The sequence below is a fragment of the Entelurus aequoreus genome, linkage group LG06, assembly GCF_033978785.1.
Source record: "Entelurus aequoreus isolate RoL-2023_Sb linkage group LG06, RoL_Eaeq_v1.1, whole genome shotgun sequence".
Lineage (NCBI taxonomy): Eukaryota > Metazoa > Chordata > Actinopteri > Syngnathiformes > Syngnathidae > Entelurus > Entelurus aequoreus.
Window position 1 is genome coordinate 71,409,887 of NC_084736.1, and position 144,179 is coordinate 71,554,065.

The 144,179-nt window shown below is 38.2% G+C and overlaps 3 protein-coding genes and 1 long non-coding RNA gene across 6 annotated transcripts; 2 read left to right on the forward strand and 2 right to left on the reverse strand.

Annotated features, from left to right (window-relative positions):
* Positions 1-5,675: 5,675 nt before the first annotated feature.
* LOC133652563 (uncharacterized) lies at positions 5,676-111,428 on the reverse strand. Of its 2 annotated transcripts, none has more exons than XR_009826594.1 (7): positions 111,333-111,428; positions 108,566-108,682; positions 108,101-108,216; positions 107,518-107,634; positions 69,805-69,867; positions 64,010-64,110; positions 5,676-6,370 (listed from the first exon to the last, which is right to left on the reverse strand). It is a non-coding gene; the product is annotated as an uncharacterized LOC133652563 (long non-coding RNA). The 2 variants fall into 2 exon arrangements; XR_009826593.1 differs by having other exon boundaries at positions 64,010-64,113.
* LOC133652559 (transcription factor 7-like 1-A) lies at positions 25,310-98,726 on the forward strand. Of its 2 annotated transcripts, none has more exons than XM_062051449.1 (12): positions 25,310-25,949; positions 26,042-26,114; positions 26,182-26,309; positions 64,007-64,090; positions 87,417-87,552; positions 89,350-89,452; positions 89,778-89,861; positions 94,526-94,669; positions 94,750-94,912; positions 95,006-95,113; positions 97,377-97,428; positions 97,831-98,726. In XM_062051449.1, exons 1-12 carry the CDS (start codon positions 25,764-25,766, stop codon positions 98,304-98,306), a joined length of 1,737 nt encoding a protein of 578 aa, XP_061907433.1. In that variant the 5' UTR covers positions 25,310-25,763; the 3' UTR covers positions 98,307-98,726. The 2 variants fall into 2 exon arrangements, with proteins under 2 accessions (XP_061907433.1, XP_061907434.1); XM_062051450.1 differs by having other exon boundaries at positions 25,317-25,949; positions 94,753-94,912.
* Positions 111,429-111,498: 70 nt separating the features above from the next.
* tgoln2 (trans-golgi network protein 2) lies at positions 111,499-119,027 on the forward strand. Its single transcript, XM_062051451.1, has 4 exons — positions 111,499-111,698; positions 115,113-115,855; positions 117,577-117,660; positions 117,727-119,027. Exons 1-4 carry the CDS (start codon positions 111,650-111,652, stop codon positions 117,730-117,732), a joined length of 882 nt encoding a protein of 293 aa, XP_061907435.1. The 5' UTR covers positions 111,499-111,649; the 3' UTR covers positions 117,733-119,027.
* A 5,244-nt stretch (positions 119,028-124,271) lies between these two features.
* On the reverse strand, positions 124,272-125,639 carry LOC133652564 (dual specificity protein phosphatase 18-like). The gene has a single exon (XM_062051455.1). It carries the CDS (start codon positions 125,455-125,457, stop codon positions 124,912-124,914), a length of 546 nt encoding a protein of 181 aa, XP_061907439.1. The 5' UTR covers positions 125,458-125,639; the 3' UTR covers positions 124,272-124,911.
* Between the last annotated feature and the right edge of the window lie 18,540 nt (positions 125,640-144,179).

The window sequence follows — 144,179 nt, forward strand, 5'->3', positions numbered from 1 at the left end:
TTATTTTTTCATTTTTTTAATTCAATCAATCCAACAAAACAATAGTCAGCAATACCATAACAATGCAATCCAATTCCAAAACCAAACCCGACCCAGCAACATTCAGAACTGCAATAAACAGAGCAATTGAGAGGAGACACAAACATGACACGGAACAAACCAAAAGTAGTAAAACAAAAATGAATATTATCAACAACAGTATCAATATTAGTTACAATTTCAACATAGCAGTGATTAAAAATCCCTCATTGACATTATCATTAGACATTTATAAAAATAAAAAAAAGAACAATAGTGTCACTTACACTTGTATCGCATCTCATAAGCTTGACAACACATTGTGTCCAATATTTTCACAAAAATAAAACAAGTCATATTTTTGGTTCATTTAATAGTTAAAACAAATTTACATTATTGCAATCAGTTGATAAAACATAGTCCTTTACAATTATAAAAGCTTTTTACAAAAATGTACTACTCTGCTTGCATGTCAGCAGACTGGGGTAGATCCTGCTGAAATCCTATGTATTGAATGAATAGAGAATCGTTTTGAATCAGGAAAATATCATTTTTGAATCAAGAATCGCATTGAATCGAAAAAAATCGATTTTGAATCGAATCGTGACCCCAAGAATCAATATTGAATCGAATTGTGGGACAGATTTTTTCAAACACAACGTAGTCCTCAGCCTTTCTTTTCAACCCTTGCCGTTCCCTATTCAGATGTACAGAAACAACAGGTAGGAATTAAAATGCAGGACTGTATAAATAAAATAAATAACAAAATATGACAAATGCGCACCTTGAAAAATTAATTTGGTCCAATAATATTTGAATAATTACTACAGAACATAAATTCATTTTTAAATATGAATAATAGACCAAATAAATGTTACACAGAACACATAACTTCCTATTATTTATTTTACTACAATTTACAAAGCATTTCTGACATATCCCTTATTTTTTCAACTTAATTCAAAGAGGTTATTGCTAAGTGTTCATTGTGATTTTAGAATTTTGTTTACATTGATTGTTTGAGTGTTTTCCATGGCTGTGTTGACATTTCCTTTCCTTTCTGCCTTGATAGCTGAGGGGATCATAATCAGAGGAATGTTGCATTTGAAATAAAAATGTTAACATTTAATATATTTTTCTCCTGTACCATTTTGTCCGTACTTCATCAAACATATCAATAATTATGGATATTGATCAATATAAAATATGTATATTATCATACAGTTTGTAGTCATATCACCCAGCCCTACTATAAAGATTAACACAAAAAACTAACATCACACTGCATTAGCATCGCCTCAACATCAGTGAGGAAGTCTTCATGTTCATTCTATAAGTTTTCTAGCCTACATGTTCAAGGACCGCCTTGCATTTGCTTTGCTCACACTCCAAAGGGAGAGTGCTCTTGACTAGCTTTGAAGTTCCCAGAAAATAATACTCCTTAAAACAGCGGACAAGTCAAGAAACTAATGAATCCTATTTGGCCTGTTGTGACGTGTTTTCGAATATTGTACTTTTGCAAAGACAATACTTTGTTGCCCCTTACTACTGCAGGATGTGAGTTGAATAATCTTGTATTGTCTGCTGGAGTCTATAAAAACATGCAAAATAAAGCTCAACAAAGCTGGTCAATCACCTATTTAGAGACTTCAATACAGTATGCATTGAATTTGAAGGGTTTTCACGCTGTTAATATTGTGACTTTCCACAGGGTAGAACAAGTTTTCCTGTCTTCCACCCAAGGCCCATCTGGAAAAGGAATCCTGTGAATGTAACACTACACCAGAAATAAGGAGTAAAACTTTGCTACTATGTCTTTTATTTCCTACTCTCTTCACAATATAATGTTACAGTTACCCTTTAGGCAGTAAAAAACTGTCAACTAATCATATCCTTACACAATCTTAAATACCAGGTATGCCCATACCAGCCTAAAATGGGGTCCTTACTGTGGACTGGAATGGATAGGAGGTCATTCTGGAGACCTCGGTGTGTACTTTAGTTGTTTAGCTGCAATGGATTGCATTTTGTTTAACTCTCAACAGTCCGTTATGTGTGATATAAAGTTGGTATTTTATGTCCATATACAAAAAACACACATAATAAACAATGCATTGATATTCAAGTTTTGTTGTACAATTACTGTATTACTTAAAAATGTGCTAATAACTGGGGTGCATTTTACTTTATTAATATTTCATACTTTCCTTTTCTGCATACCAAATCTCCCTTTCCCAAATATTAGACTAAATTGACCATGCTTCAATATGGAACAATATATGGGTAACTAGAGAGGTAATGATATTAACATTTCATATCACGGTTATTATTACTGTCACCACGATATTGTTAAATGTGCACAAAAAGTACTTATACAAAAGTACATACACTGAAATCTTTTAACTAAGTTTCATTTAAAATAAATAAATAAAAAGAAGCAACAATAAATACTGTTCTAATATTTTGTTTTAAAACATGTTTTAATTTGTGAAGGTTTTAGAGTGTTTAATATTAAAGTCACACAGGGTGTTGTTTGTAATGGGGAAAGACGTTAATGTGTCATGTGTTCATGTTAGCATTTAAGGGAGCTATTGATTAGCTCGCTAGCTGCTGCTCCAGGAAATGACCTGTATCACAGACACGGTTTTCAGATCATTAACGATTTAAACATTAATATTAACCATTGGGAATGTTATGTTACGGTAATTGCTACATCCCCATAGGCAACACTACACAACATAACAACACAATTACTCATGATCAGACGTTCATGTCAATTTATATGCACACTGATTATATTTTCGATAATTATCGACATTGGCACTGAATGAGACCTCACTCACCCGCGACTACATTTGTGTGTAATTTACTGCAATTAATGCGATTCCGCCTCTTGCAATCATTTAATGGCAGTCATCACCTTGCAGAAAACAAATACTTTAAATGGTACTAAAAATATTCCATGAAGTCAGGCACATTTTAGTAATTATAATAACATAGTAAGGATGGCTACCAAATTTTGTACTTTTATAGGCACTGACCGAATTCCATCGGTACTACGGAGCATCAATTCATGTCAAATGTAAATGTCATATTTCGATACTTTTGTTGCACATGATGTCCGGTTACTGACTCGGCGGGCAAACAAGTACTCAAGCAGCACTCAGTGCAGACTAGTGTTGTCCTGATACCAATATATTGGTACCGGTATCAGTACCAAAATTATTTTGATACTTTTCAGTACTTTTCTAAATAAAGGGGACCACAAAAAATTGCATTATTGGCTTTATTTTAACAAAAAATCTTAGGGTACATTAAACATATGTTTCTTATTGCAAGTTTGTCCTTAAAATAGTGAACGAACAAGACAACTTTTCTTTTAGTAGTAAGTAAGTAAACAAAGGCTCCTAATTTAGTCTGTTGACATATGCAGTAACATATTGTGTAATTTATCATTCTATTATTTTGTCAACATTATGAGGGACAAACTGTAAAAAAATGATTATTAATCTACTTATTCATTTACTGATATTATCTGCTTACTTTCTCTTTTAACATGTTCTATCTACACTTCTGTTAAAATGTAATAATCATTTATTCTTCTGTTGTTTGGATACTTTACATTAGTTTTGGATGATACCACAAATTTGGGTATCAATCCGATACCAAGTCATTACAAGATCAAACATTGGTCATATTCAAAGTCCTCATGTGTCCAGATAGATCCACCCATGGCGTTTGTTTACATTTTGACGGCGGTGAGCTACGGTGTGTAGTGAAGCATGTTTAGCTATTCCTCGTCCTGCAGGGGGGGTGTACTGGTACTTTTATGAGGCTGTATAGTACCGAATATGATTCATTAGTATAGTGGTACTATACTAATACCAGTATATCGTACAACCCTAGTGCAGACTGAGCCACACTCCCTCTAGGTACTGTAATGTTGCAATTTTCCATGCCAACAAAGCAAGTATGTGTGATAGAAAACAGTTGAATGTACAGTTATGGTCCACTTTTCAAAATGAGTGAGCTCGATGCTAATTTACATTGGATTTTCCATAGCCATGCTACATGCATTGGGGATTTTACATGGCAATTTCAACTCCTTCAAATTTGGTAACTTAAGATGTTTGTTACATTCAAACAGTTGTTGTGTAATAAGTACACTACTTACAGTATAAAACTTTGTAGGGATCAACAAAAGACTATAGCTTAATGGCAATTTCTACTTCCTGGCAAGGCAAGGCGCCGTAGTCTATACACTACTGCCTTCTAATGTCTTGGATTTGCGACTACATTCAAAGAGTACTATAAAATACTTGCAAATGAGAATCAGAAGTGTAGTTGTAGTTTTATCAGCTCACTGTTAAACGTGAAATTTAAAAAAATGATTTTATTACTAAACAAATTAACATACAGTCGTGGTTAAAAGTTTACATACACTTGTAAAGAACATAATGTCATGGCTGTCTTGAGTTTCCAATAATTTCTACAACTCTTCATTTTTTGTGATAGAGTGATTGGAGCACATACTTGTTGGTCACAAAAAACATTAATGAAGTTTGGTTCTTTTATGAATTTATTATGGGTCTACTGAAAATGTAACCAAATCTGCTCGGTCAAATGTATACATACAGCAATGTTAATATTTGGTTACATGTCCCTTTGCAAGTTTCACTGCAATAAGGCGCTTTTGGTAGCCATCCACAAGCTTCTGGTTGAATTTTTGACCACTCAGCTTGACAAAATTGGTGCAGTTCAGCTAAATTTGTTAGTTTTCTGACATGGAATTGTTTCTTCAGCATTGTCCACACGTTTGAGTCAGAACTTTGGGAAGGCCATTCTAAAACCTTAATTCTAGCCTGATTTAGCCATTCCTTTACCACTTTTGACGTGTGTTTGGGGTCATTGTCCTGTTGGAACACCCAACTGCGCCCAAGACCCAACCTCCGGACTGATGATTTTAGGTTGTCCTGAAGAATTTGGAGGTAATCCTCCTTTTTCATTGTCCCATTTACTCTCTGTAAAGCACCAGTTCCATTGGCAGCAAAACAGGCCTGGTGCTCCTGGGATTAAAAGGCCTCACCTTTTCTCCTCCAAACATATTGCCGGGTATTGTGGCCAAACAGCTCAATGTTTGTTTCATCTGATATCACATGGACAAAGATAAGACCTTCTGGAGGAAAGTTATGTGGTCAGCTGTTTTGGCCACAATACCCAGCAATATGTTTGGAGGAGAGTCCATGTCAGAAAAACTAATTTACCTAAACTGCACCAATTTTGGCAAGAGGAGTGGTCAAAAATTCCACCAGAAGCTTGTGGATGGCTACCAAAAGCGCCTTATTGCAGTGAAACTTGCCAAGGGACATGTAACCAATTATTAACATTGCTGTATGTATACTTTTGCCCCAGCAGATTTGGTCACATTTTCAGTAGACCCATAATAAATTCATAAAAGAACCAAACTTCATGAATGTTTTTTGTGACCAACAAGTATGTGCTCCAATCACTGTATCACAAAAAATTAAGAGTTGTAGAAATTATTGGAAACTCAAGACAGCCATGACATTATGTTCTTTACAAGTGTGTAAACTTCTGACCACGACTGTATATTAACACATGAACACACACAGAAGTAACGGAAATTGGTATGCTTGAGTACCGGTATAGGTACCGGGAATTGGTACTGAATGGCAAAGGTACCCATCCCCACAGTAGTATAGAAGGGATGGGACATGTCAATGGGCCAAAGTGCAAATGCTAAGTTTGAGCTACAGGTCGACAAGGGCCAGGCAAGCGCCTAAATTCCGCACAGTACGCCCTTAAACAAGCATAATGAGAGACCCCTACCCATGCGGTGGCTTTGACCCGGCAAGATACGTTGGACACGCAGCAGCAGATCAGAAAGGGACCTCCTCTGGTTGGGCGGAGGTGAAAACATGATGAGGAGATGGAATTTACTGCTGAATTAAGCACCACTTTGATTGGAACGTGACTGGCCGATGGTTGGTGAAACATAAAAGGATGACCTTGAATCCTCGGAGGAGTGGATCGACTCGCATCATCTCATCCCCCACCTTTTCTGTTTCTCTCTAAAGCATGACAACACGGTAGAAAATAGACTTCGTAGAACACGTAGTAGTAGCAGCCTTTTCTCAGGCATTAAAAGTGCATGAGGATAATGAACCTACGGTCACGTATGACAGGCTCATGTGGAGTGGGCAACTTCAAAGCGAGGCAGATGCAGGAACAACATCCTGTGAATACATTTTCTGGCCACCAGTTGATCTACCCTCGGGCCGTGATTGTGGCTGTTGAAATCTCTCCTGACGCCTCATCATCTTAATCAATCCTGATCCAACAAGAAAAGAAGGGAAAAGAAGGAGTGATTTAATGTTTGTAAATAAAGATATAGGCCTGGACCGATGATAAATTATGCTGGAAGGTATATTGTCCAACAAATTGTTGCCGATTAACAATATTATTGCTAGCATTATTTACAGACCAAATGAAGTACTAATGCAGTGCTTCTCAATTATTTTCTGTTACGCACCACCCCTCCACTCTCTGCCATGACTATAAATAGTATTATTTGTCTGTAGAATTGTTATAAGTTCACCTCTATATAACATTGTACCCTTATCAGTGGATAAGAAAATCAGTGGTGTGCCGTCAGGGCCAGCAAGGCCTTCTCTGCTGGCCTAACATAACCCGAAATCATGATCAAAATTAAAGATTAAAGTAATTTTTTATTTACTTTCCCTAAATATCTAAAAGTATTCATATTCTCTTCATGTCATATTATGCTCCTTGCAGCGCTGTTGTTTTTAGGTTATAGAGTTTGTATCCAATCAGAATTCAGCTAGCTTATGTTGCCATGCTGCACCAAATCTGCCTAGAGCCTTCAGAATCAACAATGCGGGCGTCCATGCACTGTAAGTGAACGGGGACATACAGTTGATAGACAGTTGCAATAGCCAATCAGATCACAAGTTGTTGTCAGTAAGGCCTTCTAGCTGGCCTAAGGCAGATATATAGTGATGTTATAAGCCAGGTAACTTAAGAACTCCATTAACCAGCATGCAACAGTAGTGAAGCGCATGTGCAGTACCCTGTTTAGGTTGTTGAATGTAGACATGTCGGCAGCTGGATGTTATTGACGAGCACGCTGTAGAGTAAACTTTAAGAACTCAGCCAACACGCCTCGTCTGCATCTTTTATGATTAGACAAGACAACACATATATTTGCAAGGCCATTTTCAAGAAGGATATTTAAAGAGAAACTACATCTTGTGAGACGATGTTGGCTGTGACGATGTAATGTGAGTTCAGATACTTTATTTTTCACGTTTAATATGCTTTTTGCAATTTTAATTTTGACAGTACCACATAAGATATGTTTTAATTGCTGATGCGGGTTTATTGATTTTTAAATGCACCAGAAAATAACCCGTTTTGTACATGTGTTCCTATATAGTATTTCTCCAGCAATGGTCATGTGGTGACATCAATGATGGTATTTTGAGAGGTAATCAATGAAGTCGGACATCACTGAGGGCCTAGGTGGGAAACGCACGGACCGCCACTGAAGAAAATGTAACAATAACTTGAATAACATTGTGTTTTAGTCTGTAACAGAAAATAATTGAATATTTAATTACAGGCATCAATTTGCCTGAAATTAAATAATAGTTATCCTTATTTGATTTTTTGACCGACTTGAACCATTTGATATTGAAAAATACAATTAAATAACCTCAATAATTAATATCAAATACAAATTGATAAACGATAATAACTTAGGAGCACAATATATAAAGCACTTTAACCTACAATAAACCTATAAGTAAAACAATGTGTGCTTCTTTTTTTCAAATCAAAATGAGAAAGTCAGGATTAATGGCTACAATGAGCACATTTTTAACAGAGCACAGCTTTTCGAAGCGGGGTTTGAAGCATGATACTGATAAAGCATGTTTCCCGGGATCACACGTCCCCCCCAAGGGAGACCACTATTCGAGAAGAGCTGCACTAATGTAATCATAATATAAAGATAGTAACATTAATGTAACCTTTTCAAACGCATTAAACTCTTATTTCTCATTAGTATTTTTTAAACATTGTAATTGGAATGTCAATAACTTTTAATTGTCCTAAATAGGTAAACACACAATAACAATAAAAAATACTGTGGGGGAGGGTGTGGTCGGCGCTCCTCCTGCAGGAATGGGGTGTGTATGGCCCGGCCTCGAAGCTTTGGCAGGTGAGTAGATTGCCCAGCTGGGGCTGATTATCTAATCACCTGTCGCCCTTATTAGCAGCAGCCGAGCCGAGACATGTTGTTGGAGTTAGAGCCAGAGAAAGACACACGCACAGAGACAGAACGAGGAAGAGCAAAGACACGCCGGACTGGAAAGTCCAAAATATATTACTGGAAAGCAATCCATACTGCTCAAATCCTGTACACCGGGCTCAAGGACAGATCTATCGGACTCAGGAGAACCCTCCAGGAGCAAAGACGCTCACACATACTCTTATTAATCGTTAGCAAAAGTTGCACATTTTAGTGCAGTTGTTTCTCCAAAAAAGAGGGTCAATTTTTTTAATGTCCCCCTCACTTTCCAAATAATTCGGCACACTTGCTCATTTGTCCGTGATAATACGCTAACTTTGCTCAATCAGTTTGAAGCCAAAATGTTCCCACACAAGAACATTTGTCTTTACAATCATCTTTTCCCTCCTAATTTTTGTTGCCTCGCAGTGCTTCTCACAAGCAACTTGCGAGGCTCTCTCGCTGTCAGAAGTGAGCAGCCCAGCCTCTACTCTCAGATGCAGAGATTGTGGATGACTGACAAGTGGGTTCACTTCCTTGATTTGATTCTGGTATTGCACAACCACGCTTAAGTGCTGAGAGCGATGCACAGAGTGAACCCTTTTGCACCCAGTTTAAAAGGAAACGACACGCACATAAGACACACGGACATGGCAATTTATCGATGTTGGCAAAATAATCAAGTTAATTTTCATTTAATGTTCGAGTATTTGACTTATTGATCACTGGCCCAGTTGTCATGATCTGGCCGCCTGTCTTCTTTTTGTTGCAGAGCCTGGTCTCTGGGTTACGGGGCAGAGTCACCTGTGCGCACACCTGATACTCAATCCCTCCTGTCTACTTAAGCTCCCCAGTACATTCACTTGGCTACAGTCGATTCCTGATGGTTCACCCTTCCAGTTGTGTGCATCTCCTCTTCTTTGGTTCCACTCAAGCTTTTTGTTTCCTATGACTCTGCCCTGGAGTTGCCGTGTAGTGTTAGCTGTTACCTCTCCACACCTCATGTTAGTTATTTCCCTCACTTGTTTTTGAGTGTGCTGTTTGTTATTATTTTTATTTATTTTTTGCTCTTTTCCACTACGGCTAAGCAGATCGTGACACCAGGCCTAAGCAAAGGGCATGTGTACATGACAACACACGAGTAAAAACAGGTTTGTGTACAGCTGACAGTGTTGTCGAATCAAACCCTTTTCACTATAAACCATAAAAAGAAAAAAGAAATGCTATAATATGTATGTCGGACATTATATCTCACAATTTGATTCGGGTCCGATTCTTGGACTGACAGTTTCAGAATCGATTCAACACGATTCTCGATTCAAACAGAGTCTTGCAACATATAATTTGGCATAAAAAATATAATAAAACCTTTTAAGAACTGGTTACAAGTTACAGTGGCTCCTCTTAAAAGACGTATACGAATTGGTCCCCCCCGCCAAAAAATATATATATTTTTTAAAGTATTCATAAAGGGAACTGCACTTTTTGGGGAATTTTGCCTATGGTTCACAATCATTATGAAAGACGTGATGATGGATGGATTTTTTTTAATGCATTCTAAATATTGAATAAACGTAAATAAAAGTCGATGGGAGCTCCACTATTTCGCCCATAAAATCCAATAAATAACCATTCAAAAACCGCCAACAATACTCCATTTACATTTCACCACTTGAATATTAACCAAGTATTAGTGATATTGTTATTATAAGCGCTAACGCAGACAAACTATTTAGAGCGGCGCCGTGATCACTTCCGTGTGTCCCTGTGTTTACATCATCGAGAGGCCTGCTGCTTTCTCGCTTCCTTGCTCCCTGTAAATTTATTCTACATCATAAATCATGCATCTCACCTAGATAGAAGACGTCTTATTAGGTATTCTGACAAGTTGGTACACTTTGACAGCCATTTAGGACCCGAAACTGACGAGGATGACACGAAAAGACCCCTTTTCTTCGTGTGGATTATGGTCATTCTTCTTAAATGGGGAATATATGACCATTCCAACAGTTGGCATCCTAATGACAGCAGACATTGCACAATGAGTGATGTTTTATTATGTTTGTTGGCTCTCATGAAGTCGGCAGTGAGTAATAATCAGTGATGAAGAAATAAAAAAAGCAAACGTTGTGATACGTTTTTCTAATTAATGCTCTGTGTATGCTTAAATACATAAATATTAAATGTTATTATAAATGTGCCTGTTACTACATTACATATATACTTACATCATGTCTATAAAACCTCAATGGATGTGTTTGGATGTTTTTAAGGGCTTTATAGGCGGAATTGAACGGCTCCCAGAGGCTCTATTGCAAGCCAACTTTTGATTGCATTTATTTACTATTTCGAATGAAAAAAATAATATAAAAATAACATCCATCATAATGTCTCTCATAATGATTATGAACAATAGGCAAAATTCCCAGAAGACTGCAGTTCCCCTTCAAAGAAAATACATTTAAAAGGATATTTTTTTATATCGAGTTTTGAAAATATGAATGCATTTAGAATCGGATAAGTAAGAATCACAATTTACATGTGATTTTATTTTTTTCAGTACCTCTATTAACTAAATACAAACACACGCAAATGCAGCGCTCTTTAAATTAATTTTCATACTTTTAATTGCGTAATTAATTAAGTTTTCTTCTGTTTTGAATTTTCAATTGAAAAACCACTTTGTAGCATTTACAGAAAGTGTTCTCACCTATAGGAATTAAACCTCGCTGCTAGATTTGTGTTATTCATCACAAGTGTGTGATATCTCACTCAGCTGTTACATTGTACTGTGAACAACAGGAGCTGCCTGCATGTCTACCGTGGCTGATATATAGCGCACAACTGACGTGTGTGAAGAGTCAATGTGAGCTATCATTGTTCACCAACAACCAATGCATGACTTGTTTTGATATATGATTTACATTATTAATCATTCATAGGCCCTGAATAATTACAGTTGCACCTGTCAAACTATGTATAGTATGGTCTTTTAAAGCAAGAATGTGATTTCTTTTGAAAAAAAAATATATATATATTTTGCTCTCTTTCAGAGTGGAGATCATAAAAGTTAATCATTAGCATACAAATTGGCAATATGAATCATTAAAGAAAACATTTTTTGACGCGTTAGTTGTATGATACTATGACATTCATGGCATATACAGTACTATAGCTCATGAAACCCAAGGTATTTTAGCCTCGGGGCAAATACTCACCTACACGTGTGCAATCAAGTGCAAATGTGCATTTATGCAAACAAGCAACCTACTACCCTCTATGCAATTCTCCGTGTTGCAGTCGCTATAGGTTGCCTTCAATTAAATACCGTATAAGCGGAGTGGGGAATCTAATGAGGCCCGTGGAGACACTGCATTGTCAGTCATACCTCAGCTTGCTGACACACACTCGACAACATCTAGGACATTTTTTTTTTGTATATAAGGAGAAGCATGTCTTCAGAACTTTGCATGTCTACCGGTCTTGTACAGCAGAATGCAGAGGAAATAAATAAAGAAGCATTCTAAATCTTTCTGCACAATAGCACCAACTTTACCAATGGTGTCCCCGCTAAGCCAAGATTGAGGTTCATGTAAAGGTTACTCCACAAGAAAAAACATTCTAACCACTTCCCTTCTTCCATGCTTGCAACACTGGGCCCCCAATCCTGTTCCTCAAATTGACAACATGGCCTACGTATAGGTCAGGCAATGTCTACACTAAGTCGTTTAACCCCTTAAACAAATAATTATTTAGCCTAAGCCCCGTTTCAGCCGCACTAAACCAGCGTTTAATGTCCCCCTCCTCGGACAAATTTTTACACGGGTAAGTCAGCCGTGTAATTCTTGAATCTCCGGCACTTAGCTTTGTATGGACTCATTGATCGTTTACAAAGTGAGTTTGGAGAGGAAGTGATGCCAGAAAGACCACGCGAACACAGGAAGAGACATCAGAAAGAACGCGCCACAGCCAGCTTCATAATAAAGCGGTTTCATAACTCGGAGCTAACCACTGGAAATATGGAGGCGAGTCATCCAGACATGCCCGTGTTTCTCCTTCTTCTACATGTACAGACACTTGTGGAAATCACACATGAATACCTTAAGAGAAAGCGATGGCAGCTATTTGGGATACAACATTTCTCAGACGGCAAGAGAACTTTCCAATGTCCGGCCGGGTCAGCTGTGATGCTACTTAGCGAAAAACTTTGTCCATTTGTCAAAGGAGAGACAACGAGAATGCGAACTCCTGTGGAGGTGATAAAAAAGGTAGCGTGTGCTTTGTATTACCTGGCCGTCGAGGGAAACAGCGAATGCATTTGGACAGGCAAAGCAGACTGTATCAGTTATTGTCCGCCATGTATGTCGCGGACTCAACGTCTAGGTCCAGAGTATATAAAGTCACCAAAAAGGAATGGACAATGAAGGTGAAGGCAAAAGAGTGAGGAGTGTCCTGACCAGATATCTAGATCCCTAGTTTGATTAATGTTAAATGTTTTTTATCACATTGTTTACGTGTCTAATAGAGATTTGATTAATTTATGATCGCTCAGGTGTTATTCACTACAATAGCGCCCCACAGCACACTGGATTCCAGTTAATTGAAATACCACAACACTGGATATTGTTCAGATAAGTTAAATTTAAGAACTTGCACACAAAGCAACACTGGAGGTGACTATGACGTGCGCATTTTCCACGCATGCGTATTAGACACGTTGTGTCTAGTGGGTAAAAAGAGGTCTTAAACGGTGGCATTGTTGTGTGAGGACACGGATAAGGTTAGGTGTGATTTACCCTGGATAACCTTGTCCGGCTTAGTGTAAACGGGGCCTAAGTAAGTCTTGTAAGTAGAGATGTCCGATAATATCGGCCTGCCGATATTATCGGCCTATAAATGCTTTAAAATGTAATATCGGAAATTATCGGTATCGTTTTTTTTATTATCGGTATCGTTTTTTTTCGGGGGGGGGGGGGTTATTTTTTATTAAATCAACATAAAAAACACAAGATACGCTTACAATTAGTGCACCAACCCAAAAAACCTCCCTCCCCCATTTACACTCATTCACACTCATTCACACAAAAGGGTTGTTTCTTTCTGTTATTAATATTCTGGTTCCTACATTATATATCAATACAGTCTGCAAGGGATACAGTCCGTAAGCACACATGATTGTGCTAACCTTAATAGTATTAACAGTTAATTTTACTCATTTTCATTAATTACTAGTTTCTATGTAACTGTTTTTATATTGTCTCTTTTTATATTTCTTTTTTATTCAAGAAAATGTTTTTAATTTATTTATCTTATTTTATTTTTATTAATTTTTAAAAAAAGGACCTTATCTTCACCATACCTGGTTGTCCAAATTAGGCATAATAATGTGTTAATTCCACGACTATATATATATCAATATCGGTTGATATCGGTATCGGTAATTAAAGAGTTGGACAATATCGGAATATCGGATATCGGCAAAAAGCCATTATCGGACATTCCTACTTGTAAGTGGTTTTTTTTCCAGCGTGACGGCAATGAACTTCTGCTCAATCATACAATAACGATAATGACTGTACAAAACCAATATACACTCCCTGACCACTACATTAGGGGTATGAATATGATTTTAAACAATATTCACAACAGAATTAAACAAATCGAGCAGCTGAATTTGGGATATTGTAATGTAATATATTTATTAGTGCTGTCAAACGATAACAATTTTAAATCAGATGAATCACTTCTTTTGCATTTTGATTAATTACGATCAATCACAGTAAATTACTCTCAAATTAAAAACACTTCCCATCAACACTGGTAACACTGCTCGCTAGTGTTACCATATCTGAGTTATTGTGTAGAATAGTGGGGAAACAACTACAAATATACTCTTCATTCACTAACCGTGTTACAAAAAACATCAAATAGAATAATACATAATGTTGGATATAGAGAACATACAAACCCTTTATTTATTAAATTACAGTTATTGAAATTCAACGATTTGGTGCATTTGCAAACAGCTAAAATTATGTATAAAGCAAACTATAACCTGCTACCTAAGAATGCACAACAATTATTCTTAACAAAAGAGGAGGAATATAACCTTAGAGGAAAATCTAATTTAAAACATGTGTATGCTCGTACAACACTTAAAACCTTTAGTTTATCTTTATGTGGAATTAAATTATGGAATGGATTAACCAAATAAATCAAACAAAGCACCAATATGATTCAGTTTAAGAGACTGTTCAAACTACAAGTGTTCACAAAGTACACAGAACAATAATTATGATAAACATCTTCAACCCTTTTTTCCCCTTTTTTATTTTTTTATTGAGACAAATATTATTTATGTATTTAATATTTATTTTCTTACTATGGTATATTATGTATTTGTTCCATGTTCTGTTACAGAGAACAAGGAAATTGGATAAAACTGCTATGGTGTGAAAAGGGGCAGGATTAAATAAGCTTTGCTTCTTCCTACTCCTTTTCGGACGTGCTGTAATGAAACAACTGGAATTGTGTGATGCATTACATTGTATTGTATGCATGTTCCAAATAAACTGAAACTGAACTGAACTGAACTGAAAATAATCTGAAATCAATTTATTTGATGACGCCTTCCTCGAAACAGGAGAATAATAATATGTAACATGTATTCTAAAAATAAAAACACATTTTTAGACATAAATATTGTTTAACAACAATACAATAGAATATTATACAACTACAGTAGTTTTATGAAGTAATGTAATAATAACAACATACAGCATATGGTAAAAAATGGTAAAATGGGTTGTACTTGTATAGCGCTTTTCTACCTTTTTTAAGGAACTCAAAGCGCTTTGACACTATTTCCACATTCACACACACACATTCACACACTGACGGCGGGAGCTGCCATGCACGGCGCTAACCAGGCCCATCAGGAGCAAGGGTGAAGTGTCTTGCTCAAGGACACAACAGACGTGACTAGGATGGTAGAAGGTGGGTATTGAACCAGTAACCCTCAGATTGCTGGCACGGCCACTCTCCCAACTTCCTCCAATACCTTGGAGAATGGACATCGATGGTATTTCCTTCGAGCTGCTTCTGCGTCAAACACATCATCAGCAGCTTTTCCATATTTTCATGATACATGTCTGCCCGTAAGATATCATTTTAAGATCCTTGGCTGGCGTTAGACTCATTTTGCTTCAGTATGGTGCAGAATAGCAGTGATACGCTCAAATTGCTTCACCAAAACGGCGACACGTTCTGTCATGTTTTTGATTATTTCTTTCCTTAATTAACATGAATATGATCCACTTCTTCATCTCAGCACTGTCCTTCACACTCACTTGCTTCCTTCCCATGGTTGGAAAATAAAGTTCTGTCCATATCTAGCTATAAGGTAATGCTAGCGAGTAAGACCAGATGTTTTGGTAAGATCTTACGGGGTTCACTGTGACATTTGCTACGCCACCTAATGGCAACATTGTTTGCTCGCAACTTAAAGCATAACAATTAGCATAGAGACAGCTCTTATCTCAAAACTCTTAAGTTGAAGTATCACTGTATATGTATTGCTATTATTATTTTTACACCACTGCAAACTTTAAAGAGGACCTATGTTGAACTTTGTTTTCTCTGTCATGAATGTTGTTACAATGTTGGATACAAGGACTTCTTTTGGGATGCCTCTGCCCACTGGGTTTTGGAGTATTTTTTCACAGTGGGGAATCAGTGACGTCACACATTGACGGACGTACCTATGCGGGCATTCTTGTGTCAGAAAGCTTCCTCAACCTCTGCTGAGCCCAAACAGCTGAGACTGTATCCGCTGGAAATTCCTTTAATTCCTTATCGTTTCATGCACCCCCACCTGTATATGTCTGTAAAATAAATACTATGTTTATTTGTCCACGGCACTTAATCCACAACATAACTGGATTATACACCGAACTCTGCAGGAAAAAGGCGGCGACATTGCGACATGGTTTGTGGAAACGTCAAAGAAAAGGTAAGATACAGAATTGTTTTCATTTAATCGTGGCATGCTCACAATAACGCTTGTGTGTGACATGCAGTGACAAAACTGCTGGTAAAAACAGCTATTTTATGCTGCTACCAATGTGTGCAGGTGTACCTAATGGTGTGACCAGGTGAAGTTATATAATGTTTTAAAGTATATTTTCGACGAGGCTTGAAAAAAACCAATAGCAGTGATGACTTCAAAATATACGTATGTTTCCATGGAATATATGATGATTTTAATTTACATTTAAAACACTTCCTTGTGGTGTAGATCGGAGATTTTCAAACTGTGGTACTTGTACCCCTAGTGGTACGCTGGCTCCATCTAGTACCCCAAATATGTTATTTTTCTATATTCAAACACAGTGTTACTGTTCAAACCGTGCGCAAAGTTACAGTGTTCAAAATAATAAGTATTTTTGTTAAATAAAACTTCTGCCTCGTTTTTAATGAATACCTAGGCTTACTACGCTACTGTATTTTAATGTTGGTCATTAAGGTGGTACTTGGAGAGTCAAGTTTTTCCTTAGGTAGTACTTGGTAAAACAAAAATAGTTTCAGAACCTCTGGTATATGTTTGGGGTAAATTCTGCTCCACAGTCCCTTTTATAACCTACTTTCTGCAAATGATACCACGCCCCGCGCTCTCAACAAGTTTCGGAAATAAACTTAATAAACATTTATATTCACCCGGTGACAACATTTGGTACACCTGCATCTTTTCTGATTAATACAGAGCTTCATAAAAAAAATTACAAAATATTGGCTTTTAGCACCATTTATATTACTGCATGTAACACGTCTGTGGTATTATGCACATGCTAAAATTAGATTATACTTAATCCTACTTTTCTTTTTCCTCATAGCCTGAGGAAACACAAAAAGGTAGGATAAAGTATTGTTATTTTTAATTAATTAATTAATTAATTAATCAAATCAAGCTTTTCTTCCGCTTCAGGCTAAAACATAGCCTGATGCAGAGGGAGAGCTTGACTTAATGACCAAATGCGTATGTCCACCTCGCTGTGACATCACAACGTAGCCAGATTGGAAAACCCTGCGAATAAAGGCATCCAAAATTGTATGCCAGCTCACGCCAAAATGCATGAACATTGTAATTAGACGCTTCGCCATCATTTAACACAAGTATCCAAAATTGTAACAATATAATTTTCAATTGAAAATTGTGATAGTTTTGAAGAGGGTGGCGCGTGGCTTCATTTGCAATCTGGGTAAACCTCAACAAACATTTTGCAGACAGATTAAAAAAACGCACTATAAAAGTGACTGTAGAGCATTATTAATGCAAAATTTAAACCAAAGCATATCCAACACGTATCTTGACCACAAGGAAGTGTTTTAAATGTAGATTAAAAACATCACAGGTTCTCTTTAAAAGGGGAACTGTACTTTTTGGGAATTTTGCACATCATTCACAATCCCTATGTAAGACAAGAACACATATGTTTTCCTTCATTTATGTTTTCCTTTATTTATGTATTCTAAGTCGTAAAATATGGTAAGTACAAGGTAGCTAATGGGAGTACATTATTACGCAAGTAAAGCCATCTAAAAATAAATCATCAAAAAAACACCAACAATACTCCATTTACAGCTCGTGAACTGATGTTAACCAAGTATTAGTATATTGTTATTATAACTGCTAACACAGACAATCTATTTTTAGTGGCGCCGTGATCACAAAGTGCTAAGTAGCTGCTTTTAGAACTGGACAAACCATCTCATAACACAAAGTTATTTTTCATTTTGCCCATTTTTATGTTTATGTCACATGAGGTGGCGACTTGTCCAGGGTGTACCCCGCCTTCCGCCCGATTGTAGCTGAGATAGGCTCCAGCGCCCCCCGCGACCCCGAAGGGAATAAGCGGTAGAAAATGGATGGATGGATGGATGGTTGTTTTATTATTATACTGTATGTGCTTTTATGATTATGATCATGTTTTATTTTGATTATTGTGTAAGCGTCTGAGTGCTTTTTAAAAGCGCTATATAAATAAAAGTATTATTATTATTATGTTGCTATATACATTATTAAAGGCCTACTGAAACCCACTACTACCGACCACGCAGTCTGATAGTTTATATATCAATGATGAAATCTTAACATTATAACACATGCCAATACGGCCGGGTTAACTTATAAAGTGACATTTTAAATTTGCCGCTAAACTTCCGGTTCGAAACGCCTCTGAGGATGACGTATGCGCGTGACGTAGCCCGGCGAACACGGGTATGCCTTCCACATTGAAGCCAATACGAAAAAGCTCTGTTTTCATTTCATAATTCCACAGTATTCTGGACATCTGTGTTCGTGAATCTGTTGCAATCATGTTCATTGCATTATGGAGAAGGAAGCTGAGCAAGCAAAGAAGAAAGTTGTCGGTGCGAAATGGACGTATTTTTCGAACGTAGTCAGCAACAACAGTACACAGCCGGCGCTTCTTTGTTTACATTCCCGAAAGATGCAGTCAAGATGGAAGAACTCGGATAACAGAGACTCTAACCAGGAGGACTTTTGACTTCGATACACAGACGCCTGTAGAGAACTGGGACAACACAGACTCTTACCAGGATTACTTTGATTTGGATGACAAAGACGCAGACGTGCTACTGTGAGTATGCAGCTTTGGCTTCTAAACATTTGATCGCTTGACCGTATGTGCGCAACTTTTTTTTGCGTATGTACGTAACTTTTTAAAAATATATAAGCTTTATGAACCTTGGGTTAGGTGAACGGTCTTTTGGGCTGAGTGATTGTGTGTGTTGATCAGGTGTTTGAATTGTATTGGCGTGTTCTATGGAGCTAGGAGCTAGCATAGGAGCTAAGAGCTAGCGTAACAAACACGCAGGTGTTTTTATGCAGGATTAATTTGTGACATATTAAATATAAGCCTGGTTGTGTTGTGGCTAATAGAGTATATATATGTCTTGTGTTTATTTACTGTTGTAGTCATTCCCAGCTGAATATCAGGTACCGTGAGTATGCAGCCTTGGCTGCTAAACATTTGATAGCTTGACCGTATGTGCGCGTCACGTACGTAACTTTTTAAAAATATATAAGCTTTATGAACCTTGGGTTAGGTGAACGGTCTTTTGGGCTGAGTGATTGTGTGTGTTGATCAGGTGTTTGAATTGTATTGACGTGTTCTATGGAGCTAGGAGCTAGCAGAGGAGCTAGGAGCTAGCGTAACAAACACGCAGGTGTTTTTATGCAGGATTAATTTGTGGCATATTAAATATAAGCCTGGTTGTGTTGTGGCTAATAGAGTATATATATGTCTTGTGTTTATTTACTGTTGTAGTCATTCCCAGCTGAATATCAGGTCACCCCCGGCTCTCACAGCATCTTCCCTATCTGAATAGCTTCAACTCCCCACTAGTCCTTCACTTGCACTTTACTCATCCACAAATCTTTCATCCTCGCTCAAATTAATGGGGAAATTGTCGCTTTCTCGGTCCGAATCTCTCTCACTTCATGCGGCCATCATTGTAAACAATAGGGAACTTTGCGTATATGTTCAACTGACTACGTCACGCTACTTCCGGTAGGGGCAAGCCTTTTTTTTATCAGATACCAAAAGTTGCAATCTTTATCGTCGTTGTTCTATACTAAATCCTTTCAGCAAAAATATGGCAATATCGCGAAATGATCAAGTATGACACATGGGAGGATCTGCTATCCCCGTTTAAATAAAAAAAATTCATTTCAGTAGGCCTTTAAGCTGATAAGCAGCTGCTGCATCGCCTCTTAGCTGGTAAAAATTAATTTTAGATTATAAATCGCAAATGTGCCATGTTATTATGAATGTGTATATTACTACATTACATATATACTGACAGCGTATATAAAAACATTGATGGAGGCTTTTGGAAGTTTATTAGAGCTCTTTATAGGCGAATTAGAGCAATTCCCATTAGCTCCATTGTTAACCGACTTTTGATAGCGTTTATTCACAAGTTAGAATGCATTTAAAAATAAAAACATAAGGGTTCTTGTCTCACATAAAGATTGTAAATAATAAACACAATTTAAAAAAATAGCAGTTGCCCTTCAAGCAAAAAGTAAAAACTAAATAAATCAAGTAAAGTTTTGTTCTGAAAAAATGTGTTGCTTCATATAGAAAATGCAACCAGTTGCATAATCTGATAGTTATAACATTAAAAGTAATGGACAGATTTGGATGAAATTGCAATCCCGTTGGTGCTTCGGGGGCCGAGCCTCCCACGGACAATGCCGAGCACCCACGTGGGATTGATGGCAAATTCTTTCTCATACCAAACAAAAACCGCCCGTCCGAGCACCCACTGGCAGAAATGTAGATCGGCGCCTATATATATATATCTATATATATATATATATATAGATATATAAATATATCTATATATATATATATATAGATATATATATATATATATGTACACGTTAGGTCAGGAAAAAACACAGAGGCTATTTCATCCCTAGTCAAAGATTACATACACTTGTGAAGGACATAATGTCATGGCTGTCTTGAGTTTCCAATAATTTCTACAACTCAAATTTTTTTGTGATAGAGTGATTGGAGCACATACTTGTTGGTCACCAAAAACATTCATGAAGTTTGTGGCCAAACAGCTACATTTTTGTTTCATCTGACATCACATGGACAAACATAAGAGAGATAAGATATCCTTGTGGAGGAAAATTCTGTGGCCAGATGAAACAAAAATGTAGCTGTTTGGCCACAAAACCCAGCAATATGTTTGGAGGAGAAAAGGTGAGGCTTTTAATAACAGGAACACCATTCCTACCGTCAAGCATGGTATGCTCTGGGCCTGTTTTTCTGCCAATGGAACTAGTGCTTTACAGAGAGTAAATGGGACAATGAAAAAGGAGGATAACCTCCAAATTCTTCAGGAGAACCTAAAATCATCAGCCTGGAGGTTGGGTCTTGGGCGCAGTTGGGTGTTCCAACAGGACAATGACTCCAAACATACGTCGAAAGTGGTAAAGGAATGGCTAAATCAGGCTAGAATTAAGGTTTCACAATGGCATTCCCAACGTCCTGACTTAAACGTGTGGACAATGCTGAAGAAACAAGAGTCAGAAAACCAACAAATTTAGCAAAACTGCGACAATTTTGTCAAGAGGAGTGGTCAAAAATTCAACCACAAGCTCGCCAGAAGCTCAAAAGCGCCTTATTGCAGTGAAACTTGCCAAGGGACATGTAACCAAATATTAACATTGCTGTATGTATACTTTTGACCCAGCGGATTTGGTCACATTTTCAGTAGACCCATAATAAATTCATAAAAGAACCAAACTTCATGAATGTTTTTTGTGACCAACAAGTATGTGCTCCAATCACTCGATCACAAAAAAATAAGAGTTGTAGAAATGATTGGAAACTCAAGACAGCCATGACATTATGTCCTTCACAAGTGTATGTAAACTTTTGACCACGACTGTATATTCAGATCGCGATGATGTAACGTTATGGGAAAATGCATTTTTAGACAATATGATTTGCCTGAGCGGCTAAGAGACACCGAGAGTAACAAGCGTTTTTTTTTTTTAATTGATTGAAGCTTTTATTAGTAGATTGCACAGTACAGTACATATTCCGTACAATTGACCACTAAATGGTAACACCCCTATAAGTTTTTCAACTTGTTTAAGTCGGGGTCCACGTAAATCAATTCATGGTACAAATATATACTATCAGCATAATACAGTCATCACACAAGATAATCATCAGAGTATATACATTGAATTATTTACATGATTTACAATCAGAAAGGTAGAAAATGGATTGGAAAGGACAGATTTTTAAAAAATTATAAAAAAAATAAAAACATTTATTTATTTATTTAGGGCTTCCAGCGGGCCAGATTTTGGACGCTGGCGGCCCGTAGTCTGGGGACCCCTAGTTTATACCATTTTATTATCCTCAAGGTATGTAGTTGCAATGGTTATTTTGTTCGAGGAAATGGTTAGCGTTGATGCGCATGAGAGCGCATGCTCAGTAGCGTTGGACAGCACTTTTTTTTTTTTTTTTAAATGGGCAGGACATTTTTCCAGAATATCCACTTTTGTTTTTTGACTTAAAGGCCTACTGAAACCCACTACTACCGACCACGCAGTCTGATAGTTTATATATCAATGATGAAATCTTAACATTGCAACACATGCCAATACGGCCGGGTTAACTTATAAAGTACAATTTTAAATTTCCCTGGGAACTTCCGGTTGAAAACGTCTATGTATGATGATGTATGCGCGTGACGTCAATGGTTGAAACGGAAGTATTCTGACACATTGTATCACAATACAAACAGCTCTGTTTTCATCACAAAATTCCACAGTATTCTGGACATCTGTGTTGGTGAATCTTTTGCAATTTGTTTAATGAACAATGGAGACTGCAAAGAAGAAAGCTGTAGGTGGGATCGGTGTATTAGCGGCTGGCTGCAGCAACACAACCAGGAGGACTTTGAGTTGGATAGCAGATGCGCTATCCGACGCTAGCCGCCGACTGCACGGATGATCGGGTGAAGTCTTTCGTCGCTCCGTCGATCGCTGAAACGCAGGTGAGCACAGGTGTTGATGAGCAGATGAGGGCTGGCTGGCGTAGGTGGATATCTAATGTTTTTAGCATAGCTCTGTGAGGTCCCGTTGCTAAGTTAGCTTCAATGGCGTCGTTAGCAACAGCATTGTTAAGCTCCGCCAGGCTGGAAAGCATTAACCGTGTAGTTACAGGTCCATGGTTTAATAGTATTGTTGATTTTCTGTCTATCCTTCCAGTCAGGGGTTTATTTCTTTTGTTTCTATCTGCAGTTAAGCCCGATGCTATCACGTTAGCTCCGTAGCTAAAGTGCTTCGCCGATGTATTGTCGTGGAGATAAAAGTCACTGTGAATGTCCATTTCGCGTTCTCGACTCTCATTTTCAAGAGGATATAGTATCCGAGGTGGTTTGAAATACAAATCCGTGATCCACAATAGAAAAAGGAGAGAGTGTGGAATCCAATGAGCCAGGTTGTACCTAAGTTACGGTCAGAGCGAAAAAAGATGCGTCCTGCACTGCACTCTAGTCCTTCACTCTCACGTATCTCATCCACAAATCTTTCATCCTGGCTCAAATTAATGGGGTAATCGTCGCTTTCTCGGTCCGAATCGCTCTCGCTGCTGGTGTAAACAATGGGGAAATGTGAGGAGCCTTTCAACCTGCGACGTCACGCTACTTCCGGTACAGGCAATGCTTTTTTTTATCAGCGACCAAAAGTTGCAAACTTTATCGTCAATGTTCTCTACTAAATCCTTTCAGCAAAAATATGGCAATATCGCGAAATGATCATGTATGACACATAGAATGGATCTGCTATCCCAGTTTAAATAAAACAAATTCATTTCAGTAGGCCTTTAAAAATCATAATAAAAAAATAATATATTTTTTTTAAATTTAGGTCCGAATCGCTCTCGCTGTTGGTGTAAACAATGGGGAAATGTGAGGAGCCTTTCAACCTGCGACGTCACGCTACTTCCGGTACAGGCAATGCTTTTTTTATCAGCGACCAAAAGTTGCTAACTTTATCGTCGATGTTCTCTACTAAATCCTTTCAGCAAAAATAAGGCAATATCGCGAAATGATCAAGTATGACACATAGAATGGATCTGCTATCCCAGTTTAAATAAAAAAAATTCATTTCAGTAGGCCTTTAAAAATTATAATAAAAAATAAAAAAAAAAGTTTTAATTTAGGTCCGAATCGCTCTCGCTGCTGGTGTAAACAATGGGGAAATGTGAGGAGCCTTTTAACCTGCGACGTCACGCTACTTCCGGTACAGGCAATGCTTTTTTTTATCAGCGACCAAAAGTTGCTAACTTTATCGTAGATGTTCTCTACTAAATCCTTTCAGCAAAAATAAGGCAATATCGCGAAATGATCAAGTATGACACATAGAATGGATCTGCTATCCCAGTTTAAATAAAAAAAAAATCATTTCAGTAGGCCTTTAAAAATTATAATAAAAAAAAAAAAAAAACATTTTAATTTAGGTCCGAATCGCTCTCGCTGTTGGTGTAAACAATGGGGAAATGTGAGGAGCCTTTCAACCTGCGACGTCACGCTACTTCCGGTACAGGCAATGCTTTTTTTTATCAGCAAACTTTATCGTCAATGTTCTCTACTAAATCCTTTCAGCAAAAATATGGCAATATCGCGAAATGATCAAGTATGACACATAGAATGGATCTGCTATCCCAGTTTAAATTTAAAAAATTCATTTCAGTAGGCCTTTAAAAATTATAATTAAAAAAAAACATTTATTTATTTATTTAGGGATTCCAGCGAGCCGGATTTGGGACGTAATCTGGGAACCCCTGGTTTATACCATTTTAATTTCTCCAGGTATGTAGTTGCAATGGTTATTTTGTTCGAGGAAATCGTTAGCGTTGATGCGCATGAGTGCGCATCCTCAGTAGCGTTGGACAGCACTTTTTTTTTTTTTTTTTTTTTAATGGGCAGGACATTTTTCCAGAATATCCACTTTTGTTTTTTGACTTAAGAATTATTTTCCCCTTGTATTGAGAGTCCATAATAAACTAAGCCTAACAACTATGTTGCAATAACTAAGTTCATCATCATTAAGCATAATTATCTTTGCAGATGTACTGCATTGGTGCACCTAATGTTGTGGCCGGTGAGTGCGCAAAAGTTGCATATTTTGATTGTTTAGTCGGAGTGTTGAGGGTTAAGAATAGCAGTGTTGCTGCATGAAGGAGAAGTGTCGGTTTTCAGAGTAAACTCCTCCTCTAAACGCACGGACGGGCTGCGCTCTTCCACTTGAGCAGCCAACTTGTTATCACGGCGCATTCTCCGGCTGCTATGTGCAGCGAAACACCCACCGCGTCCATTTAAACATTTACTTACTTAATTTTTTTTTTTTTGCACAAATTGTCAAACTTTTTTTTTTTTTTTTTTTACGGCCGCGCGTTTTTTTTTTGTGTGCAACTTGAGGAGCGCCCAGACATAAAGCAGGCACATGTAGCCATTGTTTCCTCACACATGGATCTTGTAGTGCTGTGAGTAACCTCTCCCAGGCTCGGACTGCAGTTTTTGTGTGTCCCCCGGGGGCCCCCAGAGAAGGACATCCCCTCAGGAGAGGGGACGCACAGGCTGCCAGGGACGACAAAGTTTGGACAAGTTTCGTTGCAAAATACTGTGGATTATCGCCGCCATGGACGTCAGGACCACGTCCAGAGGATGAAAAAAATGGACATTTTCTGGTAGTTAGCTTTGTCTCTCAAGTGGTTTGTTTCCGCTGTTGCGCACGTTTTTTTTTTGTGGTTTTTTTCATCCTCTTGTTTATCCAATTTACTGGTGTGCAAAAATGCCTCAGCTGAACGGAGGTGGCGGGGATGATTTAGGGGCCAACGACGAAATGATATCGTTTAAAGACGAAGGCGAGCAGGAGGAAAAGATTTCCGAAAACGTCTCGGCGGAGCGAGACTTGGACGATGTCAAGTCCTCGCTAGTCAACGAGTCGGAAAACAACAGCAGCTCCTCGGACTCGGAGGTAAGAAAGTCAAATGTCTGGTTTTTTCCCCCAGCCCCCCTCTCTCATTGTTATGTTATAAGATGACAATTCAACCAGCGTTTGTGTGTCAGCAAGCAGAGAGGCGGCCCCAAACAAGAGTTGACCAAGAAAGTTATGAGAGAGCAAGAGACTACTTCAGTGAAGGTAATAAAAAGGAGAAATAACACCATTTTTTTTTTTAGTTTGATCTAACTTTACTGTACATTTGCAGCACTGAGAAGACAGCAAGATGGAGGTCTCTTTAAGAGTCCCCACTACCCTGGCTACCCGTTCCTCATGATCCCAGACCTCACCAACCCTTACCTATCCAACGGCTCTCTGTCCCCCAGTGCAAGAACAGTAAGTTTCCACATCCTGTGCTAATCGCCACTCTTTCCTGCCCACTCTTTACCTTTCCTTGATAACTTTGGCCTGCGCCGAAACGTGTCTTGTACACTGCCAGAGCGCCATATTCCCCTTAGAGCGGCCTCTCGAGGTACCGCTTCTTTGTCCTGTTTGGGAGTAAGTGTTGCATTTGACAAATGATAGCCTAATTGGAATGGTTTCTGCCTAAATTCTCTGAAATAGTTGAAATGTTTTTGTTTGTCAGCTGCTACCCATCTGCGTTAAGGTTGTCTCGATACCAAAATGTATTTCGATACTTTTCAAGTGACACGGATCGGATACTTTTTGCAAACATACGTTTGTTATTGCAACCAAAGAACAATTTTGGCATTAAATAACATAGTGAAAATACTAGACATCTTCTCTTTTAGAGTTACGTAAGCAAACGGGTTACAAAGACCCTGTTTACACTACCCACCGAATTCGATTTTTTTCTCTGAAGTGACACGGATTGGATATTTTTTTGCCAGTCTAAACTCTCCAAAGTGCTTCATATCTGATCTTTTTGCATCAGATTCAGGCCACACCACTGGGTAGTCTAAATCCGATTGGAATCTGATCTTTCAAAATGTGGCTTCAGTATAAACGGAATGCGTCCTAAATGCAACTTTCACATCATCTTTGGGCGAGCGACGTCATTCGTGTGCCCGGGGAAAATTCTTCTTAAATTCCCTGAAATAGTTGAAATGTTTTTGTTTGCAAGCTGCTACCCGGCCATCTGTGTTAGGGTTGTCTTGATACCAATATTTTGGTACCGGTACCAAAATGTATTTCGATACTTTTCAAGTGACACGGATTGGATATTTTTTGCCAGTAGAATCGCTCCAAAGTGCTTCAAATCTTATCTTTTCGCATCAGATTCAGGCCACATCAGTAGGTAGTCTATATCCGATTGGAATCTGGTCTTTTAAAATGTGACTTCAGTATAAACGAAATGCGACTTTCACGTCATCTTTGGGCGAGCGATGTCATGCGTGTGCACGGGGAAAATTCTTCCTAAATTTGAAATAGTTGAAATGTTTTTATTTGCAAGCTGCTACCCATCTGTGTTAAGGTTGTCTCGATACCAATATTTTGGTACCGGTACCAAAATGTATTTAGATACTTTTCAAGTGACAAAGATTGGATATTTTTTGCCAGTAGAAACGCTCCAAGTGCTTCAAATAGGTACAAAAATGTATTTCGATACTTTTCAAAATAAAAGGCACCACAAAAAATGTCATTATTGCTTTTATCTTAAAATCTTATGATACATTAAACATACGTTTGTTATTGCAACCAAAAAACTATTTTGGCATTAAATACATTTGTGAAAATACGAGACATATTCTCTTTTAGAGTTACGTAAGCAAACTGGTTACACAGTCCCTGTTTACACTACCCACTGAATTAGATTTTTTTCTCTCAAGTGACACGGATTGGATATTTTTTGCCAGTCTAAACGCTCCAAAGTGCTTCAAATCTGATCTTTTTGCATCAGATTCAGGTTACATCAGTAGGTAGTCTAAATCCGATTGGAATCTGATCTTTCAAAATGTGGCTTCAGTATAAACGAAATGCGTCCTACATGCGACTTCCACGTCATTTGTGGGCGAGCTACGTCATTCGTGTGCGTGGGGAAAATTCTTCCTAAATTCCCTGAAATAGTTGAAAGGTTTTTGTTTGCAAGCTGCTACCCATCTGTGTTAAGGTTGTCTCAATACCAATATTTTGGTACCGGTACCAAAATGTATTTCGATGCTTTTCGAGTGACACGGATTGGAAATTTTTCACCAGTATAAATGCTCCAAGTGTTTCAAATCGGTACGAAAATGTATTTCTATACTTTAAAAAAAAAAAGGCACCACAAAAAAATGTAATTATTGCTTTTATCATAACATTTTATGATACATTAAACATACGTTTGTTATTGCAACCAAACAACAACTTTGTCATTAAATAACATTGTGAAAATACTAGACATCTTCTCTTTTAGGAGTAAGTAAGCAAACGGGTTGCAAAGGCCCTGTTTACACTACCCACCGAATCAGATGTTTCTCTCTCAAGTGACACGGATTGGATATTGTTTGCCAGTTTAAACGCTCCAAAGTGCTTAAAATCTGATCTTTTCCCATCAGGCCACATCAGTAGGTAGTCTAAATCCGATTGGAATCAGATCTTTTAAAATGTGACTTCAGTATAAACGAAACGCGTCCTAAATGCGACATTCACGTCTTTGGGCGAGCTATGTCATTCGTGTGCGCGGGGAAAATTGCAGCCAGCCAGCAGAAGTGACTACGTCATTAGAACATCCGGTTTCAGTGAGGGAATTATTTTTTCAGCGGCCAAATTTTTCAATGCATCACTTGTCAAAAATGTGCAAATAATAGGCTATATATTAAAGTTAAAGGCCTACTGAAACCCACTACTACCGACCACGCAGTCTGATAGTTTATATATCAATGATGAAATCTTAACATTGAAACACATGCCAATACGGCCGGGTTAACTTATAAAGTGCAATTTTAAAATTCCCGCCACACTTCCGGTTGAAAAACTCCTTTGGATATGATTTATGCGCGTGACGTCACAAAATCCACGGAAGTGGTTGTACCCCATCGACCCGATACAAAAACCTCTTGTTTTCTTCGACAAAATTCCACAGTATTCTGGACATCTGTGTTGGTGAATCTTTTGCAATTTGTTTAATGAACAATGGAGGCTGCAAAGAAGAACGTTGTAGGTGGGATCGATCGGTGTATTAGCGGCTAAGTACAAAACTTACAGCAACACAACAAGGACTACTTACTACGCCTAGCCGATGCTTGCCGCCAAACCCACGGATGAAGTCCTTCGTCGCGCCGTCGATCGCTGGAACGCAGGTGAGCACGGCTGTTGATGGGAAGATGAGGGCTGGCTGGCGTAGGTGGAGCGCTAATGTTTTTATCATAGTTCTATGAGGTCCGGTTGCTAAGTTGCTAAATTAGCCTTAGCGTCGTTAGCAACAGCATTGTTAAGTCTTACCAGGCTGAGAATTTTTAACCGTGTAGTTACATGTACATGGTTTAATAGTATTGTTGATCTTCTGTCTATCCTTCCAGTCAGGGGTTTATTTATTTTGTTTCTATCTTCATTTGAGAACGATGCTATCACGTTAGCTCAGTAGCTAAGTGTGTCACCAATGTATTGTCGTGGAGATAAAAGTCACTTTAAATGTCCATTTCGCGTGCTCGACTCTCATTTTCAAGAGAATATAGTATCCGAGGTGGTTTGAAATACAAATCCGTGATCCACAATAGAAAAAGGAGAGAGTGGGGAATCCAATGAGCCAGCTTGTACCTAAGTTACGGTCAGAGCGAAAAAAGATACGTCCATCACTGCCTCTCTAGTCATTCACTGTAACGTTCCTCATCTACGAATCTTTTATCCTCGCTCAAATTAATGGGGTAATCGTCGCTTTGTCGCTCCGAATCTCTCGCTCCATTGTAAACAACGGGGAATTGTGACGTCACGCTACTTCCGGTACAGGCAAGGCTTTTTTTTATCAGCGAGCAAAAGTTGCGAACTTTATCGTCGATGTTCTCTACTAAATCCTTTCAGCAAAAATATGGAAATATCGCGAAATGATCAAGTATGACACATAGAATGGATCTGCTATTCCCGTTTAAATAAAAAAAAATCATTTCAGTAGGCCTTTAAAGTACCACTGATAGTCACACCCACACACTAGGTGGGGTGAAATTAACCTCTGCATTTGACCCATCCCCTTGTTCCACCCCCTGGGAGGTGATGGGCAGGTTCAGCTATTCCTCGTTCTGCAGGGATGATACTTGGACGAAACATAGTTTATTTGTCGCCATGGAGACAAGGATTAGTGATGTAGAAGTAGATAACACACTACAAATGGGACGTTACCTGCTAACTAGCTATGTTTTAAAGCGCTGCCTGCAGATCTGCGCTTTAGTGTTTCTATTTCTTGTCTCCACCCTGTTTCTGCTTGAAAGTGCTGTGTGTGGGTGTGTTGACTAACATGGCGACTCGTATAAGAGCATTGTCACCATGCGTGGCGCCTCATGTCGATGCAAAAAAAGTACCGGTATTTTTCATTGGCAGTATAGTAGTACCTTTTTTAATTCATTATTACCGCGGTATGGCACATAGGTTAGTGCGTGTGCCTCACAATAAGAAGGTCCTGGGTTAGATTTTTTGTGTGGAGTTTGCATGTTCTCCCCGTGACTGCGTGGGTTCCTTTCGGGTACTCCAGCTACATGCACCTGTGGATAGGTTGATTGGCCTAGAGTGACCTTGAGTGTGAGTGTTGTCCGTCTATCTGCCTGAATACAGCTGGGATAGGCTCTTGCCGCCCCGCAACCCCGACAGGGACTAGCGATAGAAAAGTGATGGATGGATGGATAGTACCGCAGTACTTTTAGTATTTGTATACCGTTCAACCCTGATCTGCACTATATGCATTCTCAAGTCACACCCAGCAGTCACAACAATGTCATACCTTGCTTTGACATACATGGGAGGTATCGCACTGTTGTGTGTATGTCAGCTGTTGTCTAAGACTTTTTAAAAGTGTTGATGGGACGCTTGCAGGGACTTGTTTGGGTGGATAAAGTGTCTTGCTCAAGGACACAATGGCAGTGACTAGGATGGCGGAAGCGGGAATCGAACCTGGAACCTTCAAGTTGCTGGCACGGCCGCTCTACCAACCGAGCCACACCATCTGCTCCCAGTGTCACCCACACTAGTTTAAATGGAGCTTAAAGAATCTAGATAATGGGTTTCACTGTGTAAAAAGCTTTGAGTCTCGAGAGAAAAACAGCCTTACACAAATATAATATAATATAATTCACTTCGCTTTTTAGTGTGTAGCTGTAATATGCATCCAACCATGTTGTCCTTACAATTTGTGGGTCGCGATATGATACAAACATGACCGCTGCAGGGATATTTCAAATATGGGCCATAAGGGAAATAACAATACACGGTATAACGATAAACCGTTTTAAATTGGAATTAGCGTAAACTTGTGATTGATATTCATACTTTAATAAACTCACCAACATAGCTTGCTAACTAGCTTAAATGCTAACATGAATAAAAAAGACATTTACTTTTTTCCCTATTAAAAAACAACATACCCTAACCTAAACTTGTGTACAGTAATCCCTTGTTTATCGTTAGTAACTGGTTAAATGTTAAATGACTGTGATAAAGGAATTTCTAGAAAGTATGATTTCTAAATTATACCTTGAATATTTTCATAGCTATAGCATAAACACATGTTTACTACAGTTTTCAACATTATGAAAATCCTGTAGAAATGAAATAACACCATTTAGTCACTGTTTTAATCCAATGTAGTAACGCTGCCTGAGGCTTAGCCAATAAGTGGCCTCGATACTTAACAGTGGTTGGTTGGGTGTCATCTAATGGCCAACACTACTGTAGATTTGATATTTGTTATGCCTGAAAACGCTGTTGTAGAATTTGAAAAAATGGCTTAGTGAATGCCGCAATATTTGAATCGCGATATGACAAGAGGGCACTGTAAACACATTACTGTCTGAGCAACTAAGCTATTAAACTGGGCACGTTGAACTACAGACTGTGTTCGATTAGGACAAATTGATCGATTAATCGATACTTGGAAGAGTTTGACACAGAGGTCTCAAGTGAATTTGCGTGATGTCACATAAACCGAAAGTGAAGCGCGCCACATCCGTTTTTGCATTATCAATTAAAAAAGATTTTAAAACCTCCAAATATTTAAACAGAAAATACTCAAATAAAAATAATATGGCTCTTAATAATTTGTACCAATATTTTGTTTCTTCTGCCAAGAAAGTTTATTTCATTAGTATTTATCTTTGAAAAACTTGGTTAAAATAGTTCAGTGTGTGTATAAGTACTTTTTGAGCACATTCAACATACCGTTTCTATAAACGTGATCTGACATTTTCATATCGTTACGTCCCTACGTGCTGTTAAAACATGCAAAGCTAAATACTGTTAGATGATCAAAATCTTGCAGAATGATAGTTTCCTAAATAGGACACAAGTTTCTAAAAATGTTCCAAGTTGGAGAGCTGTTTCTCACATTTTATCCATCCCCCATCTCCTTGTCACCCCCCAAAAAACAAGTACTTTCGTTAAGGCCCGTGGGCATCGAACTGAAAAGACCCCCCTCCCGTTTTTTTTCCCGTCGTCTTTTCACTGTTGCAGGCCCACCACTCCCCTCGCCTCGCCTCCCTGTACCTTCCATTCAATTAGAAAGGCGTTAGTTGACCATTGTTATTCTGAGCAGTCTTGATGGCTTCATTGGAGGTCTCCATTGGGGCTCATTAACTAAATAGTTACTTTGCTCTCTCTTGGACGTACATCACAACTTGTAGCACTTATAAATTATTGCTTTTGGTCACTATGGTCAGTATAAATACACATCTTACTGTATGTATTTGTGATATTTTTTTTTACATCTTTGTATTATTTGTTATATTTTGGTTTGTGCATCTGATTGTTGAAACATAGTGAGAAATGTAAAGTTGAGACTCTCCACATGGGCAAAAAAGAATGAGGTCAACGGGACAGAGTGAGCTGACTGCGTCCATCGTCACCGTAGCAGACAAAGGCTGGCATACTTAAGAGCCATCTTGGGGTCTCCACATTGCCCAGTGGGGGTCTAATTGATGAGAGGGGTTTTCATTTAGAACTCAGAGCTTGGTTTGTCTGCCCCATGGATACATTTCAGAGCAGTAAAACGGTAACTTCTTTCACGTTTGGCCGACGGTTTAAGTTCTGAGTTTTACAGTTACATTCGTCACATGCATGTATGTCGAAAACACAGAATGTCCTGTGAGATAAGAGTTCCCTTAAGGGTGCTCTAATATATGCTGTCATCCCTTGAGTCTGGAGAGACAAGCAATCCATTTGCCTGAGAGCATTTTATTTACTGTGCCCTGTTGCTTTGGGCCTGACAGGTTTGTTTTATGCACAGAGTATTTGTGCAACAGGAGACAGATAGTGTGATTAATAGCAGGTAACCAGATCTGCCGCTTTCGCTCCCTTGTTGGGTGCTGCCGTTTAATTGGTTTAAAGAGCAAAAGGTGTTTGTGGTTACATGTACAACAATGTGTGCCAGTGTGTTTGTCTTTGAATAGCCTGTATTTGTTCATAGCCAATTGGTGTCAAGCAATTTAAGGCAGCAGTTTCCTTTATGACATAATAAATTCAGTGGTAAGTGTGATCGGTTGATACAGATTAAATGTGTTTATAGTGAGTGCTATTGGCTATATCTAAATAAGGAACCATAATATTAATAATATGGGTTCTCACTCTGTGAAGCGCTTTGAGTGCCTAGAAAAGCGCTATATAAATCTAATCCATTATTATTATTATTAATATCACCTTAGTTTGGACTAGAGCCGTCACTAACGATTTATCTTTTAACACCATTTTTTAATAGTCGACTAATTTAAATGACCAATTAAACAAATGTTCATTTACACTTGCATATTTTTGCTTACAAGTTAACAATAATTGAAACATTTCAACAAATTAGATAATACAATGTGGTTACAGTGGCAGTACTGGCCATACTAATACTGATCACAATGTTGATTACTAGAAAATATTTAAGTTTATTGAATGATTTTGCTTTTTAAATATTTAATTTTATATAGAAAAAAATACGATATTTAAACATTTCCCTATTCTATTTTATTACATAGAATTGTTTGAACAAAAAAAAGTCCATAGTCAAATAGTGAGCGATTATATTTGCGAATACAAGACAAATCAAAGGACTATTGCTTATGATCTATCTAGCAACAGATCATTATTATATTAACCTCTTTCTACACTCTTACTAAACTACTTTCATGTTCATAGTTGCTTTTTGTCTGCTTTAACGCACTTTCATCTACACTTCTTAAGTTTTCTAATCACTTATTTCTTGTGGTTGCTTAAGCTAGCTTTGCGGCTAGTTTAGCAATTAGCATACCTCCTTGTCTGCTCCTACTTGCTTTTACTCTGTGTGTAATATGTTTAGCCTCTTCTTCCAGTCCTCCAGTGATAATGAACTTGTATTTTATTTTTCACAATGAAGGTGATGATTATTAACTTAGGCTAATGCAGTGATTCTCAAACTGCCGTACGGTACGCGGGCTCCATCTAGTGGTACGCCAAATGATCAATTAAAGTACATTGTTTTATTTGCCTATATTCAAACAGAGTGTTGCTGTTCAAACTGCGTAGCCAAACATGTTAAAGATACCTTTTAAATAAAACCTATGCCTTGTTTTTAATTTATACTCAGGCCTACTACGTTACTGTATTTTAATGTTGGTCATTATGGTGGTATTTGGAGAGCTAAATGTTTCTGAGGTGGTACTTGGTAAAAAAAAGTTTGAGAACCACTGGGCAAGTGGCTTTGCACTGTATTAATATACAGCCGGGCACCAAAAATAAATCAACCAATAGGGATAATTTTTTGAGAACAGCACAAAAAAAGGAGAAAATACATTTATCGGAATTGGCCTATCACATACTTTTTTTGCGTAAATTTGCCGATACTGATTGGTGGCCAACTGATTGGCACATCTCTAAGAGCCTACGGAATATGTAAATAATAATCAGGCAGTGACTTCCCCGTGTGTGCGACACACTTAAGGATTGAAAGCCCAGCTTTTAAATTTGGATGTGGCGAGCCTATCATGAGCAATGAGAGACGGGCCTACATGGGATCAGCACAGACTTCCCCTGAGGGCCAAGCATAACTGATTTAAAGCCCGCTCCGAGCTGACATTCCGCTGTAATCCACCGAGGGTTGAGGAGGAGGTTTTATGTTTGCAGAGATGTTCCAGCAGACGGCTGCCTGCTCAGGGGGCGGAGGTTTGTCCCACCGAGTCTAAATCCAGCCCGTTGTTTGTCAATCCACTGACGTGATCATCACCTCATTGTTCCAGTAGTGACACAGCAGTGCCAGATTTAATGCCTGAATCTGCTTCATGGCCACGTCTGACAGCCTCATCAGCACTTTGAAACAATTCTGCAAGTAGCATCATCATCATCATCATCGCCACTAAAGAGTGAAATGCCTCTTGTGTGTGAGAAGTGTCGAGTAAGCAAGAGTGAGGTTGGCCACGCAAATATATCTTCATCAAGTACACAAACTCCTGAGCATGATTGTTGAATAGGATTTTGTGTGCGTGATCGAGATATGAATGGAGAGCTTGTGGAAGTCTGAACATGTCAGGGGCTACAATTGCATGCCTTTCTGGATTCTTTTTTCTTTCTCTTGTGTTGCTTTTGCCGCTTAAAACAGACAAAGAAAAGTCAACACAGACATTGTCCTGATGAATAAAAGGGCCTCTCCCTACATAAACACATGCTGTTGGTGTGGAGGTGTCTTTTCATCAGGTTTCGCCGTCTATTCACCTTGGTACGCACGTGTGTGTGTGTGTGTGCGCGCGCGTGCACCCGTGTGTGTTGCACGTATCAAGTCTGCGAGGGTTACTGGAGGCTGTGATGGCGTGTTCAGGTGAAGCCCTGTGGATATTTTGCAACAGAGGCAACAGTGTCCTGCACTCACATTCTGACAACCCCCAGCGTTGTATTCGACGGCTGCAAGTAATCTCAATGCTGGAGTGCAAATATTTTTTCAGCCAAGCACTGTGTCAACAGAGGCAACATTTCTGACTGGCTATATAGTTTTTAAAAGATTTTTCCTTCAAAGGCAAACACGTCTACATCAGTTTAGTGGCACTGATTAATTAGCAGCAGATTGGCAGAAACCGCAGCAATGTCAGTACTGGCTTGAATCCTTGTTAACATTCGATTCAATCATATATTGATTTGGGGATCAGTATTACAATAGAAATGTAAGTAACATGTTATTAAAAGGTACCTATGCTGATGCTAATCTACATTTAAAACACTTTCTTGTAATCCAGGTCAGTGGTTCTCAAACTGTGGTGCTACGCTGGCTCCAGCTAGTGGTATGCCTAAGAAAGACTTGGATAAATATTTAAACACAGTGTTACTGTTCAAACTGTGTATAATGTTACAGTGGCCAAACATTTTAAATATACTTGTTAAATGAAACATCTGCCTGTGTTTTAATGAATAGTTAGACCAGGGGTCACCAACGCGGTGCCCGCAGGCACCAGGTAGCCCGTTAGGACCAGATGAGTAGCCCGCTGGCCTGTTCTAAAAATAGCTCAAATAGCAGCACTTACCAGTGAACTGCCTCTATTTTTTAAATTTGATTTGTTTACTAGCATGCTGGTCTCGCTTTTCCGACATTTTTAATTATAAGAGAGACAAAACTCAAATAGAATTTGAAAATCCAAGAAAATATTTTAAAGACTTGGTCTTCACTTGTTTAAATAAATTCATTAATTTTTTTACTTTGCTTTTTATAACTTTCAGAAAGACAATTTTAGAGAAAAAATACAACCTTAAAAATGATTTTAGGATTTTAAAACACCTATACCTTTTTACCTTTCAAATTCCTTCCTCTTCTTTCCTAACAATTTAAATCAATGTTCAAGTAAATTATTATTTTTTATTACAAAGAATAATACATTTTTTAAAATTTAATTCTTCATTTTAGCTTCTGTTTTTTCGACGAAGAATATTTGTGAAATATTTCTTCAAACTTATTATGATTAAAATTTTAAAAAATTATTCTGGCAAATCTAGAAAATCTGTAGAATCAAATTTAAATCTTATTTCAAAGTCTTTTGAATTTCTTTTAAAATTTTTGTTCTGGAAAATCTAGAAGAAATAATGATTTGTCTTTGTTAGAAATATAGCTTGGTCCAATTTGTTATATATTCTAACAAAGTGCAGATTGGATTTTAACCTATTTAAAACATGTCATCAAAATTATAAAATTAATCTTAATCAGGAAAAAATACTAATGATGTTCCATAAATTATTTATTAAATTTTTTCAAAAAGATTCGAATTACCTAGTTTTTCTCTTCTTTTTCTCGGTTGAGTCGAAATTGAAGATAAACTGTTTCAAAATTTAATTGTAATTTTTTTTCGTGTTTTTTCCTCTTTTAAACCGTTCAATTAAGTGTAAATATCATTAATTATTAATAATAACATAGTTAAAAGTAAATTGAGCAAATTGGCTATTTCTGGCAATTTATTTAAGTGTGTATCAAACTGGTAGCCCTGCGCATTAATCAGTACCCAAGAAGTAGCTCTTGGTTTCAAAAAGGTTGGTGACCCCTGAGTTAGACCAACTACGCTACTGTACTTTAATGTTAGTCATTATGGTGGTACTTGGAGAGCCCAGGTGTTTTCTGAGGTGGTACTTGGTAGTCCTTTGCAATGTTTTAAAAATATTAACGTCTCTAAAAGTCATGGAAGTGTAAAAATGTGTTAAACGATTTTAATATTAAATTGCAACTGATGCGACGCATTCGTCCACATTAGGGCGGACCGGTATACCGGTATTATAGTCAATACTGTTATATTTTAGAAAGCGGTATATATTTGAGACATTACCACCATACTGGTATCTTTCGATGTGCCTTTGTTACGGCCGTTTGCTCCTCTCTGCGCCTGACAGGCGAAGCACAGGACATCCTCTTTAGCTCATCCCCTCCCCTTGCGTGTTTATGTAGACTTCTCTAACGCAACATGACGCATCACAACAAATAAAAAAATAAAAAATGACGATGCGGTTTCGACTTCTCGACTACCGAGTGATAGAATGCTTTGGTCAGCGACTTCATTTGGCTATTGGTGAGTGGTTAAAGCTTTATTTAAGAACGTATGAATCTCCTTGTAACGACTTTGTCACTAATCTCATCAATTTATGTTAGCAACTTAGCACAGAAGCTAACGATACCTCCTCTCTGCTGCTCGCTTGGTGCTTCAAATGTGTAATTACACCTCGGCTTGATAGCGCCTCTCGCCATAGCCCGTCCGGACTAACCTACTGTAGTATAGCGTCTGGGCGGGTGAAAAGTAGTTTTAAATTAAACAGCCAGCGAGTAGAAGCTCAATTTATACCCGTGCACAAGCGTGAGAATATAAACCTAACGTTAACGAACAAAATGAACGAAAACTGCTTTGACATAGTATGGGCTAATTAATTACTCTATAAGAATAAACAACACGTTACGTTACTACTTACAACACAAATAATCTCAGTACTCTCAACACTGGTTAGCTAGCCATAAAACACTTAGGCAATTCGGACTAAAAATCTCTGTGAGGTGAGGCCTCGTGCTGTACTTTATGCTGAAGTTATACATGACGAATCACAGTATGGACTCTTGTTAAACCTATTCATATATTTCTCAAACATTTTGGTAGAACTACGACAATATTATGGAATAGTTTATAGTACGTAGATCCATGTCAACATGAAGGAAAGCAGTGTTTGGTGTAACTCACATGAGCAATTTACATGCTGTCAAATGCATACTATTGTTCTTTGCAACTGTCAGATCAGCAGATGCCATGTCAAGTGACACTTAAATAATATGTTACCTCAGTGGCTTCATGAATAACCCGTCTTTCTGGATTTTATTATGGGAACATGTGTTGTTTTAGTTCCTCACTTCTTTGCAGTGCTTGTGTTGATCTGTTGGAAATGGTGTCAGTTCATCCTTCCCTTGTCGGTCTCGGTGGAAAGCAAGAGATGGCGTCAATTCCTGTTTCTACCCCATAGCCTAGCTAGTTTACTACCAACCCGCCCGCTCGCCCGCCTAGCATTAGAAATTCTGTTTAAAGTGCACTCTGGCTTCTCCAGCACAGGACCCATCAGGAGAATCTCAGCATCCTTTGAGGGAAAGATAACCAACATCTTCCCAACTCCACTTTCCAGCCGTAGAATCCCCATGTTCAGTGACATCAATGAATCCCTTTGATGTAACATGAATATGTGTGCAAATGTGTTTTTATCAATTCATGTGTTTTTCTCGCTCACTGTTTGGCCAAAGCTACTGTGAAGTCTGGGTTTTTTTGGAACATACTTTTCTATGTGAACATTTGTGTGAACTTCTGTTGTCGGCCAAAGGTTAACATCTTTCTCTTGAGATAGCACTCCTTTTTTCTCCCTCACAACTCTAAAGACATAATGCTATTATGTTAACAACATACCTCCTATTCCAAAGACATGTATCAAAATAATTTAAAAAAATACCTAGCCCCTATTTTTTTCTGTTGGAAAAAACTGTCTATGTGTTATCATCCGTTGTCCATGGATTTATTAATTCTTAAACTTTATGTGGTTGATGACCAACGTCAGTCAGGGCGTGTTCACATGTCATTTTTGGTCTTGTTAAAACTAGTGTGTTTGCTCATTTTCCCCATGAAAAACTACACTGTGAACAACAACTTGTCTTTAAAAATCACAGTTAATAGTTGGGATGTAACAACATAAACATTTCATATCACAATTGTCGTATCCAAAATGATCATGGTTATCATTTATATGAGAGTATTGTTGAATGTAAACACACATAAATATTTTAAACAACAGACACACAACATACTTTCCTTGGCAAAAACGACATTAAAGACAATTATGTTCTGGCTTCTTAAGAGCCGTATTATTATTACTTGGACATTTAAAAAAAAAAAATCTTCTTCAGTTGTAATTTGTAACGGTTTTAGAATGTGTAGACATTATTCTGTCTTGTATTCACGTTAGCATTTAAGCAAGCAGCTATTAGTGACGCTTGCTTCTAGCTCGCGATCAGTGGCATTTGCTGCCAGCTGGCGATCAGCGCTGCTTATTTTTGCTTCTCCAGGAAATGAGCAGTAGCACTTATCCGTGAGTTCAATCAAACTGTGGTTTTACCTCAAATGTAATTTGAAACGGTAACACTAACCGTCGAGAGTTTTACCACGTTTTATCATTAATATTGGTTATCGTTACATTCCTTGTTACTAGCAAAATAAACCTTTTTTGACTTCAAACCTCTGCGCATCTGCTTAGCTCAGACACGATCACTTGTTCTCAGTATTGCGGCATGGTAGTTTAGTTTAGCAAAACAACCAGTCTACACATATATATATTTATTTATAACGATACAAAGTCATCGTAGGGCTGGGCGATATGGCGAAAATCATATCATATCATGCGATCTCGATTAATGTACATTTTTTTTCATTAAAGCGGATTGTCCAGTGCAGGAGTATACTGGGTACCACATTCCTACTGTTTACTACTGCAGTATCTTGTAACAAACATTTCCACCATGTTTGATCGAGGTAATATATGCTAACAGCTGACAACTGTCATTTTGTTCATATATAAATAATTGTGCTTACTAGAGGTGCAACGATACAGGTAACCCACGCTACGGTCCGTACCTGGTTTAAGGGCCACCATTTTCCTTCTTTTTCGGTACGTTTTGTGGGGGTAAAGGGAACAACTTTTTTTCCTCTCAAAGTTATTTTGTTGTTTTGCTTGCCATCACAACCATTCTGTTGTAAACAAAGTATAATTGGTGTAGTGAATGCTATAAGACTTATTTCAAGTTAACCTTTACTAAACAACACTTTCAAATGGTAAATTATTATTTGCATTCTTTAATTACTTGTATCCATCAGTGCTTCTCACCAGTGCTTTGGCAAACAACAAGCAGTGGCCCAGATTGTGGAGTTTTCAAAACCCAAATTGTGTATCTTATATTGAATTGAAATACATTAAAGTGCAGTTTGAATTTGAGGCACTGTAAAATAATATATACCAACACATAAAACAAGTTTAATGATTATTTAAGGAACAAAATGTTTTTTATGTATCCACAAACAAACAAAAAGAACACAAAGTGTCTGTCTGCAGAGTTGTTGTTTTTTAGAACATGTTATATCAGACGAGTGGAATCTTTGCAGACACAAACAAAAAGTCTGACAAAAAATATTCAAATATAAAAATGCCTTTTCTGATTAAATTAATGGGTGTGTTTATTCTCCCAGTCGGCACCAATACAGTCACATAGACATTCTGAGTGCCTGCAAGTCCGCATTCAGGGCAGGATTACTAGTGCGCTGCAGCAGGTAGTGGAACTAAAGCCTTTCACTAAAGTCGCTGCTCCTTTTAAATTTTGTGTTTCAACTTCTGTGTTAGTCATATTTCTTTATTTTGTTCTTCTCAGCTGCACTTCCAGCTGTGTAAGGGGAAGAGGCAGAACGCTTATTGAACATTCTTTACGTCGTGACGAGCCTCACTTTCGCGAAGGTGGAACCGGAGGTTGCCATTCTTGTTTGCGCATAAAAAAGGCTTTTGACGAGAACCAGTTTTTGTCGAGAAAATAGAGGAAAGAAGAACGCAATAATGCCACGGAGAAAAAAAAGATCAAACCTCGACTATTGCAGCTGTACGTTCTGCTAAACAGCCTTGCATCAGACATCGATGTGGAACCGGGTCCTACATTCTGATTCTCCTGGACCCGTCCACACGTTTTATATTTTCGAAGCTCAGTTTGCCGACCAGAAGAAATAGCTGTCACAGAGGCGACTAGCAGCCAACTGTATGTACTGTATGTAGTCTAATCAAGGCACTACTTTAAGCAAATGCATTATTGAGCAATATTTAGTCTGCTGACAAAAATTGACGTGTGAATACAAACCAACTCGTACGCTATCTTTTTTCAATTGCTGGTCTGGACCAGCGTTCTGTAGTGCAAGTGTGATTGCAAGGCAGTGCTAACTTAGAGAGTGCTAATTTTCTCGTGGACTGCTTTTGAGTACCGTATGTCCGCGCGATACGGCTATTTCCTTCTGTTTAGTGCTTTGAACCGGAAGTACACGTGCCGTTCTGTATGCTAGTTGCCCTTAGCGTTCCTACTCGAATGGATTCTTCATTCATCACTCAAACCAACGTTTATAAGTTATACAATATGACTAAAACTATTCATATTTACTAAACCGTCCCATGTGTGATATCTGTAGGAGTGTTTTCATGCGTATTTGTACGTGCTATCAGAATGTTATCAAGCTAGCATTGTTAGAATTAGCTATTATGCTAACACGTTTATGAGTATCGTTGTTAGTATTATTAACCTACAATGGCATTCTTTTTGTATTGTTTCAGTTTCACAAATTCCTCAGTAAATTCACCAAAAACGTCACTGTGGAGTTATTGAGTTTTTTTAGCTGAGCTAGCTTCCACAACTAGTGGGTCCATGACGATGACTTCTGTTTTGTTTGATCATCCGTTTTACTGCAATTTTGCTGGCACCATTTGAAAACAATTAAGGTATGTAAATCAATATATACGAAATCTTTGTGGGTAAATAACTAATTTCACAATGTACATATCTGCAGCTTACAGTCCAGTGCGGCTAATAAATGGAAACATATTTTTTCTTCTAAGGTTTAGTGGGTGCGGCTTATATATTGGTGTGCTCTACAGTCTGTAAAATACGGTAGTTGATAATGAAATACTTGATTATCAAGGGTTTAATGGTAGTTCAAGCATACCTACAGTATAAATCCCCCAATCTTCCTTGGAAACTAATGTACTTTCTTTCTCTGTGACCCATTTTAACTTTTACGGAAAATGTTTTTTGTCCGGTATTGTCAGAGTAGAAAAGTTCCGGTTCGCTAGGTAACTCTCGGAACAGTGGCTTTCAAAATAAAAGCAGCACAGTAGTGGCAGTATGGTCTTTCCACCGTCCTCGGCTGGAAATTGTTTATTATATTCAAGGGAAGCGCAGGGATGTGTATTTCCTTTATTTTCCGGTAATTGTACCTTATTTTCAAATGCTATTGTTGACAGGTATGAGTTGGAATGGGGTAAAACGTGACAATAGTAACTTAAATATTGTGTCCGTTGCTATCGTTAAGTTGCTTTACACTCTGTATGTGGCTGTTACCACAGTAGTTTAGTTCGCCTAAAGAAATGCTTTTCCTCCGTAATTGTACCTTAAACACTTAACTCCATGCTAATAAAATGTGATTGCACAGCAGAAAGAAGAAGAAAAAACAGAAAACACTTTAAACAGGGTTTCATCAGTCTGGTATTCCAAGCAGCTGTTTTAGTTTAAGCTCTGCATGCAGCAGAAGAGGGCGAGAGAGCAGGCAAAGACGAAGGAGATTGTTGACAAGATGTGGTGGTGGGAGCACAAACTGGGGCAGATACGGGTCCCGCTATTGCTTTGCCTGTTATCCTGAAGTGGGCCCACTTCCAGACCTTCAGGCATTTACTTATCAGGGGATTCTTGTCTCCCACAGAGCACCATGTCTTACTAGTGCCTCTCACAGCCCAATCAGCAAACAGCAGAAGGCTATCAGATCACATACATGTAGCATCAATACTGCTAAGATTTTTTATCAGGCTTCATATATAGTCTATCCACAGAGGGATGGCTAAAGGCCATGTCATACAGTATGTGTTTCATATCAGCGAGGTTGTAGTGGTCATACTAAATTAAGAAGTGAATGGATATCCATCCAGGATGAGAGCAGTTGACAGCAAGAATAGCAGCTGTTCTTCATGTTAAACCTATAAATCACTTTAGCTGCTTCCCATTGAGTTTGTTCCATCAGTGGGGATGCAGCTCTATAGTCTACTGATAGAAATGTCAGGTTCAATGTACAAACCCCGTTTCCATATGAGTTGGGAAATTGTGTTAGATGTAAATATAAACGGAATACAATGATTTGCAAATCATTTTCAACCCATATTCAGTTGAATATGCTACAAAGACAACATATTTGATGTTCAAACTGATAAACATTTTTTTTTTTGCAAATAATCATTAACTTTAGAATTTGATGCCAGCAACACGTGACAAAGAAGTTGGGAAAGGTGGCAATACATACTGATAAAGTTGAGGAATGCTCATCAAACACTTATTTGGAACATCCCACAGGTGAACAGGCAAATTGGGAACAGGTGGGTGCCATGATTGGGTATAAAAGTAGATTCCATGAAATGCTCAGTCATTCACAAACAAGGATGGGGCGAGGGTCACCACTTTGTCAACAAATGCGTGAGCAAATTGTTGAACAGTTTAAGAAAAAACTTTCTCAACCAGCTATTGCAAGGAATTTAGGTATTTCACCATCTACGGTCCGTAATATCATTAAAGGGTTCAGAGAATCTGGAGAAATCACTGCACGTAAGCAGCTAAGCCCGTGACCTTCGATCCCTCAGGCTGTACTGCATCAACAAGCGACATCAGTGTGTAAAGGATATCACCACATGGGCTCAGGAACACTTCAGAAACCCACTGTCAGTAACTACAGTTGGTCGCTACATCTGTAAGTGCAAGTTAAAACTCTCTTATGCAAGGCGAAAACCGTTTATCAACAACACTCAGAAACGCCGTCGGCTTAGCTGGGCCTGAGCTCATCTAAGATGGATTTATACAAAGTGGAAAAGTGTTCTGTGGTCTGATGAGTCCACATTTCAAATTGTTTTTGGAAACTGTGGACGTCGTGTCCTCCGGACCAAAGAGGGAAAGAACCATCCGGATTGTTATAGGCGCAACGTTGAAAAGCCAGCATCTGTGATGGTATGGGGGTGTATTAGTGCCCAAGACATGGGTAACTTACACATCTGTGAAGGCGCCATTAATGCTGAAAGGTACATACAAGTTTTGGAGAAACATATGTTGCCATCCAAGCAAGGTTACCATGGACGCCCCTGCTTATTTCAGCAAGACAATGCCAAGCCACGTGTTACATCAACGTGGCTTCATAGTAAAAGAGTGCGGGTACTAGGCTGGCCTGCCTGTAGTCCAGACCTGTCTCCCATTGAAAATGTGTGGCGCATTATGAAGCCTAAAATACCACAACGGAGACCCCCGGACTGTTGAACAACTTAAGCTGTACATCAAGCAAGAACGGGAAAGAATTCCACCTGAGAAGCTTAAAAAATGTGTCTCCTCAGTTCCCAAACGTTTACTGAGTGTTGTTAAAAGGAAAGGCCATGTAACACAGTGGTGAACATACCCTTTCCCAACTACTTTGGCACGTGTTGCAGCCATGAAATTCTAAGTTAATTAAAAATAAAATAAAGTTTATGAGTTTGAACATCAAATATCTTGTCTTTGTAGTGCATTCAATTGAATATGGGTTGAAAAGGATTTGCAAATCATTGTATTCCGTTTATATTTACATCTAACACAATTTCCCAACTCATATGGAAACAGTGTTTGTATTATACCTGATATATTTGTGAACTAGAACAGAAAGAGTTTACTTTATCCAGTGCTGGCTTTAGAATTGCAGCCAGTGTTTGGAATGGATCACAAGTTTCCATTAAAGGGGACCAAAACCAACATTTCTTACCTATTTGTACCTTGTTTTTGTGTATTTGGGGTCTCCATAAGTCCCCAAAAATGTAAATCAAACCATGGAGGCTTGGCGGATATATTCATAAAACAATATCCTTCATACTTCCTTCAAACGAGCTATTTGGAATTTGCCCAATTTGTGACGTTTTTTCATATCTTCATATATTAGAAAGTTTTACCCTAAGAGCTTTGCGCGAGTCTGCCATTGTAGTCCGACGCTGTGGTCAATGAGTTTATTATTTTTCTCTATTATCTTGTTTGGAGGCAGACTGGCTCGTACATGCACATGCATCCTTCGCTGTTGCCATTTCTAATACAAAGTAGCATATAGTTCTAACTTATATATGTCAGTAGACTCCACATTGAAGCGCTAAAACTACAACATGGCAAACGGGTAGAAGACGGAAGCATGTAAATAAGACCGCCCACAAAACGGCGCATCCTGAAGAGACGGTAAGAAAGTGGCTTGAAAATAGTCTGTAAAACATATTCTAAGCAAAACTTGGATGAAAGAACCACTGTTACATGTTATGTAGACCACAAGGAAGTGTTTTAAATGTAGGGGAAACAATCATAATATGACCCCATTAAATTCACTTTTAAGCGCTGTGTTACATCGTTACGTTCAAGGTCTCATGCCAATTTCAGGCTACATAATCAATAAAAAATATTAGCAGAAGTAAAACAAATGACTTGAATGGTTCAGAAATCAATTAACGGTGAATATAATGCATTCTGTACACTTTTTGTCCTTATTGTTGTCAGCTACTCTAAAGTTTGTTATTTATTACTGTCGGTAGGTTGTGAGTTCAAACCCCGGCCGAGTCATACCAAAGACTATAAAAATGGGACCCATTACCTCCTTGCTTGGCACTCAGCATCAAGGGTTGGAATTGGGGGTTAAATCACCAAAAATGATTCCCGGGCGCAACCACCGCTGCTGCCCACTGCTCCCCTCACCTCCCAGGGGGTGATCAAGGATGATGGGTCAAATGCAGAGAATAATTTCGCCACACCGAGTGTGTGTGTGACAATCATTGGTACTTTAACTTTAACTTATATACCTATATTTGCACTACACTTGTTTAAGTTGTTGTGGTGAATGCTGACAAAACTGCAAGCCAAATTATTTTGGACTTTTATAATTTTTTTGTTTTTTAAATGAGAAAGAACAATTTATGCTACACAAATCTGATGTTTTATTTAATACAGATTGAGTTATTGCTTGTTGAAAAATACATGTAAGGAGTACCTTAAAACGTAATTACATTATAAATCGCAATCTCAAAAAGTGTAAGAAAATGTAAGTTTGATTATTTTTCTAAATAGTTTCTGCCCTACAACCTATAACGATAAGTAAGTTGTATTAGTATTATTCCCCAACTTGCAGTAAAACAAAGTAACACAACAAAGATGACAGTATTCGCAGCCTGTACCAAGACCTTCCACATACACTTGAATATACTATAATTTTGTGTTTAAAAAAAAAAAAGGTTTTTACCTAAAAATAGTAAAACTAAATTGTGAACGTATAAAATAATGGCATCCATTATTTTGTGTTATAAAATTAGTTTTTAATTAAAAATAATGAAATTAAGTCATGAAGGTATGAAATAATAGCATCTGTAATTGTGTGTTATAAAATGTGTTTATAATTAAAAATAATTACCGTATTTTCCGCACCATAAGGCGCCCCGTGTTATTAGCCGCACGTTTAATGAACGGCATATTTCAAAACTTTGTTTACCTATTAGCCGCCCCGTGCTATTAGCCGCACCTACGCTACGCTAAAGGGAATGTCAACAAAACAGTCAGATAGGTCAGTCAAACTTTAATAATATATTACAAACCAGCGTTCTAACAACTCTGTTCACTCCCAAAATGTAATGTGCAAATGTGCAATCACAAAAATAGTAACACTCAAAATAGTGCAGAGCAATAGCAACATCAATAACTCAACGTTGCTCATACGTTAATGTCACACAACACACAAAATAAACATTTAAAGCTCACTTTCTGAAGTTATTACTCATCTACAAATCCCTCGAATTATTCTTCTTCGGTGTGCTTCACTTGTTTTTTGACACCATCTGTGATGTGGACGCGCATGCAGTCATAGATCAACAGGGACGGCGCTGCGTGAAAAGTCACCCGGTGTCTTAGCGTAAACGTCTATCAACCACTCGCTCATATTTTCTTCATCCATCCATCCCTTCGAGATAGCTTTTATGATGACGCCGGCTGGAAAGTTCTCTTTTGGCAAGGTCTTCCTTTTGAATATCACCGTGGGTGGAAGTTTCTGGCCGTTAGCATGGCTAGCTAGAACCACAGTAGGACGACTTCTCATTCCCTGTGGTGCCGTACGTGTTCCCGTTGTATCCACAGTGCGGTTCACATGAATATCAAAAGTCAGTGGAACCTTGTACGCGTGTCTCTTAGTAGGAGACATTTTGTTGTCTTCACAGAAACACACAAATGAAATTAAATATCCGCGAGCTTCTTCTTCTACGGGGGCGGGTGCTCACCTTGGCGGTTGCTTACAGTAGAAGAAGAAGCGCTTCCTCTTCTATGGGGGCAGTTGCTTACCGTAGAAGAAGAAGCGCTTCCTCTTTTACGGGGAAAAAAGATGGCGGCTGTTTACCGTAGTTGCGAGACCTAAACCTTATGAAAATAAATATGAATATTAATCCATATATAAGGCGCACCGGGTTATTAGCCGCACTGTCTGCTTTTGACAAAAATTGTGGTTTTTAGGTGCGGCTTATGGTGCGGAAAATACGGTACATTAAATTATGAAGGTATGAAATAATAGCATCTATAATTTTGTGTTGTAAAATCTCAATTACATATTTAGAAAAAACAAAAAACAGCTGTATTAAATTGTGAAAGTATGAAATAATGGCATCCATCGTCTCGACACAAACATTGAATTGCAATGGCACTCCTGTCAAATACTTTGAAGTTAAGCATTGATCCTTAAAACAAATATTGAAGAAAGTTAATTTAAAAAGGCTGAGTATTTTCTGTTAATGCTCTTACAAATAATAATTGTATTATTTTTGTAGTTGGCTCATAAAGTTAGATCTTTGCTCTGATAATACCGCAACCTCTGGTTGCCCTCTTCTTTCCTCACTTACCCTCATAAACCAATTGTCCTAGTTAAGGAGTCACAATGTTCTGGCAAGCATCAAATTTGATTAAAGCCAAGCAAAAGCACAAGTCATCCTAAATGTGTAGCAGCTTTATCTGTAACCGGACTTGTGGATCTTGTCTGAATAAATGGCAGTAACGTCTGATGGACTATATCACTCTTTCCTGACCTTATCTGCTTAATTCAAAATGTTGAGGTAATGTTCTTGATTAGTTCTAAGCAATGGCTGTGGTTTAGGGACCTTGTGCTCCTCAAACACAAGACACTAGTAGATTCCCCTGGTGCCTGCCTCAGATGATCAGCATGATTAGGTTTCTTTGTTTAGACACTTTATCATGTGACATGTTCAGGTTGTACTGTCAGTGAGTATACAAGTGTGAGATGAAGAGGAGTCGTTTGCAGGGCATTTACTGTTGACATAATCTTCAAGCCATTTCTGTGACCAGACACCCAGTCATTGTAAATGTGGGTGACTGTTTTACCTCAAATTTAGAGTATCTCCATCAGGAAAAAAAGATATAATCAGTTTTATATGATATGGACTAGGCAGATGAGCCCTTTTGTTTGATTTGTACATGGTTTGGAGGGGCTGGCTATTGGAGATCCCTGAAGCAGGCATTAGGGGCAGGCCTGATTCTCGTGTGAAATGGGGAGGCTCTATAGCTCTCGGCTGACTTGACTGGGGCTGTATGGGTGTGTTGGCAGGGGGAGCGCCAACCATGAATAGGTTCTTTGACTACCTCAGACTTGCCCTGAAAGGCAGGACAAAGACCCTAGGGCAACGGCTTAGAGCCTCACAGCTGAGCTCCAGAATGCTTGGCCCAGTCTTCCTCCCTTCTTGCCTGATTTAAATACTACAGTGGCTTTCAGCATTCTGGTGACGGAGGCTCACATTCACATGGCCGCTAATACACCACAATCTTTTCTGTTTTTGTTTACAGAATACCATAATGTATACTATTATTGTCAAAACTCTAATGCAATGAACAGGACCCTTAAAAACCGTGTAGCTTTAGGAATTCATATTGATATTTCCTAACTGTATGGATGTGTGTATCACTCTCAATCACTACTCTGCTCCAAGTCGTTAATTTTGGCTCATTTTATCTCATCTCCACGAGCATGGCGATGCTGACTAATAAACAAGATGGAACAAGGTGTCCACCTCAAAATAACCTTATGGTGTAAACCTATTTAAAACCAAGTAAAACGCCACACATCTTTTGGTTAATGGGGTTATTTGAGTCCTGAGCAGACACTCTCTCCCTCCACAGAGTGTCTAGTTTCAGATGTCACTCAGAGCTTTGTTTGCCCCCCAGGGTGAAGGGTTAGAGGCCAAGGTTCAGGGCCAGTTGGCTGAGTGGCCACAAAAGCCCAGGCTATCCTCGGCACATCCGATCCCTTCTTCAACACCAGCGTTCTCCCACAATGAAGGGATCAGCTTGCAACATTTGCCTTTTCTTATTATAATGGGGAATTCATTTCACTTATGTTACAATGTAATAAGGGTAAAGTTTCAAAATGAGGTCAGAAATCTGGTTTAGATTTGAGGCTTGATACTTTGAGTATAAACCTGGGCAACGTGTTGCACTTCCTTGTTTGGAGTTGTTCCAAAATGTTTGTCATCCAGCTTCTGTGCTGATCTATAAACCTTAGAAACATGCTTTATCTTGCATTCTTCATCTATTTTGACCATTTATATTTGTGTGACTTTCTCTACCTTGGTCAGCCTCAATTTTACAGAGCCGAACTTCAGCAAAAATGTGTACCGGGTTGTAAAAAAAGGCATCATATTTCCTTTGTTTAAAACACCTCTGAAAGTTTGGGAGCACATAACCTCAATCCTCATCAAACCCCCACCCACGATCTCAACTTCTGCCTGCCCCGCCACCACCCAAACATGTCCTCCAGCCAGGTTTATTATGCCGTTTCACGCAGACCAAAATTGCAGCTGCAAGGAGAACAATCTGGAGCACATTAGCACAGGCACTGTGATTTATAAATTGTTTCTCAGGCCATAAATCCCTGCTGTAATTGTGCGCAAGCACCCCTCTCCTCCTCCGGTCACTCCCCCTTCACTCTCTCTCTCTCTCTGTCTGTCTTTCCCTCAATCTCTCGCTCAGAACAACTTACAGTTCTTGGGTTTAGTCTAATTGTTTGCAGCAGTGTGCAGTTCGGATCGAGTTAAAGTTTGCTCAATTGTGGCACAGATTTGAAAATCCACAAACAGCTCTTTAAGAAAGATAAACCTTCTTATTTGCATTCTGTTCAAACTGTGAAAGTCATGTTGACGTCTACGTTTGATTGTTTGTCTTTGGTTCCTGTTGCACATTCTTGGATTGTGTGTAATTGTAAGGGGACTCTCCTGAACAAAGTCAGTGGAAATGGAATATTTGCAGCAAAATCACCTTAACGTTCTAATTAGATTGTACTAAAACGGAAATATTGCAGCAGCTGTATTTGCAATGTCAAGTTCAGCCTCGAGTGGTCATTGGTGTGTTTAATGCTGAGGTCTCAAACTTGCGGCCCGCGGGCCCATATTTCATGACTCTCCACTCAACTTCATAGTTCAGTGTAATTGCGGCCCGCACACCCCATTAGTTAAATGTATTATGGCAATCTTGAATCCCACTAGAGACTAACTACAAAATCGGTGCAAACACAAAAATTACAACGCAAAACACATTGGACAACACAAAGAGCAACTTCAGTTAAGCAAGCGGAAGTGCCTTCCTCGTGAACTCAACAGTGTCAAAATATACAATTTTAAATTAAATTAGACTTGTATAATAACTTGAAGTGGAACTGCACTTTTTTTTTGGAATTTTGCCTATCGTCCACAAACCTTATGTGAGACAAGAACACATGTTTGTAATAATTGAGTCATTCTAGATGCCTAGCAAAACTGCTATTGGTAGCATACTATTCGGCCTGTAAATCACTGTAAAATGCATCTAAACAACAATATTTCATTTACGTTCCGTAACCTGTATAATAACCAAGCTGTAGCAACATTATCGTAGGACCGAACGCCAAGAAACTCTTTTAGTAGCGAAGTAAAACATCACCTTGCGACGACATGCTACGGTATTAGTCGTAAGCTAACTTTTGCGTCAGCCGCTAAATGGCTTTTGACTTTGTAATGGACAACACAATGCAATAGGACATCAAACTGTACTGCCTGTAAAACATGAACAGTCATATTACAGTTTCTGTGAAGTGGTAGCCCACATTTAATGTTTTCTTTGTACATAGCAAGCTCCACAGTGTCTGTACTGTCATTGTAATAACAAGCACGATGTACTGCATATAACATGATCAATATTATAGTGACTTACTCGATGGGCACTTCGTTTGGTCAAGCTGGCCAGGGACTTTTCCAATTGATTTTGGGTATGCACTCCAATTCTGTCAGCATAGTTTAGCAAGCTCCACATTTACACCGCCAAGTAAGCTTACGTCTGCTCCATCATTTCACCCTGTCTTCGTGCTTGCTTAGCTTCTTAAAACCAGCAGCTCATCCTCCATATATTCAGGTTCAAAAAGCGTGTATATAAAACAATGGTGGAGTTGTTTTAGAGGTCTTTAAAGGCTACAATGGTGACTTCCACTAACCACATCTTGCGTTTTTTTATCTTTAGAATCCCCCCAAAGGAGAAAAACATGTGTTCTTGTCTTACATAAAGATTGTGAATAATAGGCAAAATAAAAAATAAAAAAGTGCAGATTCCTTTTAAGGTCTACCATAACTCAGGGTCACTGCTGGCAGTAGTAGTTAACACATTTAGTCACAAGGTTAAAACATGATTCTGAACTGAATACTTTGTAAAGCCCAGCCTCACTCAGACGGTACCATCAGCTGCCCCCAGGTAAATTGAGTTTGAGACCCGTGGTTCGTTGCGAGGAGACATATTTCGATTGATGGTAATTAATATGAAATATCTGTAGGCCTATCAGGTATTGACACTATACATTGTCATTATGTGTAGCAATTTTATAAGAGTAAAAAAGAGAATCATGACAACAATATAACATTACTAAATAATGCTAAGCCTGGGGCCCTGGGCTGATATTTAATAAGTCAATAACCGAAAAATAAATGAAACTTTAGAGGGTAACTTTTTTAGCGTCGGTAATCGCCATATGCACGCTTGTTACGGCTGCAACAGGCAGTACGGTCACTCTTAACAGCCACTGCAGGCGATTGTACTACATGCACATGAGCAGTACTGATAACTGCTTTAAAACTCTGCATTACCGTATTAAATTAAAAGGATCAGAAAACCGTGAAGGCAGCACGGAGACATAGGGGTTAGCCGTGCCTCACAGCAAGAAGGTCCTGGATTCAATTCTGAGGTCTTTCTGTGTGGAGCTTGCATGTTCTCCCTGTGACTGCGCGGGTTCTCTCTGGGTACTCCGGTTTCCCCCCACTCCCAAAGACATGCAACTAGAGATAGGCTGATTGGCAACACTAAATTGGCCCTAGTGTGTGAATGCGAGTCTGAATGTTGTCTGTTGGCCCTGTGATGTGGGGGCGACCAGTACACGGTGTACTCTGCTGTCCGCCTGAGTGCAGTTGGGATAGGCTCCAGCCCCTACGTGACTCTGAAAGAGTCAAGCAATAGGAAATGGATGGTTGGATGGAAAAACTGTGATTGATAACTGCACATTGATAAACTTATGGAAGGACTAGTGTTAGCTTGCTATTTTCCCATTAAGAAACATCATACTCTAATCTAAACTTGTATGGATACATTACTGTCTAAACCAGTGGTTCTCAAACTTTTTTCCACCAAGTACCAAGTAGTAGGCCTAAGTATTCATTAAGAACATGGCAGAGGTTTTATTTAGCAAGTGTATTATAATATTACACATAGTTTGAACGGTCACATTATGTTTGAATACAGGAAAATAAGTGTTACATTACAATATCTAATTAAGTATTTTTTTGGGGCTTACCACTAAATTAGAGCCTGCATACCACTAGTGGTATCTGTACCAGTTTGAGAATCACTGGTCCAAACAACTAAGCTACAGCATTCACATTGAATATAAAGGCTATGCTGTCTTTACATAAGATTGTCGATATATAGTCGACAGTTTCGAGTTGAAATAGACGTACATACGTACGTACGTTCAACATGAAGTGAACTTGTGTGCCGTCACATAAACCGGAAGTGAAACGAACTGGCCGGCCAATTTTCATTTATTAACATTCTAAAATGTTTAAAAATTAAAATGGAAAAAGATAAACATATTTAAAAACACATGTTAAAAAAATATGGCTTTTATGAAGCCAGAACAATATTTGATGTTTCCTCTGTAAAGAAAGTATAAAAGAGTTTAGTGTGTATACAAGTATTTTTTAAATACTGCAGTAATAATAACTGTGATAACTTTAGTCACAATAACTTTATCTAGCCATTTTATTTATTGTGTTGGTTGTGTATACTTGAAGGTCCCCTACACCCTCCTTAACAGAGACAAAACCTAGTTTATTGCTTTTGGTTGTGATTTTTATTCAAGTGCAAAATTCTGTTAACATAGTATATTTCATTTTCATTATTTGTTTGTTTTATTTAACTTGGATATTTAAAAGTTGACACTCCAATTCCAATGTTAAAATACACCCAAAATACAAGTGTATTGCATTTGAAAGGGTATACTTGCATTATTATTATGTATTATTTCATCTGTGGTTAATTTGGTCTCAAAAAATAATTTGTAGGTCAATATATTGTCGAGCAAAATTTGGTATCGGCCCAGGCCTAAATAATGCCTTGGTAAATAAATGCCTAACATTTTACATCCTGTAGCTTTGCTTTTATTTATTCTGATGAAAGCAAATGATGCAAACCTTAACTTTTAACGGCAACTGTTTTCACAAGGCGGACGCGTTAAATGTATAGCCATGTATTGCTCCGACGTGATTCAACGCTGAATATCATACGCGCAGCATGACGAAAACGAAGCCTCTAAATTGCAAGCGAGGACTTAACAAATGTTTGAGGTTTAAAAAATGCTTGGCTGCTATCCAGCACTCCCTGCAATCTGCTGACAATACGCATAGCTAACTCTGGGGAATGTCACGGTAGTAGGTCGGGTGCCGCGTTGAACTGTGGAACTGTGGAGGAATGGATTTATGCTATAAGAAATTTCTTTTTCAATTTTATGTCAAAAAAACTTCAGGACATCATATTTTCTTTGCTATTATTTAGTCTAAATGAATTACAACTTGACTGCGACTGGATGATTTATTTGGCAGCAGCTGTGAATGTACTGTAAATTTCTTAAACATATTCTTCTATCTCTGCCGGAATATTCCAAAGTGCACCATGTCCAAGGACTTGAGCGTATACTTGTGGTGTGTGTTTGAGTGGGACAGAGCTGGCGTGCAGGTGGTGGGCAGCAGGCAGACAGCAGAGGTTAGCAGTGGGGTGTTAGGGATGTCAGGTAGTAAAATGTGAGATGAGGCAGGGCCCTGAAGTCTGTGGGCCTGGAGATTTGTGCTCGCACTCGCAGAGCAAACACAGGAGGCATCTGCAGGCAGCTGTGTGTGGGGGGAGGGGCTCCCGCTCGGGACAGGGGGTGGCGTGGGGGGCGTTTGGGGAAGCTGGGTGGTGTTAGGTGGTGGTGAAGAGTGGAGGGGAGTGGGGGGTGGACTAGCAGAGTGAACACAATCAGCCCTCTGTTTTCATAAGACTTGTGGTATGTGCGAGCAGAAACAAATGTGTTTAATTTAGGTGCTTTTTTTTTCTTCACAATTTTGCCTTTACTACACCCACGTTTGCCCACCTCAGTGCTTCGGTCAACACTGCCTTGCCTGACTCGTGTCAACTACTCTCTTTTACGGAAGTTTACTTAAAAGAAGAGCCAAGAAAAATCCCCTACTGTCCTCCGTCAGAAAAAAACCTAAGATGGGGGCTGCGGGCTTGCGGAATGATCACTTCGCTGTGGTATTTACTCTGTTCAGTGTGAGGGGGGCTTATCATTACCTCTAATGCCTCGGCAGGAAACTCTGCATTATATCAGTCTGGGTTCAGTTTTAAATTAAAAGTTCTCACTTGTGTGTTACCGGCGTCAACTTGGAAGCGCACACTCATACGATATTCTAAGGCCATGTCTCCACTAAGTCGTTCAACCCCTTAAACTAATAATTATTTAGCCTAAGCCCCGTTTCAGCCACACTAAACCAGCGTTTAAGGTCCCCCTCCTCGGAGAAATTTTTACACGGGTAAATCAACCGTGTAATTCTTGAATCTCCGGCACTTAGCTTTGTATGGACTCATTGATCGTTTACAAAGTGAGTTCGGAGAGGAAGTGACGCCAGAGCGACCACACCCACACAGGAAGTAATCAGAAAGAACGCGACATAGCCAGCTTCATAATAAAGTGGTTTCGTAACTCTGAGGTAAACACTGGAAATATGAAGGCGAATCATCCAGACATGCCCGTGTTTCTCCTTCTTCTACATGTACAGACACTTGTGGAAATCACACATGAATATCTTAAGAGAAAGCGATTGCAGCTATTTGGGATACAACACTTCTAAGACGGCAAGAGAACTTTCCAATGTCCGGCCGGGTCAGCTGTGTTTCTAATTAGCGAACAACTTTGTCCATTTGTTGAAGTAGAAACAACAAGAATGCAAGCTCCCGTGGATGTGATAAAAAAGGTAGCGTGTGCTTGGTATTACCTGGCCGTAGAGGAAAACGGCGAATGCATTTGGACTGGCAAAGCAGACTATCAGTTATTGTCCGCCATGTATGTCGCGGACTCAACGTCTCGGTCCAGAGTATATTAAGTCACCAAAAACGAATGGACAATGAAGGTGAAAGCAAAAGAGTGAGGAGTGTCCTGACCAGATATGTAGATCCCTAGTTGGATTAATGTTAAATGTTCTTTATCACATTGATTACGTCTCTAATAAAGATTTGATTAATTTATGATCGCTCAAGTGTGATTCACAACAATAGGGCCCCACAGCACACTAGATTCCAGTTAATTGAAATACCACAACACTGGATATTGTTCAGATAAGTTAAATTTAAGAACTTGCACATAAAGCAACACTGGAGATGACTATGAGGTGCGCATTTTCCGCGCTTGCATACTAGGTCGCGTTGCGCCGGCGGACGGAGGGGGCGGGGGTCTTAAACGGTGGCATTGTTGTGTGTGGACACGGATAAGGTTAGGTGTGATTTACCCTGGATAACCTTAGTGTAAACGGGGCCTAAGTGGAGCTTCGATATAAACCTCCAGCCGAGATGCTGCTAACCACCTTGTGCTCTGGAGTTAATTATACAGACATTTACGGCTGTGAATTTCAATGCAACGAGCCTACTCCCTGAACAATAAAAAGTTGTGTTCCTGTGAAACTGGACAAACAAAGCCACAGGATACAAAAAGTGACGACACCTTTGACACTGAAGGTGTAGCCTGTCTTGACATGGGAGCACGCTGACACTGAGCAGTGCCGCTGACAATTGAAACCAGATTTCTCAGGTATAAGAACCCACATAACTAACTTCTTATAATTGACTTGAACAGCTTTACACCCTCCTCTTTCTTTATGAGATGGCCTTGCTCATACCAGATGCATAATTACCTTCTTAAGGTATGCAGTTAGCTCTACATGGCTGGTCGTCGTGCTCCCTAACACAATAACTCACTTATTCCTCGCTTAAACTCCAGGTAAATATCTTTGCTGTAATTACATGTGATTTAAATGACCTGAAAGTCGGCTAGTTAGAGTCGCTGCTGGGTTTAAAAGCACATGTGAGCTCGGAGGTACCGCGCTAAAGCTGTGGATACAGGAAGCAATAACTCAGGATCGTGTCATGCAAAAGGAAAAAAAAATCCTGCAGAAGTTGCAAAAATTCTAACTCACTGGGTTACAGTGTTAAAGAAGCTCTTTTTGGGGTTGGGTTTATCTTGGCCTTGTATTTTGGTCGTGCTGTTTTATTCCTGAAACAACAGTACATTACAAAATAATCAACTTGCGGGCCAGTTTGGAATATGCGTAACTACCTCACACATTTGTTTTGTGTAAGATTTAGGACATATGACACTGCTGTTTACTGTTACAACAAACATTGTTTCCTCCTAATATTCTGAACTCATCTTAAGATGTCTGAGGTTCAAGCGGATAGATTGTATCCACCTTAGAAATCTCGGAAAAACCTTGAAGCTGTGTCGTTAGGACCTCCCTCGCACTGCCTCCCCTCTTCACTCTCCTCTCTCCCTAATAGTTCTTTTGTGTACAAGAGCATGTTAAGAGGCCAATGAGCCTGGCCCTAATAGGCCATGTTACCATAGAAACCACAGCACTCTGGATGTCTGACCTTTGACCCATTTTTTTTACTGGCTGTGAATAAGAGTGCAGAACGACCAAGCAGGTCACAATAGAGGCCCGGCAAACCGAGGGAATGTCCCTGACATAGTCACTTAACTTCATTCCTCAATAGGCCAATGGGCACTTCAAATGTGGTAGCCATTAGCAGGATGCTATCTCCAACAGAGATCCATGGGCTTCTCAGGGTTATTATTACGGGGCCTCGGAAGAAAAAGAGCCATATAATGTGGCACATGTAGTAAAAGAGTCAATGCAATTGCAGGGAAGCCAAAATGCACGGCAATGTTTACATGACATGTTTATGTTGACAGAATAGGCTTAGTTTCTACTCCGCCTTCTAAATTTGTTTGTTGTTTCATTCTTTTTGTACCGTCTTTGTAGATAGCCTTAATAAATGGCTTCCTCCTCCACTAATCTACTTACTTCATGGTGACGGGATAAGAGGGTCTGGTGGCCATTCAAAAAGTTGCTGTGGCCCAATAGGGCTTTGCAGGTCTGACCAGATGAGCTGCTTGTCGTTTCCCCATCAATTACACACTAATTAGCACAATGACTGCCGAGGTTTGCTTAAGAATTGTCAATGTAATTGCCACTAATGTTGGCAAACAATGAGTCTTAATGCAAACTTGGAGACAAGGCGGGGTTTACTTATCACAGTTTCTTTGTCATGAAAGCTTTAATTGTGTTTCATGCATAGATCAGCTTGGGGTGGCAATAGCCATGCATAAGCAGGTGATATCAGCAGAGCAAACCAGGGAGGGACTGTTGTGTCGGGGCCTGACAGGACTATTGTCTGGAGCTGCTGTTCATATGGGCAGGGAATGGTAATTAACACCTCAGCCAAACAGCAAGCTGTGTGGCCCATTTGTTTTCTGTTGGGGGCTAAAAGAAAACAATGGGGAGGGGTTCTCCACACAGTAGGTGATTGACATTATCTGCTGGAGCGATCCGTGAAGGCATTCCTGCTGCTATGCTATTCACTGCAAGTTAGGCGAAGCCATTTCACAAGCGTGGGGCCTCGTTTGAGCCGCCACTTTGCACACATTCACTCTTTTATTTGCTCTTTGACTTTGTCTGATTGGATTTGAGCCGCACGCACCGAAAGCTTTTCTACTCCTATTGTAGTTTTGTATACGATTTTCAATTGCATTCTAAAGATTTGTGTGATTTTGACATTAAAATAGAAGGTTTCTCCATGAAATATGAGGTTAGTTGCTTGCAAAGATTGCACTGTCCCTCTGGCAGAGTGTGTGGCTGAGTTTGACAGCAAATGTCCAGACATCTGTCTTTTTCCACACTGTGATGTTGGCCTGGTGTATGGCACTGCACACTTCAGAGATGACAAAGACTGTTGGCTATGTTTTTCAGCACTACCAGAGCAGTGGAACAATTACAACCCAACTCTGGCAGGCCACATGCCCCAGAACATATGTTATATTTTCTCTTCAAAAAGCCAAAGGGCTCCAGCGTTGCTTTTCTGGAAAAAAATCAGTGGCATCTTTGCCACCTTTGTCACATTTGGGTCCTGTAAAAGTAGCACATTGACTGATGTCTATTCTGAATGTTGGAGGCTGCAGGCAAAGCTGGAAGACAATGAGAGAATTCAGCAGCAAATTTCTTTCAGTTGTCTGTCCGAGTCTACACAGCGATGCTTCCAGCTCCTATGCTGAACCAGACATGTCTATGGACCTCAACCATATGTCCATTCCAGCTGTATGTGTTACAAATAAAATGCGTTTTAATTCTCAGGCATGTGAAATGTCTGCCAAAATGTGGAAGTCCGTGTTTTTAAACATTCATTTTCACGTCTAAATATCACTTCGGCATTTTTTTTCTAGTGAAATGTCAGTAAAAATATGATCCAAACAAAATTTGTCGAATGCTTGCTTCAGCCGCAGGTAGTCGCTGTGCCTCTTGCCTAAACACCGCACTGAGTTGCAGGACGAGGAGACAATCAGGAACACCAAACCAAGCTCGCTAGTTAGCTAACCATCTAGATAGCTTACGTGTTGTCGCCTCAGTTTGCTCTGCGACCCACAACCTTGACCGCTGACCACTTTTCTGCTAATCTTTATTGGATGATTACAATCTGAAAAATGTTCGTTCCGAACCACTTGTAGTTCTAGAGCAGGGGTCCTCCAACTACGGCCTGGCGGGCCAAATGCGGCCCGGCAGCGTCCAAAATCCGTGCCGTGGGAAGTCTCAAGTTTTTAAAAAATGTGTCCTTTCTAATCTATTTTCTACCGCTTGTTACTCTCGGGGTCTCCTAGCCGCTCAGGCAAATCATATTGTCTAAAACTGCATTTTCCCATCGATAACGTGACATCGCGCCGCAGTGTCGGGCGAGCGTGCGGCAAGTGCGCACTGTTTTAGTCAATTAGTGCGTGAGTAATATATATACATATATATATATATATACACTACCGTTCAAAAGTTTGGGGTCACCCAAACAATTTTGTGGAATAGCCTTCATTTCTAAGAACAAGAATAGACTGTCGAGTTTCAGATGAAAGTTCTCTTTTTCTGGCCATTTTGAGCGTTGAAATGACCCCACAAATGTGATGCTCCAGAAACTCAATCTGCTCAAAGGAAGGTCAGTTTTGTAGCTTCTGTAACGAGCTAGACTGTTTTCAGATGTGTGAACATGATTGCACAAGGGTTTTCTAATCATCAATTAGCCTTTTTAGCCAATGAGAAAACACATTGTACCATTAGAACACTGGAGTGATAGTTGCTGGAAATGGGCCTCTATACACCTATGTAGATATTGCACCAAAAACCAGACATTTGCAGCTAGAATAGTCATTTACCACATTAGCAATGTATAGAGTGTATTTCTTTAAAGTTAAGACTAGTTTAAAGTTATCTTCATTGAAAAGTACAGTGCTTTTCCTTCAAAAATAAGGACATTTCAATGTGACCCCAAACTTTTGAACGGTAGTGTATATATATATATATATATATACACGCACGCACACACACACACACACACACACACACACACACACACACACACACACACACACACACACACACACACACACACACACACACACACACACAGCCCGGCCCCCGGCCAAGTTTTTTCAACCCAATGCGGCCCCCGAGTCAAAAAGTTTGGGGACCCCTGTTCTAGAGCATTCATTAGTAGCCAGTGAGAAGGAATATTTTTCGCGTGACAGATTGTAAACAGAGGTCACAACACCGGAAGTATATTACCCGAGGGGGCGTGGCCACAGGATAGTGTTGCCAAATGGAAACTGTTTTCTGAGTTCCTTGCATGCATGTTATATAATTTTACATGACATTTTCAATGATAACAATGTTAGTAATTAAGTAAAAATCTACTAAAAAAAACTAAATTATGTGGTACATTACATGGGAAATGTAAGTTTCAAAAAGACAGTCAAAGGGGTTTGGTAGATAAGAATAAATGTATGGGTAAAATATAGCGAAAAAATGCACCTAATTGCAGAAAATGTAGTCTTGTTTTTTAAGATTTTCTTTCAGGGTTTTCTTGGCAGCACTTTGTGCTGATAGAAATGTTCCTCTTTCCCCCCCCCCCTCAATTTTTCTCTTTGTTTCTCAAAGAGTGCTCAGATCCCTAAATTCTAGTCTCTCTAAATCAAAAACTTGTCCCAACATTTTTTAGCACAACACATTTTCACTAGCTCACAATTTCTTGTCACTTGTTTTCTAGACAACTCACATCTCGTTATAACCCTGCACCTTGTCTAATGTGTTAGTGAGTGGCATGCTGCTGTAGGCCCAGTAGTTAATGTGACTGTGAGCGACTAGGAAGTGTGTGAACAGTTGCTCCTTTGGGCACTGTGGCAATTAAAAGAAAGGTAGGTGCTCGGAAAAAAAAGGGCCTGCAGGCACGTTCCTCATTCTTGGCAGAAAGCTGTCAAAAAAGGGATGGATTGGGTAAGAGAGTCATGGTGGGCAGGGTTGGGCCCAAACAAATGCTCACAATAGCACTTGTTTCATTTGTGGTAAGCCTCATGATTGACACAGATTAGACGAGGAGAGCTGTATGTATTGTTTTTGATTTTCTCTCCATAGTGTAGCATTCATTAGGCACCATGCACACAGTGGCAGAAAGTTTCAATAGTGAGCTAGCAGCCTCTAAAAGCGACTGCCTTCTGACAGTTGTATGGACTTGGGACCATTACTTGGAACCTACAATTCAGGGCTGCGCAGTATAGTGAAGAGGGCTGATGTCAAGAAATTCCCCCCTTTTTTGAAGAGAAAAAGGGTCCCCTTCCCCCTTCCCCGATACTCTGTTGGACCCCAGCTGTCAGGAAACAATACCCTCCGCCTGCCGAACAAACTCATTCCTGAAAATGTTTTTTCTACCTCTTCTCTCTTTTCTCCCCCTGCTATAATGCTTTTTCCATTTTTAACCCACAGCCATCCAAGCTTCCTTCCTCCTTACAAACTAGAGTGATGAATGGCGTTTTGAAATTCCAAACGTGAAAGCATGACTCCTCCAGCAAGCTTGTTTGTCATCATTTATCCTGCACCAACTTTTGAAAATGAGACAAAGCTTTGCAGATATTTTTTTACTGGTCTTGTCATTGAATACCTCTAAGGCAGGGATATTCAACTAAATTGTTTTGGAGGCCACATTTCCAGAAATGCACTATTTTGTATATTCCGGGGAATCAGCATTCTCTACATTTGATTTTGGTCTATTTATTTTGTAGGAGTTACAGTGGCTGTTTTAAGAACCTTGTGCATAAATGATAGTCAGAGATCATCTCTGTGACAGCACTCTAGTATTTTTAGGAATCTGCTACAAAAATGTGTTTTTTGAACTGAACTCGCAGACAACCAGTTGAATAGACCAAATTATGAAAAAGAGAGGAGTTAAAATGAAACATTAAAGAACACTACCAGTATAACTGAAGACGTTGAACAAAAGACTGTATATGAAATAAACATGCTACAGCAACACCTCAGTTACATAAATCACATCACCAAAACAAATCTAACTGCTGAAAAGGATAATAAGTACTTAAAGGGGTACCTTTAAGAATGCCTCAATTATTTAAATCACAAGTTTGGCCTTCAGTGTCCTTTGTTTGCGAGCAATGTAAAAATATCAATGCAAGGATTTGCCAATGTGTTTTCATTGGTCCAAGTTCCTCTATACAACAGGAGCACTCTGGTGTTTTTAGGCATTTGCTTCAAAATTGTTTGTCTCCCAAGTTTTGAACTAAACTCGGGGAATATGGTGTCATTACAGGGCTGGATTTGGCTGCCGGGCCGCCAGTTAAATAGCCCTGCTCTAAATTGTCACATGTAATCCAATTTCATGCTGTTGGTACTCAGAGATCCATTAGCACAAATATTGACAGAATTAAAAGAAAACATGCACTTTGATACCCTCTTCTTAGTACACGGACATGGATGAGCCGAGAACAACTTACCATAGAATTAATTTGAAATTGTCCCTGGGAAAAAATCCACAACATGCATGACAAACTGCTGTAAGTGGTATTTAAAGTGATTGATAAACCAGATGGTTGAGACGTGCTTTTCAAATTCTGGCTTCATGCTAACTCGATTGCTGGAGGACAGAAAGTGTTCAGCTTGTTGCGTTGAGCAATAAATCAAAAGCCATCCATGAGAAGAGAGCTCTTTCTCTGTGTCTAGGTGTTCAGCATGACTGAACACAAACAATTACAAAACCTTGATAACTTCGATATGTTTGGAAAATACTAGTACAGAAGGAAGAGGCACAAAGGGGCAAATAAATTGAGACATAGTTTCACAAAAGCCACATTATTGTATCTAATATTTATGTGTGCTAGTCTTGCAATAAAATGAGTGCCTTTGCTTTAATCTGCTATTGTTACTCTCACCCACAGTACCTGCAGATGAAATGGCCTCTTTTGGATGTTCCCGGCTCTGCAGGACTCAAAGATTCCCGATCTCCAACACCAGGCCATTTAGTGAGTGCGCACAGAAACAGCTGCTGTGAAGTAAACATCTTAATTGAAATATTGCAATGGATTTAGGGTCACATTTGAAATTTTAAATAGTTAATGTGGTAATTGTCCGTGCTTTAGACAAAAATAAAGATTTGTCTGACAAAAAGGGTGCACAAAGTGGAGAATGAAAATACCAAATTCTACACAAAATAATGTCTGAAAAGATATCCTTTTGTGTTTGCTACTAATACGATGTTTCCTCATAACTACATCCTAAGGACATTGATCCAATTAGCAAACCAATCATGTAAGTTTATTTTGGGAATTAATTTACAGTAAAGAAAGTAAATGCTTCAATCAGGGATGTTAGCACTATTTTAGAAAAAAAGGAACATTATGGGGGAAAAAGAGGAACAATTCTATTAGCACAAAGTGATGCCACACAAACCCCATAAGAACATTTCGAAAATCAAGACTACATTTTCTGCAATTAGGTGCATTTCTACACTATATTTTACCTTTAGATTGATCTTTCAACCTGTTTTGGCTGTATTTTGACACTTGCAATGTAATGTATCACAGCCTTTTTAATTTTTTTTACTCGATAAATTACTAACATTACTCTCATTGAAAATGTAATGTAAAATTCTATAACATGCATGCAAAGAATTTAGAAAACGTTTCTCATTTGGCAACTATCCTGTAGCCACTCCCCCTCGGGTGATATACTTCCGGTGTAGTGACCTCTGTTTACACTCCGTCACATCAAAAATATACTTTCTCACCGGCTACTAAAGCATACTCTAGAACTACAACTGGTTCGTAACGAACAGTGTTCGGATTGTAATCATTCATATGTGATTAGCAACAAAGTGGACAGCCGTCAGAGTTGTGGCTCAGAGAGCGAACAGAACCGACAACAAGTAAGCTCGCTAGATGGTTATCTAACTAGCGAGCTTGTTTAGGTGTTGCTGAATGTCTTCCCGTCCTGCAACTCAGTGTGGTGTTTAGATAAGAGGAACAGCGAGTACCTGCGGCTGAAGCGAGCATTTGACAAATTTTGTTTAGATTGTATTTTTATTGATATTTCATTTAAAAAAGCGGAAGTGATATTTTGAAGTGAAAATCAATGTTTAAAAACGTGAATAGCCGCGTTTTTGCGGAAATTTCACATGCCTGTTTAAACAAACTACCACTATAATGTGGTTATTTTTATTAACAAATGTGTAGTCCGCATTTGAATCCCCTGGTTCACATCAGCTTTCACTAGCTGCAGCCGCCAGAGGCAAATTGCTGACTGCTCTGTCTGTCTATACGGCAATAACTCAATTTCTTCCATAAAACTCTCAAGTTTGACTCTTGATGCCTGTCTTGAACTTTCCCATACAGGTGTAAACCAGACCTCATGGTGTCTTAGTGCAGTTAGACAATGTGTGGCGTCAACAGACCCGTTTGGTTTGTGTTTGGGCTTTGACATGTGGGACAGTAAACATTAGACCAAATGTTTCTATGGTTTTAGCTTTGCATGTACTGTAGTTCTTGGCATCTATTAAGGTTCTCACCTGTTTGATTGTATTGATAGGGAGGTCATGCCACAAACCATGTGAAGTTAGAGTCACACTTAAGTAAAGAAGTTGTTGTGACTCAGCCGCTTGACCTTGGATTCCCTTTTAAAACATGCTTGCTGAGTTTGTGGTTGTTTTGCTGAATCCCATAATTGCAGTAATGCACATGACAAAGTCCTCATTGAGCGTTGTCAATGGGAATCTGTTGTGGAGGGGATAATGTTAGTTCGTGGGAACTGTTGCTTCAGGAGAAAGCAATGATAAATATTTTATCAGAAAAAACCTTCACCTGACAGTGACCATAATGAAAACTTATAAATACTGGGTTTTGAATTTAATGATATTAAAGCCAAGATGACTTATGATTTCCTAAATTGGGGATTATACTACTTTTTAGTGTTATTATCATAATGCCTAAGAATTAAATTATTCTAATTTTCTTATTTACTTTCACCAAGGATTGCTAGGGTTTGCCTTTCTGTTAGTTAGTTTGCAAAATAACTCAAAAGAGTTATGGGTAGATTTGGATGAAACTTTCCAAGCAAAATCAGGAACAATTGGTTACATTTTGGGGCTGATCCGCACCATTTCTACTATATTACATTATGGTTACGATAGGGGTTTCAACCTCTGTGTGTGTATATGCTGCAGAGACAAAGACAGTGTATAACTGACAAGGGGGTTCGCCCCCTTTCTTTTATTCCGCCATAGATAGCTCCAACAATTATGGGCAGCTTTTAATCAAACTTACATGAAATGTCCAAAATGGGATAAGGAACAAGTCAATACATTTGGGGCCGATCTGGATCATATCTACTACGTTACCTTAACACATTACCATCCTCAGCTTCTGTGTGTGTGTGTGCACTTCCACCCACAGTGACAAAGAGAGTGAATGACTGACAAGAGGCTTTACTCCTTTTATTTCCTTCCACTATAGATAGCTCAAAAAGTTAAGGGTACAGGAAATGTCAGAAATGACATTAGGACAGTGGTGGGCAAACTTTTCGGCTCAGGGGCCACATTGTCTTTTAAAATGGCCGGGCGAGCACATGATGCATTTCAAAGCATATCATATCTGTTGCAACTAAGAGTAGACTTCTCAAACATTGGCTATTTAATTATAATATATATATTTTCAACAATATAATACCAGAACATCAAAGAAACATTAAAATTATTTTACAGGGTTAACACTTGCATTTGCTTTTAGTGGGGGCATTGTGGTTGATCACCCTTTTTTGCCAGTGCGTCGAAGTCTAGTATCAGTCTTGTTGTGGCAATTTTCAAAAAATATCTTTGATCAATTCTGTTCTAATATTTGGCGGGCCGGATTAAAAAGACCAACGGGCCGGATGTGGCCCGCCAGCCATAGTTTGCCCATACCTGCATCAGTAGCAAGTGATTACATTTTGGGGGTGATCTGGATCACCATTTGGATTTAGGACTTTTTTTTACTATTGGGAGGCAGGGCCTGGCAGACATCTGTACTCTCTTTTATAGTTAAGTTACAATACTCACAAATATAAGGCTGGGAATGTCAGATTACCTCAGGATATGATAAGATCTCAATATGGCGGTAGTGCCATTATTGATATGTTGCTTTTAACCTACCACATATCCATGTGTTTATGGGGCTGTAACAAAAACAAACAACTTACTTGAACATCCAGCATTGTTCGATCCTAAGGATGTAACAATATTAAAATGTCATATCACGGTTATTGTGACCAAAATGATCATGGTTATCATTATTATCACTGTATTGTTAAATGCGCTCAAAAAATACTTATACACACATTTAAATCTTCTTCAGTTTTAAATAAAAAATGGGTTTTGGACGCATCACTTCCGGTTTTTATGACGTCACGTGAGTTCACTTCCTGTTGTAATTTTTTCTTCGAGTATAGCTCAATCACTGAGTCCAATATAGCACAGTCTGTAGGTTTAATGTACACAATTGAATAGTTTAGTGTCTCAGACAGGAATGTGTTTATAAAAGTTTATATTGGGGTATGTTGTTTCTTATTGGGGAAAGAAGTTAACGCCTCTTGTTTTCATGTTAGCATTTAAGCAAGATAATGAGCTAGCCCGACTATACTTTTCTAGTAAATGAGCAGTATCACCGGTCTGTAAATTTATCAAAGTGTTATCAATCACGGTTTTAAGATCATTTTAATTTACAACAGTAATAGTAACTGTCAGGAGTTTTATTGCGGTTTATCATTATACCGTTTATCGTTATATCCCTATCACACTAAAAAAAAGCCAAAGTGAGTCCACACTTTTTAATGAAACAACGTCAATGCATCAGTTTAACTCTAGCCTTGAGTCTGCCATATTAGCGCCTTTGTGTTTTTGCTTCTTCTGGGATTTAAGCTCAGTTATTAACTATTTGTGTGAGAAGAGGCCATTGAACATGTAAACAGTAGGGTTTCCCACACATTCATTTATTTGTGGCGGCCTGCCACGAAAGAATTACGTCCGCCACAAATAGAAAAATGTAAAAAAAATAAAAAACTTTTTTTTTTTTTTTTGTCCTCTCCAGCTTCTCAGGCAAATCATATAGTTGATGTAGATGCCCATATCGGCTGTTCAGATTTACTTTACAAAAGAGAAGTGTAGGATACTTCTCTTGTTGCCTTATTTGTATTTGACTTTATTAAATGTATTTATATTAGAAACACAACATGTGTATATAACAAAGGGTGCAAAGTCTGCAGGCAGTAGGAAACACATGGTTAAGTGTAGGGAGTAAAACTGATGGCAGTCTAAAGTTGAAGATTTTTGGAGCTCTTTGTTCAGTGGATCAGATGTTTGATGAAGCTCTGTGTCTATCTACCACCACTACTGTTTTCTGTTTATTTGTTACTGACTGTGGCAGGACACCTCTGCCTCTGTTTCACTTTATGTTGCTGGTATATAATATGGTTGTAGTAGTAGGCTAAAGTTAAATTATTTAGTATGCACTAATTAAAGGGGCAGAGCTTTGAGACATTTTAGCTTTTATATTTTATAAGATATGTTTTTTGTAAGAACCACAATTATTAAATATATTTCAGTGAATAACTTATTGTTCAAATCTGTATATAAATATGTACATAAAGTGTTGTAATTATATTGTAAAATGGATGGATGGATGGACGTTTAAAACAAAACTGTTATTATTAATTAGTAAGTATACATTTTTTTAGCCTTTTTAGAGAAAATCAAATCATTGTAGTAAATTATGCAAATTACTCGATGATGTCATGGTGTCCACGCCCATAGCCACGCTCATAGCCACGCCCCCACCGCCACAGGTATCTTGGCAGTTTATGGGAAACACTGAACAGTGACTTGACTCTGTAAGGGGGAGATGAATCGTAAGGTTGAATATTACTATAGTTTGCCATATCGATATTTGGTTACACTCCAAAAAGTGAGGGATATTCCGCTTTCAGGTCACATTATAGTAAACATTTCACAAAAGGTGTGTGATCCATAATTTGACAAAAAAAAGTGAACTGAGTCGATGACGTTACGTATTAAACTCGATGATTACCTCCACCAGGAGGTGTATATATAATCGACCAAATGTATTTGTCTGTCAGTTAGTTAGTTACAGTAGTTAACAACATAACGCAAAAAGTGCAGTAATCTGATTTTGTGGGTGATATGGATAATTTCTACTACATTACCTTATTTTTACGTCATTCGGCTGAACTTCCCTGCGTGTGTTTGCTTGTGGCCCTTGTGCCACCTCCACTCAAAGAGTCAAAGAGTGTGTATGACTGACAAGAGGGTTCACTACGTTTATTTCAAGATAAGGGCCGATTTTAATTTAAATCTTCAGACAATGTCTGAAATGAGACAAAGGACAAGTGATGACATTTCTTGATTCTGTTTTTTTTTTTTTTTAATGACTCTATAAAATTGGGACATATGGGTTGGTGGAGTTCTGCGCTTTCTGGGTATTTGTTTAAGTTACGTTTGTGTTTTTCGGGTTTTTCTGGATGAAAATGAACATGCGTGAGTCAGCACAACCAGTGACTGGAGAGCAACAAGAATAAAAAAATGGTTGTGGCCACTGGCAACATTGCAAGTGAAAACATAGAAAGTATCAGGACATTTCAATCTAAACACACCAAAAACATACATATCTTGCTAAATGTGCAAAGAATATCTTACCTTTAAAGCCAGTACGTCTGTGATACGGGCGCATTAAAAGCAGAGGCATGTCAGACTGTGCATCTGGAGAAGAGACAGGAGTTGTGTGAAGCATAGCTTTAACTATCATCGTATCCAAAACTTACCAGCTAAACTTTGTCTATATATAAACCTGCATGCAGGTTTCAAACACATCATTATCACAAAATGCACTTTTATTTTTTAGAAAGTTAGATAGCTTTAATATTGTTTTATTGTTTGGTTTTATTGCTACTATTTTGCCTGTTCTTTCTTTTTTTTTTTTTTTACATAAAAATGATACATTGTTTTTATCAGCACTCTGCCTGTCCTTGGACAAATGGACAAATGTCTTACATTTGTAGCAGTTTATGAAATTGACATTTACAGTATAAATAAATGTTTTTGAATGAAGTAGTCATCTTTATTGTTTTTATTGTTAGCTCGCACATGCCGTAAAATTTCTCAAGCAAAATTTAAAAGCCGATGGCAAAATTAGAGACCCGGTATTAGTGAACACTTTATAATTCATTTCATCGCCTAATTGTTAAGATAGATGAATTAGTTGTAAATAGTCATTAGTAGCAGTCCAAATTGACAAATAAATGTTCTGGTTTATTAGAATTGGAATATTAAAAGGGGAACTATGATTCTTCTAATCTATATTCAACACATTGCCTTGTAGTCTAGAATATATACTATATATTGGATATGCTTTGGTGTAAATTTTGCTCCACTGTCACATTTTTAACCCCTTTTCTGAGTATGCTTCGGGAGGTTGTCCTATTACATGCAAATAAACCCCACCCCTGTTGAAATATATATCTTGAAGACAGGGTCAAAAATAAACTTCATACCAGATCTCACTACATGTTGAACATTGCTGGTATTGTTCGCATGCCACAGTGAGATGAAAATAATACTTTATCCACATCTATTAAAAACGTTACATTAGCTCCCTTTATGTACACTAACATTAAACAGACAACTTATTTTACACAAAATAAACAGTTAAGAGTGCAATACAGGTAGCAGAACAACTTTTTTTCCCTTTAAAAATGTCTCTTTATGTTGCTTGTCAGCAAAAACTGCATTTTGCAGCAAACAAGGTATCACTAGTTTACCAAATACTATAAGACTTTTCCTAAGTTATCTTAAATAAACACAACACTTTCAAATAGTAAATTGCTTTTTATTCCTTGACTAGTTGTATACACCTTAATCGCAAGCAGTGAACCAAAGTGCCAACATTTATTAAGTCAAATAGCTTATGCTATATTTAATGAAACTACATGTAAGTGTAGTTTGAATTTGAGGCAATGCAAAATAACAATGTGTGATTTTGCATTCAGCTCCTTGTTAGAAAACAGCATGTAGAAAACTGATGACCCAAATGACTGATCATTATAAATTAAAGCTGCTGTATGTCACGGTTAAGTAGACTCTTAGAGGGCGCTAGTGTTCGTTATTGTCAGGAAACGCACGTGCACCAAAAAAAAAGGAACAAAGCTACAGTGCAGGGGTGGTGTTTGGAGTGATTAGTGGTCTCGCTCACAGGTTCAAATACTGCACGGCGGCCATTGCATCAGGTAAAACATTTTACTTTGAGCAAGTTGCCACCCATTTAAAATGTTTCTGGTAAGATAAAGAAAATTAATATTTTTTAAATTAAATACCTTTAAAGACTTTGTCCCAGATTTTGTTTAGTCAGATAAAAAAAGACTGGAAGTGTCACTCATTGGTATGTTGTCACATTAATGTGCACTATAAACAACAATAACGGCCGTAGATAAGTATTTAAAGCCTCTCTGGGCCCAGAAAAAGGGAGCCGGGAGCTGAGGGCCAGGCGTGCAGGGCACTTTCACAGGCCTGGAGAGTGTGTATTAAAGTGGCCATAAAATGACGAGGCGTGGGAGCGTGCAGTGCTTTCTACAAGCGTGTAGGCCAGCTTTTGAATAGCGGGACTCATGGCTTGCCATGGTGTTCGAACTTACTTGCATTGTTTTACTTTCCTAAAATGGAAAGGTTGTAAATTATAATCTAGTATATCACATTGTGTATAGTGTATGTATGTATATATATATATATATATATATATATATATATATATATATATATATATATATATATGTGTGTATATGTATATGTATATGTATATATATGTGTATATGTAAATATGTGTATATGTATATATATGTGTATATATTAGGGCTGCAACGATTAATTTGATAATCGATTAATCTGTCGATTATTACTTCGATTAATAATCGGATAAAAGAGAAGAACTACATTTCTATCCTATCCAGTATTTTATTGAAAAAAAAACAGCATACTGGCACTAGGGCTGGGTATCGAGTATCGAGTATCAATTGGAACCGGGACTAACTTTCCGATTCTCCCGGTATCGTTCAAAAGTTTAAATTTCGATTCCTATTTTCGATACCGAGTCCGCCGACCGGAAAAAAAAAAAAAAAAAGTCAGCCGAACCGGAAGAAGAAGCCGCTGAGCACCAACGAAGAAGCGCCCACCCCCGGAAGTGTTAGCATAGCCGAGCGAGTCAGTCAAGCTCAAGCATGGATAGCGGGCGTCGGCGGTCGAAAGTGTGGCTTTACTTTACAAAAAAAAAAGAAATAACCGCGAAATAACAGAGCTCCATGTCCATCAAGAAACGAGTGGAGAGAGAGCTGCAGATGTACCAGGACGTTCCACCGATACTTATGTCTGACGACCCTGCTGCATGGTGGTGGTCCGGTGGAACCAACAAAAGACTTATCCTTTGCTGTCAGATCGCGCTTTCTCCTATTTATGCGTTCAAGCTTCTTCCACACCCAGCGAACGTGTATTTTCCACAGCAGGAGACACTATCTGTCCAGAACGCTCACGCATCCTGCCTGAGAAGGCGGATATGGTCATTTTCCTAAACAAGAACTGTCTTTGATTTTATACTGTACCTGCTGCTAATCTGGACTGGGTTTTGCAAGTTGTTTCTTATTGTTTACTTGCTTTTCTGCACCAGGTTAGCCCATCAGTGGGAGCACGGTAACATTTTTAAGTACCTGCAGCATCATACACTTGTGTGTGTAAATGTGTTTTCATGAGGTTTTCAAAAATAAAGCTCTCTTGAGGAAAGTGTACCCCTGGGAAAATGTATTCATAATTTATAATATTTATATTCAAGTTCATAGATTTCATATTTATATTCTAGTTGAAAACAGCCCTGTGAGGAATTTATAGTAAAGTTCATAAAAAGTTAATAGAATTAAAATTGATGGAGAATGTCAGACTATTTCATTCAGAAAGACCGTAGGTTAGCTAGCTCGTTTAAAATATCCTAAACTTTTTTTTTACCCTGCCTCTTAAAAGAATCGGAATCGAGGATCGCCAGGAATCGGAATCGAAACAAAGAACCGGAATCGGAATTGTTCGAATTCAAACGATACCCAACCCTAACTGGCACCATACTTATTTTGATTATTGTTTCTCAGCTGTTTGTAAATGTTGCAGTTTATAAATAAAGGTTTATTAAAAAAATAAAAAAAATATTTTTTAATAAAAAAACAACAACAAAAAAACTGCGCATAGCATAGATCCAACGAATCGATGACTAAATTAATCGGCAACTATTTTAATAATCGAATTTAATCGAATAGTTGTTGCAGCCCTAGTATATATATATATATATATATATATATATATATATATATATATATATATATATATATATATATATATATATATATATATATATATATATATATATATATATGGTTTCAGTAGCGCTAAGGGTGGAACCAGGGGTTTGGTGAACAGTGCCGTAATTGGAAATGAAAATACTTTCGGCTTGAGGTTGTTTATTGATAGTCTTCACAATGAAGAAACTGTAAAACTAATCACACAAAGGAAAGTACATAACTATACACATTAAGTGCACATAAAATCATGTTAAATCAACGAAACAGTTTGTTATAAACTGAAAAAAAGCCATGCAACTGCATACATGTTGTCTCTTATGCCGCTAACTTAATGCTAACATACAGTGGACAAGCCCATTGACAGGCTAACAAATTTAGCATTACGACCGTTTTAAACTTGTACAAAAGTTTAACAAAGGACATTTTAACGGAACAAAATTGACATAAAACAGCAATTGCATTCTTACTTACAGGCATTTAGTCACCAAACTCTGTGGATATTTATAATAGATATATTTTTTAAATTTTGACTTTTTTAATTCTATTTATTTACTTAATTAATTTTTTACCAAAAACATTTTACCTGAAGCAGCACTACATAATATAGTACATAATATATATACATAATAACATGAATAAATAGATGTATGGGAAACACTGGGTTTGTACTTTGTACCTTTACTGTACTGAAAATGAACAAAACTGTGACCTTAATACCAAAGTATTCACTGTACCCTGACGATGCCGTACTGCTACACCCCTAGATGTAATCCATTAATTAAAAATAATGCTCTCTGTAAAGAAAACATAGTTTTTTTTTCTATGCTTAAGTAGAGCACCAGAACTACAAAACCCAAAGCAGATGTCATATAAACACACATTAAAACATTAAAGCTATGTTAATGGACAGCTATTGGGATGGAACGTTCTCTTTTTCTCTGCCCATACAGCTAAACGATCTGAAATGACCAAAAAAATGTGTGGGAGTCAAACAGGGTTTGGCCAACAATGAAATTAGACCTTGCATGTAAACAGGCACTAACTATTTTGGGAATGTAACATTTTTATTTTTTTTAACATTTAAATGCAGTGAGTATCAGCATTAAAAGAGTGGGTCACTATGCTTGATCTGGTGACCTTTTGACCAGAAACAATGGATAGAAAGTGTCCTTATACTATCCAGAGCCCTCATATGTGTCTACCTCCTGACAGGCAGACAGGGTGATTATGTGCTCATTACTCCAGCTGAGGAGAGTGGGTGTGGGCGAGGAGCGGCAGGTTGTCTCCCCAGGCATGCAGGCTCCCCAGGCCCCAAAGACCACGCTAATGAGCGCAAGGGGAACGGGTGGGCACCAATGGGGGTCTAAGGATTACTTGCCAGAGCGAAAAGGGAGACCGAGAGACCTGAGAAAGGGTGAGGATACATCAGTCAAACTTATTTGAATACTTGGCATGTGTTGAATCTGAGATTGTTTTAGTCTTATATCATAATAAGGAAAGTAGTCTAAGGCTTTGTTCACTCTGCAAGTCAATACCGATTTTTTTGCTCATATAGACTTAGACTTAGACTTCCTTTTATTGTCATTCAAATTTGAACTTTACAGTACAGATAAGAACGAAATTCCGTTGCATTAGCTCATGGTAATGCAGGATAAAATAGCAATAAGGTGCAGATATAAATAAATAGATTACTGTACAGATAAATATATTGCACTTTTGCATATGCATCCACGTTTATGGATGTATGTTATATTGTCTTTATATTCCAGCGAGTTAATCCATTTTTGGGGGGAATTGAGGGGATTATTTTGATGCGTTCAAGAGTTTTACGGCCTGAGGGAAGAAGCTGTTACAGAACCTGGAGGTTCTGCTACAGAAGCTGCGGAACCTTTTTCTAGAGTCCAGCAGTGAAAACAGTCCTTGGTGGGGGTGGCCTGTATCAGATTTTTTAAGGTCAATGTAAACAGTACAATTCCGATTTTTTCAAAATCCAACCCAAGCCGCTTTCGTATGTGGATTAAATCGAATATGTATGTGCTGCGACTGCAGAGTGAACGCTCGGGTCGCATTCATCCGACCAGAACGTCATCAAAAAGCGATAAGTCATAATTGTTAGGCAAAATAGAAGGTTGCATAATTAATGGTTGACAATTGAGCAGAAAAGAGGCGAAAATTGTATTTTAGGAACTCACGCCAATGTCCTACCACTCCCGTCTCTGTCTCAGACTACTTGCCAACACGCTCTTTGTAGCAGACATATGTAGAAGCAAATGTCTCGCAAACTGCGAAAGTCAAAATGCTTGACCTCTTCCTTCCTAATCTTGTACGCGCAATACTTTCGTTCAGAAAATGTGGACTTTGGCCCCGTTTACACTGAACACTAAATATGATTTTTTTTTTTTGCCCTCACGTGTCACAGATTTGTTTTTTTTGCAGTCTAAACGCTCCAAAGTGCTTCCATTCTGATCTTTTTACATCAGATTCAGGTCACATCTGGAGGTAGTCCTGAATCCGATTGGAATCTAATATTTTCAAATGTGACTTCAGTTTAAACGCAGCGCGACATGAATGCGACCCGTATTTGAGTTTTTCATCAGCTTTGGGCGAGCTACGTCATTCTTGTGCGAGGGGAAAGACGCAGTAGCCAGTGGAAGTGGATATTTCATCACAACATCTAGTTTCAGTGAGCAATGTCAATTCAAGACGACCGGATTTTCGGTGCATTATTTGTCAAAAGTGCGCAAATAATAGGCTATATGTAAAATATGAATATATATATATATATATATATATATATATATATATATATATATATATATATATATATATATATATATATATATATATATATATATATATATATATATATTTCTATACTTTAATTGCGAATGCTCAAGGACCGGAATTGACAATGTGGCGCATTTGCTTACATGTGAGTTGAAAAATAAAGCTGACGTCCGTGTCTCCTCTAACAGCAATTAAAAGATTAGAACCCTCCCAAATATATCACACTTTATACATCCAATCATACATTATATTACTTTAAATTACTTTTATGTAAAATAACAAATTTTTTAGGTGTTGTGACTTTTATTTTATTTTGTAGTAGTAGCGACTCTGTCCCGGTCAACTTCCTTTGTTGAAGTGCGCATGCAAGTGATGTCGAGGCCACATTGGGGCCACATTGGGGCCACATTGGGGCCTGGGCGCGTTTACACTGGAGTCTGATAAAAATCACATTTTACTTGCAGTGTAAACAGCAGTGGTGGGACCAAGTCATTGTTTTGCAAGTCATAAGTAAGTCTCAAATCTTTGCCCTCAAGTATCGAGTCAAGTCACGAGTCAAGACAGGCAAGTCTCGGGTCAAGTCCAAAGTCAAGACTGGAAAATCTCAAGTCAAGTCCCAAGTCCTGCATTTTGAGTTTCGAGTCCTTTCAAGTCCTTTTAACCGGGGACTAATATTTTTACACAGATTGTGTATGCTTTTAAAACGCTGTATTTATTTATTAAAACAAGGTCATTTGAAATTGCAGGGAAAAAAATAGTGCTGACATTGCAGTATTTACCAGTCATTTTAAACATTTAACTAATTCCTTTACAGAATAAACACATTTGAAAAAACAAGTGCAACTGTACTTATTTGTCCAAAAGTGTTAACATTGTATTTCCATGGCATATTGCATTTTAACTAGTTCCACAGCAGTTTCTATCCTGTTCTTACCTTATCTCATTGATCTCATCCCATACTGTATGTGTGTTTATGTGTGCGTACACTTGAAAAACATAACAAATACGTGAACATAACAATGAACAGAGTTGTACTTTTTACATGTCAGGGCCCTATGCTGCATTGTATTTGCAAAAGACCAAATTGGCCAAGAGCCTGTCAGTCATTTGTGCACGATGGGGGCGTAGTATGATGCCACCATGGCTGTTGTGAGGTAAACCATAGACATCTTATAAGTAGACACAGCATCGAGCAGTACTGCCTACTGGCACTGACGAGACACGGGTCCGCCATCTTGGAGTGGTGATCCGCTCCTCTCAGTGCAATTCATTTGGCAGGAGCAATGAACTGTCAGCGCATTTAATTCATCTTACCTCACTGAATACCACTGATTTTCATGCGGTTTTTTGTCATACGTGTAGCTATGATAAAGGACACATGTTTTGGCATGTTTTATTATTCATAGTTTGCTTAACAGTAATAGAATATTCTTATATGCTATAAGTGACCAGATGTCCGAGATCAAAACTGGGAATATAATTAAGATTAAAGTACCAATGATTGTCACACACACACTAGATGTGGTGAAATTTGTCCTCTGCATTTGTCCCATCCTCCCAGAGAAGGGGGAAAAAACGGTCAGCTATTTTTAAGTTCAAGAAACAATATGGTTAGGTTATATATACATGCGTATATCCTACATAAACAATGTATGAATACATTAGATATCAATATACAGTATCTTAGGGACCTATAGACTGTATCTCTGTTGCTGCAGCAGCAGAGAGTTTATTCTGTCTTGACACTTTGTGTTGATATTTTGTATTACATTCTTCCCTTAAATGATAATGTTTACAGTGGTTGTTTTATATGTATTTTTTTTATGTATGTCGCTTTGGATAAAAGCGTCTGCCAAATACTTAAACATAAACATATATAAACACCTGAAAGTCTTTATATCAGCTAAAACCACCAATCTGTTTCACTGGATTCAGAATAAAACCAAATTCTGTTTTACCCAACCATGTTACTATTTGAATATTGTTACTTGAAGACTTATTCCTGGTTACAATTATACTGTTAAGAAAGTATTGTCTTATACTTTGCCTAAAATGAGAATGCATCATAATCAGTGGCAGCCGGTGAATTTTGTTTTAGGTGGGGCTGAAAGTTTGTAAACCAAACCCCTGTAGGGGGGTCATCCTCCCCCAGAAGATTTGTTTGTGATTTTCACATACAAATGAAGCATTCTGGTGTATTCTGACAAAATAATGAAGACAAAATAGAACATTTCATAGGTTTGCAGAGAACTATATACAATATGCACACTGAAGGCATGATGCCACCATAGGTTTGCAGAGAACTATATGTTATTCAAGTATGACATTTTTTAATGTAATTAATTTCATTGACAAGCAATTCTATTATGGTCATACTCTTGTTTGCTAGCGGCTAAGATTTCAGTACTATTGAAGATCTTTGCTCCTTCTCAACTCTGTGGTAATATTCTTTTCACAAAATACAACCAATAGTACGTTAATGTTAAATCCTACTTGTGAAAAGTAATCCCCCGATTCCTATTTTCAACAGTCCGCTCATTTGAGAAGGAAAACGCTGAACACCAGCCCGGCATCTTTGTTTTCTACCTGTCAACTGTCAGTTTAGCATCTTTGTTTTCTACCTGTCAACTGTCAGTTTAGCATCTTTGTTTTCTACCTGTCAACTGTCAGTTTAGCATCTTTGTTTTCTAAAAAATACAAAGATGCTGAAACAAAGATGCTAAACTGTAAGTTTAGCATCTTTGTTTTCTACCTGTCAACTGTCAGTTTAGCATCTTTGTTTTCTAAAAAAAACAAAGATGCTAAAACAAAGATGCTAAACTGTCAGTTTAGCATCTTTGTTTTCTACCTGTCAACTGTCAGTTTAGGCTGCTCGCCGGCTCCTCATCACCACTTCAAGATGGCGGCCCAATTTCTCGCGTCACAGCAGCCAATGCTGCGTCTACTTATAAGATGTCTATGAGGTAAACAACCAGCAGTATGTCGGAAAGCTAGCTGAAACGGTACACATATGAACTGCAGTGGATGCAACAGATTGCCGTGTTTGCAATAACGTTAGCAGTGAGTTTACAGCCTCATTGATTTAACTACACAGCTAATAAAAGTTACGTTACTTAGCCAATAAATGTTAGCTTACATTCAAAACTTACAGTTCTTTGTGCAACTTCAAATGTGGAACAAAGTTGGAAGTTGTTGCGTCTCCGTCTGTAATCTTCGAACCGCATGTTTTGCATACTGCAATTCGTTTTTTGTTGACCACCTCGTAGTTTTTATACCCGAACGAAACTATCTTTGGTATCATTTTTTTCCTCACTGGCGCGTTGTTTGACAACTCTTCTTCGTTGGTTGTCCTGCACCTTGATTGGATGAATGCTGTCGGATGAAAAGAACGTGAATCTAATTTATAAATTATTATTATTATTATTTATTTATTAATTTAATTTGATTGGATGTTGTACCGACAGCACACACGCTGACAGACACACACTTGTACACAATGAAATATACGGAGCGCTCCTGAATAACTTTTTAATCTTTGGGTTTTGGGGAAAGTAGCAAGTCTTGTCAAGTCAAAAGGCTCAAGTCCAAGTGAAGTCACAAATCATTGATGTTAAAGTCTAAGTCCTGTTGCAAGTCTCTTTACATTTTGTCAAGTCGAGTCTAAAGTCATCAAATTCATGACTCGAGTCTGACTCGAGTCCAAGTCATATGACTCGAGTCCACACCTCTGGTAAACAGTCAGCTGGAGAAAATCTGATTTTAAAAAATCTGATTGGGGTCACTTTGGCTTGCAGTGTAAACAGTCTTTGATTGCACCAAATCCTGAGTCTGTACTGGAGACCAACTACAATTGGAGCCATGTTTACTTCTGTAACTGCATGCAGCACATGTAACATCATGATGTCATATTGGCGCGCAGGTCAGTTTGCGGTCACAATGAGACAACCCATTTTTTTTGTAATGTGAACCACTATATAAAAAATTGGATTTGACAAAAAAAATCTGGATTGGACTATTTGTGTGGAAGCCCGCCACCAAGGCATTTGGACTGCCACGGTTAGATTTGGCACTACTTGTTACGCCCTCGCTCATGAAACACATTACATTGGGACTGTTTAATGCAGCTTATCATTACAACGATGTACAGTAGATGGCAGCATAACTCTGCTTCCTAGCCCACGTCAGCACACAGCCTGCCAGAGAATCAGTGTTGTCATCTTACGACTGTTGCTATATTTAGCAAGTAATCAGGAAGCTCTAGATCAGTGGTGTCAAAATCGTTTTTATTGCGGGTCCACATCGCAATTATGGCTGAGACTAGAGGGACACATTGAATGATGACGTGGCTAACCACATTAAAAGAGTGTCCGCCCTAAGATCGGTAGGTTGGAGTTCAAATCCCAGCCGAGTCATACCAAAGACTATAAAAATGGGACACATAACCTCCCTGCTTGGCACTCAGCAACAAAGGGTTGGAGTTGGGGGTTAAATCACCAAAATGATTCCCGGGCGCGGCGCCGCTGCTGCCCACTGCTCCCCAAGGGGATGGGACAAATGCAGAGGACAAATTTCGCCACATCTAGTGTGTGTGTGACAATCATTGGTACTTTAATCTTTAATCTTTAATTAAATGACGTGAAAGACCACATTGAATGATGTGGCAAACCACGTGGAATGACATGGAGGACGACCGCATTGAATGATGGGGCGGGTCACAATGAAGGACTTGGAAGACCACATTGAATGATGTAACGGGCCACATTGAACGATGTGGCGAACCACATTAAATAATGTGGCAGACCACATAAAATGACGTGGCGGGTCTTGAGTTTAATAAATGTGCTCTAGATTGTCTTTTTAAAAAAAGATAGCAACATTTTAAAAAATCGCTCTTCTTAACGAGCAGCAGGTGCTGCTGTGCCATTACGCAACCCAACACCACAGATAGATTGCAGTCCTGTGGAAAATCACTGAGCTCTCTCAAGGTTTTACATGCTATAAGGATTACCACATTTTTATTCATTTTCTGACGCTTATCCAGTTAGGATTATGGGTGAGCCAATCTCAGTTGACTTTGAATTCTTCAAAGATTGTTTATCGTCAATTTTTCCATACAGGATTTGCACAAGAGGCAGGGTACACCATGAACTGGTTGCCAGTCAATCACAGGGCGCATATAAACAAACAACCAGTCACACTTGTTCATACCAAAAGGAAATTTAGAGTCACCAATTAACCCAACATGCATGTTTTTGGACTTTGGGAGGAAACGTGAATACTTGCAGAAAACCCACATGGATAAAAACATGTAAACTGAAATTAGCTGTGAGGCAAACATGCTTATTATCATTTGTGCCACTGTGCGACCCCATCAGAATTATTTGCTCCTAACCTAGATAAGTGCAATAAGGGGGTTGCAAACTGTAAATCATAACAATTTGATGATTAGGAATGTAAGGGGAACCATCCCTGTCACTGTCACTGTGCAGATTGGCTCCATAGGGCCTGTATGTTAATCAAAGCCTCCTACCGCCCGAGATTCTCAATTATTCAACAGACAGGTTTGTTTAGTATTCAGTTGGTATTGCATTTGGTAGTAACAATGGTGTTGGGGGGACTGGGATGGAGGGAATAAGTGTTTCTATGAGCATAGCGGACACTACCAGGCAAACAACACACACACACTCACCAAAAGCTGCACATATCAGGTTGTGCTGCCTCTTAATGAATAATCCATCAAATGCGCTGCAGGGCCAGGTGATCCAGTAAGGGGGTACTTGTTATCCCATCAGTCAGGATAAGTTGGACCTGTGAGCCTTGGTGTTGCTGTATGAATTACGAGCTCATCGTTTTCTAAAACACATCGATTCATAGTCTTTTGCATGGATTTGATAATAATGTCAAGGCTGATTTTGGAGCTCACTGAGGTCATTCTGCCACTTGCAGTAATTTGTCCATAACAACTCCTCTCTTTGTCAATAGCCTCGGCTGTCATATTGGGTTAGTGACATTTGTGACTCCTTAATGAGGTATAACTGACTATTAATGCAATTTTCTTCTTTAAGTGCTAATCAGAATAAAAACAATACGATACCTGGACCTGTCAGCATAGGGACCTATGATGATTCTAATCTACATTAAACACACTTCGCTCTGTTCCCAGGCATTCAACTGCACTGTTCAGTTTGTCTTAGAAGACGTTTTGCCTCTCATCGCATCAGTTTTCATCAGTTCATGCTGAAATTGAGTTAGTCTTATATCATATTAAGGAAAGTAGTCTAAGACCTTGTTCACTCTGCAGGTCAATTCCGATTTTAATCATAATCATCAGTTTCATCACAACAGAGTGAAACCATCCTTGCCTGTGCACAACTCACTATGTTTTCATGCACTAAATTAGTCTGATTCCTCAAATAGTTTGTCTCCAACAAAAGAAGCATCCAACAACCCATGGAAACACCTTAATCTTATCATGTTTGGTTTTGAGAAACCGGACTAACACATGTAGATTATGTGATTGGAAACCAACGTATTTGTAAAATGTGCCAAAGTTACAGGTACATATTACATGCCATATTACCCCCCCCCCCCCCCCACCGTACGGTGGCACAAGTCGTATGACCAATAGCCGCATTAGAGAGTGTGCATTGGGACGCCACATGTAGGTGTGAAAATTGAAAAATTAAAAGGAACTATTTAGGAGAATAGACCATTTTAGTGCATGGAAACAAACTCACTGTCCCAAAAGAAGGAGCTCATCATAGGTCGCCCTGAAGCACCAAATTATTAGTATTGTAGTATTTAAAGTTGTATAGTTGAAAAAAGTTTTGCTGTAATATCTTTTTTTCTTCCTCTCATGTGTCAGTTCTCTAGGCTTGACAGTGACTTAAGAAGTTAAATTAGTTGTTAACGATTCAGCCTGATTTAAAGTCAAGTGATATGTTTCCTTGCTTTTGACCAATACTATTTTAACAGCTCTTTGAGCCTATGGATAATTTATTGTTTTGTATTGAGCAGAGAAACAACCGGGATTATTTTCAATATTGGCTAAATATTTGGTGCGTCTGTTACTGTGTTTATTATCCAGTCAAATTATGATAATTTTAAGTCCATCACATAAATGCTCTGCTGATTTTGCATGCCCTATTAATTAATTTAATGACCAATGGGAATTTTCACACCACGGGTTGGCGACTGCAGTAATATGAGGCCACTCTACATTTTATTATTCTAACCCTAGAATATTGCTGCCATTGACCTTTTTTTGGGGAATGGCCAGACGTAAAGCAGGCGTAAAGCACACGTTGTCTTTTGGAGTGGTTGGTTTTAGAGATATACGACACGTTCAGTCTCCCTCTCACGTCCGCTTCCTGTTGCCGTTGACAAACAAGGCTTGGATTTCTCAGCATGCCAGGCATTCTTTTCACCCTGTCTTTCCTGGAGTTTTGAAAGGCCTCTGAGCCTCCCACCCAGAATCGCCAAGCATAAAGACACACAAAGCTGTGGGGTTATTCAGTTTGTTCTAAGCTCTCTTCCCCATCGGCTGTTTGCCTAGTAATTCAATTCAGATGTGCAGGATCCAAAAACATGTTTGCTTGAATGAAATCCACCCCTCCACCCACATTGACTAAGGACTGTGCTTTTCTTAGCGCAGTTCCAAGTTGGACAGCCAACCTAGGTACTGCCACCTCGCCCCTAGTTCAGAACCTCTAAGGTTGAGACAGATATACTGTATTTTCCCTTTTTCTTTTAAAAAGTACAGTACTGTTACTGACCTGTACTGGCTGGTTTTACTTACTGACTTAAGAGATATGCACCACTCCAGGCTTGTTTGCAACAAGCACTTCTATGTAAGGCAAAAGAGAATGCTTTTCCCCCTGTTAGTATAGATACCATCTGGTTCCAGGTTGCTTGTTATCTGTCCTATCACGTAGAAGTTTATATTTAAAACATGGCTCACATTACCTGTGGTTTCCTTTAGTGCACTTTGCTTATGGGTCATGAGTATGAGTATGTGTAGTTGTAACAGGCTGTAGTAACATGTCCACAAATAAAGCAAGTCCGCGGAGCCACTTATACATGATTCGTTTGAGTAGGCTGTCAAACGATTACAATATTTCATCGCGATTAATCACATTTTGCCCATAGTTACCTCTTAATTAACCACGATAAATTGCAAAAAGTTATTTTATCTTTGATTCGTGTACCCTATTAAAATGTGTGGCACACCTATCATGGAACTGGCAATTAGTTTAATTTATGAACATTTTTATTTGAATAAACATTATGCTCAACACAAAATGGACACAAACAGACACACATACATACACAGAGAGACAAAGCATTTCCCACCTGGGGACAAATCCAGTAATTATATATATATTTTTTTAAATGTATTCATTTTTTATTATGACTAGTTTATAAAATCAAATTAATCCCACTTTTGAATGTATATATACTATACTTAAATATTTATATACATATACACACTGTGTGTGTGTATGTGTATATATATATATATATATATATATACACACACACACATATACTGTGTGTATATAGTATATATACTAATACTGTATACACACACTGCATATATATATAATATATATAAATACAATAATAAGTATATATATATACATATATATATATTAGGGCTGCAACTAACGATTAATTTGATAATCGACCAATCTGTCGATTATTACTTCGATTAATCGATTAATAATCGGATAAAAAGAGACAAACTACATTTCTATCCTTTTCGGTATTTTATTGAAAAAAGCCAGCATACTGGCACCATACTTATTTTGATTATTGTTTCTCAGCTGTTTGTACATGTTGCAGTTTATAAAGAAAGGTTTATAAAAATAAAAAAATAAATAAATAAAATTGCCTCTGCGCATGCGCATAGCATAGATCCAACGAATCGATGACTAAATTAATCGCCAACTATTTTTATAATCGATTTTAATCGATTTAATCGATTAGTTGTTGCAGCCCTAATATATATACATGTGTGAGTGTGTTTGGAGGCGTGCCAAGTCGACTGTGAGCGGGATAACCAGGAAATGTGTAGAAAACGACAAAATATATACCGTTGCAAATGTGTTTTACTTCATTGTGGGGACAGAAAAGCAAGCCCAAATAGGCAGCCACACGTTAAAAAAAAGCCCCAAAAATGCAACCCTCGATTCACAAACTTTCCAAGCAACTATAGAAAATAAGTCGCTTGTTGCTGCTCGCCATAGTTGCTAGCAGCTCGGAACTCTGGTAGGTGATCACTCACAGCAACTTAGATGGAAATGAAAAAACGATCCGCCAGGGTTTCCAAGCTAAAATGATCTTTGATTATCATTCAGGAGACACAATAATCATGTGTAAATAAAATTGTGCCATAACAGGGAACTTATCTTTGACCGCTTTAGTCTAGAGCCATGGTCAGGCCATTGGACTTTTAGATTGAACATTTCTTTATTCTTTACCAATTCTGTTGAATTGTGAAAAAAAAGAATCGCCCTTAGATACAGAATGAAATAAATGAATTGGCGGATTGCTGTCCTTACCCTGTAAATCAGGTCAGAATAGTTTTATCATTTTGTCAAGCTGCTGAACTCAAAAACAGCTTGGAGTTGAAATTAGTGCCTTCAAACTTTGTTATGTTTAGAGCTAACGATTGGCGTATTCCAGGCTATTAATTATTAATAGACATCATTTCAAATTCTCACTGAATTGCTTTCCAAAATGTGTTGGCACCCATTTCTGGGGGTCTCAAACAGTCATCACGATATAGGGAAATTTCTAACATATCCTACACCAAACAACAAAGCACAACTCAAATCTACATGACATGTGGAACCAGGGATTCCAACAGAGCAGTTCTACAAATAATTGGCTTAGGCTTGAATCTTCATCAGTGCTTCTGTTTCATTGTGTTTTTAGTGCGTGTACATTGACCTTAAATGTCTCTGGAAATACACAAATCCATGAGCAAAGTGATCTTAATATACCAATGTTCAACACCCGTAAATATTTTCTTCTCCGTCTGGCATCAGCAGAATCAAAGTGTGCTTTTGACATCGCAGAAACCACTTTGCTTATGATTTAAAAGGAGGAAAAGGCTGACCCGTCCATAAAAACAGCAGAAAAAAGTAGCATGGCCAACATTTGGAACAATTCTAAGCAGAGTGAAGCAAGAGAGTGTACAAATGGCTCAATGCAAACCTTGTTTCACTGCAGACCACGCTGGAGAAACGAGAGGTTGGGAAGGGGGTGGGGAGGGATGTTGAAGAAAGGTTAGTCTGGAGGAACAAGACTCTTTTCTCCCCCCCCCCACTCCCCTTGACCCTCCCATGTGACAAGTTGAGCCAACAAGTGCTCTATTCAGCAGGCAGCAAGGGGAAATGACTGCTAGGCTGAGCGCTGCCTAATGAAAATAGAGACGCTGGTTGTTGTTATTTGCTTCATCCTCATCGGAGTGGTAACGCTAGTCAGATCTTGTCAAAAATATCTCCTTTCGTCATTATGAAGCAATATTTGTGTGGGGAAAAAAAGAACAATGCAAGTGCTGCAAGCAAAAGCAGGTTTTTTCTCAGGACTAAGTGTTCTCCATAAGTGTTGCGTTTGTCTAAACTTGGAGTGTTTTTGTGAGATATGGTTCGTAGGAGAATGTGTCAGTATAATCCATCCATTCGGGTCAATTTCCCACATATATGTCAACTGACTGCTGTCAGACTGAGTGGGAGAGGATGTCTCCAGTTGTTTACCGGCATGAAGTTTACCTTTGCGCAATTGTGTTTGTGGGTTACTGGTGTGACGTTTGGACTTAGTGGTGCTGTTGTTTTCCTAGTTGGACTGCACAAACAGTTCTTTCCTCAGCTAAATGAATGTAATGGTCTTGGCATGTGTCTGAAAAACTTTTTAAGTGTTCCTTGGTTTTGATCCAGATTGCATGAGAGAAGCAGTCGAACACACGCCTTTCACAAATGAACTCTTCTTTTGATGTTTATCAAACAACACCCAACATATGCAATGTTTTGTGCACAATATTGAGTAGCTACAAGCATATCATGTCTGTTTTTGAAGTAATAATGATTGTCAGAAATCATCTCCTAAATATTTTTTTTCTTGTATCAACAGTCCAATAAAGTTCCTGTAGTGCAGCATGCCCACCATGTCCACCCGCTGACGCCCCTCATCACCTACAGCAATGAACACTTTTCCCCTGGCACGCCACCATCACACCTCTCTCCAGAAATACTCGACCCAAAGACAGGTAATGTCACTCAAAATTAAATTAATGCATTTAATTTAATAAAACGGTTGAATTAAAACTAAAATAAAACATATTTATGTCAGGTCATTAGTTAAAAAACATATTTTCTTATTGCAGGTAACAGGTGTGTACTGTGTTTATTCACACGTCTTCGTCTTTTAAAAATAACGAGTTACCTCATGTGATTAATTACAAAAAAATTATTGCATTAATCATTTGTATGCACAGATTAAATCACGTAATTTATTTTGACTGTAAATGCTCCTTTACCTTAATCTTGAATGGTTACCCGAGGCCCCTCATCATGGTCAGTGATGTATTAAGAGTTGCATCGATTTCATACTGTAAAATGGTGTATGTGTAATGCAGAAAACGGTGTATGTACAAACAGTTTCAGATGTATTAAAGTGCACGCATGCATTAATCCAAGCACATTTCCTTTTTACATCCCGATCAATGTGGAATTGAGTGCACATGTTTGAGTGACTGGCCACACCCCCATTTACATACACAAATCCTATTTAAATTAGCCACATGCCTGGGATGCGACACTCTGCCCAATCAGAATTCACTGCCAAGGAGTAGGAGGTGATTCTTTCTGGCATTTCCAGCGAACAAAAGAGGGTTGAGTGGGATAAAATGTGTGAGGCTGCCAATGCTGTGGAGTCAGAGAACCGCACACAGGAGCAAATAAGAAATACTGTAAATGGCACTACATCAGGAAGAAGGTGAAGAAGATGATGTGCATGGCCAAAACAGGCGAGGGGACCAGGGATAAAATAGTGCTCACCCTGTTTCAAAAGAGAATCGTGGCAGTGATACACAAAACATTAGAAGAGGTGGGGGAACATGTTGGTGCCTCTGATTACCCACACTATAAATATGATTTGTGTAACTTAATGTCCGCTAAATGATGTAATATTTGTTTTGAAATATTTTACATTTAAGATGCCAGCATATCAAAAATGATACAAAAGACTTTGACTCTTGTTTGATTACGCAATTTAATTATTAGGACACAGGACACCTACTTGCGGTAGCAGCAACGTGACACAAAGTCGGGCCATTCTTCCACCGTCTCTAGTGCCATTAATGTGCCGCAACCCTCGGCGGCTGCAACTGTCAGCCCGACAAGCCAAGCTGTGCTCGAGTCAAAGGAACACATCGTGACAGCAATTAGTGGCGAAATGATTGCCTTCATAAATTAATAGACGTCCTCACAAATATGAATATATAAAATTAAATGCATTGGCGAAAAAGCACATTTTGTTTCCATGTCTCGATGTTTTACATTAAAATGTTCGCAAAGCCCGAACGACCACCTGTGTGTCGCCAAAGTCATGTACAAATGTGTATACACGAAGCATGAAGTTGGTGTGATGCGCCACACATTCCCACGTTTAGTTCAATCTTGATAAACCTCCACTTTGCCGTGAAAAAAGGCGTACAGTATGCCAGGTTTTTTTTGTGTGAGCACGCCTAATACGTGAGGCCCCAGGTTAATGCATACGCCAGTGCAAAACTGAGTGAGGAGACGCCGACTGGCGGGCTTCAAAACCCAGACGATACTTAAGATAAAATTGATACCAAGTTTAAAGCAAATAAATGACGTGCAGTCAATTAAAACATTCTCAAAAGTTAATGTATGACATTCTGGCAATAAAATGTGTCTATATATTGGGCTCTGTTAAGTTAGTTTACACATTTAGCATTAATTAGCTCTCTTTACGAGTAAACAGTATGTACATGTACTGCATTTTTAACGCTGTTTTTTTCTTGTCTCCGTGGCATCTGTAGGTATACCTCGGACACCACACCCATCAGAACTCTCTCCGTACTACCCCTTGTCCCCAAGTGCTGTTGGTTCCATTGCCCACCCCCTCGGCTGGCTGATGCCGCAGTAAGTGTCTCCTCATGTCAAAAAGCTGAACATTTTTTGAGAAGTGCTCATTTTTTGATCACTAAGCTTAATCAACAATGCTTTGGACTCTGAGTAAAGTTATCCATGACCAAATAATAATAATGGTAATTTCAAAGTTACCCACAGTAAACAATGAACATTTATGAATTATTCCAGTACTCATGGAATCAATTGCCACGGTGCTTTTCCACAAGCAGGGGATTTGAGTTGATGAGTAGGGGATTAGTTCTGCTGGGTTTGCTGTGAGCTGTGTGTGATCCACCTCACATTTCCCTCACTCTCTCTCCCTCTCACTATCTTCCAGGCAGGGCCAGCACATGTACTCCATTCCTCCAGGGGGATTCCGTCACCCCTATCCAGCACTAGCAATGAATGCATCCATGTCCAGGTGAGTAGATAGATTTTAACACCACCAATAACTTCCAAAAGGGAGAAATCTTATATCTGCTTATAATTGGCAGGTGTGCTATTTGAATATTCAAGTACTGATGTGGTTAAACTAAGAAGGCAGCAAATTATAAACAGTCACTGACAAAAGTCTTGTTGCTTATCCAAGTTGTAGAAACAACAAATAATAACTTGGCTTTTAGTTGATCATTTGAACTCAGAAATGGCTTGTATAAGGGGTAAACACATCTAGAGAATGCTCAACATACAAAACATTAGTTTTGTATCCTTCATTGAGTTTTAAGATTGTACTTGGACAAAAGTATTGTCGTACACAAAAATAATGTTATGTAGAATGATAATTTACTTTGAAAAACTAAACATGCTACAATAAGAGATAACAATAATAATAATAATAATATATTTTATTTGTAAAAGCACTTTACATTGAGCAAACAACCTCAAAGTGCTACAGTGCATTAAAAAAGTAAAAATAAAAACACGAACAGCCTAATAGCTAGAACTAGCACACATATCTAAAAAAAAAGGCTTTTTTAGTTAACAGATCATTAAGTCCCGGTGCTTAGGTAAAAACAATAAATACTGTTGATGACTCTTATAAACTTGGAGGCCTGTATTCAAATGTCTCGGCAGTCACTCTAATGATTTATTGCTAAAATCATCTGGAATGGCATAGAAAGTTTATTGAAGTTCACTAAAATTATTTGGTTTCATCTTTCAAGTCTCTTCATCCATCTTACACCAGACATGCTCAACATTGTTAACACCTACTCAGTGGCCTAGTGATTGTCCGCCCTGAGATCGGTAGGTTGTGAGTTCAAATCCCGGCCGAGTCATACCAAAGACTATAAAAATGGGGCCCATTACCTCCCTGCTTGGCACTTAGCATCAATGGTTGGGATTGGGGGTTAAATCACCAAAAATGATTCCCGGGCGCGGCACCGCTGCTGCCCACTGCTCCCCTCACCTCCCAGGGGGTGATCAAGGGGATGGGTCAAATCATTGGTACTTTAACTTAACTTAATGTCTGGTAACCAAACTGGACAATCTTGATGCACTTTGACCATCTCCGTTTTAAGTTTGATGCGGAGGCTGAAGTATTTGAAGGAGCGCTATTTTGCTTAAGAAATTGCTCTTTCAGGTGATTTGGAATGTCATTGGCAACAAGAATGTCTTGATACTCCAAGTTGTTGATGTTGCTATCCACGCTGCAGGTTTCTTACACACCAATACTGGATATAAACCAAAACCATAATTTTTCCACCACACACTTGACTGCTTTCTGGGTAAATCTCAGTCCATACGGATTCATTTGTGGTGATAAGGATGTAGTGCAATAGATTTTTCATCATAAAAATCAATCTTTTGCCACTTTTTCACTGTGTACACTTTCTGTAAGCTTTGACAAATGCAACACATTTTTGTTGGTCTTTTTTAATGTTGATTTGTCAGCACTAATTATGCCATGGAGACCAGTGCACAAGAACATTTGATAAAACTGTTCTTGTAGATACAAGGAAAGGGCTGACTCTGGCTCATCAAAGTAACAAATGGTCCTCTCGAACAGTTGTCTTATGGGGTCTGCTTCCTCTTGGCTTGTCATGAATCACACCGGTTTCTTCAAATATTTTTCTTATCCTCTCAACTTGACGTTTTGATACGTTGAAGATGTCTGCCAACTCAGCAGCAGACTTAGTCTTCGGGCTCTTGACGATCAGCACTTTGGTCCGAGGTTGAATCTTGTGCATGTTGTTAGAAGTCAGTTTGTATTTCGCATTATGGTCTTGTATGCTCAGGTTCCTGTTATACACAACTTGGAATGTGTTCATTGCTGGATTTGCAACAGGTGAAGCTCTAATCTGTGATAGGTTGTATCATTTCAGGACATGACAAGACTTTTGTCCTTGCAAAAACAGATGTTATGAGTTAATAAGCTGTGAACATTCACGTTTTGGCGCTTCATTTTGCAGCCCGTTGATAATGTGAAGGCCTTGACATTATTATGAAACATTTTTTTAAAACGATTAGAAATACAGTGATATGCCATTTTAAGTTACTACGTCCTTATGTGACTTTTAGCAGGGGCTGTAATGTCAGATTCTGTATTGCCACTGACTACGAAGACAAGTAAAGCCTGGTGTATACTCTCGCATCGCGTAGCTTGCTTAGGCGACGCGGTCGTCACCCCTCCCCTCCCCCTGCTTAGCCTCACGCGTAACCTACGTGCACCTCCCAAAAATCCTAGGTTCGCATCGCCGGCGACGCACAACGCAAAGCTGTGATTGGTCAGTTTTTGCCGAGGAAGGTCCCTGAACACAGGCGAGCAGACTTTGTGCTTGAAATGCACAAATTATTGTATGAAATGAAACAACAGTGATTAAACAATTGCATGACAACTGATATTGTGTACTTAATATATCGATGTGCCCTTAAAATAATTACTGTATATGTCGTTTTTCAGCGTATTGTGTTGTTGCGCCCAGAACAAGTCACAAAGTATGACACTCTTTTCAACTTTTATTGTCAATCTTGTGCTAACATGTTCAATTCCGACACATATTCTTTCTCGTGCACACACGTCTTTTTCTCTCACACACAACACTTCTCATTATGCGTCAATAATCTTTCAGGTACGGTAACATTTGTGAACTCTGAACATGACCATACAGATTAACACCAGCATGTCGATAATTTACAATAGTTAATTAACAGGTTTTTTTAAATTTACAATTACATGTTAGCTCTCTGTTGTCCTATGTCCCGAATAGCATTGCAGATAATAATAGCGTCCTCTGCCACGAGTCGTTCAGAAGTGGCACAGTCCATCTTCACAAAAGTATTTTCCTCTGGTTTATAAGTAAAACGTCCATTAAAAAAGTAAACTGATGGTTGTGAGTGATTAGGTCCAGTGTAGACAACAATGTTGATGTTGTGGTTCAGTGAATACTCTTCACAGGAAGTTGCTCCTTCTGGACAGACTGCCCCTTAGTGTTTTGGAAGAGAATTACAAGTTTGGCACCACCCCCCACGAAAGAACTATAAATCAAACAAGACGCAGTCGGTCGGGGGTACGCAAGCTACACGACCTGAGAGTATATTCCAGCCTTAAGGCTATCAAAAATACGTTCTCCTAAAAAGATTGAAGAGATTATTGACATTCAACAGTTTTTCTCTTTTTTCTGACGCTAAAAGTGTGTGGTTATGCCAATTTTCTTACGCTCTTAACAACATGCACACATATTGGGGAGATAAAAGGGCTGACAATGAATCAGCTCATCTGAACCAACATAACATCCGAGTAAACTCTGACCATCCCTCAAAATGGATGTAAATGTAGCTTTGAGGTGATATTTAAAAAGTAAACAAAGGGTTCCCGCTGAAACCTATGCCAAGTATTTTGAAAATACAAAGAAAATATTTTAATGTCTGCCAAATTGTTTACTAATCCAAATCGATGAAAATGTAATGTACTGTCCATTTAAGTTTTTACGATGTCGCGATAGTGCCAATTCATGCAAATTAAACTAATCCTCGCAAATAATGGCGTCCAAAACTTTGTCCAATGTCCGCAACCTCACTGCACATTTTGACCAGTCAGTGTCATTTTCGCCCATTGAATTTGTCTCTGAGGAGTGCTCATACGCACATATCAGTTGTCTAAACAACACATATAATTGTTTCTTGTGTAGATGAAGCAGGAACAGTTATGTGTAACAATACATCAACTCTTTACTGCTTGAACGGCACAATTGTCATCCTCTCACATAGCTCAAACCTACTTCTTGTTTCTGTCTAAGGCGCTTAGCCATCTGGGGAATGTAGTGTATAGATATTTAACAACACACTGTCATCCTGACTTCTCAGTTTGCATGTATTTTAACCACTGCTAAATGTACATTTGAAATAATTGTAATTTTAAATGGTGGGATATCTGACTTTAGGATGTACTTACAATCTTTATTTAGAAACTTGACTACAGAAAATAGCTTGGTATAATATTGCAATAATATTTACAGTAGCATATCACTTGACACACTTTAATATAGACTGCATTTATTTAAACCGTCAAGTCACCAAATATTTCCCGAACTGCCGAAACAACCTCCATATTTAGGCTAATGCTGAGTCAGTGTTGCGTGCATTTTAAGATAAAGCTGCTGACTCTGGCTTTAACTCATGTGAGTAACAATGCTGCTGTGTGTATTGTCTGCAATGATAAATGCAACATCGTTAAAGACTTAACATTGAATGATTGTCCCATAGAACCGAACCTCATGATAGTTATGTCGTGGTGCATGATTTCTCTCACAGTGCTCTTTTGTATAAAGAATTGGAAAAAATTGAGAGATACTTTAAAAAAGGTGTCCTTTGTGGAAAGCTGTAAGAATGCTCTTTCTGGCTGGTCTGGAACATGGTAAGGAAAGTGGTTTCAGGTGTCATGGCCATGCTGTCGCCATGGTAACAACACACTTTGCGTTCTCTAACCACTGCTGAATAAAGGGGCTTTATTTAAACAAAAAAGCAAGCATTTAACTCATTGTACGTATAAATTTAGTCTAGACATATACACTGAGCTACTGTCAAAGGGGATAGAGGGCAGATATTTGGCATGTCAACATAATTGTTTCCCTCTTCGCCCCTCAGCTTGGTGTCCAGTCGTTTCTCCCCTCACATGGTGACTCCACCACCGCACAGCCTCCACCAGACTGGCATTCCCCATCCTGCCATTGTGTCACCAGCCATCAAGCAGGAGCCCAATTGCGACCACACCGTCCACTCAATGCATGCGTAAGATGAATTTCACTATCTTTCTTCCTTTCCTTCACCGACCACATTGTTAATATAATCTCTTCAATGTTTTGCATCAGCAGGAAATCTCCCATGCCTCCCAAAAAAGAGGAGGACAAGAAGCCTCATATCAAAAAGCCTCTGAATGCTTTCATGCTGTATATGAAGGAGATGAGAGCCAAAGTAGTGGCAGAGTGCACTCTGAAGGAGAGTGCTGCCATCAACCAGATCCTTGGAAGACGGGTGAGTGGCACTGACAGACATGAATGTGTTTTTATCTTTTGTCCAGTGGGATTTTGGCTAAACCTTTGATATATGCTGCTTTTTTGTCCGCAGTGGCATTCCCTATCGAGAGAGGAACAAGCCAAATACTATGAGTTGGCTAGAAAAGAAAGGCAACTACATTCCCAGCTTTACCCAGGATGGTCAGCAAGAGATAACTATGTGAGTAGAATAAATAAATTCATTATATTTTTATATATATATAGCGGTATAGCTCGGTTGGTAGAGTGGCCGTGCCATCAACCTGAGGGTTGCAGGTTCGATCCCCGCTTCCGCCATCCTAGTCACTGCCGTTGTGTCCTTGGGTAAGACACTTTACCCACCTGCTCTCAGTGCCACCCACACTGGTTTAAATGTAACTTAGATATTGGGTTTTCACTATGTAAAGCGCTTTGAGTCACTAGAGAAAAGCGCTATATAAATATAATTCACTTCAATTCTATATTCTAGATCAGGGATGCTCATTACGTCGATCGCGAGCTACCAGTCGATCACGGAGGGTGTGTCAGTCGATCGATCGCCAGCCAGGCATTAAAAAAATAGTCCTAAAAATGACTGATCATAAATCTTCCCAATAACGTCACTTTCGTCACTTGATTGACATTCACGGTACCCGAGGGTCTTCTGAGATGACGCTGGCTGCTACCAGCTCATTATTAAGAAAAACCGACAGGAAGGCGAGAAACACTTTTTATTTCAACAGACTCTGGCACCGTACCTGTCGTCAAAACTCCAAAGACCGACTGCACAGTTGCACAATAAAAGCTCTGCTTCATCCTGCCTGCGCTAACAAAATTTGAGTCTCAGAAAGCTGGCGTGCACAAGCTAGCAAGCTACAGAGTTTGCCGCCAATGTATTTCTTGTAAAGTGTATACAAAGGAGTACGGAAGCTGGACAAATAAGATGCCAAAAACCAACCACTTTCATGTGGTATTGGACAGAAAGGAGGACTTTTTTTCTCCTCCATTTGAAAATGCGGACGTTATGAGCACCATTGTCTGATTCCTATCAATGCAAGTCATCAGAATCAGGTAATACACCAACTTATATTCTTGTCTTCATGAAAGAAAGGAATCTATATGTGTTAAACATGCTTGCATCATCTTTAAACACCTTTAACTTGTTAACAATGTTAACTATGTGTTAAACATGCTTGTATTATCTTTAAACATCTTTAACTTGATAACAATATTAACTATTTGTGTTAAACATGCTTGTATTATCTTTAAACACCTTTAACTTGTTAACAATATTAACTATATGTGTTAAACATGCTTGCATTATCTTTAAACACCTTTAACTTGTTAACAATATTAACTATATGAGTATTAGCGTCTTTTAAACATTTTTGAACGATACACAAGCCTCCAGCTTGGTGGCAGCACTGCTTCAATTAATCAACAGGCTCAACCAGGAAATATGACGAAGTATACATATCATACCGGTAACATACAGTTTTTTCCGGACTATACAGCGCACTAGTATATAAGCTTTACCCACTAAATTTTAGAAAACGGCGGATCAAACAAAAAATCGTCATCGTCATAAACCCACTAAATGCGTAAGCTAGCTCTCCAATCAGTGAAACAGACTCAATACGTCGGCGGTGGCGTTTTGGTGAATTTACACAATTGAAGTAATACAAAAAGAATGCCATTGTAAGTTATTAATATTAACACAGACAGGCATACATTTGTTAGCATATTAGCTAATGCTAAAGAAGCTAGCTTTATGACATTGCATGAAAACACGCCTAGAGACATCATACATGGGACGATTTAGTAAGCAAGAATTGTTTAAGTTATACTGTTAAAACTTACATACGTTGCTTGGAGTGATGAATGAAGAATCCATACGAGTACGGGCGCTATGACGGCTAGAAGACGGGACGGCACTTGTACTTCCGGTTGAACGCTCAGTCTAAACAGAAGGGCAATGCAGCACCTGCAGAGAGCGAACTCGCCCAAACGATGGCGCCATAGCACAAACAATAACACCTATTCAGTGTCTTTGCTTGTTTTTTGTTTTAAATAATTTGCATTATGGCCGTCCGCGAAGTGAAATTTGTACATTAGCCACACTGTTTCACAAGAAACAGTGTTCAAAGCATAGCAAAAAGGAGCGGCTTATAGTCCGAAATTTACGGTATTTTTTGGTGCAAGCAACTTGTAGTGTTTTGCACTGATAAGTAAATACAAAATAAATATCAGGTTCTCAATCGTAATTCAGTTAACTAATAGACATTTAAAAAATCTGGGCCGCATGGTGTGGCCAGAACTTTAAAGACAAGCACATAGTTTCTGCCGCTCGAGCGAGTAGGACATTTTTATTTGAAATGCATTTTACATTTTTTAAGTGGATTTGTTTTAGATTCACTGTGACAATCATCACATGTTTTTAAAGCTGTTTTCGCCTGCTTCTGCAGGGAAAGCGGAAAAAGAGGAAGCGGGACAGTAAATCTGACTCAAAACCGGAAGGTAAGGAGTTGATAGCTTGTATTTATGTCCTTACTAAAAGAAGTACTATGCAATAATGCAATATCTCCATCACTAACCCTTTCTTTAATCCATACTTTGACAAGCAGCTTATGACGTAGAGTGCCAATAGTGGCAGGTATGTCTGCAATAATTTAAAACAGAAGTCATAGGGGCTTTCTACATTCATAGTATCATATTTTCAATCATTCATGTGTACCATTTGAATGTTTAACATTTCTTTCACTTTGCAAGTTGAACGCTTCATGGCTGCCATCTTCACTGTTTTAATAATAATCACTCGTTGACTTCTGTCACTGGTGGCATTGAGGGACGTGTACCAGATTTTAAGCCAGCGCCGGATCCATAATTCAAGTCCCTCCATCTCTCTTTTGTGCTCCCCAGACTTCTCGATAAGAAGCAAGAAGCAGTGCGTTCAGTACCTGCCCCCTGAAAAGATGTGTGACAGCCCAGCGTCGTCTCACGGAAGCATGCTGGATTCACCAGCCACCCCCTCCGCAGCTCTGGCGTCGCCTGCTGCTCCTGCGGCCACTCACTCCGAGCAGGCCCAGCCACTATCGCTCACCACCAAACCGGAAGGACGCATGCATCACCACTTCTCTATACTCGGAAAGTCTTCTGGAGCTACGTCCTCTTCATCCTCATCGTCATCATCCTCCTCCCAACCAGCCATCTCCATCCCAACTGGTACTTCAGGTAGCCATTCGACCCCACCCATCCTGACCCGGCCGATCCCCTTCACCTCTCTGCACCCCTCCATGCTGTCACCCTCCTCGCCTTTCCATCAGGCAGCACTTCACTCCCATCATGCCCTGTTCCAGTCACAGCCCCTCTCCTTGGTTACCAAACCAACTGAATGAATCTGCAAAAACAATTTTTCTACCATTTATTAGGCTGTATATTGCTTTTTCCTGAAGATAGGTTGTAGAGAAACTTTTTTCTGAATAATGAAAAGGAAGAAATATTATTGGTCAATATTTGACTGTCTTCTTTTCTACATCTCTCAATGAAACAAAGTGTATTTTTTGTAAAGTTCATTGCAGAACCAGTTTTGTTTTTAATGCATTTATCCAACAAACCTCTTGTATAAAAGGACAATGTACATACCGTTTCTTTATAAAAACAAAAATCGAACAAAAACACATTTTCTTTGTAGCCACAATCTGATTAATGTTAGTCTTATGTTTTTTTTGTCCTTGAGCTGGCCAATAATCTTGAAGCCCTGTTTTCAATTCACAAGCGTGTGCCCGTTCTTTGACATGTTAAATAAACATTTGAAATTGTTTCTTGAAGAAAATGTGTCTTTCTGTCTTTTAATGTGTTCAGTAATTTTTTTTTTTACGATTTATGATAGTTTGGATTATTATTGCTTTATTGTGTTATTTTATGATATTTACTCTTAAATTGATGCTGAGAATGCCATTGTCTATTTAGCTGATGCGACCACACACAGTTTAATGTTTAATAACACACAATTAGGCTAACCACATTGGAAACTATGCACCTGAACCTAGGTGACAACATTTTCAAGCCTGAAATAAACACAAATAAAATAATAAACATCTGCTCCTTCCCAACATACAGTGCACTTTATCTGATATAAAAGCATGTCAGCATTGTCCGAGCAGAGTAAAAACCTGGACGGGATCCCTGGTCCTCTTGCACTTTTACTGCATTTTTATTCGCCATTTGGCTTGCAGCTTAGACTTTAATTAATTCCTAGATAATGGGATGTAGCCCCTGGGATCTCATTAGGCATTTCAATTAGTGAAAAACACACAAGGTAGGTTACAGTTTTTGCTGGCTTTGGAGATGAGAGGTTATGCCAGAGATGGAACAATTATGCAGGAAGCGGGGTACTGACATGGACATAACGTACCTCCACCTCTTTACTGCTGTTATATTTGGAGGAGTACATTGGGGCTAACAAACCGATTGGTTCATTAAATATATAATGTCAATATAACCACACACCGGAATTGTCATTTAATTCTAAATTTAACAAGGTTGATATAAAATAAATATAACTTTATACGTGTGAGTATGTTGAAATACCACAACATTATTATATATATTTTTTTGTGAAACCGTCCTGTCTAGCCACTCAGGCAAATCATATTGTTGATGTAGATGCCCTAATCTGCTTAGGGTATTTGGTGCAATGTTTAGCATCAAAAAATCATTGTTATATAATAATAAACTAGAAGAAGGAATGTTACGTAGGCTGCATATTCCATACAGCAAGGACGTACTGTAACAGGATATCGCTAAATACAATTGGAAACAAAATATTGCTGGAAAACTGGGAAGTAGCTAAATCTAAACATCGAGACAAAACATTAACTTCACACCATTAAAACAAGTGCAGAGGCCAAATTATAAATGACAGCAAAATATTTGGATTGTAACAGGATACCAACCGCAAAACTAAACGTATATATTATATTTGTTGTAAGCAAATTGCCTGACAACACAAATAAAAATCATGGCAGAACACAACACTCATTAAGGTCAATAAAATACATTACTTGTGATGCTCAAATAGGTCCAACATTGTCCTTCATGGCTTAATGCTCAATTTGTGGACCCAACCAGATGTAAAAAAAAAAGGGAGCTTTAAAGGCTACTTCATTGAAGTTGTTAAAATCTTGAGAAAAGTATTTTGTCTTAAGAGTGTATGAATCATGATATCTGGCTAATATATCTGCCTCTATACCAGGGGTGACCATTATTTTTCCATCAAGGGTCACATTCTAAAAAAGAAAGCATGGCACTTTCAAATGCTAAAACCAATTCAATGTACAGCAGTATGTGCTAAATTTGTTCTGGAAAAACATTATCTAAGTGTTAATGTTATAGGTAATAAGGCAGATAGTTCTTATAGTTATATCCAATATACTTTATGTTGAGTCCATACAAAACAAGCTATGGGCCGAAAAGGGTCTCCGTGCCGCACTTTGGATACTCGTGCTCTAAAACGTTGGAAATACACCAACATTTGCACTGCTGCAGGTAAATAAACATATTGGATTTCAGCCCGCCGTGTGACGCCCGGAAGGGACTCGAGGTCAGGGGTTCTTAACCTTTTTGACCTCTGGACCCCAATTTTTTCACTCAAGTATTAACACTGAATTAGTAATCTTACTCTTGATTTGAATCATATTCAACACTAATTTGCGTGTTTGTATAGCAATCCGAGTGTGTGTTTTCAGATCAGCGTATGTGTGTTTTAGATCCGTGTGCGTGTTTTAAGTTGTCTGTCTGTCCCTAATCAGAATGAACCCTCGATAGGCTGTCTACTTACACGTGACTTTTGCGTCACATCTGCCGTGTAAGATTTGAGCGAGCGCATCCAGATTCGTGAGCATATCCAGATTCGTGAGCGTGTAATTAAACTTGTGCGCATGCATTCAGAAGTGCATGCGTGTATTACAATCTGCGTGTGCTTCACAACACTTTGAGCGTGACAGTCAAGCTATTTGGTTTTCGAGGCTTACCGTAGTTAGAGTAACTGATTGATTAATGGAAATAACCAATCCCAGACCAAGCCATCAATCCATTGTGCCTACATTTAACCAAGCACGGAAGACACTACGCAATTTAAACCAATCAGAAACAACGCGAGGTCTTCACGCACCACAGCTGTACGTTGTTTCGGATTAGTTTAAATTGCATGGCGTCTTCCATGGTTGGTTAAATGTAGGCACACCTCAGATAGGCACACGCAGATTGTACTACACGCACGCACTTCTGAATCGTACACGGTAGAAGTGTCGCAAAAATCCTGCTCCTCGCAGATCAAAGATACGCACGCACAGATTGTATCACATGCATGCGCTTCTGAATGTGCGCACAAGTTGTATTACACGCTCACGAATCTGGATGTGCGCACTCAAATCTTACACGGCAGAAGCGTTGCAAAAGTCACTTGTAAGTGACTTTTTGAGGGTTCTTTCTGATTAGGGACAGACAACTTAAAACACACGTACGAGGATCTAAAACACACGTAAGCGGAACTGAATACACATACTCAGATTGATATACAGACACACTAATTAGTACACACGCAGGCGAATTGGATTGCACGCACACAGATCGAGATACACATTTGCGATTAAATTTGCTACAATAATATTTCCAATACATCTCCAGTCAGATTCGGGCATAACAAATCTTTTAACATGATTTCTAGCCTCCATCATTCAAGGCACAAACCTGTGATTCCACTGTTGCTGACACTAACTAGGCTTCTCTGCGGTAAAACTCATGATCTGTCACTTAAATCACAGGTAACGAGTTGTCAAAACAGCCGGAAAAGCAATGTCTCCTCAAGCCTCGTTAGCAGAAGTCAAAGGTAACCATTTTATAACACAATGAGAAGCAACTTTAAAGGCCTACTGAAATGAATTTTTTTTATTTAAACGGGGATAGCAGATCTATTTTATGTGTCATACTTGATCATTTCGCGATATTGCCATATTTTTGCTGAAAGGATTTAGTATAGAACAACGACGATAAAGATTGCAACTTTTGGTATCTGATAAAAAAAAGGCTTGCCCCTACCGGAAGTAGCGTGACGTAGTCAGTTGAACATATACGCAAAGTTCCCTATTGTTTACAATGATGGCCGCATGAAGTGAGAGAGATTCGGACCGAGAAAGCGACAATTTCCCCATTAATTTGAGCGAGGATGAAAGATTTGTGGATGAGTAAAGTGCAAGTGAAGGACTAGTGGGGAGTTGAAGCTATTCAGATAGGGAAGATGCTGTGAGAGCCGGGGGTGACCTGATATTCAGCTTGGAATGACTACAACAGTAAATAAACACAAGACATATATATACTCTATTAGCCACAACACAACCAGGCTTATATTTAACATGCCACAAATTAATCCTGCATAAAAACACCTGCGTGTTTGTTATGCTAGCTCCTAGCTCCTCTGCTAGCTCCTAGCTCCATAGAACACGCCAATACAATTCAAACACCTGATCAACACACACAATCACTCAGCCCAAAAGACCGTTCACCTAACCCAAGGTTCATAAAGCTTATATATTTTTAAAAAGTTACGTACGTGACGCGCACGTACGGTACGGTACGTGTTATGCTAGCTCCTAGCTCCTATGCTAGCTCCTAGCTCCATAGAACACGCCAATACAATTCAAACACCTGATCAACACACACAATCACTCAGCCCAAAAGACCGTTCACCTAACCCAAGGTTCATAAAGCTTATATATTTAAAAAAAGTTACGTACATACGCAAAAAAAAGTTGCGCACATACGGTCAAGCGATCAAATGTTTAGAAGCCAAAGCTGCATACTCACAGTAGCACGTCTGCGTCTTTGTCATCCAAATCAAAGTAATCCTGGTAAGAGTCTGTGTTGTCCCAGTTCTCTACAGGCGTCTGTGTACCGAAGTCAAAAGTCCTCCTGGTTAGAGTCTCTGTTATCCGAGTTCTTCCATCTTGACTGCATCTTTCGGGAATGTAAACAAAGAAGCGCCGGCTGTGTACTGTTGTGGCTGACTACGTTCGAAAAATACGTCCATTTCGCACCGACAACTTTCTTCTTTGCTTGCCCGGCTTCCTTCTCCATAATGCAATGAACATGATTGAAACAGATTCACGAACACAGATGTCCAGAATACTGTGGAATTATGAAATGAAAACAGAGCTTTTTCATATTGGCTTCAATGTGGAAGGCATACCCGTGTTCCCCGGTCTACGTCACGCGCATACGTCATCCTCAGAGGCGTTTCGAACCGGAAGTTTAGCGGCAAATTTAAAATGTCACTTTATAAGTTAACCCGGCCGTATTGGCATGTGTTATAATGTTAAGATTTCATCATTGATATATAAACTATCAGACTGCGTGGTCGGTAGTAGTGGCTTTCAGTAGGCCTTTAAGTTAGTCCGTAAACTCACTGGTCATTATATTGGTTCTATAATAGTCACACTCTGAGAAGATCCTTGGGGTCAACCTCCCTTGTATCATGCTGAGAGGTACATTGTGATTTGAATAATGTAATCCTCTCATGCCGCTAAAATATGTAATGATATTAGTGGAAAAAAACATCCCAACTCCAACCACATGGCTACACATTAAAAAAAACTAACAAAAAAACTTAATACAGCATTATTTTCTTGCCGAATACAAACTGCAATCAACGGTACTTGGCTGTGTTTCAGAAAATAGGTGTTGCTGTAAAGTTGCAAGGCTACGTAGTCAAAATACAGTAACAGGCCACTCTATCCAATTATGCATTCGTTGCTGCACGGCTCAGCATCTGCCATGTATGTGCAAGGTCAGATTTTAAGATTTAATACATGTTAATTTTGCTCATTGAATTCTTTCAATCTCTTGCCAGTGTTTTATTTTGTGGGACGGGGCGTGGGGGTAGGCTGGCTTTGATCTTAAATTCAATTCAGGTTAACCCTTTGTATGTCAGACACAAAAAATTGCATCCAATGCCATTTAATCATGTTTGCCTCATTCAAAACTAATGAAGAAAAGATGGGTGATGCACAATAGTATAACATCCATTCACTTGTGACCTTATATTTTAATAAATTACAGAATGCTGTTTTTGCATCAGTCAAGTGAAAGGAATCAATTGTTTCTGTAACATTCTCCATGCTTAGCAAGACTCAGCTGGTGCCTTTGTGGGGATAGGTATGGCTGGCTGTGAGCTTAAGAACCTTGTTAATGTTTTATTCATAACGATTTGACCTTAAAGATGGAAATGCTAATCTGTGTCAAGAATGAGAGGGATCATTGGACTTTTCAAATGTCAAATAGTCTCACACAATTAAGACATATTCATTACAAGAACCCAGGTCCCTCACACCCTGCTGAGATGTAAAACACCTTCAATTAACATTAGAAGACATACCTTATCTCTCAAGCTCGAACATCCATTATCCTAAAGTCTATAATAACCTCTGTCACAATATTAACTTCAGTCACAAAAAAATAAACTTATATTTAAAGGGGAACTGCACTTTTTTGGGATTTTGCCCGTCATGCACCATGCACATCTTAAACGGAAACACATTTTATTTTTCTGTATATTTTAAATAGAAAATGATAGAATATAACCTAATTGCACTTAAAAAATACAACAAAATTAGTTTCCAGTACAACCGTCCAAGAGCAGAAATACAATATATAGTTACAGGGGAAGACAGGACTGGAAGACTGTTGGGTCGGCAGCTAGGGGTGGCACCTCATAAAAAAGGTAGGAAAGGTAAACATAGGGGCGGTAGGGGGGTGAGAAAAAGAGCAAATAGTAAAAACTGCTAGCAAAAGGCAGCTAACAATGCAGGTAATGGTGATACGATCTATTCCGCCTATAAACCACTTTAAAAAAACATGAAAAATGTTTTATATATATGCTGTAAATATATGTCAGGAGTCTGCAACCTTTACTATAAAAAGAGACATTTCACAGCCTCATCCACTAAGGAAAAATAGTATATACCTGGTAGGCACACAACGTAACACAGATTACAAACTTTTAAAAATGTTCATCTTTTTTTTTTTTTTACTTTACAGGAAAATCAATTTGTCTATGTAAAATTAAATTCTTGTTCCTTTTCTCTTTTCAACTAGTTTCATGGTTAGCTTACCACAAGGGTTGTACACTGGAGAAGCTGATTTAAACACGCAGGCTTCCAGTCCCTTTTACTTGCCTTCCTTGCGCCTCAGAACTTAGCCTGTGCGCATTTATGGCCTCACAGTCGTACATTTTTAAACTCTTATAAAAAAAATGCTAATTTTCTCACTCAAGGGTTAAAAAAAATCGGAGGGAGCCACAACAAAGAGGCAGAAGAGCCACATGTGGCTCCATAGCCGCGGGTTGCAGACCCCTGGTATATGTAGTAATAGGCACATTCATGGTAACATGTTATATTTACAGTATGTTGGACATTTTAAGCATTAACGTAATTTCTTTCCTGCACACCTTGATTTGATTTCATTTAATTTGAAATCAACATCAACAACAACAGAGAGCACTTTCTGCGTTTGCGTTGACTAATGGCAGACTTCAAGAGAGCCTTGGAGCGTTATCATGTAGCACTATTACTAAACCTTTCAAATAAGAACATTAAACAAGAACAGTGACTTACAATGTTCGCTCTCACTGGGATGCCAACTGATGGAATGGTTGTATCTTTCAGCACACGATTTGTACACTCCATTAACTGGTAAATTCAGAATAATCCTAATTCCTTCATATAAAAAATGCTTCCTAGCAATATTGCGGTGTTCTTATGCTGCGTTCCGTTTGTTGAGTGCCAAGTTGAGAATCACATCAAGTTGGTAGCGCTGGATTTTCAAAGTTGACCAACTTGGTACCACAATCTTCTACTATACAAGTGAGATGTATGATTTATAATCAAGCATGAACTTTTCCTAACTCAATTGGTAATGGCAATTGTTTTATTCATATAATTTAGTTTCATTGAGGGACATAAACGGTAAACTACTCCTTCATTCCTCAGCAAAAAATTATAAGATAGAAATAATAGAATAGAGCAGGGGTTCTTAACCTTTTTGACCTCGGGGCCAACTTTTCCACTGCAGAGAGGCCCAATGCCCACTCAAATATTAACACTGAATTAGTCATCTTACTCTTGATTTTAGTTGTATTCTATAATTATATCTAACCTACTTAGAGTTTAACAAATAATATCAAGCATGTGTTATTCCCAAAGATTATTATCAAGGCTTAGGTCAGGTTGAATACAAAAATGTGTACTTATCTAATACACTGAAAAAGAAGGCACACATAACAACTGTTGACATTTCTTTTTACATACAATTACGCAATTCTAAAATAAAGACATTCTAACTGTATTAATAACTAATTATAAAAATGATAATAATTATTTTTGTTTATTAAATAAACTAAACATTTTTTTTTACTGCAAATGAAAATACAGCTTTACCACTTTATTCATACATTTTGCACTTAAGAAACCTCTCTGTGACTTTAGCTCCAGACCTTTTTGTTTGTTTAATATTGCCATTACTGCCACAAGTGGTGGAAAAGTGTATTCCAACTGAGTTCCGCTCTGGCCCATATGAACCACAGCTGAAAAATATATATTTTTAGGGGTCCACGCCGTTGTTGAGTGTCTGTGCTGTCTTTAACTCGGCAGAGTAACATTGTAATATTCTTCCATATCAGTAGGTGGCAGCAGGTAGCTAATTGCTTTGTAGATGTCATGAACATGGTTTGTCGTGATCACAATATGCGGGAGGCAGTGTGTAGGTAAAAGGGTATCTAACACTTAAACCAAAAATGAACAAAAGGCGAGTGCCGCTAAGAAAAGGCATTGAAGCTTAGGGATGTCTATGCAAAACGAAACTAAAACTGAACTGGCTGCAAAGTAAACAAAAATAGAATGCTGGACGACAGCAAAGACTTACAGCGTGTGGAGCAGACGGCGTCCACAAAGTACATTCGTACATGACGATCAACAATGTTCTGTTCACACAAAGAAGGATAGCGTCCGCACAACTTAAATCGTCTTGATTGCGAAAACAAAGCAGGTGCGGGGAATGTTCAAGGAAGACATGAAGCTGCTACAGGAAAATACCAACAAAACAGGAAAAGCAAACAAAAAAAGGAGCGCAAGACAAGAACTAAAACACGACACACAGGAAAACACCAACAACCTCCAAATAAGTCACGGCATGATGTGACAGGTCGTGACAGTACACTTACTTTGAGACAAGAGCTATAGTGATCCATGGTTGGTCATCGTTTGAATTCATATCCAACAATTGCGAGAACGACTTTTTAATTGTCAATATTGTCTGCTGACTTTCATTTTTCAATGATTTCTACTTGTTTGCCACGGGATTTTTTCAATGAAAAAAATGTGCCTTTGTTTAGAAAAGGTTGAAAAACACTGCTCTAAACAGTCCAGACATAAAATTACACATTTACCTTGTGTAAGCTTTTTGTAGACAAACAAACTTTTACTGTTAAGAAACACTGGACTAGAGAAGGTGTAACAATTCAGACATTAACCTTGGAACAAAAGGAGGCAAACTTACCTGATGTAACATCCTCTCCAAGTGCTTAGGTCTACATTATTGCTGTGCTTGATTATCCTTAATCAGTCATTTTATGGTCCGGAAAAGGCTGAAAAAAGCTTGATGTGAGGTGGATTTCTGTGGAAAGGGAAGATGGAACAAGTGAATAGAGTGCAACATTATAAAGTCGAATTACGCACCTGCAATCTGGTAGTTGACTTTGGTACTAAACAAAGTTGTTAAGGCATCTAAAGTAATGAGAAACTGTCGCAAACACATTGCATCAGCTTAAAGTTAGTAGCAGTCATGGCGCCCTGTAGTAACGTGAGTGCCTTTTGACCAATCATTGAGATCGCCTGAAACCAAGTTGGCTTTACTAGATAAATAGATAGTACTTTATTGATTCCTTCAGGAGAGTTCCCTCAGGAAAATGTAAATACTACTCTCTCCATACATGACTCTGAACAGTCCAGACACAAAAATTACACATGTACCTTGTGTAAGCTTTTTGTAAACAAACCAACCTGTACTGTTAAGAAACACTGGAATAGAGAAAGTGTAACAATTCCGACATTAATCTTGGAACAAAAGCAGGCAAATTTACCTGATGTAACATCCTCTCCAAGTGCATTGGCCTACATTATTGCTGTGCTTGATTATCCTTAATCAGTCATTTTATGGTCCGGAAGAGGCGGAAAAAGCTTGATGTGAGGTGGATTTCTGTGGAAAGGGAAGATGGAACAAGTGAATAGTGTGCAACATCATGAAGTCGAATTAGACACCTGCAATCTGGTAGTTGACTTTGGTACAAAACAAAGTTGTTAAGGCATCTAAAGTAATGAGAAACTGTCGCAAACACATAGCATCAGCTTAAAGTTAGTAGCAATCATGGCGCCCTGTAGTCTTGTGAGTGCCTTTTGAGATTGCCTGAAACCAAGTTGGCTTTACTCTCTCCATACATGACTCTGAACAGTCCAGACATAAAATTGCACATTTACATTGTGTAAGCTTTTTGTACACAAACCAACTTTTACTGTTAAGAAACACGAACAAAAGCAGGCAAACTTACCTGATGTAACATCCTCTCCAAGTGCTTAGGTCTACATTATTGCTGTGCTTGATTATCCTTAATCAGTCATTTTATGGTCCAGAAAAGGCTGAAAAAAGCTTGATGTGATGTGGATTTCTGTGCAAAGGAAAGATGGAACAAGTGAATAGTGTGCAACATAATAAAGTCGAATTAGACACCTGCAATGGACCTGTTCAAGGATTCAGCAAGCTCGTTCTCGCGAGACTCTTTTTTTGAAGGGTCAAAGGTCGGGAGGGATAAACAAACCCAGAAAATGGCTTCCTTTTTATTGAGTGGTGCTGATTTGGAAGTAAATGTCGACTTTGAGTATTTTATGCGATGGCGTGTTGACTCATTGAAAGACCATTCGCGTTGTTGTGGACTAAAGGCGTCTGGAAATAAAAAAAATATCTTGCTTCCAGGGCTTTTGCTGCGTGGGAAATGGGAGTAAAAGCCAAGAAAACTGAACAAGAAGTGAACGACGAAAAGACCGCGGACTACCAAAAAACTTTGTTGGCAAAAGACAGTGGAGAGTGCACAACTGCGCACACAACAAGGAGACGAAGCCGAAGAACGAAGAAGAGACAGTCATGGCGACGACGAGTGACAGAGAATAGAACGAGGATGGACAAGTCTACCCTAAACCCACTCCTCTCCTGCAAATTAAATTTCACAGATGCTGCCCATACCTATGCTCCTTCAAAGGCTGTGCTACTGCTACTTACCATGAATTGATTTACGTGGACCCCGACTTAAACAAGTTGAAAAACGTATTCAGGTGTTACCATTTAGTGGTCAATTGTACGGAATATGTACTGTACTGTGCAATCTACCAATAAAAGTTTCAATCAATCAAAGGCTGCAAAGCATTGCACTTTCAAATACAAAAATGAGTAGAGGAGTGTTATGTGTGTGTATATGTGTAAATAAATGAACACTGAATTTCAAGTATATATTTTATTTATATATATATTTATATTTATATATATATTTATATATATATATATATATATATATATATATATATATATATATATATATATATATAAATACTTGAATTTCAGTGAATTCTAGCTATAAATATACTCCTCCCCCCTTAACCCCGCCATCTCCCGAATTCGGAGGTCTCAAGGTTGGCAAGTATGCCATATGGTAGACTGACCATACGTCCTCTTTTGCGGGGCTGTCCGGGCGGAGTTTCTTAAATGCCTCAAATGTCCGGCATTTTGAGTTAGGGTTGCGTGTATTTTCAATGTACGTTCAGGGTTAAGAAGGGGTTAAAAACAAAACATATTGTGAAGGTGTGCGCAGCAGCATTCGTGAGGGAGGGGCAGAGACAGAGAGAGCGAGAGTTATGATAAACGCGTATGCGCTGCTTTTTGTCGATAGATTTATCAGATTTAATTTTTTATTATCTATAGCAGGGGTGTCAAAAGTGTGCCCCGGAGGCCATTTGCGGCCCACAGCTTATGTTTTAAAGGCCCACGGCACATTCTAAAAATACTATTAAAATAAACAAATACATAACAAAAGTGAAATAAAAAAGCTTAAAGGGGAAATGTAATTTAGAAAAAGTTGCAATGTTGACTAATTAAAACAAAGATGTTTTTTTTTTTTTTTCAAACTGTCATTGCTCAAAACATTATATTGAATCAAAATCAATGTTATTATGAATTATTGACCTATCCAAGGTTCTGATTACTTCACATTAAATATTCCACTTTGAAAAATATTTTTGGTGGAAGATTTTGCATATTTTGTGTGTTTGCCATTAAAAACATAGTTTTGTTTGACAAAAAAGGGCGGAAAACAAACAAACAAAAAAAACAACATAAAAAAAACTAAAACATTTTGAAATCTGAAGTTGATGTAGACTCCAGAGATTTAAAGGTTAAATATAAAATGTATGTATGCCCTGGCACACCATTATCATCATTTCATGACTGAAGCAAAACACTTTTTACACTTTTATACTGAAATAAATACACCTAAAACTTATTAAATAAAAACATAGAAAAAACTACCAGCAGTGGTAAAGTTCAGATCCATGAAGGAAAGAAGAATGTGAATGAATGTTTATAACTGAATACATTTACATATGTATACAAATTTGTTTTCTTTTTTTTTCTTTTTTATCATGAATTAAGTAACGTTTATGTCAACCTTTTTCCAAAACACAATATAGAATGTGAGATATAACAGGATAATGCATACGTTTATAAAAAAAAATTAAAAACTCTTACAAAAAAGTGGGACCCCAAAAATGTACTGTGGGACCCCATTTTGAAAATTCCTAGCGCCAACACTGCTGTCAACAGAGGAGAAAAAATGCTTTATTTAAATAAATATATTAGTTATAAAGCAAGTTCGAGTATCATTGGCACATTTTCACCTAGTCCCGGCCTTGGCGTGCTGCCCGCCTTGGCACGCATATACAGGTATGTGTCCTCTTTTTGGGATTTCAGAATATGGTCAGCCTACCATGGTGAGATCACCATATTTAAAATAACACTCATGAATGTCACACATTGTTTGTTTCCATCTTGTGAGGTTATATGTACTATTCGAACATCCCACAACTGCGCAAATTGTCTTCGGCATATTAAAACATATACACGACACAAAATACACAAACATTCTAAATCACGCTAAACTGTAAGCTAAGTCAATGCTAGAACAATGCTTATATTTATGAGTTAAGGGGAGTAATAGCGTCAAACAACACTGCTGTAAACTTGCTTGGAAATAGCCAGCGTCTAACTCTAACCTGATTAAAAGTGGATACCGGGTAGTTTTCGAGGACTCCTGAAACAAAATAGTATTCTTTTTTGCTCTCCTCGTCCAAAATGGCGGCGGTGACATCTAGCGGCTTGTACGAGACACTGTTTTAACTGACCTCCAGAGTCTAGGTGGCAGTAACGAGCATTTTCCCGTGTCGCGTTCAGATTCCTCGCCAGAAGAAAGAGCCGGTGCTGAGTGCGCACACGGAAGCAAAAAGAAGCTGTGACGCTGTCAAATCTGCTCACTCCTTTTTGTCGTGAGCACAAAAAAGCAGTGCTTTAATTTATTTCCTGCGCGACCACCATGAGGTCTGTTTTCTTCTTTATGCTGATGTATTGCTACTTGGTCATAGGTGAGTCGTGTTTTACCTTCTTTTATTTCGCTAGTTAGTTATTATAAAGCGTTTATCGATAATCCCTGTTGGTTAGTTAACGCCACCTGTCCGTTTGAGGGTGAACGAGTCTCGCCTATATGGTTGGCTTGTTTAGTTTTACTTGTTTCGAATCTAATATCACTGAAAAGTATCGACATTTTTTAAATAATCACGGTGTTTCATCATCATCATCATTTCTTTTTATTCCTTTCATGAAAATGCATATATAAAAGCCACGTACAGTTCACACTTCCGTTGTTTTTTTGTTTCTTATACATTTCCATGATCAGAAAGGAGCAGATGGAAGACTAGTATTCTTATATTTATCTGCCCCCTTTTTTAACACAAATTATTTTAGATGACTTTATCACTGTTCCCGAACTCCAACATACTTTTTAATTTTCGTTTAAACATTTTCACAATGACACATCCAATCAAAATCATAAATCAGTTTAAGTTAAAGTACCCAAAATTATTCTCTGCATCTGACTATAGAGATGTCCGATTATATCGGCCTGCCGATAATATCGGCCAATAAATGCTTAACAATGTAATGTCGGAAATTATTGGTGTCGTTTTTTTAATTATCGGTATCGTTTTTATTTTCTTTATTTTTTTTATTAAATCAACATAAAAACCACAAGATACACTTACAATTAGTGCACCAACCCAAAAAACCTCCCTCCCCCATTTACACTCATTCACACAAAAGGGTTGTTTCTTTCTGTTATTAATATTCTGGTTCCTACATTATATATCAATATATATCAATACAGTTTGCAAGGGATACAGTCCTTAAGCACACATGGTTGTGCGTGCTGCTGGTCCACTAATAGTACTAACCTTTAACAGTTAATTTTACTCATTTTCATTAATTACCAGTTTCTATTTAACTGTTGTTTTACTTTCTTTTTTATTCAAGAAAATGTTTTTAATTTATTTATCTTATTTTATTTTATTCATATTATAAAAAAGGACCTTATCTTCACCATACCTGGTTGTCCAAATTAGGCATAATTATGTGTTAATTCCACGACTGTATACATCGGTATCGGTTGATATCGGTATCGGTAATTAAAGAGTTGGACAATATCGGATATCAGCAAAAAGCCATTATCGGACATCCCTACATCTGACCCATGCCCTTGATCACCCCCTAGGAGGTGAGGGGAGCAGTGAGCAGCAGCGGTGGTCGTGCCCGGCAATCATTTTTGGTGATTTAAACCCCAATTCCAACCCTTGATGCTGAGTGTTAAGCAGGGAGGTAATGGGTCCCATTTTTATAGTCTTTTGGTATGACTCACGACCTACCGATCTCAGGGCGGACACTCTAACCACTAGGCCACTGAGCAGGTTTGATATATTCTTGCAACTTTTTAAGTCTTTCTTTAGAGAATTCCACGCTTTCACACCAGCAACAGACATCTGTTTCAAATGTGTTCGCGCTCTTGGATGTTTAAAGTCATACGGCCTTTTGTGATTCTCATCTTCAGACGTGAACACAAATAACTTTAGTAAGTCCTTTGGAAGAACTTTATTTCTAGCTTTGAACATCACTAATACAGTATGCAATTCTACAATGTCTTTTAGTTTTAATAATCCTGACCTAATGAAGAGTGGATTTTTGTGGTCTCTATATCCTACTTAAAAAAATATTACGAATTGCTCTTTTCTGTAAAAGAAATAAAGGCATTATGTTGCTGTGATATGTATTTCCCAATATTTCTGCACAATAATTGAAATAAGGTAGAATAATTGATCAATATAACATTCTCATTGTATTATATGGGAAACTATTCAACATTGTTAAAAATAAATACGTTTTTAGATACCTTATTTTTCACATGCAATATAAATGGTGTTTGATTTATTATTGAGCACAATAGTATCATTAACAAAACATACATTTCAAGACATGCCATCTACTAACTTATAAAGAAAAGAAAAAAACATAACTTTTTGAGTACTAATGGATATAGGAAAAAGAGCTTTCGCTTTTAGCCCGGCTAAGTATCCTATTAATAACACAAAGCATAAACGTTCGTACATATTTACTTGACTGATTAAATGGGGAGAATACAGGTGCATCTAAATACATTAGACTATTTCCATTTTATTTAAAATATTGAACTTTTTATATTTTTGAGAAATGGACTTCACACACTGAGTGCATGAGGAAATAATTAACAACAAGCGTACAAATAAAAATCCCATATTCAGGATTTCATGAAATTTAAATCGTCAAATCCATTGATCATCACATAAACTGCAAAAAACTTACTCAGCCTTTAATTTGTGTCTTGGTCTGAATTGAACTCCTGTAAAATAAAACAAAACAAACAAACAAACAAAAAAAACAAAAAAAAAAATTAAAAAAAATTATAATTAAAAAAAATAAATACATACATACATACATACATACATACATACATACATACATACATACATACATACATACATACATACATACAGTACAGGCCAAAAGTTTGGACACACCTCATTCAATGTGTTTTCTTTATTATCTTGACTATTTACATTGTAGATTGTCACTGAAGGCATCAAATCTATGAATGAACACATGTTGGGTTATGTACTTAACAAAAAAAAGGTTAAATAACTGAAAACATGTTTTATAGTCTAGTTTCTTCAAAATAGCCACCCTTTGCTCTGATTACTGCTTTGCACACTCTTTGCATTCTCTCGATGAGCTTAAGCACACCTGTGAAGTGAAAACCATTTCAGGTGACTACCTCTTGAAGCTCATCGAGAGAATGCCAAGAGTGTGCAAAAAAAGTAATCAGAGCAAAGGGTGGCTTTTTTTAAGAAACTAGAAAAGTGGCGAAAGAAACTAAACAAATATTTAAGAAAAATAATTTGGAAACGTTTCGCGGGACAGTTTAAAATACGCAACGGATTATTTTTTACGTAGGTCTGTTTTAGGGAAACAAAAGAGCAGATTATACAGTGCATCTGGAAATTATTAACAGTGCTTCACTTTTCCCACATTTTACGTTACAGCCTTATTCCAAAATGGAATACATTCATTTTTTTCCTCACAATTATTCACACCACACACCAAAATTGATAATGTATGTTGCTGTATGTATACTTTTAACCCAGCAGATTTGGTCACATTTTCAGTAGCCCCATAATAAATTCATAAAAGAACCAAACTTCCTGAATGTTTTTTGTGACAAACAAGTATGTGCTCCAATCACTCTATCACAAAAAATAAGAGTTGTAGAAATTATTGGAAACGCAAGACAGCCATGACATTATGTCCTTCACAAGTGTATGTAAACTTTTGACCATGACTGTAAATAAGCAACCATTTATAAAACAATGATCATCTCTGGGAGTTTGCAAGGAATAAACATGTGAATCCATTTGCAGGGACAACTTTAGAAGAACCTCCCATTTTAAATGCAAATGTGTCAGGTCAAACAAACACCCACAATGGCAAACTGAATGAGCCCAATGAAGTCCTTACTAATACACTTCAAGATACGACTACTGTGAAGGACACTTCTAAGATGCCGCAGACACAGAAAAAAGCATCTGCAGAACCTGTAAACTCCCAAAACAACGAAGCTAAGAATAAAGACATGGGAGATGGGAAGATGGGAACAGCTGACAATAACAACATATCAGGGGCTATAGACAGCAAAGGAGAACACCCTGAAGAGGAAGGTGCAAAAAAAACAGATGAAACAGGAGCTAAGCCTGCAGACAACACATCAGAAAAAGACCTCAGCAAGGAAACCAAAGCAGATCTTGCAGAGGACGCAAAAAATTTTGAACTCATCAAGCCGGGGAGTTCAGAACCTGGGCCTGCCTCAGATAAAAAACCAGAAAAAGGGACTGCAGAGGAGGCACAATCAGAAGGCGAGGTCACAAAATCTGCAGACAAACTTCCAAACAAGGAGAATTCAGACAACGATCCTGCCAAAGAGTCACAATCTGAAAAAAAAACTGACATTGAGACAAAACCAGGAGATGAAGCCAAGAATGTAGGAATAGGGAACGACCACTATGATGTAAGTGATGAGACAGAAAGCAGCCATTTCTTCGCATACCTGGTCTCTGCAGTAGTGCTGGTGGCAGTGCTTTACATCGCTTACCACAACAAGCGGAAGGTATGTACGAGGTCTATGAAACTTTGGTTCTAATTTAGCGTTTTCCTCCACAGGCTCACTCACAGCTGCAAAGGTCACATCTGCAAAATTTGATAAACATTTTTTTTCAATAGCGGTGAATGAGGAGTTTTTGGAAAATTATTATTCATGCTCATTCTTTTTAGACCCAATCAATGCTACTTAGACTTTGGTTGTCCATGAACCATAGTCCATACAGCAACACACTTAAGTTTTTAACAGCAACTACTTGGGATGTCCCGATTTTTGGCCTGTGGCCTGAAATCCGATACAATTTTGAGTCCCACTCCACTTTGACAATAAATTATAAAACTGTAAATGTTTTACAGCAACTAGCTAAAGTAAACACAATAACATACTTTAAGACTATGTTTACACTGCAGGCCAAAGTGTCCCAAATCTAACTTTTTCTTTTGGAATCTGATTTTTTTCTAGCTGAATGTTTACACTGCAAGTAAAATGTGATCTTTATCAGACTCCAGTTAGTATAAACCGACACAAGTCCCAATGTGGTCTTGACGTCACTTGCATGCGCAGTTCGAGAGTGTAAACCGTAGTAAAGTGTAAATCAGAAGTTGATCTATCAAAATGAGCTATACTTCTTGTCGATGAAGATTTGGCTTGCCACTGGTGATAAAAGTAATTGTTTATGTTATTAAATATTTTATTTGATATCTAAATCAACGTTTCGAAACTTAAGGCATCAATGTTTGATGTGTCAGCAGCGTAAATTGATTGACATTGCTGGTAGCTTTTTTCGACAAATCGGCTCATTTTGACAGAACAAAGAATTCCTTAAATGAGGAAGTAACTACTACACGAGAAAACATGGGCGCCACAGATCAACGTGTTAGTGGGTTTGTGCCATGGCTGTTGTGTAGAGGAAGTAGGCAGATGGAAATCAACTGCAAGATAAGGAAGAAGAGAACTGCAAAAAGGAAAGTGACAAATGACGTAACTTGCCCAAAGATAACGTTAAAGTCTCAAACAGGTCGCATTTCCGTTTAAACTTTAGCCACATTTGAAAAGATCAGATTCCAATCAGATTCGGACTATCTCCTGATGTGGCCCGAAAATGAAACATATTGATTTAATCACTTTAGTGTCATTTAAATACTGATACTATACTAGGTATTGATAGTATCGCCATCTGGATCGATCACCTCATTGAAGTTTTTGTGGTTAGCTTCTTGTGTTGTCCTGCTCTGTCTGTGTGTGTGTGTGTGCGTGTGCGTAAAGCATGCTTAGCCATTCCTTTCCCTCTAGTTCTCCAGTGATAATGTACATGGAAGACACTTAGTTTGTTTTGCGTTATGGTGGTGAGGATTAGTGTCTTACAAGCGGCTTTGCACTGTCGATAGACAATGCTTTCAATGCTACTTGCTCTCAATTTCGAGCCAGTGTTCTGGGAAGACACGCCCCCTCCTAAGGTAAATATCCTCAGCCGATTGCTAAAGACAAATATTGTCCGACGTCTCCAGTGCTGCTGTACTGATGAATATGAAGTATCCAGTGACTTGATGTATATTTGTTTTTCCTGTCCGCACAATGAAATATTGTTAGCAGAAGACAGAAATTCTAAATACATAATTTTGTGGCGCAGGTTTATATATTTCACTATTTGACAAGTAATTAGTAGTAACTGTTAAATACAACTGTACCTCATCACATTTAATCCAGTGCCTCTGTTGTTTTTTATCCAGATAATTGCTTTTGTTTTGGAGGGAAAGCAATCAAGATCTGCTCGTCGTCCAAAATCCACAGAATACCAAAAACTGGAACAGCATGTAGGTTTTTACTTTATTAATTGTTTTGGTTTGAGTTGAATTAATGGAAGTTTTTCTTTCTTTCAGTTGTAACCAGATGTTGTTTTCTTGACGCTGAATACACTGTAGGGTGGAATCAGAAGACGATGAGCGGATGTGATCGTTATAACTGACATACTTTTTGGCCCGTGTTGACGTTGTTCTACTCTGTAGATGGATGCTTATTGCATGACTATGCAGATCATACTGTTGCCTTATTGTCAGAATGAGTACAACACAGTGAAAGCAAAGTGTTCATGCTCTTTGCACCCATTTCTTTATTCCACTTTCTAATAATATAACTGCAAAGACTCAGGAAAATTTGGTAGCAGATGAAAATTTTAGCTGTTTTTCCGTGTTATGTCTTGCTTTGTTTGTACAGCTATGATTGCACTGTGAACCAAAATATGCCATTATGACTCCTTTATAGTCAAATTCTAAGATTTTTTTTATGCTTTATAAATTATTTAAAGCTGCCTGCTAACATATAAGGACAGTTTGCATGTGTTTGCAGTTTACATTTTGTTCTTATAAAACATTTTTCCAAAACTTTTTGAATGCGGTGATTAGATTTGCTTGTATTACGAGAAGTGAATTGGAAGGTTTAATGTAAAACAGTGTATGGCTCAAATACTGGAACCCTGGTAGCCTACAGAACCCATGTACTAATAACGCATGTCAATGTTTTGTTGAATCTAATATCTTAAGACTTATAAATTTTGAGTTTTCTAAAATGTACGTTGTTGATGTATGGCACTTTCCCTGTTCTGTAAGAAAAACATGTATACAATGACATTGAAAGCAGGAAACTATGCGAGTTCCTGAACTATTTATCATGTTCCTGTGTTGGATGTGGCGTAACCACTCCCAGGTGTCACAGTTAATGTCACTTTATTTGCTTTGTAAAGGTATGCGCTATCTGTAAACCGTCACCGTGTTTACTCTTGATGTTATCTGAAGTCTTTGTGATAATCACCTCATTCTTAGGGATTTTTACCAATTTGCTGCTTTTTGTCAAACTGACCAACATATGCATTTATTGACAGGTGATCTGCACTTTTGAAGAAAATGTATAAATGCTCGAAGTCGAAGATAAATAAAATATTTGTACTAGAGTAGATTTTTATCAGAGTTCTGTGCCAAATGACTATTTTATTTTATGTATTCAGGTGGTCTTAATTCTATTGTATTGAAAATAACTATGTACAGTTACTTGGCAGTAGAAAAAAACCTCCACACATTTTTATTAGGAAATCTGCAAAGCCACATTTTCATCCACCTGTCTAAAATGCTTGGGGCATCTTGCTGTCTGCGTGTAGTACAAAATAAAAAAAATGTTTGTACTTGGACTTCTTATCATCCCTTACGTGTGCGTCATATTGGCTGACAAAGGAAAACCTGACTGACAAGTAGGTCATGTTTATTTCCGCTGTGAACGCAGTTTGCTTGTCAGTGTCACAATGTAGCACCTGTATGGGGCTAAACATGGGCCTGAATGCTTTGTACTTCAACAAATTAACTTTGAAACGAAAAGGAAAAATCAAGTTTTAATGTTCAGAATGTTGAAAAATACATCAGTATACACCCTGTGAACCTGTAAGGGAAAAACGGTAGAAAATGGATGGCTGGATGGATATTCAAAATATTTTTTTTCAGGTTGAATACAATAATAATCTGGTAATTATTTAAAAAAAAAAAAAGAAATTAATTTGTAATTTTTTGATATTTAAGCTGTTTTTTCAGATTCGGTTTCATTTTTTAAAATCAGGTTTAGTTCTTTTAATTTCTAATTCAAATCTTTTTCAAATTCAGACTGCAAAAATATTTGAATCTGAAAAATACAAGCTCAAATATGAAAATGAAGAAATTAATTCAAAATAGTTATAAAAGTAAATCATAATTAGGGCTGTAACGGTTAACATTGGATTTAAAAAAAAGCCTCAATGTATATTCTGGTGCTTTTATGAATTGTTTGAGTGTATTCAATCAAAATTGATCAAATCTGGACCGCATGGAGTGGCCAGAAATGTGTTTATAGTCGTAATGTAACCCTATTATTTGGTCTCTACCTACTTTGACGGGTTTTTTTTTTTGATTGATTGAAACTTGTATTAGTAGATTGTACAGTACGGTACATATTCCGTACAATTGACCACTAAATGGTAACACCCGAATAAGTATTTCAACTTGTTTAAGTCGGGGTCCACGTAAATCAATTCATGGTACGGCTGTGGGTTAAAGGCGGGTTACAGTTAAGTTGTTTACATGATAGTTTTGTTGTCTTCCTTGCTAGAACACAACTGCAGGACACGCTCGACTCCACTTTATTTCTACACCTTTCGCTCTATTTTTCTTTTTTTTCTCGCTATATTCTCCCCTGTCCGTCCCCTATTCGGGCACAGGGAAACAAACAGGTAGGAACCAAAATGTGGGACCGTATAAAATAAAATTAATTACAATACAACAAATGCGTTATCTGAAAATAATAGTATTATGACTCGATAATATGTAAATAAGAATTCCTGCCCAACATTAATTATTTTCCATACATGAGGATAAAGTACTAAATCAAATGTTACAATAGTTTCCACTGGGCTGCTGCAATAAAGCTCACATGATTAAAGATTAAAGTACCAATGATTGTCACACACACACTAGATGTGGTGAAATTTGTCCTCTGCATTTGACCCATCCCCTTGGGGAGCAGTGGGCAGCAGCGGCGCCGCGCCCGGGAATCATTTTGGTGATTTAACCCCCAACTCCAACCCTTGATGCTGAGTGCCAAGCAGGGAGGTAATGGGTCCCATTTTTTATAGTCTTTGGTATGACTCGGCTGGGATTTGAACTCCAACCTACAAGAGCAGTGATGTGTGGGTGCCATGATCTATATAGCAGCGGACTGGTTATATTTCTATCAGTGTGCACACGTTTAAAGTGAGATTGTGGATGATGCACATGTATTGTTAAAATAAAAATGAATTTTGGCAAGCAAAAAATATCTTCATTAAACTATTTCCCTAAAATATACACCGAGGCTATAATGTGTGTTTCGAACAAACAAATCACTACTCAATTACTAAAGTAATAAAATCAACCCTAATCATAATATTATTCAATATTCAAACTGGAAAAAAAAAAGCTGTGCATATTTGGCCCTATTACACAAAACCAACTTTCCATACCCATTTGTACCTGCTGTTGTGTATTTTGAGCACACATTAATCTCGAAAATGTGAAATGAAATTGTGGAGATATGAAATAATCTGGCCTTTCTTTATACAAACGTTTGTACTTCTGCTTAACGATCCGTTTAGAATTTGCTCAACCTGTGACATGTTTCACATCGACAACATTAGCGGATTATAGGTCAAATTTAAATGCGCTAAAAACTACAACATGGCTGACGGGGAGAAGACACAGTCGAAGTGGGGGCACGTAAATAAGACCGCCCACAAAACGTAGTATGCTGTAGAAACAATCTGAAAGTGGCTTGAAGTCGAAGATGGTCTTTAAAACATTATCTATGCTAAATTTTGACTAAAGATCCACTGTTACATGTTATGTAGACCACAAAGAAGTGTTTTAAATGTAAAAAAAAAACATGATGTGACCCCTTTAATACACTGATGTATTTTCCAAAATGCAACATCAAAACTTGTTTTTTCAGTTTTAAAGTTTATTATTTGTTTTCAATTGCAAAACCTTTGGTCCTTATTTAGGTCCATAAAAGTACACAATTTTACAAGCGCAATTCTGCCTTTATAATTGACAGGATAGACTTCATCCCGCAATGGGGAAATTATGGGGTTGCAAGGCGTATACTAAACTTCCACAAAAAATAAGATTAAAAAATCACATGAAAACAAGAGGAAACATTAAAGAAATAAAAGGACGAGCTGATGCAAACGGCTGCCACCTTAACAGTGCCATTTTCTACATACAGCTACAAAAGTAAAACCAAAAAAAAAGACCAATAAATAATACATATTGCGCACATACGATCCCACCATACATAAACAACAAAACAAAAACATAATTTTACAACCGCCCGGCCAGAGACAGGAACAGACCCAACAAAGCAACCAAGAGAGCCGACTCCGTCCTAGGCTGCCTACTAGCTCTTGGCCAATGCCCAGTCCACACAGATGAGCGAGAATACGAAGTGTCCGATTCAACCAGGGCTGCGTGAAGCTCGTCCGTCCTGACGTTCAACACCAGCTTCTCTGGTCTCTCCATGCGTTCTCCGGTGTGGCAGAGAGCCAGCTGGTCTCCTGTGCAAACATGGCCATGGCTAAAATACTCCTAGAGTTTACAAAAATAACAGACAGATAAAATTGCAAACATTATATAATATATTTGGTAAACAACTGATAGTTTCACTGTCAATGAAAGGTAAGGAAATCTCAAGTAAAAAATATACAACATAAAGTAGCAAGAAACACGTCAATAATGAATAAAGCAAAACATGTTCTAGACCAAAAATCACTCCATGTTCTCTACTGCTCGCTAGTGTTACCATATCTGAGTATTGTGCAGAAATATGGGGAAATAACTACAAAAGTGCACTTTGTTCATTAACGGTGTTACAAAAAAGATCAGTTAGAATAATACATAATGTTGGATATATACATACAAACCCTTTGTTTATTGAATCAAAAATACTGAATTCCACGACATAGTGAATTTTCAAACAGCTAAAATTATACACAAAGCAAACTATAACCTGCTACCCAAGAATATACAACAATTCTTCTCAAAAAAAGAGGAGAAATATAATCTTAGAGAAAAATGTAATTTAAAACATTTGTATGCACGTACAACACTTAAGACCTTCAGTATATCAGTATGTGGAATTAAATTATGGAATGGATTAAGCAAAGAAATTAAACAATGTACTAATATGATCCACTTCAAGAAACTCTTCAAACTTAAAGTGTTTACAAAGTACAAAGAAGAACCATGATAAACATTCTGAATTTATTTCATCCATCCATTCAGTTTCTAGATAATCTTACTCATCTCACCATATGAAATATAACTTAATTCACCAATTATTATTATTATTTTTTTAATTGTTATTACTTATGGAGTATATTGTGAACAAATTGAGAACAGGAAGTGAACAAAAGTTTTAGCAACTGCTATGTAAAGGAAAAGGGGTAGGATTAAATAAGTTCTGCTTCTTCCTACTCCTTTTCGAACATGTTGAAAAGAGAAACTGGAAATTGTGATGTATCATGTTGTGTCATGATCCACAAACCACGTTAAACCCAGATTCCGATCCAACAAAGGTCTTAACTCATTCTCCTTCTATGCCACATCAAAATGGAATGCACTCCCAACAGGTGTAAAAGAAAGTGCATCTCTATCCTCCTTCAAAAGCGCACTAAAATAACACCTCCAGGCAGCTCCAACCCTAGACTAACACCCTCCCCCCACCACATCCCACCTCCCCGGATTGTAAATAATCAAATGTATTTACCATCAATCAATCAATGTTTATTTACATAGCCCTAAATCACAAGTGTCTCAAAGGGCTGCACAAGCCACAACGACATCCTCAGTTCAGATCCCACATAAGGGCAAGGAAAAACTCACAACCCAGTGGGATGTCAATGTGAATGACTATGAGAAACATTGGAGAGGACCTAGAGGGGGGGGGGGGGGGGGGTCCTATATACTTGTTCTTATGCTTTCTGAGCTCACTATGTTCACTGCTCACTGTACATATCCTACCAAGTCAGACCTACACTGTTTCAATGTCCATTTTTCTGATGATATCATTGTTGACTGAAGTGCTGATATCAACCAAACCTAACCCTTCCACCCCCCGGATTGTAAATAATGTAAATAATTCAATGTATATACTCTGATGATTAACTTGTGTGATGACTGTATTAAGCTGATAGTATATATTTGTACCATGAATTGATTAACGTGGACCCCGACTTAAACAAGTTGAAAAACTTCTTCGGGTGTTACCATTTAGTGGTCAATTGTACGGAATATGTACTGTACTGTCCAATCTACTAATACAAGTTTCAATCAAAAGTATCAGAATCAGAATTTTTTTCATTGCCATTGTTCGAGAACGGGTTCATAAATTAGGATTTTTTCTTGGAGCAATTGTGCAACATAAAACACATATAACACAGAATAGGTCATAAAAATGAGCTGTAACTGGGCTATCAGATCTTGTTATTGTTCATGTGCCTGATGGCCGAGGGGAAAAAAAACTGTTCAGGTGGCGGGAGGTGTGGGTCTGGGTGGACCGTAGTCTCCTGCCTGAGGGGAGATGGGAGAATAGTTTGTGTTCAGGGTGAGAAGAGTCCGCTGTGATCCGACCCACTCCGCCTCCTGGTCCTGGAGGAGAACAGGTCCTGGAGGGATGGGAGCTTGCAGCCAATAACCTTCTCAGCAGCACGTATACGATGCACTGCATGCATGCATGTTCGAAATAAACTCAAACTCAAGGTGAGTTTTGATTGATTGAGATAGGCTCCAGCGCCCCCCGCGACCCCGAAGGGAATAAGCGGTAGAAAATGGATGGATGGATGGATGGATGATTGAAACTTTTATTAGTAGATTGCACAGTTCAGTACATATTCCGTACAATTGACCACTAAATGGTAACACCCGAATAAGTTTTTCAACTTGTTTAAGTCGGGGTCCACGTAATTAATTCATGGTACAAATATGTACTATTATCATAATATAGTCATCACACAAGATAATCATCAGAGTATATACATTGAATTATTTACAATCCAGGGTGTGGGATGTGGAGGGGGGTTAGGTTTGGTTGATATCAACACTTCAGTCATCAACAATTGTATCATCAGAGAAATGGACATTGGACACTGTAGGACTGACTTGGTAGGATATGTACAGCAAGTAGTGGACATAGAGAGAGAGAGAGATCAGAAAGCATAAGAATAAGTATCTACATTTGATTATTTACAATCCGGGGAGGTGGGATGTGGAAGGGAGGGTGTTAGTTTAGGGTTGAAGTTGCCTGGAGGTGTTCTCTGAGTGCGGTTTTGAAGGAGGATAGAGATGCCCTTTCTTTTACACCTGTTGAGAGTGCATTTCATATTGATGTGGCATAGAAAGAGAATGAGTTAAGACCTTTGTTAGATCGGAATCTGGCATATTTATTTGTACAATCAGTGCAGATAACAAGGCGTTCATCATATCCAAGTTAGGATCCTCAGTAGATTCCTCACACTTGAGTCAGAATGGCATCATATTTCTGGCCTCCTCTTCATAAATGTCAGGTATCTCTCCCATGGACGAGGACACCATCCGGACAGATGCGCACCCGCGAAGCTCCTTCTCATACTGGATCAACTGCTTCCAGAAGCCGTTGTTCGGCCTCACCATGGGCCGGCAGGTCTTGACCCAGGCGTGGGCCTCCAGCAGGGTGACACTGTGGTGCTTGACGAGAAAGGCAATGCACAGCGCAGCCGAGCGGCTCACCCCGGCATTGCAGTGCACCAGCGTCCGGCCGCCAACGCGCGCTACCCGCTGTATTGTCTCCCCCACGCCGTCGAAATGATCAGCGAGGGGTGTGGACGGAGAGTCGGCCAGCGGGATGTGGATGTACTCCACGCCGTTAGGTAGGTGGCTGCTGCCGCTCCTCTTGGTCTCAGCGACGTTGACGACGCACGTTATGTTGTTCGCTCTCAGCAGGGAAACGAGACCGGCCGCCCTGCCGTTACTCACGTAAAGGTGTTCGGTAACGCGACACAGGCCAGAGAGACGTCCGTTATTAGGCATTACAGCCTCTTGATACGCAACAAAAAAAAAAGGTAAACAAGTCACCGGCGGAAGTGACGCAGCTACTTCCGGTTGTAAGGCAGACGAGAGAGGCCAAATGTTTACACTGTCACGCCGTTGCCCCCAGCTGGACGCGAGTTTAGAAAGCCTAGGGTTTCTAAATATCGCCAACTGTACGATATGTTTGATTGGTATTAGTTTGGAATTACCGGTTAATTCCTAATTATATTAACACAGAACATGCATAGTAGAAAAACGGTTTTACTACGCACCGTTTTTCCCCTCATTTGCTCAAAGGTGTCGAAGCAGGGATGCTCAAGCACTGGGGAGGAACTGGCCTTTGGTAAAGTTCGATTTTTTTTTTTTTTTAAATGTTGTTTGACCATGTAAGTTACTAAACTCGTCATAAATATTCATCTAAAATAAATGCTGCCACGAGAGTTCAATAATAATGTTGCTTGAATTAAATTAATAACGTCAACGACTAACATAACCCCTTAAAAAAAAGCAAAATGGTTCGTTCCACCTGGACAACGGCAAACGAAGCTTGATTTTTTTTTAAACCTTTATTTATAATATTCAACATTTACATACAAGCAAATAAATTATAATAATAAAAATATGTACATACACAGTACAAAAACAGTACAAAACAGCGCCAGGGGGTTGTAAACTCAATAAAGCAACTAAAATAAAATGACAAGTATACATATGTAACAAAGTGTAAAGCCATATGCTCACACAAATTCCGTAAATAATCCAAGTTTGGAACATGACATCATACCGGTAGTTTTCACAGCTCTTTGGTTGTTAGAAGTAGAAAGCGTTTCAAAGTAGAGTTCTAATTCTTTTTTAAAGGCACAAAAAAACGCGAAATGTACATTTATGAATATAAAACTCAAACGTAGCTTGATTAACGCTGACTTCATTGAACACAAACGTCATCAAAGCTCACTTTTACGCATTTACACAAGGCACTAACATGTTGGAACAAGGATGAGAAGATGGAGGAAAGGTAAAAATAACATAAATCCATTTGTGGCAGCAGAGGAGAAAGTTATGTTTAAGTTTGTTGCGTCACATTTACCATAATGTGATGCGTTCAAAGACACTTGATTAAAATGAGAAACTACTAATTTTAAGAGACTGGGCTTTTGTAAAGTTTGATTTAAAAAAAAGAAGTTGTTTAAACATGTAAGTTACTAAAATCGTCATAAATATTCATCTAAAATAAATGCTGCCACGAGAGTTCATTAATAATGTTGCTTGAATTAAATTAATAACGTCAACGACTAACTTAACCCCTAAAAAAAGATGCAGAATGGTTTGTTCCACCTGGACAACGGCAAACGAAGCTTGATTATTATTATTTTTTAAACCTTTATTTATAATATTCAACATTTACATACAAGCAAAGAAATAATAATAATCAAACCACAGAAACAGTACAAATACAGTACAAAACAGCGCCAGGGGGTTGTAAACTCAATAAAACAACTAAAATAAAATGAAAAGTATATATATGTAACATAGTGTAAAGCCATAGGCTCACACAAGTTCCGTAAATAATCCAAGTTTGGAACACAGCACCATAGTTTTCACAGCTTTTTGGTTGTTAGAGGTAGAAAGCGTTTCAAAGTTGAGTTCTAATTCCTTTTTAAAGGCACAAAAAACAGGTCGGGTATTGAGAAATGTACATTTATGAATATAAAACTCAAACGTAGCTTGATTAACGCAGACTTCATTGAACACAAATGTCATCAAAGCTCACTTTTACGCATTTACACAAGGCACTAACATGTTGGAACAAGGATGAGAAGATGGAGGAAAGGTAAAAATATCATAAATCCATCTGTGGCAGCAGAGGAGAAAGTTATGTTTAAGTTTGTTGCCTCTCATTTACCATAATGTGATGCGTTCAAAGACACTTGATTAAAATGAGAAACTACTAATTTTAAGAGACTGAGCTTTTGTAAAGTTTGATAAAAAAAAAAATGTTGTTTGGACATGTAAGTTACTAAAATCGTCATAACTATTCATCTAAAATAAAGGCTGCCACGAGAGTTCATTAATAATGTTGCTTGAATTAAATTAATAACGTCAACGACTAATGTAACCCCTAAAAAAAGATGCAGAATGGTTTGTTCCACCTGGACAACGGCAAATGAAGCTTGATTATTATTATTTTTTAAACCTTTATTTATAATATTCAACATTTACACACAAGCAAAGAAATAATAATAATCAAAACAAGTACAGAAACAGTACAAAACAGCGCCAGGGGGTTGTAAACTCAATAAAGCAATTAAAATAAAATGAAAAGTGTATATATGTAACAAAGTGTAAAGCCATAGGCTCACACCAATTCCGTAAATAATCCAAGTTTGGAGCACAGCATCATAGTTTTCACAGCTTTTTGGTTGTTAGAGGTAGAACGCGTTTCAAAGTAGAGTTCTAATTCTTTTTTAAAGGCACAAAAAACAGGTAGAGTATTGAGAAATGTACATTTATGAATATACAACTCAAAACGTAGCTTGATTAACGCTGACGTCATTGAACACAAACGTCATCAAAGCTCACCCCTGTTACCACCAAACCCCGCCCACCTCAACCCCGCCCCCCACACCTCAACCCCCGCCCTCCCCCCCAATCTACCGAATTCAATGGTCTCAAGGTTGGCAAGTATGGGCCACATGGAGAAAAATATACTCCCAAGTGGGCCGGACCGGTAAGATCACGGATAACTTAAAAATAAAGACTACCTCAGATTGTTTTCTTTGTTTAAAAATAGAACAAGCACATTCTGAAATTGTACAAAACATAATGTTGTTGTTTTTTTGTTTTTTTTTTACAATTACCTGTTGCGGTAAATAGTATATATACTTTATTTGTCGTTATTTATTTATTTTCTGAATAAATGATGTGATAATGTTCATCAGTCAACTCATTGGTGTTCATTTTCAATCTATCAAGATACAAAAATTACATCAAAATCAAATTATTATATATTTTTTGTGTAGTTTGATCATTTTCCTCGACTGATGTACTAGCATCGTGTGGTTTATTTTGTACATATGTAGCATCATCTACAAAGATACACATTTACAACAGCTGATTCTTTCATTCAAAAATGAGCAAACTCATCCCGCGGCCCGGATAAAACCTGTTCGTGGGCCTGATCCGGCCCTCGGGCCGTACGTTTGACACCCCTGATTTAAACGTATGATTACATGCACGCAGGGGGATTTTACCAGGGCAATAATATTGATAATACCATTATTTACAGTAAATATTATCGACGGACTCTCATACATATGTCTGTTCGCGCCTGCAGAAAGATGAGAATAGCAGTGTTTCTTATTTCAGACGGTAGCTGGGGGTGTCGTGCCAGCAGGCAGTCCTCGGTTGCCCGGGAAACAGATGGTGGATGAAGGGCGCGCATACAAAAGAGCACAAACCTGTGGCAGCAGCTGGGGAGCGGCTCACTGACTAATTCATGCAGGCGCAGCCTCTCACAGCCATATACGTCTCTCTTGTCTTTGTTTCAGTACTTGTGCACAATATTTGCTTTTCCAACGTGGACTGTGCACGCAGCTGTTCTTGACACTCCCATTTGGGCTTGCAGCAGCTCTGCAGCACACACCGTGTAGAGGCGAGCATTTTATTTTTTTTTTACTGCAGAGAACAACACGGTTTGTCGTTTTGTTAGCAGCATAGAAGTAGGATATCGTGTGAGGTCTGGTACAATTCTCTCGACGTTGTGGAACGTGTGCAATCTGGAGATGACCGCAGGTAAGAAAAGGAGACTCATGATGTATTGCTTGTAGTACCTGAATTAATGTGCATTTTGTTGCATATATTGTATACAGGGTACTAATATTATTATACAGTGTCAGCCAGAATAGAATGTAATGTGCTGTTACCTAAAATAGATGAATTCAGAGTACTTTATTATTGAATCTCTGCAATGTACTACTTTGTCCAATGTAATGTAATGTATTACAATTCAAGCATTTGCAAGTGCTTTTGTTAAAAAATGCACCAGAGTAAAAATGTTGAATGTTGTGAATAACATGCAGGTGTTTTTTCAAAGGGCCATTGATGTGACAACAATTAACGATGCTGGGAGGATCTGAAGGGGAGCCAACGCCTGCAAACAGGTCATGTGCACAATACAACGTATCATATTGGTTGCTATAGAGCAGGGGTCTCCAAAAGGCTACCTGAATTTGAAAAGCTCACCAAAGGGTTAAATAATCTGCTTCAACTTTTAGTTTTTTTGTAACTGTTCAATTCAGATTTCATGCTTCTATTTAATGACAAAAATGTGGAGCTCTGCTTTGTCTATACATAAATAAAACACAAATATCCCATTGAGAATAAAGTCGGAGACCCTTGAGATTGATAAACAGGCTAAATTGGGCCCAAAGTAGAATTTTATTTTGAGCTCCCGCCATTACCAAACATGTTCACTCTTTTTTATTTATGTGAACATTTTCGTACTTTTTTAAATCAAACTTGAATTTAATTTGATCCATGTTTTGTACTAACACGAATTGGAGGGAAATACATTGTGTGTGTGTGTGTGTTCTTGTATTTCTACCCTTCTTGAGACATCAACAAGGAAAAGTACCTTCCATATGAGGACCGGTGAACAATTTAGGACATAAATCATGGTCCCAATACGGAAAACCATTGCATCTAATAGAGAATGTCTCATTTGCACCTCTGGTGGGGAGACCTATCAAAATGAGGGTGGTCCCAAAAAGGAAATATTTTTTCAAATGGACTGTGTGTCGGTTTTAAAAGTGGTCCCCCTCTGGTCGACATATGAAATAACAAATGTGTGTAAGAAATTGAAATGCGCCCCCTTTGGCAAAAATTAATTAATAATAATAAATAATAAATAAATATGTATATAGACACATACTGTAATAACTTGAAATAAATAATGAAGATTAAAAACCAATTAGAAACAACAAATTCAAAACATTTTTTTTACTAAAAGCTTCCTTTTTTGTATTTGCATAGTTTGTATATATTATTAATGTTGTAAATACACTTCTTTATATATCTAGAAAGGGTGGTCCTCAAGAGGTAGGCATTTTTCGGAGGTCTCAAGAAGGTAACAAATACAAGAATGTGTGTGGGTACCAGATAACAAATTTAAGATAATTAAAACATCTTCCTGACACAGCATTGGCCGGGATTCGAACGGAGTGCAGTTAGTTAATCACCAGCCAAGCTCTAACACTGTGCACCCCCAGAGAGAGTGTAAATATTTGGGTAAACTTGCCACAATATTTCTATCAGTGACGTAGCAGGAAGGGGCTAGAAATATGTTTGTGGTAATATTTTATATATTCATTTATTAATATTTTATATTCACACACAACGATTGATCGTGGTGCCCTAAAAATAAATATTACAAGTACATGTTTGCTTCAGTGGCTTATACTGTGACTTATACTGTCCAGTGTGTGCAATATTGTTTAGTCCATCTTTAGTACAGCTTTGTTTTGTATGTCTCTGTCCCGGTATACTGACGGACACCAGGATCTCACTTTGGCCTCCATTGTACTCCTGTGTTGATGGCATCGCTTGAATGGCCTCCTCTGTGCTTCTTCATGGACGGTAAGGAACGTATTTAAACCACGAGGACTTTTAATAGCCTTACATTACTCACAATAGCCAGATAAATGGTATAAAAACTCAGCCGAACACATCACGCAAATTACTTGTGTAAGAATAACTTTTTCATTCCCTTATTCATAACCTTAATGACAAATGAAATTGGAGGGGTGCTCTGCACATTTTTAATTGTTAAAAGAAGTCAATGGTAAACATGATGGAACACAATAATGAAAAACAATACAACGTTCGCCTCAACACACAGGTGTACTGGAGGGATGTGCTGATTAATCGCCCACCAATCAGTAGTGTCCAAATATTGCCGACTAATGCCTTTTAATGCCGATCACAAACGCAGATCCTCTCTGGTTGACAATGTGTTTATTTTTAGTGGCTAGCAGCTAATTATGTGTCTCCATACACAGTGTGGAGAAGCTCCCTTGAGCTAATAATTATCTCCATTACGGAAAATAAAGTGCATTTCTTGGTCTCTTAAGTTTTATTATCAAGTACACTGGAGGATGAGGCTAAACATGTTACACAAAGAGAGCAAGCCAGGAGCAGGCCTACTAATTGCTAGGCTAACTGCTAAGCTAAATACTACTCAGTGGCCTAGTGGTTAGAGCAGGGGTCGGCAACCCAAAATGTTGAAAGAGCCATATTGGACCAAAAATACAAAAACAAATCTGTCTGGAGCCGCAAAAAATTAAAAGCCATATTACATGTGTCATGAGATATAAATTTAATTAAGAGGACTTAAAGGAAACTAAATGACCTCAAATATACCTATAATACCATAATGATGCAATATGTACATATCGCTAGCCTAAATAGCATGTTAGCATCGATTAGCTTGCAGTCATGCAGTGACCAAATATGTCTGATTAGCACTCCACACAAGTCAATAACATCAACAAAACTCACCTTTGTGCACTCATGCACAACGTTAAAAGTGTGGTGGACAAAATGAGACAGAAAAAGAAGTGGCATAAAACACGTCCTAGAAAGTCGGAGAAAGTTATACATGTAAACAAACTATACGGTGAGTTCAAGGGCCGCCAAAATTAGTAGGACAAAACGGCGCTCGCCAAATACTCGAATCAGTGAAGCATGTTTAATATAAACAGTGTGATTTATAACATTTAGGGAGGTTTGTGTCATGTTTGTCCTCCTACAGAAACCATACTAAAACAAAAAAATTGATTTTTTGCCCCTCATCTTTTTCCATTCTTCATACATTTTTGAAAAATCTCCAGAGAGCCACTAGGGCGGCGCTAAAGAGCCGCATGCGGCTCTAGAGCCGCGGGTTGCCGACCCCTGGGTTAGAGCGTCCGCCCTGAGATCGGTAGGTTGTGAGTTCAAACTCCGGCCGAGTCATACCAAAGACTATAAAAATGGGACCCTGCTTGGCACTCAGCTTCAAGGGTTGGATTTGGGGGTTGAATCACCAAAAATGATTCCCGGGCGTGGCACCGCTGCTGCTCACTGCTCCCCTCACCTCCCAGGAGGTGAACAAGGGGATGGGTCAAATGCAGAGAACAAATTTCGCCACACCCAGTGTGTGTGTGACAATCATTGGCACTTGAACTTTTAACTTAACTAAATTGAAAAAACGCCATGAAAAAAGTGCTTAGTAAACTTTAAGAAGTTACAGTAGAATATAAGCAGTTGTTAATGTAAAATGAACAAATAGATTATCAAGAGTTAGGTAGAGGATAATATAACAAAAACAAGTAAAAATAAATATAGACATAGTTATAAAACCCACTATTTTGCATGTTTTATGTTTCCTTAGCTGCACTGAGAATGTTTTAGTCTTAGTATTTCATCTGTTTCAATGGCTAAGTTTGTACTATTTTAAATGTTGGTTTGTACAGTAGGTAACACTTTTAGATGAATATAAATTAAAAGTGTGAAACAAATAAAATCCATTATTATTATTTCTGGCGGGCATTATGTCTTACTCTGTTCAGCGGTCATTGAACGCACCGTTTTTTCCCTCTGAATAAAGAACAATCATTCAGAGACAGTAAGAGAGCACAGTTTGTAGGTTCAATGTGCACAAATAAATAGCTTAATTGTTCAGACAGTAATGTGTTTATATGAATTTAGATTGGGATATGTTGTTGTTTATTGGGGAAAGACGTTAATGTCCCTGGTTTTCATTTTAGCATTCAAGCTATTGAGCTGGCATTAGTCAGTCCGTGAGTTTATCAAAGTGCAGTTATCAATCTCAGTCTTTCAATCAATTTATTTTAAGACTGTGATACTAAACGTTGAAGTTTTAATGCAGTTGTAATAATTACAGTTTATTGTGTACTGGCGACTTTGTTTTTACTTATAAATAATAAATGATAAATGGGTTATACTTGTATAGCGCTTTTCTACCTTCAAGGTACTCAAAGCACTTTGACAGTATTTCCACATTCAACCATTCACACACACATTCACACACTGATGGCGGGAGCTGCCATGCAAGGCGCTAACCAGGTGCCATCAGGAGCAAGGGTGAAGTGTCTTGCCCAAGGACACAACGGACGTGACTAGGATGGTAGAAGGTGGGGATTGAACCCCAGTAACCAGCAACCCTCCGATTGCTGACCCGGCCACTCTACCAACTTCGTATGTAATACAAGAGAATAGGGAACTACTTTGAATTGTGTTAAACTGTCAATACTACCCACCATAAATATATTGAAAAACCTTTACAGTTAATACTGTCACTGTGGCGCATGACAGCTGATGGCGTGACCCCAGGATGCAGAGACAGAAATAATTTAATTATTTATTTAGAGAGCAAAAACTTACAGAAACAAAAGGCTTGTGCTAAGGCATGGAGCGGCAGCACATTGCCAAAAAGACAAAAACAATAACACTGAAAAAAATGTATATATGTTGATAGTCCAACTCGAATGACTGGTATACAGTCATTGTGAGTCATTATTTATCAGTAGAAAAAAACCTGCATTTAGATTAGATAATAAAGAGTCATATCTTGGAATATGGAATTCGTTATATGAATTTGTTTTAACTATTAAAATTCCGGAATAATGACTACGGTGTGGTTGTCGAGTTTATAAGATGCAATGCAAGTGTAAGCCACTGTAACTATTATTGTTTTTATCAATAATGGCTGTGATGGTGATAGAAACTATAAGCGATGATGATATTAATCATACATATTGTTCCCGTTATTGTAATTATTTTGTTTTGTTTTTCAATCACAATTGTTGATGTTATTATTGTTGATGCTATTATGATGGAAGTTAGTTAAGTATTGCATTTGTATGTTCATCTTAATTGCTTTGTAAATTTCTAAGTAATGTAGAGTTGGGATTGGAGTTGGCTGTTATTAGATGTGATTTTTTTGTAAAAAAAAATAAATGGGGAAAAAAAGGTTCCGCATTAACTCTTTGTTGCATATTCTTACCACAGATGAACACATACATAATTACAGTATATGTATCTACTGCAAATCTGGATAGAAACATTTTAAAATTATATTTAATGCTCGGATTTTAACTGGATTTTCTCTGCATCATATTTGCATACGCAGTATATTTGATTTCCTTTAAAGGGGTCAAATTGTGATTTTAATCTATATTTAAAACACTTCCTTGTGCTGTAGATACCATGTAATAGTATCGAAAGCAAAATGTCAAAATGTTGCATACGGTTTGCTGTAAAAATCTATCTTCAAGCCACTTTTTGGCTACCCTTTTAAGAGTTATTATATGCAAATGAACCCTGCCCGGCAGCCATTTTTGTAGTTTCAGTGATAAGCTTCCTGCTTGCTACTGAAAAATTAGTTATGCTAAATAATTAGAATTATATACTACTTTTTGGCAACAGAAATGGCAACAGCCCAGAATTTTAACATCCAACTGTACATGTACAAGCCGGAGTCTAAAGAAATAATTTAATTATTTATTTAGAGAGCAAAAACTTACAGGAACAAAAGGCTTGTGCTAAGGCATGGAGCGGCAGCACATTGCCAAAAAGACACTAATCCAGGGATGACAAGAAGCAACGTATGAACCTAAATTGACTTGATTAGAAATAGAAAACAGGTGCGCTGGCAGGTAAATACACCGAAAATGAAGGTCCAACAAAACAAGTAGATCAACAGGAAATAGAGCCAAAATAAGGAAATGACACAAAACACAGGAAAATAACAAAGTCCAAACTGTCTTGGGGAATCATGACAAATACATGTGATCCGTTATGGGTTTGGTATGAGCTGACTTCACTCATAAATGACCGGTATCGGAATCGGTAGCATAAAACCTCGATCAGAACATCCCTAGTGTACAGTAATCTTTTGGCTTTGATTGCGAAACGTCTTACTTCTTTTGCAGGAAGTCTATTCCAAAGAAAACATATTCAGAGTTGATCAGGTGACATCATGTATTAGGGTAGTTTTATCCTATTTTTCCCAGGACATTGGAATATAAACTTGAATTACACAACCTCAGGTGTGTTGTACTTTAAAAGTCCGGTTTATATATGCAGATTTTATTAGTGACATTGATGTTTGACTGTAGCCACTGTCGTGGATTTTCTTCTGCAGGAGCTGCCATATCTGCTGAGCTGGACCCTCAGAGGACGGATCAACCTTTCTTGTGTTTAACTGAAATGTGGATTTGAGAGACCTGGTGTCACATGACCGTATTATATCCTGTCTTTCAAGCACACACTGTATGTTCACACAGTCTTACTTACACTGGTTTGATCAGTGCACCACTTTTTGCCTTACGAAACAGGCACTGAGGCACTTTTCTGCTATGTGCACTGACCTCCCCCTTGTTGCCATGGTTACTTGCTCTCTTCACCCAGGGACTTCTAAATTCACCTACTTAGTTATGTCATCAGAAGCACACATCTCGCACTTTTAAGATTTGTCATTAATTTAGACCAGGGGTCACCAACCTTTTTGAAAGCAAGAGCTACTTCTTGGGTAGTGATTAATGCGAAGGGCTACCAGTTTGATACACACTTCAATAAATTGCCAGAAATAGCCAATTTGCTCAATTTACCTTTAACTCTATGTTATTATTAATAATTAATGATATTTACACTTAATTGAACGGTTTAAAAGAGGACAAAACACGAAACAAATGACAATTAAATTTTGAAACATAGTTTATCTTCAATTTCGACTCTTTAAAATTCAAAATTCTACCGAAAAAAAAAGAAGAGAAAAACTAGCTAAATCGACTCTTTTTGAAAAAATTAAAAATACAATTTATGGAACATCATTAGTAATTTTTCCTGATTAAGATTAATTTTAGAATTTTGATGACATGTTTTAAATAGGTTAAAATCCAATCTACATTTTGTTAGAATATATAACAAATTGGACCAAGCTATATTTCTAACAAAGACAAATCATTATTTCTTCTGGATTTTCCAGAACAAAAATTTTAAAAGAAATTCAAAAGACTTTGAAATAAGATTCAAATGTTATTCTCCAGATTTTCTAGATTTGCCAGAATAATTTTTTTGGAATTTTAATCATAATAAGTTTGAAGAAATATTTCACAAATATTCTTTGTCGAAAAAACAGAAGCTAAAATTAAGAATTAAATCAAAATATATTTATTATTCTTTACAATAAAAAAATACATTTACTTGAACATTGATTTAAATTGTCAGGAAAGAAGAGGAAGGAATTTAAAAGGTAAAAAGGTATATGTGTTTAAAAATCCTAAAATCATTTTTTAGGTTGTATTTTTTCTCTAAAATTGTCTTTCTGAAAGTTATAAGAAGCAAAGTAAAAAAAATAATGAATTTATTTAAACAAGTGAAGACCAAGTCTTTAAAATATTTTCTTGGAGTTTCAAAATCTATTTGAGTTTTGTCTCTCTTAGAATTAAAAATGTCGGGCAAAGCGAGACCAGCTTGCTAGTAAATAAATACAATTTAAAAAATAGAGGCAGCTCACTGGTAAGTGCTGCTATTTGAGCTATTTTTAGAACAGGCCAGCGGGCTACTCATCTGGTCCTTACGGGCTACCTGGTGCCCGCGGGCACCGCGTTGCTGACCCCTGATTTAGACTCATCTATCTTGATCATACTGTACTAGTGTGTTATGCGCTTGCTCGTGGTGTAGTCGCTGTGTGAGGGGCATGGAGTGTATGCATGTATTCGGCGTCTTTGCGTGCTTATGTGCATGTGTATTCTGATACAACGTACGAGCTCCTTCAGCTGTCGAATGCGCCAGACTCTGGAAAAAAAATATTTACAAATTATTATTTGACATTTGTTTTGGTCCAGCAACTATGAACGACTACTACTAATAACGCTAAAGCAGGGCTATTCAACTGGCAGCCCGGGGGCCAAATCTGGCCCGGGAATGACACCATACCTGCCCCCGAGTTCAGTTCAAAACTTGTTACACAAACACTTTTGGTAGTAAATTCCTAAAAAGTGCCCATGTTGTATAGAGGAACTTGGACCACTGTAAACACATTGGCAGATCCCTGCATTGACACTTTAACAACTTCCGATTTACATAACTGAGGTGTTCCTCAAGGCATGGCTTTAAGTCCTATCCTTTTTGGCAGTTACATTTTTTTCCCGGAATATGATTTATGTAATTAAGAGTCGCTTTAGCCTGTTCATTTCAGATGTAGTCAGTAGTCATTTGTTCAACTTCTTTAGGTACACTAGTGGTGTTCCTCAAGGTTCCATTTTAGGTCCTCTTTTTTTCATAATTTGCACTATTCAACTGGTAGCCCGCGAGTTCAGTTAAAAAAAACTTGTGAGAGATTCTTAAAAAGTGCTGTCATAGAGATGATCTTTGACTAGTTTTTTTTTGCCAAAGTGCCTTTAACTCTGACAAAATAAATAGATCAAAATAAAATGTCTACTATAGTGGATGCTGGTTCTTAGGAACACACACAAGTGAAGGACACAGTCCGGCACCCAGGTCCTTAGCTCTCTGGAAATGCGGTCACCAAAACAAATTAAGTTGAATATCCCTGCCCTAAATATAATTAAGGATCATCGTGAAAGATGACACGCATGGCACACATATTTTCTGGTCATACTTTACCAGCATCAACTGATTCATTAAAAAAATCCAGCAAATGCTAATAATTGTACAAATAGATTTGTACCCAGGTCTGGATTATACTAACATTAATTTCTGCTAACATTCGGATAATCACTAACCTCTCTGATCGCTTATGGCTGACTAACTCACTCACTGACTAACCCTCTGCTTTATGGCCGCAGTTGCACAAAACTGTACACTCTTCTCTGGTGATCTTGCAACCCCTCTTCTACAAAGCGACTATTCTTAAACACCAACATGAGTTATCAAGAAGGGTTTCAAGATCTGGGGAGGACAATCGAACGAGCCGGAAGCCAAAAAGTGACGTATCAAGCTGGCTTGACCACATAAATCCACACAGATATTGGAGAAAAAAAAGTACAGTTCTCACACACTAGAGGCTAAATTTAGAGGAACAGATTTGTGTCGCTTTGTGTGCACAGTGTGTTCAAGCTTTGCAGGTACTGAATTGTTGCCAAGTGCAACATTACTAACTATGGCTTTGATACTAACAGTCAAATACTAACATCTCTGCTATGCAAAACTCTTCATATATTGCAACCAAAGTGTTGATCTTCTGACTAAAGCATGGCCTGTGTTAACTTTTCCAAAATCATACAGAGGACTAATCATTGGTGCAATGAACAAGCCACTAACATTCTTGGAAATATTCCAAATACTAACCAAAAAGTATTCAATGACTAACACACTAATGAACTAACAAATAAACTAACATGACTAACTGGAATCCGTAGCATCCAGATTTAGACGGGTTGCATGACGCATTGAGTGTGCTAACAAGTTTGAATGCACTTGTGTTGAATGTGTGTGGGTGTGCACATACGGAAGACACTTCCATGCTGTGTGTCGCCCGGAAGGATATTTTGAGTGTTCTATTTAAGAATAGGATGCAAAATGTTGTCACGTACAATAACACAATTATTTGTTCCAGCTCAGAATCATAAATGGCTGAAATGTCAGACTAAAAGAGTTGTTATCTTAAAACAACAAAAGAAGCAATTATATTCTGGAATAAAAACATCCGCAGACGTGTGTTCTTGGAGATCTGCATCACTTTAGCAATGGGCCATCAAAGAATAAAAATGCATTTTTGTCGATAGGCATCATAACAAAAACAATAACACTGAAAAAAATGTATATATGTTGATAGTCCAACTCGAATGACTGGTATACAGTCATTGTGAGTCATTATTTATCAGTAGAAAAAAACCTGCATTTAGATTAGATAATAAAGAGTCATATCTTGGAATATGGAACTCGTTATATGAATTTGTTTTAACTATTAAAATTCCGGAATAATGACTACGGTGTGGTTGTCGAGTTTATAAGATGCAATGCAAGTGTAAGCCACTGTAACTATTATTGTTTTTATCAATAATGGCTGTGATGGTGATAGAAACTATAAGCGATGATGATATTAATCATACATATTGTTCCCGTTATTGTAATTATTTTGTTTTGTTTTTCAATCACAATTGTTGATGTTATTATTGTTGATGCTATTATGATTGAAGTTAGTTAAGTATTGCATTTGTATGTTCATCTTAATTGCTTTGTAAATTTCTAAGTAATGTAGAGTTGGGATTGGAGTTGGCTGTTATTAGATGTGATTTTTTTGTAAAAAAAAAATAAATGGGGAAAAAAAGGTTCCGCATTAACTCTTTGTTGCATATTCATACCACAGATGAACACAGACATCATTACAGTATATGTATCTACTGCAAATCTGGATAGAAACATTTTAAAATTATATTTAATGCTCGGATTTTAACTGGATTTTCTCTGCATCATATTTGCATACACAGTATATTTGATTTCCTTTAAAGGGGTCAAATTGTGATTTTAATCTATATTTAAAACACTTCCTTGTGCTGTAGATACCATGTAATGGTATCGACAGCAAAATGTCAAAATGTTGCATACGGTTTGCTGTACAAATCTATCTTCAAGCCACTTTTTGGCTACCCTTTTAACACGCGAAGTCCCAGAGAAGGGTCAATTGACACTTTTACCTAGAAAACACACAAGAGGGTCATTTGACCCCTAGTCCCCCCTGTGGACACTCCTTTTGTTATGAAAATGTGGCTGTTAGTGGCACACGGCAGGGGGCCACTTGAGCCTGTGTGGGGGAGGGGACCTTACAGCTCAAGCTTTAGTTCTGAGGTAGGTTGTGTGTGTTTTTGCAAGGATCAACAGAATGAAGGGATCAACACTCTGACATTTATTGTTAAAAAAAATACAAAACAAAACATATTTACAAAGAATGAAAAAGCAACTGTTTTCCCAGTTTTGGTGTGGAGGGTTGTTGCAGAAGCAATTGTTATTTTTGTGTGCCAAAAATAGTTTAAAAAAAAAAATTTACAAAGAAAAAAGCATATTTACAAAGAATGAAAAACCATGTCCATGTAAACGTGACTGACATACATTTGAGCAGTCACTCACAATCCTGGCACTGCCATTGCTCCTTTCGGCATTTCCCACATGTATAATTTTTCTGTCTACCTAGACAAACTGCCCCTAACAGCCTCATTACCATAACAAAATGAGTGATTAGTGTATTCGGGAAAAGCGTCGGGCCAAATGACCCCTCTCTGGGTCTTCTAGGTAGACAGAAAAATGCAAATATATTATATATATTATATGCAAATGAACCCTGCCCGGCAGCCATTTTTGTAGTTTCAGTGATAAGCTTCCTGCTTGGTACTGAAAAATTAGTTATGCTAAATAATTAGAATTATATACTACTTTTTGGCAACAGAAATGGCAACAGCCCAGAATTTTAACATCCAACTGTACATGTACAAGCCGGAGTCTAAAGAAATTTTAAAACAAAAAAAACGCATCTATCGATGGTTCGTGTTAGGTCTGTTGCCTTATTAACCTAATTCTGAGAGAATGTTACTTTACGTCAGGGGTGTCAAACTCATTTTAGATCGGGGGCCACATAGAGAAAAATCTACTCCGAAGTGGGCCGGACTGGTAAAATCATGGCACGATAACTTAAAAATAAAGACAACTTCAGATTGTTTTTTTTTTTTTTTGAAAATAGAGCAAGCACATTCTGAAAATGTACAAATAATGCTTGATTTTTTTTTACTGTTTTTTTTTTTTTACACTTACATGTTGCGGTTAATAGTATTCTACCTTTATTTGTCGTTATTTATACCTTCTGAATAAATTATGTGATAATGTTCATTAGTTAACTCATTGGTGTTAATTTTCAATCTATCAAGATAAAAAAAGAAATGTAAATCAAATTACAGGACGTTATTTATGTAGTTAGCTCATTTTCCTCGACTGGTGCACTAACATGTGGTTTATTATTTTTTTTTTACATATGTAGCATAATCTACAAAGATACAAAGAATTGCTATTGCAACATTTAGTGGACACATTTAGAACAGCAGTTTCTTTCATTCAAAGATTTTGCCTCATTTTTATACTTAGCGAACTCCTGCCGCGGGCTGTATAAAACCTGTTCGGCCGTATGTTTGACACCCCTGCTTTACGTAGCCTGTCTGTTTCTGTTAGTAGACATGCAGTTTGGTATATATTTAAGCTCAAAACTAGTATTTTAGCAAAATTATTTAAAAAACAAACACATAATCAAAGTTTTGTACACAGTTCTTTCACCAAAACAATCATGTGTGTGATGATCCGCTGCCCGGTTCAAGTTTTGTTTAAATGTAGGATTCCCTTGTTTTTGTTTCAGCACCCCTGTTTGTGTTCCTCATTGCCATATGTGCTGATTATGTTCACCTGCCTCTGGTTAGTGGTCGGGACACTCACCTGCTCCCGGTCACTAATCAGAGAGCTATTTATTCCTGCCTTTCGCCACACTCGGTCTGGCTGTTTTGTTTGCTTCATGCAACAAGTTACATTGATTTCTTGCTCCTTGTTCCTGTGCTAGTTTTTGCCTCAGCTTCCCGTGCAATCTGCACGCTTTTCTGTTTATTTGTATTCTTGCATCATTTAATAAAATAAATCATCTTTCTTACCTGCACCCTGCTTCCGGAGGACCATCTGCATCTTGGGGAAACAATCCGCGCATTACCATGCAACCCAACCGTAACAATGTGTTCTCTGATTTATGCTTATTATGTGTTTTTGTCCTGAGAATATAGTTGTGGTGTTCACTTGTGCTTTGTAATAAACACTTTCTTTCTTTCCCTCATGACTTTCATGCTAATATAATCAACTTTGTTTTACTACACATACTGAAATGAGCAACATCGATCCAAAAACCAGACCTCCACCAGGTCATATCGCCCAATTAATCCTTAAAAAAATGGTTGGTAGTAAAGAATCCTTAAAAAAATGGTTTTATAATCCAAACTTTTGACCTCTTGAGGACTGTAAGGCAGCTGGTTGAAATCCTAAATCTCCCCAAGTGGTCGGGCCAGAACAATGACGGTAAACTTCATTTACACTCAATCGCAAACACATAAATGTTTCCTCCTTCTAAAAAACCCCCAAAAAACCAAGACATAAGACCATAAGACGTGTAAATAATTATTGAGAATGACTGATTTATAACTTAAAGGCCTACTGAAATGAATTTGTTTTATTTAAACGGGGATAGCAGATCCATTCTATGTGTCATACTTGATCATTTTGCGATATTGCCATATTTTTGCTGAAAGGATTTAGTATAGAACAACGTCGATAAAGTTCGCAACTTTTGGTCTCTGATAAAAAAAAACCTTGCCCCTACCGGAAGTAGCATGACGTTGTCAGTTGTTCACTCCCTCATATTTTCCTATTGTTTTCAACGCAGCTAGAGCTATTCGGACCGTGAAAGTGACGATTACCCCATTAATTTGAGCGAGGATGAAGGATTTGTGGACGAGGAACGTTAGAGTGACGAACTAGAATGCAGTGAAATACATCTTTTTTTTCGCTCTGACCGTAACTTAGGTACAAGCTGGCTCATTGGATTCCACACTCTCTCCTTTTTCTATTGTGGATAACGGATTTGTATTTTAAACCACCTCGGATACTATATCCTCTTGAAAATGAGAGTCGAGAACGCGAAATGGACATTACAGTGCCTTTTATCTCCACGACAATACATCGACGAAGCTCTTTAGCATCTTTAGCATGAGCTAACGTGATAGCATCTGTCTCAAATGCAGATAGAAACAAAATAAATAAATCCCTGACTGGAAGGATAGACAGAAGATCGACAATACTATTAAACCATGTACATGTAACTACACGGTTAATAGATCTCAGCCTGGCAAAGCTTAACAATGCTGTTGCTAACGACGCTAAGGCTAACTTAGCAACCGGAGCTCACAGAGCTATGATAAAAACATTAGCGCTCCACCTACGCCAGCCAGCCCTCATCTGCTTTGCTCAGCAACACCCGTGCTCACCTGCGTTCCAGCGATTGACGGCGCGACGAAGGACTTCACCAGATCATCCGTGCGGTGGGTCTGCTAGCATCGGCTAGGCGTCTGCTAGCATCGGCTAGGCGTCTGCTAGCATCGGCTAGGCGTCTGCTATCTGAGTAAGTGGTCCTTGTGTTGCTACAGCCACCTACAACGTTCTTCTTTGCAGCCTCCATTGTTCATTAAACAAATTGCAAAAGATTCACCAACACAGATGTCCAGAATACTGTGGAATTATGAAATGAAAACAGAGCTTTTTTGTATTGTATTCAATGGAGAAGGCATACCTCTGTTCCTCGGGCTACGTCACGCGCATACGTCATCCTTCGAAGGCTTTTTCAACCGGAAGTGTGGCGGGAAATTTAAAATTGCACTTTATAAGTTAACCCGGCCGTATTGGCATGTGTTGCAATGTTAAGATTTCATCATTGATATATAAACTATCAGACTGCGTGGTCGGTAGTAGTGGGTTTCAGTAGGCCTTTAAAATGATCTTTTGTGGCAATTGATGCCAAATATTGCAAATTCCCATGGTTATTGAATGCACCTTGCATATGTAAAAAAGAAGTTAGTGAATGCATCGCAAGAACGATTTTCACAATGTCAGTTGATTTATGTTGC

Coding starts and splice junctions, on each gene's coding strand:
- LOC133652559 (XM_062051449.1), top strand. CDS start 25,764: ATGCCTCAGCTGAACGGAGGTGGCGGGGATGATTTAGGGGCCAACGAC. Junction 64,091..87,416: donor CTCCAACACCAGGCCATTTA/GTGAGTGCGCAC, acceptor TTGTATCAACAG/TCCAATAAAGTTCCTGTAGT. Junction 94,670..94,749: donor ACCGTCCACTCAATGCATGC/GTAAGATGAATT, acceptor GTTTTGCATCAG/CAGGAAATCTCCCATGCCTC.
- tgoln2 (XM_062051451.1), top strand. CDS start 111,650: ATGAGGTCTGTTTTCTTCTTTATGCTGATGTATTGCTACTTGGTCATA. Junction 111,699..115,112: donor GTATTGCTACTTGGTCATAG/GTGAGTCGTGTT, acceptor ATCCATTTGCAG/GGACAACTTTAGAAGAACCT. Junction 115,856..117,576: donor CTTACCACAACAAGCGGAAG/GTATGTACGAGG, acceptor TTTTTTATCCAG/ATAATTGCTTTTGTTTTGGA.
- LOC133652564 (XM_062051455.1), bottom strand. CDS start 125,457: ATGCCTAATAACGGACGTCTCTCTGGCCTGTGTCGCGTTACCGAACAC.